At 40.7% G+C, this 121,583-nt stretch overlaps 1 protein-coding gene, 1 non-coding gene and 1 pseudogene across 11 annotated transcripts; 1 reads left to right on the top strand and 2 right to left on the bottom strand.

The window, feature by feature from the left end:
• Nucleotides 1-4,191: 4,191 nt before the first annotated feature.
• XPO1 (exportin 1) lies at nt 4,192-59,255 on the bottom strand. 10 transcript variants are annotated; one of them, XM_036334421.1, is made up of 26 exons: nt 58,524-59,254; nt 54,855-54,986; nt 47,533-47,634; nt 46,583-46,612; nt 43,779-43,851; nt 26,393-26,454; nt 26,134-26,178; nt 24,512-24,693; nt 23,256-23,304; nt 23,055-23,174; nt 20,070-20,198; nt 18,856-19,014; nt 13,865-14,062; nt 13,298-13,436; nt 12,923-13,104; nt 12,684-12,840; nt 12,424-12,587; nt 12,018-12,152; nt 11,489-11,672; nt 11,102-11,208; nt 9,363-9,557; nt 7,722-7,890; nt 6,731-6,865; nt 6,492-6,651; nt 6,309-6,405; nt 4,192-5,231 (listed from the first exon to the last, which is right to left on the bottom strand). In XM_036334421.1, the coding sequence occupies exons 2-26, from the start codon at nt 54,978-54,980 to the stop codon at nt 5,085-5,087; spliced, it is 3,246 nt and encodes a 1,081-aa protein (XP_036190314.1). In that variant the 5' UTR covers nt 54,981-54,986; nt 58,524-59,254; the 3' UTR covers nt 4,192-5,084. The 10 variants fall into 10 exon arrangements, with proteins under 10 accessions (XP_036190314.1, XP_036190316.1, XP_036190315.1 ...); XM_036334423.1 differs by lacking the exon at nt 6,309-6,405 and having other exon boundaries at nt 58,524-59,255; XM_036334422.1 differs by lacking the exon at nt 46,583-46,612 and having other exon boundaries at nt 58,524-59,252.
• A 2,517-nt stretch (nt 59,256-61,772) lies between these two features.
• On the top strand, nt 61,773-61,870 carry LOC118669518 (annotated as a pseudogene).
• Nucleotides 61,871-77,398: 15,528 nt separating this feature from the next.
• Nucleotides 77,399-77,505, bottom strand: LOC118669606. The gene has a single exon (XR_004972058.1). It is a non-coding gene; the product is annotated as a U6 spliceosomal RNA (small nuclear RNA).
• Between the last annotated feature and the right edge of the window lie 44,078 nt (nt 77,506-121,583).

Raw genomic sequence — 121,583 nt, 5'->3', positions numbered from 1 at the left:
ACAAACTCATACTTGGTTTACTTACTGCTTTATTTAAAATCAAAGGGGAGCCCTCCAGCTTTGCTCAGTGGTTGAGCATTGACCTATGAACCAGACCGGCGTTTGATTCCTGGTCAGGGTACATGCCTGGATTGTGGGCTTGATCCCCAGAGGGGGGTGTGTTCAGGAGGCAGCTGATCAATGATTCTTATCATTGATGTTTCTCTCTCCCTAAAATAAAAAAAAAAAAATAAAACCATGAACAAAATGAAAACCACCTACTGAATGGGGGAACATATTCACCAGTGATACAGCAGACAACGGATTATCCAAAACCTATGAAATTTATGCAACTCAACACCAAAAACAATCTTATAAAATGGGCAAAAGATCTGAATACATGTCTCCAAAGAGGACATACAGCGAATAGACACATGAAAAAATACTCAACGTCACAAGTCATCAGAGAAATATAAATTAAACCCATAATGAAATGACTGAACATCTGCCAGAATAGCTACTATCAATAAATCAACATATGCTGTTGGCAAAGATGTGGAGAAAAAGGAACTCTCATGCACTGTTGGTGGTAATGCAGACTGGTGCAGCCATTATGGATAGGGAGTTACCTCAAAAAATTAAAAATGTAACTGCCTTATGACCCAATAATTACACCCTGGAAATATATGTAAAAAACCCCAAGCACTATTCAAAAGAATGTATGTACACCTATGTTCATTGCAGTGTTAACAATAGCCAAGACTTGGAAGCAGCCTAAAGGCCCATCAGATGAGTGGATTAAAAAAGTTGTGGGTGCATTTACATAGTGGAATACTATTACCTTTTCCGATAGCATGAATGAAGAATATTATGCGAAGTGAAATAAGCCAGTCAGAGCATCATGTATCACTCATATGTGGAATCTAATGAACAAACTAAACTAACCAAGCATAAGCAGACTCAGAGGGAACAGTGACAGCTGTTAAGAGGGTTGCGGGCTAGGTGAATAAGTTGAAGCGATTAAGAAAGAACAAAGCGCTGAGACATGGACAACAGTATGATTACCAGAGGGAAAGGAGGGTTGAGGGATGTAGAAGAGTAAAGGGGAGATAAATGGTGATAGACTTGACTTGGGACTGTGAACACCCAAAACAACATACAGGTGATGTGTTATAGAATTGCACACTTGAAGCTTATATTTTGTCACAATAAATTCAAAAAAAATTTTTTAAAAATATACTTTTATTGATCTCAAAGAGAGGGAGATAGAAACATCAACGATGAGAATCATTGATAGGCTGCCTCCTGCATGCCCCCTACTGGGATGGAGTCAGCAACCCGAACATGTGCCATCACTGGAATTAACTTGGGACCCTTCAGTTGGCAGGCCTACGCACTATACAAACTGGCAAGGCACAATAAATTTTCTTAACGTGAGAATATTTTTAAGTGAATATGTATTTATGATACTTGTGTGAAATGTATGAACTGGTTACCTCTTTTAAAAATGTAATTAATCTGTTCCACTTATAAAATTGCATTTGGTAGATAATTCTTTGAAGAGCTTATGAGGAGCGCCCTTGGTTGCAAAAAATATTCGGTTGCCACTTTGAAAAAAAAAAAAAATAGAAAAAAGCAGAATTATGGTTATCCTTCCGAGGATTTCCTTCTTAATATCAAGTTTATATCCGCAATATCTGTCTTTTTACATAAAGAGTAACAACTTATTTTGATGTTGAACTATCCTTTGGAAGACAATTTTAAGTAGCAATCTATCAAATATTATAGCCAACAGCTTTAGGTAAGGTCAGACCCAGTAAATACCTAGACTAGGATCTACACCCTCTTACTATTTATTAGTAAGACAATTCCAATTATACTTTGTAATTTCTGACAATTGAAACAATACCTCATTATGAGTTAAATAGCAGTATGCCAAAAAGCTAAATTGGCATTTGCTGTCAAATACCTTGAGGCTGACCCAAATTTGATTAACATTTAATTGAGGAAGAAACTTCCCATCTAGGATTTAAGTTGTTACCATGAATGGTTTCTACAGTTTTGGTCAAATATATTTGCTCAATAAATACTGCCACAAAATAATCTTCAGGCAGGGATTGAACTGCGGAACAGAATCATGGGACCTCTGGTGAGATTCACTTTATATAAAAACACTTAAATTTTATGTTTCTAGTTTAATCTATGAATTATCCTTGAATATGTGAGGTTAATATATTTTAAACCTCAAAGAAGTGATACCCTTTTTGCTTGTAGCTGTAATTATCCTTAATTCATTTGTGATATAAATTTGCTTTTGGCAGTGGTGGAATCCACGGTTGCCAAACATTAATTAAAAGTTGGACTATCCTGGTTCCCAAGCCAAAGCTTGGTTTCTTGCAACATCCCGAACATATCAAGAGTCCTGTGGAGCTGTAGGAAGATAAGAACATCATACATGACCATTGTTGAAAAGTTACAAACATTATAAATATGTATTTTATATAACTAATTGAAACAGGGCAAGCAATCAAGACCTAAACTCTTACCTGATTCAATAAAACCACTTAAGCCATAGACCAGTGACGGCAAACCTTTCACCTCAGCGTGTCAGCATTTTGAAAAACCCTAACTTAACTCTGGTGCCGTGTCACATATAGAAATTTTTTGATATTAGCAACCATAGTAAAACAGACATATTTTTGATATTTATTTTACATATTTAAATGCCATTTAACAAAGAAAAATCAACCAAAAAAATGAGTTCGCGTGTCACCTCTGACACCTGTGTCACAGGTTCGCCATCACTGCCCTAGACAGTTTGGCTCACTGGATAGAGCATTGGCCTGCGGACTGAAGGGTCCCAGGCTCAATTACGGTTAAGGGCACGTATCTTGGTTGCAGGTTCCTCCCTGACCTGGGCCCTGGTTGGAGGCAACCAATCTATGTCTCTCTCTCTCTCTCACTAAAAATCAGTGGAAAAATATCCTTGGGTGAGTATTAAAAACAAAACAAAAACAAAAACAAAGTACTTAAAAAAACACACCTTAAAACCTATTTTTTTAAAAAGTTTTGTTAAACCTCTCCTGAGGATATTTTCCCCCATCACTTTTTAGAGAATGGGAGAAGAAACACCAATGTGAAAGAGACACGTTGACTGGTTGCCTTCCCCATGTACTCCCACCAGGGGTGGGGAGCTAACCCACAACCCAAGTACATGCCTTTGATCCGGAATCAAACCCTAGACATTTTGGCCCACTAAGGCCAGGGCCCCTTAAAACATATTTTTAGTCATATGCCAATAGTTAATAACACAGCCAACGAGTTGAACAAAGCTGAAACTTTAAAAAACATCTTCCAATATTCCTCTTTGAATACATTTAAATCCTTACCATTTGCTGTTTTAGAAACAAATTGCTTTAAGCAGGATTATATTCTATTGAAATGATGGCAGCGTTGCCACAAACTTGTTAGGAAGATGGCAATTATACAAAATTGCTAATTCTCCAAGTAACATGAGGTCCTTTAAGTGCTTAAGCTTTAATCTAGTTTATAGAAGACTAGTTTATCCTCTGGAAACAAGTTCACCCCAGCTGGTTTCCTTTTTGTACTCCCTTCTCTACCCTTTTTTGTGTTTTATAGGCCCTGTATACATTTTCCCCTTCTGTTCACTTACTTCTAAGGATTACATTTCACAAGAACACAAATCAAGAATATCTGGCCCTGGCCAAGTGTGGCTGTTATCCTGTGCACAGAAGGTTGCTGGTTCAATTCCTGGTAAGGGCACTTGCCCAGTTTTCAGGCTTGATCCCTGACAGGGGGCCTGAGAAAACAGATGACTGATATGCTCTCACATCAATATTTTTCCCTCTCTCTCAAATAAAAATCAATTTTAAAAATATAAAAAACAACAATATTTGTAGTTTGTACACCTGGGTTCTCATTCTTCATTACACTGATCTCCTAACCAGGACACAAGACACTCACTCCCTTTAATCACAAACAAAGGTAAAATGTATCAAATAAGAAATTTGATTCTTGGGAACAGAAGGTATCTGAGCATATTAACTTTATATATAAACTGCTTTTACTCCCAGGCACTTCAGAAATATTTGCATGTCAACATGTTGCACACATCTTTTTAAAATGAAATACCTAAACACAAATAACCCCTTTCATTAATGTAGGAATAATTTTGAGCCATTAAAGGGAAAATAAATGTAAACCAAGTTTATTTTGCTTTTTAAAGTAGTGTTCTTAAAGCACTACAGCTTGGTAAACAATGTAAATTAGTATAAGTCATCTCAAAAGCCAGTTTTGTTGTTTGTTTTTTAATGAGTTGTTAAAAAGATGCAGCCTATTCTACCAGGATAAATATTTTTAACCATTTCACTTCGAGTTAATGAAGGCTCACAAATGAGCAACACTCCTCATTGAGGAAAACAAAAAGCTGTTGTCGACAAGCGACAGCACACACACACAAAAACAAAAAGAACTGTGTAAAAATAACTAACTGTGTTCACATATTTTTGAAGTTGCTTTACAATGGGATGATATGCACATGATCTTGCTGCAAACTTGCCATACAGACTTGTAATACATGTAGTCTAGACAAACGATTCAGTCCAAGAGGTGCTAACTTCTGACAATGCAGCACTATAATCCTTTTAACAATGCAATTTGTTTTACTCATTATTTTTCTTCTAGACTGAAATACAGGCTAGAAAGAAAATGCTCCCTAATTAAAAATTGGTAGTTTACAGAAAAAAAATTGTATAATTTTGCATTAGAATTTACAAGTATATGTTCAAATCGGATTTGCCTCCTCCCCCATCCTAGCCACAAGATGGGCATGAAGTAGAATTTTAAAAAATGCCTTAATTTTCAACTTCATGCAGACTAAATAAAGATGACCAAAACAAAAGCTTAAACAATGGAAGGTATTTCACAGAAAATTTCTTATACAAAAAACACATAAGAAAAAGGGCCACTAGGTGACATTTTAATTTACAAATTGGCATCATTTTGGTCGACAAATATCCAGATGCTGTTTTCTTCTGCTAACAAAAGTTGCAGAGAAAAATCAAACCCCAGCATGACTTCCCATTTTAATCACACATTTCTTCTGGAATTTCATGTGGATTAAGGATGCCAGGGACAGACATTTGAAGTTTATGTTTCTCTTCCTGAGCCTGTCGGAGGGCTGTTTCTCTTTCTTCCAAAAACAGGTCAGATGTATCTTCACCTGCAAACTCCTGTGAAAGCAGATAGTTGAAAGGTCAACATAAGTGTGTTATGAAAAACAAATAGTTTTTTTGGGGGAAAGGTGGAAATAAGCATATTCCCTGTTTACACAAGGGATATAATTTTTCCATCAATTGGTTGGGTTTAAATTTCAGTATTATGTGTCTAAATTAAACACCGAAGGTGGTGCACTGAATTTGAGCGACAACCTACGAACTAGGAGGTCATGGTTCAATTCCCAGTCACAGCACATGACCAGGTTGAATTGCGGGTTTGATCCCAAGTAGGGGTCCTGCAGGAGGCAGCCGATCAATGATTCTCATCATTGATGTTTCTCTTTCTCTCTCTCCCACTTTCCAAAATCAATAAAAATATATTAAAAAACAAAAAGCCCCCCACAAAGGTGCTAGTGGGGAAAAGGTTATAAAAGAGCCATAGAATGATGATATACACACACGCCGGATTATTATGACCACCCAATCAGTACTTCGTTGGGCCACCTTTTGCCTTCAATACTGCGGCAATTCTTCTTGGTATTGACTGCACGAGATGTTGAAAGGTGATGCAAGGAATCTGACACCATGCCTGATGAATAGCACTGTCCAGTTCCGTGAGATCTGATGGTTGTGGAACCAGCTGCCCGTTGGATCTTTTAACTTTGTCCCACAAATGCTCAATTGGATTGAAATCTGGTGATTGTGGGGGCCACCTAAGCAAGGTAAAGTCTCCCTCATATTCTTGGAACCACTCCTGCACAATATGAGCACCGTGGCATAGCGCATTGTCTTGTTGGAAGAAGCCATCTTCATTGGGATACGCCATCAACGTGATAGGATGAACTTGATCAGCAACGATACTTAGGTATGTTGTGCTATTCAGACGTTTGTAATGGTTTGGCCCTCTAGCAATCTCAGCGTGAAATTATAGCTAATTTGACTACAAATGTCAGGTGGTCATAATAATCTGGCCAGAGTATGTATATGTGTGTGTATATAAATATATTAAGCAAAGATATAAAAAAGCTGTTTCTCCTAAAACTAATGATCAAGTTAGTCTTATATTTCTGCAAATGCAGATAAATTACATACCTTTATTTGAACTAGGAAATCCCTAAGATGTTCCTTGAAAGCAGGAATATCCTGATTTAAACTGAAAAGCCCTGTCACAAAGAGCTTTACTTGAGCACTGCAAATCAAAACATAGTAATTAAATGATTGTTTTTTATAAATAAGAAATTTATTTAAAAAAAAAAAATATATATATATATTTACTCTTGCAGATGAGGGAATGCAGACTTAAGGAGATTAGCCACATATTCCTGAATAAACATTTGGTTGTTAACTGGATTCCCAGGATTTAATGGTGTACTTATTTTTCCTTCTTCAACCAAATTGAACATATATGCAAGTATTGACGCATGCATCGTCAAACCTGTTGATGAAAAGATTATTATTAGCTCTAAGATTTAACAACTGGAACATTTAACATTTTTATAGCTTTAAATCCTTACCAGCAGTATGTGAGGTGTCTGTCACAACAGAAAAGATATGTTGAAGAATATCACAAAAATAAGTTTGATAAAAACTCTGAGCTGCAGCTTCTTCTTGTGCAACATTTTGCAAAAGTGTAAAAAGGATCTGTAAGCCTAAAATACATAGACCAGCAAGTTACAGACTGGTAACATTCACATGATAGTATTTTACCAATAAACTATTCTGATTCAAAGCCCATTCTCCCTCTTTTTAGCTAATTATTTGCCTAAATTATCTTGAATCAGTAATAGAGTTCTCTTAGAATCAATGTCTGCTTTCTGATAAACTGTAAATAATAACCATTACCACCTTACCACTATGTCTGAAGGATCAATTTTCTCCATATCCACACCAAAAACAGCACAAATAGATGTTCCTATTACATAAACCAATTACTATTTAAATACATAACAAATAAAAAATCCTCCTGCTGGAGATGTTCTTTAGATTTATCCTCAGTAAATTATTAGTGCCACAGTGGAAAAGCATATGGAGAAAAGGAAGCAGTAATAAAGATATGGAGCACGGCCTGCATGGCTCAGTAGTTGAATATCGACCTATGAATCAGGAGGTCTCGGTTGGATTCCCAGTTAGGGCACATACTCAGGTTGCAGGCTTGATCCTCCGTATGTGGAGGCAGCTGACCAATTATACTCTCTCATCATTGATGTTTCTCTCTCTCTTTCTTTCTCTCTCTCCCCCTCCCTCCCTCCCTGAAGTCAATTAAAAAAAAAAAAAAAAGATATCAGTAAGTGATGTTTCCCTACTTTTAATTTTATGCCCATCTCCCATAACTAATTCTGCCTATGTACTATGTACAAAACAGACAACTAAGTTGCTTTTAGGACTTACACAGACAAAACTTGACAAGTGAAGTGGTACCTACCTGTCTACAACTATATACCTATCTCTAAGTGTCTGTAGAATTTGTAAATTGGCAGGCAAAGAAGTAAATTTCTATGCATTTACCTGTATCTGCAACATTCCTCATAGTATGTTTGAAAGCCCAAATAATGGAATCTAAAACAAGTTTAAACTGTGCAGGTGGAATAGCCAGAAATGCTGGGAAACAATGAGAATTGACAGCCTGAAGTAGTAAGAAAAAGTTCGTTCTGTGCTCAGGATATTCTTCAAAGTCCTAAAAATGGTAAGAACAAAATAAAAAGCAAGCCCGAATTTAATATACTTGTTAGTGGAACTCCTAAGCTGTATGGTATCCTGAAAGGCCAATTCAAAGACAATATAATTCACCTCTCATGGATCATAAAATTACCATGTTAAACAAATGAATTATGAAAATAAGGAGACCTTAGGTCACATTATAAAGCAACTCATCAAAATGCACATAAAAGAACATCATGTGTAACGTGCTATGTAATCATTAGTAACTTGGAGCCTCACAAATCAATACATTAAAATTTTTAATGTCTATAAATGCAGTTTTCAATAAATTCAATCTACTATTTGAATGAATGCAATCTATCAAATGTACTCCTTGCTGTTATTTCATATTAAACTAGAGGTCTGATGCACAAAAATTTGAATAAACAAAATGTGATAATATATACATACTAGAGGCCAGGTGCACAAAAATTTGTGCACTCGGGGGGAGGGGGCATTCTTCAGCCCAGCCGGTAACCTCTTGCAGTCTGGGACCCCTTGGGGGATGACCACCTGCTGGCTTAGGCCTGCTCCCCGGGGGGGGGGGGGGGGGGGGGGGAGATTGGGCCTAAGCTGGCAGTCAGACATCCCTCTGGCAGCCCGGGAGCCCTCAGGGGATGTCCACTTGCCAGCGGGGAGCAGGCCTAAGCTGCAGTCGTACATCCTTAGTGCGGATGAGGAGGCTGGAGAGGCTCCCACCACCACCGCTGTACTGGCCGCCTTCAGCCTGGCTTGTGGCTGAGCAGAGCTCCCCCTGTGGGACCGCCTGACCACCAGGGGGCAGCTCCTGCATTGAGCATCTGCCCCCTGGTGGTCAGCGTGGGTCATAGTGATCAGTCATTCCCAGTGGTTCTGCTATTAGGGTCAATTTGCATATTACCAGTTTACTATATAGAATAGAGGCCTGGTGCACGGGTGGGGCCCCGCTGGGGTGCCTGGCCATCCTGGGTGAGGGGCTGATGGTTGTTTGCCAGCTGGCCACAGCCCCTAGCCACCCAAACTCCCAGTGGAGGCTGGCTGGAAGCAGGTATTTGGGACTTATTTATCTTCTATAATTGAAACTTTGTTGCCTTGGGCAGAGGCCACAGCCAGTCAGGGCAGGTGGGAAGCTTGGCTTCCTCCATCGCCAGGTAACCAAGCCTCCTGCTTGCTCCAGCTCCGTGGCTGTCAGCCACCATCTTGGTTGGGTTAATTTGCATATAGCCAATCTGATTGGCTGGTGGGCGTTGCTTGGGGGCGTATCGGAGTTGCAGACAATTTGCATGTTCTCTTTTATTAGATTAGATTAAAACAAAAACAAAAACAAAATAAGCATTTCCCTGATCTAGTAAGGTTCAAGAATTTAACCCCAGAACCTATGCTGTACTCAAAGGTATCATTTATGCTTTCAAGAGTTTAGGATATCTTGCAGAATTTCCCATTTTATAACTGAAATGTAAATCACATTACCTTATTTATCATATTCAATGTGCATTCAAAAACAGCATCAAATATTTGAGGTATTTCAGCTGTTATATGTCCTCCCAACTTGTTGACGATAATAGCCATGGTACTAAGCACTTCTGGTTCTCTAGCAGCTGGGACATTTCTCTGATAATCAATGAGAACTGCATCCAACAAAGGAGGAACAAAATTTTCAGCTACCTGTTTAAACAAAAAACACACTTTTTTAAGTTTAGAAAAAAACATATATATATGTTTAGATTTTAGAGAGAAGGGAGTGAAGGATAGAAACATAGATGAGAAACATCAATCAACTGCCTCCTGTATACTGCCCAAAGGGGAGCAAGGCCGCAACATGAGCATGTGCTCTAAACAGGAATTGAACCGGTAACCTACAGGTGCTATGGGATGACGCTTAAACAACTGCGCCATACTAGCCGGGAAAAACTTTTAATCTATGCATTTGGTTACTATTATAAAAAGCTAAGTCACTCTTGTCTCTAAGGATGCTATATTATAAACTGGAAATATACTTTGACTAGGTTTTTTGTACACTAAAGCATTTAACTGAAAGAAACCAAAACATCACAATAGGCTGGGAAGGGGCAGAATATAGTGTAGTTCAAATTTATAATTATGAAAGAAACTAAGGCCCAAAACCAAGCGACTGGCTCCAAGAAAAACCAGGATTCTAGGAAAACTGTATATGAAGGATGAGGAACCTAGCAGGAAAGAAAAAATCATCCTAACCAAGATTATATCAGTTTCTTCAGTGGATAATATCTATAAAAACCAAAATACTCCCACTCAATGTATTTTTTAAAAAAATATTTTATTGTTTTTTACAGAGAGGAAGAGAGAGGGATAGAGAGTTAGAAACATCGATCAGCTGCCTCCTGCACGCCCCCCACTGGGGATGTGCCCGCAACCAAGGTACATACCCCTGACCAGAATCGAACCTGGGACCCTTCAGTCCACAGGCCGATGCTCTGTCCACTGAGCCAAACCGGTTAGGGCCAGTTGTACTTATATAATGCACATGTTCAAAACTTTTCAATATTTGAATCTGATACCTTGAGAATTCCACAATAGTTTTCTGAACAAGTTTCCTGGAAATTTTTTCCTTATCAATTGGAACAATATTGAAATTTTAAAATTATACAAATAGCTCACTCGTCAACCAATATTTCCATGCAGCAATGTTAATAAGACAGAAATTTTTGTAATGTTCCAAGGATCAAGAGAATGAAAAGGTGTAACAAAAACAAAAATTATTCACATTTTTCCAAGTTGAGGTATATGGAGCTCATTTAGTTCATACGCCTTTGTGGAAATGATTTAGAATAAAAGCAGTAAGAGTAAATGAGATTTTCAAACCTTCAGCTGGTAAAGTACTTTTACTGAGGAGGCAAACTAATGAAAGCTTTGTAAATTGCTTTGAATATCACGATGAACACAAAGATTTCATCTGAACTCTATATATCTACCCATGGAAAAATTAAAATTACCCAATCTATTCCTCTCAGCTATCTTATTACATATCACCATCATCTAACCATCTTTGCAAGATGGTTTAAAACTTAGTATTTTTAAGTAGTCAAAGACTGTAATAAATAGAATGCTATACAATAATCCCAAATGTAGACATCTAAATTACCTTTAAATTAGAAAAATATATACAGAGATAAAGCTTAAACCAGAGAATGCAGCATCAACTTAAAAAACAAAAAACACATCTCACTTACCATCTGTGGATCATTGGACCGGCTCACCCAACCAGATATTAACTTTAAAGTTTCCCTTTTTACTGTTCGCATACTTCTAATCAACGGTTGCTTTGTAACCATTTCACCTAAAAAATACAACCAAGTGGAATCCAACTTGACAAATAAAATTCTATATTGGTAATTACAGGTACTTTTAATACTATTTACCTCTAAAGATATTTTTAATGGGGGGAAAAAAAGACTAATTTTGTAAGGGAAGGGGCATGCAACTAGTTAAAAAATTATCTAGGGTTATCTGGAGGGAGGCTTATTTAAAATCTGTAAGAACTACTGAATGCCTACACTAAGGCAGAGAACGTAGAATTGATGTTGTACAACATTCCATAAGAATTCAAAATCACTCACCATTAGCTTGGATAGCTGCAGAAATATTTTCACTGAGGCACTTGTATACATTAAGCATATCCAAGTAAATTCTCCCAAGCTGAATTACAAAGGGGTGTCCAACAGCTTTGCAGGCTCTCACATTTGTTTTCAATATGCTACCAAGCTGCTTAACTGTTTCAGGATCTTTAAGTATATCCACATTCTGTGAAAGACAAAAACATCCATTTATCACATGAGAATTATCCTTGTAATTATTAAAGCAAAAACCACTACCAACATTATTCCAAATTTATAATCACATTTATAATCCATAATGGTATAAAAACACAGAAGTCTATTACTAATACCAACAACCAACATTAGAGTGAAATATTCCCAATGTACCAGCAAAACAAAATAAAAATACTTATTTCTTTAATGCACAAAAACAAACACAAAAGTAGTTATGAATCAGGTATGCATGTCAAAGGCACTGAGTTCACTGCTCCTAAAAATAACACACCTCTTAAATTCCACCATAACTTTTGTAAAAAGTAATATAACTTACTTTGGTTGCCTGCTGGATTATGCTATCCCAAACTTGATTAGGAAGCAGCATGTATTTTTCTATCAAATGTTCTTGTACTGTTTGGTCTGTTTGTGCACCAATCATGTACCCCACAGCTTCATAAAATGTATGGACCTATGTTGAAAGGCACACATTTTACTTTTATGTATCATAATAAGGAAAACCATACACAAACAATTCAAGTCTATACTGAAACTAATTTCATTGAAGTGTCAGAAATAAATTAGACAGAAAAACAGTCTGACAAACTCTGGTTGAGCTTTTCCTTCACTATAAAACTTAACCAGAGATACTTGGAACTGAATCTAATAGTGACATTCTTTCTATTCCCATCGGACTAAAACAGTGGTTACTTTCTAAGAAAATAGGCTAAGATCTCCCATACCTGTTGAGGTTGAAGATCACAAATTATAGTGTTAATATTGTTCAAAATCTCATCAATAAACGGCATTACTTCTCCAACCTGAACCTGAACAAAATGCCTGCGGCACTTCTGAGCTATTTTAATGAAAGTATCACAAGCCATGTCTTGGACTCCATCATGGGTCTCTAATGAAACAAAAACATTTATTTAAAAAAATTTCAAAAATAATTTTTAAACAAAAACAAACAAGTAATAAAATATATTAAATAAAAAGGATTTACCATGCATGAATTCAAACAGCTTGTTTACAACAGTCTTTAAAAATTTCCAGTGAGCTCTTAAAAATCTTGGATATTGACCTACTATGTACATGATATTTGATGCAATTATAGCTTTATTATCTTTGCCTCTTTTCTGTTCACATAATCCTAATAGATCCTGTAAAATAAGATAAATTTCAGTAATTTATAATTAAGCATAATTATTTAATGATTCCAGTCTATACATAACACGTGCATACCTTTATAACAGTAACAAGAAATCGTTTTTCATCCTCTTCATGCATTGCTCCACTAATGGAGCCTATTGCCCAACACAATGTATTTAAATTTTTCCATGACCATTCTGTACCATTCACTTGATTGTGAAGCTTTTCAGTCATTATTCTTTCTGTATCTACATAATCCAGATGAGTAAGATAAACTACAAAGGAAAAAAAGTTCCAGATGTTTCAGATGAAAAATTTAATGAGCAAAAGCTTTTACTAAGGGAAGAGCAGCACATTAATAAAATGGCAATTAACAGATTCAGAAACTAAGTGGATCACATTTCCTACAGTATTTCCATTCCAGAATAGAATCACAAAGACTTAAATTAATAGTATTTATTAACTTACCTAATGTTTCTCTCATATTCTTATACAAATTTATGGAATCTGTATCCTTCATGAATTCCCTTACAACTTCACCCTGATCATTTTCTACAACCAATACTTCCTCTGGTTTAGCCATACGACTAACCATCAATAAACGAACCTATTCAACAACAAGAAAAATCTGTTATTCTCAGAAATCAGCCACATCAAATATAGATTAAAAAATTAGATTATATGCACCTTAAGGTACCAAACTGCCCTGACAATATAAAAGAATGAACATATTTAAAATGTAATTCTATTAACAGTGGTTCTCAAACTTTAACATGAATAAAAACCATCTATTAAATATCCAGTGCTTCATCCAGACACTGAAAGGGGGTAGCCTCTTAACTTTCTAACAAACTCACAGATGTGCTTATAACAATCTCTTGCATGTTCTGGTTTTCAACATGCATGGGGAAGTTGGACTCTTTTTGTAGCCCATTTGTTTGGATAGATTAGTAAAAAAACAAAAGCCAGTGTTTGCATTTAGCTCTAAAAATCACAGGAAGCCACAAGAGCATCAACCACCCACTTTACTGTTACCTTGGATAACACGGGCAAATACAACTGCCTCCTGGGAGGAACATCAAAATGCTGACTTCCAGATAGTAAAGGAGAGGCCAACGTAGAGAATGGGCTCTCTCTATAGAGTTCAGCTGCCAAATGATTCCAGTACTCAAGACAAATCTTAAAGATTTCTGTTTCTTCCACTTCTGATACCAACAACATATAATGAAGGGCCTACAAAGAAGACCAAAATTATTAAAATAACTCTTAGACATTAATTGCTTTGCACTCATTGTGTTATTCAGAAATAAAAGTTCCTGTTTTAAGTTTCACAACTCTGATATTTCATTATTCATGCACCATACTAAAAATTCTTTAGGAGCAAATTCTATTTTCTTTTTTTAAAAATATGTATTTTATTGATTTTTTACAGAAAGGAAGGGAGAGGGATAGAGAGTTAGAAACATCGATGAGAGAGAGAGAGGGAGAGACATCGATCAGCTGCCTCTTGCACACCTCCCACTGGGGATGTGCCCGCAACCAAGGTACATGTCCCCGACCGGAATCGAACCAGGGACCCTTCAGTCCGCAGGCCGACGCTCTATCCACTGAGCCAAACCGGTCAGGGCAAATTCTGTTTTCTTTATATATGTCCTGGAACACTTATGTCGTAATTAGTTGGTATCAATAAGCAAAAAGAAACAATCCAAATATCCATCAATTGATGAATGAACACACAAAATTTGATATAGCCATACAAGAAAATATTACTCAGTCATAAAAAAAGGATCAAGTACTGGTTCATGATGTAACATGGATGAACCTTGAAAACCCAACTACAGAAGACCATATGATTCCATTTGTATGAAAGATTTGGAGAAACTAATTCCAGAAACAGAGAGCAAATCAGTGGTTGTGAAGGAATGGGGGAGAAAAAAGAATGAGGTAACTTTCAATGGGTATATCACTGGTTTGTGGGTAAAAATCTTGAAAAAGAGATGGTTGAAAACACTGAATGTACTAAATGGCACTGAATTATACACTTTACACTGGATAGTTTTATTTTATGTGGAGTACAAATCAATTTTTTTAAAAACATGTTTTTAAAATTTATTTTTTAAAATATTTTATTGATTTTTTAGAGAGCAAGGGAGAGGGATAGAGAATTAGAAACATCGATCAACTGCCTCCTGCACACTCCCCACTGGGGATATGCCCACAACCAAAGTACATGCCCTTGACCGGAATCGAACCTGGGACCCTTCAGTCCGCAGGCCAACGCTCTATCCCAGCTGTGGGCAAACTACGGCCCGCTTGAAATGAAAAAAACTAAAAAAAAAAAAAAAGACTGTACCCTTTTATGTAATGATGTTTACTTTGAATCTATATTAGTTCACACAAACACTCCATTCATGCTTTTGTTCCGGCCCTCCGGTCCAGTTTAAGAACCCATGGTGGCCCTCGAGTCAAAAAGTTTGCCCACCCCTGCTCTATCCACTGAGCCAAACCAGTAAGGGCTTTAAAACTGATTTTAAATATATTTTTACTAGAGGCCCAGTGCATGAAATTCATGCACGGGGGTGGGGCAGGAGAAGGAGGGGGTCCTCAGCTCAGCCTGCACCCTCTCCAATCTGGGACCCCTTGGGGGATGTGCTGGTTTAGGAAACCGACATCCCTCTCACAATCCCGGACGGCTGGCTCCCAAGCACTTGCATGCCTGCCTAATCACCCCTAACCACTTCTGCCTGCCAGCCTGATTACCCCTTAACCACTCCCCTGCCAGCCTGATCGATGCCTAACTGCTGCCCTGTCAGCATGGTCCCCCAACTGCCGTCCCCTGCTGGCCTGGTTGTCCCTAACTGCCCTCCCCTGCTGGCCATCTTCTGACCACATGGGGGCAGCAATCTTGTGCAAGGGCGAAACAGTCAATTTGCATAGTACCTCTTTATTATATAGAATTGATTTCAGAGAGTAAGATAGAGGTAGAGATAGATACAACAATGGTGAGAGAGAATCACTGATTGGCTGCCTTCTGCATGTCCCCTACTGTGGATCAAGCCCACAACCCGGGTATTATGTGTCCTTGACTGGAATCAAACCTAGGACCCTTCAGTCTGCAGGCTGAAACTCTTCCACTGAGTCAAACCAGCTATGGCTTTAAGTTGATTTTAGAGAGAGGAAAGGGGGAGAGAGAGAGATAGAAAAATCAATGATGAGAATTATCAAAAAGCTGCCCCTGGCATGTGGGCCTTCCACCCCCCCCCAGGGGGTGGGGGTGGGGGTTGGGGGTGGGTTGAGCCCATAACCCAGACAGGTTCACTGACCAGTAATAGAACTGCAATTTCCCAGTTCATGGGTCAACAATCAACCACTGAACCACACAAGCCAGGCTACACATCAATTTTTAAGTAAGGTCATTACACTTCATCTTAGAAATGACACATCTGACCCAACTGCCATGGCTCAGTGTTTGACCATGGACCTAGGAACCTGGAGGACACGGTTTGATTCTCAGTCAGGGCATGTGCACAGGTTGCGGACTTGATCCCCAGTGTGGGAGATGGAGGAGGCAGCCAATCAATGATTCTCATCTTTGATGTTTCTTGCCGGGAGCCGGTCCATGCTTGCTGTTTCAAGGGACCTGGCATATATGGCATACTGTTCTTAATATGTTTGCTCACCTTTTTGGCACTATGTGTTTTAACCAAGGTCTCTGAGAAAGGTTGTTTCCCCAGGTAGGGATTTTCCCCTGAAGTTAGGGAGGGAATAAAACCTTTTAACTAAGTGCCAGGTGGGTAATTAATCACTTTAACTACGAACAACCATGCTTAAGCTACATAATCTTTACTCCCTGGAATGGAGATAAGAAACGCCCTAACCTTTGAAATAGAGATTGATAGGATTGGAATCAACTGGTATAAATACAGATGTAAGAAGACAGAACGAGGAGAGACAGAACCTAGGCACAGAACCTACACAGAACGTTCTCTAGAGACAGAAGAACTTCGCTGGAGAGAACATGGCAAAAGATCCTGGACAGAAACTGGCCTCAGAACCTAGAGACAGGACCTAGCGAGAGAACATGGCAAAAGATCCTGGACTGAACCTGACTACAGAAACTGGCAAGAGAACCTGACTAGAACCTAGTGACTGAACCTGGCTGGAGAACCTGGACAGAACCTGGCTGGAGAACCTAGCAAGACAACATGGACACAGAACCTGGAATGGAGATCCTAGGCAGAACCTCTCTGGAGATCCAGACCAGAACTTGGCTGGAGATCCTGGCTAGAGATCCTGGCTAGGCTGCTGATCAACTGAACACTGTCTCCGTTGTCATTCCTTCTTCGCCGACTCCGTCCACACCTTTGGGAACCCCTGGACCCGCTGGGGCTGGACCCTGGCATATGGGGCCCGAACAGGGACCCCTAGGTAAGCGCCCCACACTCGGGACGGATAGGACTCCACCGTAGGAAGAGGGTGGATAGTCTTTGCCCCACAATCGGGACGGATAGGACTCCACCATAGGAAGAGGGTGGACAGTCTTCGCCGACTCCGTCCACACCTTTGGGAACCCCTGGAACAGGATTCCCCTAGGTAAGCCCCCCCCATTGAGAACCCCCACATTCGGGACGGATAGGACTCCACCAGGGTATTGCAGACCCCCCTATAGAGGATAAGTAAGGTAAGAAGGTGGATAGTACAGAACTTAGATTGAGAAGATGTACCATACTGAGTCCAAAGAAAGAAGACTCTGTATTGATTCTTAGATTGAGAAGATGTGCCATACTGAGTCTAAAGAAATAAGACTCTGTATTGATCTTTTAACACATATGCTTGCTAGCAGAGGAATTAAGGTTACTCCCAGTCAGACAGAACGTCTTATACAAAAAATATGTCCATGCTTTTCTGAGGAAGGAAAGGTAAATGTAATGGCATGGGAGAAGGTAGGCCCAAGGAGCCTTATCCTTAACCCCACTGCAGCCTTTCCACCCTGGGAAAGTGCAGAATTGGCAAGCTCTCCCTGGGGTGATAGATCAGGACTCAGGTAATAGCGGAAAGTGTCAATCCTACTCTTAAAATGGATACAAGAGAGCATTTGGGGCTTTTCTTTTTAATGCCTGCTTTTAAAAAATAAAAAAGGGGGAATTTGCCGGGAGCTGGTCCATGCTTGCTGTTTCAAGGGACCTGGCATATATGGCATACTGTTCTTAATATGTTTGCTCACCTTCTTGGCACTATGTGTTTTAACCAAAGTCTCTGAGAAAGGTTGTTACCCAAGGTAGGGATTTTCCCCTGAAGTTGGGGAGGGAATAAAACCTCTTAACTAAGTGCCAGGTGGGTAATTAATCACTTTAACTACGAACAATCATGCTTAAGCTACATAATCTTTACTCCCCGGAATGGAGATAAGAAACGCCCTAACCTTTGTAATAGAGATTGATAGGATTGGAATCAACTGGTATAAATACAGATGTAACAACACAGAACTCAGAAGACAGAACCAGGAGGCACAGAGCCTACACAGAACGTTCTCTAGAGACAGAAGAACTTTGCTGGGGAGAACATGGCAAAAGATCCTGGACTGAACCTGACTATAGAAATTGGCAAGAGAACCTGACTAGAACCTGGTGACCGAACCTGGTTGGAGAACCTGGACAGAACCTGGCTGGAGAACCTGGAGAACCTAGCAAGAGAACATGGACACAGAACCTAGCTGGAGATCCTAAGCAGAACCTCTCTGGAGTTCCAGACCAGAACTTGGCTGGAGATCCTGGCTGGAGATCCTGGCTAGGCTGCTGATCAACTGAACGCTGTCTCCGTGTCCTTCCTTCTTTGCCGACCCCGTCCACACCTTTGGGGACCCCTGGACCTGCTGGGGTTGGACCCCGGCAGTTTCTATCCATTTCTCCTCCAATCCTCTCTGAAATATATCTACCTATCTATCTTGACACATCTGTACACCCTTTAGGAAGTTGTTATTATCATGTAAAAAAAGTTTCAGAAGCCAAAGGCTCCACAAATCCTACCTCCATGAGTGTTTCCCTGAGATTTAGTCTTTTTTCTATAAGTTGACCATGTTCCTTAAGAAACGTGCAGAGAAACAAACTGAGATTTTGAATGAAGTTCTGTTCATCATCTTTTCCATTTGAGTATGCAAGTCGAATATTGGTATTTAAAGGAAGCATCTGCAGGTTTAAATAGAGACTATTAGCCTGCATTTTAAAACCAATGAAAAAAGACAGTACATTTAAGCCCAATGATTCCATTACCCTTTTACCAATACTAAAGTAGTCAAATATCTTATTCTCCTTGGTCAGTTATAACTGTTTTTGTATCTTTGTGTCCTAGCTTTGGACACATAAAAAAAAAAATCCTTTATTGTTTGAAGTATTACATATGTTCCCTTTTACTCCCTCCAGCCTGCCCCGCCCCCTGCCCTAGACCTTGATAACCCTATTGTGTATGTCCATGGGTTATGCATATATAAATACAAGGCCTTTGATTGATTACCTCTCACCCACCATCGTCCACCTTCCCCCACCTTCCATTTGAGATTCTGCCCTCTGTTCCATGCTTCCATTATTTCTGGATACACTCTGTTCATTATTTTATTTTGTTACCTAGATTCTACATATAAGTGAAATCATGACACTTAATTCTCTGACTGACTTATTTCACTTAGCATGATACTCTCCAGGTCCCTCCATGCTGTCTCAAAGGGTAAGATATTCTTCTTTTTTTACTGCTGCATAGTATTCCATGGTATAAATGTACCACAGCCTCTTAATCCATTCATCTACTGATGGGCACTTGGGCTATTTCCAGATCTTAGGTATTTATGCAAGTAGTAAGATTTACTCAGACTATACTCTGAATTCTTTCCTGGATCAAACTTTCCCCTCTTTAATCTCATCAGAAATGTAAAAACATTCAATTAATTTATTCATATAACATACAGTAACGTAATATTAGGATCAATCTTTTAGATAACTTATATAAACTAGAACTGCACAACCCTTCATTTCAGACGTAAGGTCAGAAGCAGCTGACATTAATCCCCAGATTTGTAAGCATTTAATGAATTTTCAAAATGGCTCATTAAAACGGCTAGTTTACTCATTTTATAGAATAAATATGCAATCATATTATACCGGTCTATTATAAATTACTCTGAAATGGTTAAACTCTAATCCACCCTTTTCTAAGGAACATAAATTTACTCAGTTTTTGAGTGTTTTACCTGTTTCAGCTGCATCATTGTCAGTGTAAATAGCGTGACAAATTGTTCCTCATATTGGCTTACACTCACACCAGCAATCTCAGTGAGGCACTTCAGAGAGACATTTCGAAACATTGGAACATTCAGGAACTGTTTTAATACAAAAAAGAAAACAAAATTAAAGGGCCTGAAACATTTTACTTAAAATTAAAATTGGAGGGGAAAAATAAATTATTTTACTAGTACATCAAATATAAACCCTCCCTCCCCAAAAGCAGATAAGCAGGTGACAGATAATTTTGTTTTGCACATGTATTTTGAGAAAATTTCATTAACCGCCTTATTGACAATAAATAATTTAAGAGCAAACTGTGCTTTCTTTTGATGTGTCTGGGACATCTAAAAAACATAAATTTGCTTAGTAACCTATCCAAGACCCATTACGTGACTTTTAAGAACATCATATTTTCTGTGTAGTCTAAAAAGAATCCAAGATGTTTAACTGTTCAGATTTTAGGAGACGGAAACACACCAATGATTAATGAAGACGTGGGAAAACTAGCTCTTTCATATTCTCTTGATGATGATATAAAGATGGTATGCCATTTGTGGATGGTAATTTGGGAAGCAACAAAAGCCTTAGAAATGGACATTATTATTTACCTGATATTTAACACAAGTTCACACAAAATAAATATTCCCACAGGGCATAAATGTCTTATGTATAAGAATGTAACCTTTAGTACTATTGACAATAGCAAACAGTCTTATACAAATTATCTATTTTTTTTTTTTTAAGCATAAATTCAACTACATTTGCGGGAAGCCAATTCTAGCATGTCAGCAAGGGCGGAATCATCTAGGAATGGCTGATGGCATTTCCCCAAACCTGAAAAGGATACATAAATGATTGCTTGCTGCCAGACAGCTAAGGGCATCTTAATCTACATGTTATTGCCTCCTCCTGGACTTCGCCTGGCCAAACACCTGAACAGCCGGAGGTAATTCCCCATTCTGACAATGGACTGTGTATACCCTTTGATGTGTATATCTACCTTGCCTTAGGACAATTTGTGTTAATAAAAAGCAAGGGGTCCTGAGACAAGGAGAACTTGGTTTCCTTTAGCTAAGTCTTCTGACTCCCTATAATGCCTTTCAAAATTATGTTTCGTCTCTGGACTCTTGTTTAATTTACGCACAGCCCCTTCTCCAGTTATCTGAACCCTTCTTGATGCTGGATCAAGAACCACCGGCATTAATATTAAAATAATAAAACTGTTCCCCAAAAGAAATCAACAGAGTGAAAACAGAAACAAAATCTGGAGGAAGACACTCACTACACATATGGCGGATTCAGGGTTTCTATCTCCCTCCCCCACTCCCTTCCTTTTATTGGTTCAGAAGACAAATAAAAATACTATAATTATTTACATACTAACAAATATTACATATTCCAATCTGCGCATTAAAAACTTCAGTTACTCTCATTTAAACACATACACCAACACATACGCACCTTTAAATCAATAAAAGATAAAAAACCTAACATAAAATGGACAAATATGAACAGCTTTAAACAGAATGCATCTAGGTGGTAAATATTTGAAAATATGCTCAAATATTCATTAGTTACTAGAGAAATACGAGTTCCTGTTTTATTCCCGCCAGATTGGTGAAAATTTTTAAAGTCTGACAATAGCAAGTGTTGGTGAGAATTTGTAGTAATGGTAACTTTCTTTTTCAACCCCTTTTCTTTTTTTTCTTTCTAAACAAACTGTCTAGTAATAAAATATCTCCAGCCTTAGCCCGTTTGCTCAGTGGACAGTGTCAACCTGCAGACTAAATGGTCCTAAGTTCAATTGGGGTCAAGGGCATATGCCAGGGCTGTGGCCTCAACCCCCAGTAGGGGGCGTGCAGGAGGCAGCCAATCAATGATTCTTTCTCATCACTGATGTTTCTATCTCCCTCCCCCACTCAGTTCCTCTCTGAAATCAATAAAAATATATTTAAAAAAATCTCCAACATTATAAATTCATTTATCAGATTATGACCTTCTCAAACCCTGAACTACAAAGCCCAAAATGTAAATTATAATTGCCTGCTTTTATAAAGTCACAATTAGGCAAAATTTATTCATTACATCTGTTCAGAAAAGATCTGAAAATAAAACCACTTGGAAACTGGTTATGTCTGGATAAACAAGTATAAGACTTCATCTAGGCATTACATGTTGCTTTTATTTTTTTTATTTAATGTATTTTATTGATTTTTTAAGGAGAGGAAGGGAGAGGGATAGAGAGTTAGAAACATTGATGAGAGAGAAACATCAATCAGCTGCCTCTTGCACACCCCCTACTGGGGATATGCCTGCAACCAAGGTATATGCTCTTGACCGAAATTGAACCTGGGACCCTCAGTCTGCAGGCCAACGCTCTAGCCACTGAGCCAAACCGGTTAGAGCTATATTTTTATTGATTTCAGAGAGGAATGGGGGGGGGTTTGAGAGAAATAGAGAGAGAAATACCGATGGGAGAGAATCATTGATAGGCTGTCCCCTGTACTCACAACACTGGGGATTGAGCCCACAACCCAGGCATATGCTCTGACTGAGAATGAACCGTGACCTCCTGGTTCATTGGTCGATGCTCAACCACTTTGCCATGGCGGACAGGCTGGTGCTTTAAATTATTAGGAAATAAATATAAATGTTCCATTTTTTAGAAACATTCCTTACCTTACCTCCCTGTAGTCTATATAATCACCTAAAATAGAATCAGATCTATTCCTAGTTGTTCACATGGAATTTATGAAATTACATGGTATAAGTGGAACAATCATTTCAAAGAACTACTAGCTGAAACTATGGAAAAGTCCTTCTGAGCAGGTTCCTTATCTCAGAAACAAGGTTGGTTATGGCTATAAATGCAGAATAATTTTCTATATGAAAGAGCATTATAAGATAATAAATGCAACTATTCAGTGATAAGTGAAATGTATTCACTCTACCTTATAAATTAATGTGCTGATTAACTTGGTCTCAAAAATATATCCCAGTGGAATCCAGTTAAGAAATCTGAGTAACGTTTCCAATGTTGCATGTACAAGTGGAGCATTTTGGGAATTTTCCTGCAATGAAAACAAACCTATAAAATAATTATCTTCTTATATATAATTGTTATTTTAAAAAGTAAAAATGAAAGCACTTACCATCACAAACTGGCACAGCTGAAAGATTTGTGAGAACTCATTGCACATGCTAAAAATAAAAAGTGATTGGTTCAGAAGACATATAAAAATATTATAATTATTTACATACTAACAAATATTACATATTCCAATCTGCGCATTAAAAACTTCAGTTACTCTCATTTAAACACATACACCAACAACTTCATCAAAAGCTACAGTTATTAAACTGTTTCTTGATTTTTTAAATCATTCTTACTGTAAATATTAAATAGATCAATCAAGTCTTTGATATCAAGTTAGTTAAAAAAAACCAAAATAATAATAATAAAAAACAACCCTCCAAATTATCCTGGCTGTTGTAGGTCAGTGGTTGAGTGTCAACTCATGCACCAAGGTCACCTGTTTGATTCCAGGTCAGGGCACATGCCCAGGTTGCTATCTTGATGCCTTGGTGGGGGAGTGCAGGAGGCAGCTGATCAATGTTGCTATTTCTCTCTCTCTCTCTCTCTTCACCCCTTCTCTCTAAAAAATCTGTAAATACATTTAAAAAAACCACAAAACCCACAACTCTCCAAAATAAGTGAAGCGGCATTATATGCAGAGTTGGTCAAAAGTAGCTTTACAGATATGAGTCCATAAAACAGTTCATTCTTCCATGATTTATTAGCTATATATTTTTTTCCATAAGAACAAATTGTAAAACTACTTTTGTCATATCCTGTATATGCCAAATACACCAAATCAGAGGAAATATTGTAAATTCTGAAGCTAGTTTGACCACATAATGGTATATAAAAGTGATATACTGCTGTGTCTTAATGACTTCAACTAATTTTTAATAACTAAGAAGAAAGAAAATAAAGTCTAGCATGATCCTAGTGTTAACAGTAGGAAACCGACAAGATGCAGGACTAGTAAAAATTCAGCTGGCATTTGGACACAAGTAATTTTCCTTGGAAGCCATAATTAAGTAGTCACTATATAAAACATATCCCAAAGGGAATTCTCAACCTACAATCCTTTCCCATGTGACGTATGACGTTCTTTTGCTGTGACAATGAAGTATAAAATCTTATCTTTAACACCATATGTACTTTTTAAGCCTCCATGTTTAGAATATTAGGCTCACTGTAAAACTATTTAAATTTGCACTAAAAAAAACAAAAGTAATTTATCATATTAACAACCATAATCCTTTAAAAACTTACAGCCTGCCTCCAAATTCCTTTCAATAGTTTGAGAAATTACTTGAGCTTCTAAAACACAATACTCACCTGTCTTTTAAATGCTTAGCTTTCACTTGGGTTATCTGTCCACTAGAGAAATCAAATACTTCTTCACTCAAGAGTTTAAGAATCACCATATTATTCTGACAGAGACTCTCACTGGTCCTACTTGCTCCAACAATGTCACTGATAAAAGTTGGCCAGTGTTTTGGCCATTCCTGTTTCAGTATCTAAAATAAGAAAATGTTAATCTCATTTCACTCGTCAATGGCAAAACTTCAAAGGTATTGCGTCATATTAAAAGGAGCAAATATCAAACCACTTTCCATTTTCTACTGCTTTATTAAAAGAGGAAATGTGCCACCATTCACAAAATACACTGGATAGAAAGTACAACACAGATGAAGCCCTCTGTCTCAAATGCCCTACAACTACTCTCAGTTATCCCAACTGGTCTAATCTGGCTCTAATGTGTATGCATACAATATCTGCCAGATAGGCATAAGTTTGGATATATAAATTTAATAGAATAGAAGAAAGGAGGCATTACAACTGGGGATAGAATAATTTTTTGACTAATAATAGACTGTGTTCGATTTTTAAATCTGTACTGCATACACTGTCCACTAGGGATATTTCTGAACCAGATATTCTGTAACAGCACCTGTGAATTAAGAGGTTAGTAAATTATCTTCTTTGTACTCCTTCCTCTCCCCATCCAGAAACAGGTTACCAACAAAAAGTCTTTAGTATAAAAGCCAATATAACTCAGTGAAAATGCAAATGTTTTAAAAATCATTTAAGTTCCCAAAACTATTAGAGAAAATTTTCTTTTTTCTTACACACCCAATGTCAGGGAAAAAAATTTTTTTTAATATATTTTATTGATTTTTTTACAGAGAGGAAAGGAGAGGAATAGAGAGTTAGAAACATAGATGAGAGAGAAGCATCTATCAGCTGCCTCCTGCATGGCCCCTACTGAGGATGGCCCGCAACCAAGGCACATGCCCTCGACCTTAATCGAATCTGGGATCCTTCAGTCCCCAGGCTGACGCTCTATCCAGTGAGCCAAACCGGCCAGGGCAGAAAATTTTTTTTTACATTAAAAACAGGTAAGTTAAAATTTCTAAAGTTAGATTATACAGGAAGTTTGAAAAACTGTCGTAAAGGAATGCTATAATAAAAATTAAAACTGATAGATAACATGCAAACACGCACAGTACCAAGCATAAACGAGAAAATTTTAATCGAGACCAATTCATATTGGAGCCATAGAGTGATAGGTTTTCAGTCTTACAATTTCAAATGCTACATAGTAGATTAACTATTATAGTAATTATAAAGACTACTATCGCCCTAGCCAGTTTGATTGAAGGGTCCCAGGTTCAATTTTGGTCAAGTGCACATGCCCGGGTTGCCAGGCTCGGTCCCAGTAGGGGGCGAGCAGGAGGAGGCTCATCAATGATTCTCTCTCATCATTGATGTTTCTACCTCTCTCCCTTTCCTTTCCTCTCTGAAATCAATAAAAATATATTTTTAAAAAATATTGCTATCACTACTTCTGCAAGATGTTAGTTTAGTTATTCAATAAAGTGGGTTCAAATATTTTGTTCAAGTAATTAGCCTAACTGAAACATTGAACTCTTCTGAGGAAAACAGTGAAAGCTTACCTGAACAAGAATCATATTCAATTTCCCGATATATACTTTTTCCTTCTAAGAAAAGAGAAACATTTAGTTTAAATGAGAGCCTAAAATAGGTATAGTTAAGAACAAAAGATTAAGAAACCCCTGAGAGAAAAATAACTGCATATTTATTGAAAATGACTGTGTATATGTTTTTATAGCTCTGTGATAGTAAGGTTTAAGTTGAAGATCCAATATTTGAATGCTTTTACATTTTCACAATAATCTTCAAAAAATCTCTTACCTCTACACAAGTTGGATCAGATGAGGTCTTGATAATAAGGCCAACAACGTATTTTTTTATTCCTATGGAAGAAAAAAAAAATCAACATTTTTATAGCATATCTTCAGGAACAAAAAGTTGGGGGATGAAGAGGGCAGAGCACAGCCTGACAATATGCCTAATCCCATCACCAATGTTGGCTTTTTGGGGAAAATTTAACATACTACTTTATACTATTTAAAAAAATTGACTTTAGACAGAATACAAGGGAGAGGGAGAGAAACACTGACTGGAAACCTGGGCATGTGCCCTGACCGGGAATTGTGGGCAACCTTTTGGTGCACAGAACAATGCTCAATCCACTGAACCACATTAGCCAGGGCTTTAGTACACTACTTTAAGTTTTTAGGTTTTGTTGTTAACCTTAAAAAATTTAGATTGAACAATTACAAATTAACATCTTCTAATACAGCGGTCACCAACCCATGGCCCACAGACCACTGATGGTCCGTGAGGTCTGAAAGGTTGGCGACCATTGTTCTAAGATAATCTTTAGATGCTATACCAGTTAAGTATACCGATATAGTAATTTTGAGATAAAAAAATACCGCAAGGGACTAATGTGCTCTTCACTTAAATAAACACACATAAACTTATTTTTGTGGGTTAAAACTGCAAAAACACTAAAGATGTTACTTTGTGAGCATTATAAAGTTTTATGTAAAATACTTATAAATCAAGGTCAGATATATTTATCCTTTCCCAATTTATTTTAATTATAACATTAAGCTAATTCTGGGAAAGTATTTTTAAAAAAATTTTACTGACTGCTTTTAGAAAGAGAGAATCATCAACTTGTTGTTACACTTATTTATGCATCCATTGCTTGATTCTTGTATGTGCCCTGACCGAGGACTGAACTCGGTGTATCCGGTTGATGCTCTAACCAACTGAGCTACCTAGCCACAACCTGGAATTTTGCTTTAAAAATTTCCCCACTACAATGTAGGAAAAAAAGAGTTAGGGAACTATCTTTTCTTTGCAATGTTTTTTTACCTAAGGACCCCTTAATAATACAGCTTATTCTTCAAACAGTTAAGACTCTATATCTTTGCTTTAAATTTTTATCATTCAGAATTTACATAGCATGTACTATAGATCTCCTTAAAGTTTAAAGTAAGTCCAGTTGGTGTGGCTCGGCGGTTGAGTGTCAATCTATGAATCAGGAAGTCAGTTTGATACTGGTCAGGGCACATGCCTGGGTTGCAGGTTCAATCCCTAGTGGGAAACATGCAGGAAGCAGCCAATCAATGATTCACTCTCATCATTGAGTTTTTATCTCTCTTCTTCCTCCCTCCCTAAAAATCAATAAAAAATATATTTTTTATAAAGACAAAAATATTTTTAGTGTAATGTGATGCACTGACATTAACATGCCCAAAGGGACTGAAGCAAGATCCCTAATAGAATTCTTATTTCTCACTGCATAAAGACTGATCTCACATCTGTTTAATTTAGGTTTTGCTGCCAAATGATTGATAAAGATTTTCAATTTTCAGAGCTGTCTGAACTTTGGAACTATAGATAAGACTTTCTGAAACTGCGTCCTAACCCTCATCTACCAAATCAGAACATCCTTTAAGAATGGACCGGATGGCCCAATCCAAGTTTGGCTCAGTAGATAGAGCATCAGTAAGGGGCATGCAGGAGGCAGCCAATCAATGATTCTCTCTCATCACTGATGTTTCTATCTTTCTTTCCCACTCTTTCCTCTCCGAAATCAATAAAAATATATTTAAAAAAATAAGTTCCACATTAGGCAAAAGACAATACTCACTGTTGCAGACAAGACCCACCAATGTGCTAAAACAAATGGGCAAGCCTTCAGGAGAAATTGGATATTATCTGCATGGTGTGAAATTATCTCTCCAAGATACTTATCACTTTCAATGTGAAAAATAGTAACTTTGTAAACAAAAAAACAGCGGACACCATAACCACTGATAAAGGTTAATAAAGTATCAATTAAACATATTGACATTATGTAGCCCCTGGTTAGGTGATATTCTCGCTTAAAAAAATATGTACCATAGTCTAATTATATTAAGAACAAACCTAAACTAAAATCCACTATACAAAATAATGGACCAGAACGCAAGTGTCAAAAGCATAGAATGAGGAATTAAAAATTGTCACAGATTGAAAGACTAAAGAGACACAACTAAATGAATTGTAGAACATAGGAAGGGTATTAGAGAAAAAGCTTATGAAATGTGAATTAAGGTCCACAGTTCAGTTAATAATACTGAACCACAGCCGAAACCAGTTTGGCTCAGTGGATAGAGCGTCGGCCTGTGGACTGAAGGGTCCCAGGTTCGATTCCAGTCAAGGGCATGTGCCTGGGTTGCGGGCACATCCCCAGTGGGGGATGTGCATGGGGCGGCTGATCGATGTTTCTGACTATCTCTCTCCCTTCCTCTCTGTAAAAAGTCAATAAAAGTATATTTAAAAAAAAAAAAAATACTGAACCACATGTTAATTTCTGGTTTGTTCATTTTATTATGGTGTGTAAGTTGTTAGTATAAGGCCAATCTGTACTTTTCTGGGCAACAATTCTATAGTCTAAAATTACTTCAAAGTATTAAGAGGCTTTGTGGACACAAAGTAAAATCAGGTCTAGTTTTAATAAGGTGATTTTTAAAATGTAACAATTAGGGGAGCCAAATTATTTTTTAAATGAGCACTAAATTATACCACACAACAATCACGTGTCCATATTACCCGTTAGATCTAATCAAAACAATTCTGATATCAATGACCTTTCTGTTCTTTACACATAAATTACTATCATTAAGGCCCACCCAAAATAAGGAAATGGGCAGTCTAAAGAAATAAAATAAATATAAAGAGTAAGCATTCCGCCCTAACTGGTTTGGCTCAGTGGATAGTGCGTTGACCTGCGGACTGAAGGGTTCCTTCCAGGTTCGATTCCAGTCAAGGGCATGTACCTTGGTTGCGGGCACATCCCCAGTAGTGAGTGTGCAGGAGGTAGCTGAATTGATGTTTCTCTCTCATCCATGTTTCAAACTCAGTGATGGCAAACCTTTTGAGCTCGACGTGTCATTATTTTGAAAAACCCTAACTTAACTCTGGTGCCGTGTCACATATAGAAATTTTTTGATATTTGCAACCACAGTAAAACAAAGACTTCTATTTTTGATATTTATTTTATATATTTAAATGCCATTTAACAAAGAAAAATCAACCAAAAAAATGAGTTCGCGTGCCACCTCTGACATGCGTGTCATAGGTTCACCATCACTGTTTTCTTTATCCCTCTCCTCTCCCTTCCTCTGTAAAAAAATCAATAAAATATATTTTTTAATAAAAGAGTAAGCATTCCTCTGAAACCTCTTAATCCAAGTTTGCAAGTCTAAAAATAGAAACAACAATACACCCTGCTTTTGTTGTTGTTAATCCTCATCTAAGGATATTTCCCCATTGATTTTTAACAGTGGGAGCAAGGGAAAGATTGATGTGAGAGGCATTGATTGGTTACTTCCTGTACTATCCCCAAGCTGCTTAATTGAGATACTTTTCAAAAAATTTTGAAGGGGGCTCGAGATGGAACCTACAATTGAGGTATATGCCCTTGACTGGGAATTGAACCCAAGTCCCTTTGGTGCGCAGGCCAACACTAAACACCTGCACGTGGTATTTTGTGGAAGAGCCACACTCAAGGGGCCAAAGAGCCGCATGTGGCTCGTGAGCCATGGTTTGCCGACCACTGCTCTAAACCACTGAGAAACACTGGCCAGGGCAGCCTGCTCTTTGATTAAATGGCTGACAATACAATGTAATAAGAAATTCAGGCCGAAACCGGTTTGGCTCAGTGGATAGAGCGTCGGCCTGCGGACTGAAGGGTCCCGGGTTCGATTCCGGTCAGGGGCATGTACCTGGGTTGTGGGCACATCCCCAGTGGGAGATGTGCAGGAGGCAGCTGATCGATGTTTCTCTCTCACTGATGTTTCTCTCTCATCGATGTTTCTAACTCTCTATCTCTCTTCCTTTCTCTCTGTAAAAAATCAATAAAATATATTAAAAAAAAAGAAAAAAAAAAAGAAATTCAGGAACCTGCCAGGTAGCTCAGTTGGTTAGCGCATCAACCTGATATGTCAAGATTGGGAGTTTGATCCCTGGACAGGGCACATAAAAAAATCTAACAATTAAATGCATAAATAAATGGAACAACAAGTTGATGTTTCTCTTTCTTCCAAAATTAAAAAAATATATATAATAATAATAATAAAAAATCACTACTTTCTCTTCTAATTTTGTCATAAGGAACCAGACAATGTCCAAAACTACTACTGCTGCCTCTAGTCGGAATATGTAAGATTTGGAGGCTTTTCTCAGCCTCAGAGAATATAAAACAGGATGAGACAGCCTTCTATTTCTCTGTTACCGATTCATTAATTATCTTGACCCTCTTTTCAGAGGCTTCTAAAATACACTGCAAATGGAACGAAGAGTGAAAGATGAAAATAGGAAAGAGGCAATATAAGTAGGCAATAACGAAGATTCTCATAGACAATAATCAATTTAATGTCACTTTACCATAGTTGGTACTTCTTTCCCTTCAAAAGACTAACTTTTATATATAAACAACCATCTTTCTGACCAAGCACTACTGACTTTTTTTAAAGACTGTCCAGAATCTCCAATTGCTAGATACCAGAGCTTATTTGATCAAGTACCTTAACTCCTCCCCCCAATTCCTTCCTAGAGTTTACTCAAAATTTTTTGAAAAGCAGCCCTAGCCTGTTTGGCTCAGTGAATAGAGAGTTGACCTGTGGACTAAAGGGTCCTGGGTTGGATTCCAGTCAAGGGCACATGCTCGGATTGTACACTCAATCCCTAACAAGGGATGTGCAGGAGGCAGCCAATCAATGATTCTCTCTCATCACTGATGATTCTCTCTCTCCCCCTCTCACTTCCTCTCTGAAACCAATAAAAATATTTAAAAAATTTTTTTTTGAAAAGCAGCTCAGCCCTAGCCGGTTTGGTTCAGTGGACAGAGTATCAGCCTACAGACCAAAGGGTCCCAGGTTCAACTCTGATCAAGGTCACATACTTCGGCTGCACGCCACTTCCCTGGGCCCCAGGTCTGGTAGGATGCTTGAGGGAGGCAACCAATTAGTGTGTTTCTCTCCCATGGTATTTCTCTGTCTTTCCCTCTCTAAAAATCAATGGAAAAATATCCTCAGGTGAGGATTACCAGTGGAACGAAGGGTCCCAGGCTTCATTTCAGGTCAAGAGCATATGCCCAGGTTGCAGGCTTGATACCCAGGAGGAGGGGTGCAGGAGGCAGCCAATCGATGATTCTCTCTCATCATTGATGTTTCTAATCTCTCTCCCTTCCTCTCTGAAATCAATGAAAATATTTTTTTTAAAGAGTAAACTAAGTAAATCCCTCCATCAAAACTGTAAAAAACGAAGGCTCTTTTCCTGTGCCTTAGATTATAAGCATCTGTCCATTTAAGCTACCAATCATCAGAGAGTCTCTGAAATATAGGGTGAGGGTAGGCTTTAGCTCAAGTGGTTACTACCTCATGGCAGACACTAAAATACAGAATGGGGCAAAAATAGGTTTCTAGTTGTGAGCACATGAAAGAGAATTTATTCTTGTATCAGTAAACATTGTAATACTTTCCATACGAAAAACTATAAACCTATTTTTACCCCACCCTGTATAGTGCTCTAAAATAGCTCTCCTCGTTGCCTTATTGTCAGGAGTCCATAATATCATCCTGGTCACTCGATGGAATGAACCTGTGAGATCAGCAATATAAAGAGACAAATAGCTAAAAACAATTCAAAAGCGGGGGTTCTTAACCTAGGGCTCCAATAGATAGGCTAGAATCAGACTAACTCATTTACTTGCCTACATATTTAGTAATTTGAAGAGAAATGGATCTCTAAGACTATTCGCCGAAACCGGTTTGGCTCAGTGGATAGAGCGTCGGCCTGCGGACTGAAAGGTCCCAGGTTCGATTCCGGTCAAGGGCATGTACCTGGGTTGCGGGCACAACCCCAGTAGGAGATGTGCAGGAGGCGGCTGATCGATGTTTCTCTCCCATCGATGTTTCTAACTCTCTATCTCTCTCTCCCTTCCTCTCTGTAAAAAAATCAATAAAATATATTAAAAAAAAAAAAAGACTATTCATCTTTCTTAAAAAAATTTACAGCCTAAAACAGATACTTATTAAGAACTTTATAATGCAGAAATCAAAATTTTATTAAGCTTATAGCATCATTATTTATAATAGCCAAAATATAAAAACAGCCCAAATGTCTATACAGAAATGAATGAATAAGTAAAGTATGTGTATTCAACATACAAGAGAATATTATTTGGCCATAAAAAGCAACAAAATTCTGATGCATGTTAAAACATAGGACAAACCTTGGAAATACGCTAAGTGAAATAAATGAGACACACCCCCCTCCCCAAATATGGCATGATTGCACATACATGTGATGACTAGAATAGGCAAATCCATAGAGACAGAAAGTGTAATAGTGGTTAATAGGTACTGGGGAGAGAGTGTAAAGTGTTAATGTTTACTGGGTAGTTTCAATTTGGGATGATGGAAAATTTTGGAGCGGTACAGTGACAACAGTTGCGCAATACTGTGAATGTACTTATCAACACAATCATACACTTGATATGACAAAGACTGTTGTGTATATTTTACAAGACAATTTTATTTTATTAAATCTTTAACAATTTTTCCTCTAACAACAAAAAAAGCAAATTTATTAAAATCCACCCCCCTGTAATCAAGTCTTTCTATAAGTGGTTCCCATTTCCTATTGCTATATACAAGCTAAGTATTAGGTATTGTTAGGTCTCAAGTAAACATCTTATGCTAATTCCACATAAATAGGAAACTTTGTAAGAATGTAAGTGCTACCTTACCAGAAGTGATAGGAAATTACTTTCTATCAAATATGTATGACACTAAAATATAATAGGACATTTTGAAAATATTGACTTCTTTTCTTAGATATAAAATATATATTTAAATCAATATTATATTTTTATTATCCCACCATGGTATAAAACTGGAACAAACATACAAATAGGGGCACCTGTCTAAGAGAAGACTGATAATACTTCTAACATCACATTCTAGGTGGGGGGGAAATGAATTTCTTATGAATTTGCTTTAGACACAAGGGCTTAAGAACCCCAAACTTAGCCCTGACTGGTTTGGCTCAGTGGATAGAGCATTGGCCTGCGGACTGAAGGGTCCCGGGTTCGATTCCGGTCAAGGGCATGTACACCATGTTTGCGGGCACATTCCCATAAGGGGTGTGCAGGAGGCAACTGATCGATGTTTCTCTCTCATCGATGTTTCTAACTCTCTATCCCTCTCCCTTCCTCTCTGTAAAAAATCAATAATAAAAAAGAACCCCAAACTTGAATTTTCTTTTCAAAATTACCAACAAAGGAAAACAACCACCATCTGTGTTCAATAGAGAGCAATAGAGAGATGATGTGAAAGAATGCTCAACAGCATTAGTCATTAGGGAAATGCAAATTAAAACCAGAAGCCATCATATGCTAGAATTAAAAACACTCACCATACCAAGCTTTAGTGAGGATGTAAAGCATATTCATATACTTTACATTCACAAGAATGTAAAATGATACAACCATTTTGGAAAATAGTTAAACATACACCTACACTATGTGGGTAATAGAAACCAGGTTGGAGGGTAGAATAGGTAATTAAAAGATTAACATCTTTTCTTTCTTTAAAAAAACTATATTTTTAATACAGATCCGGGTCCCTCGGCCTGGCCTGTGGGGATTGGGCTGAAAATGGCAGACTGATATCCCCCGGAGGGGTCCTGGAGTGCGAGAGGGCACTCTGCAAAGTTGCTGTTGTTCGCCAGCTCCTGAGTTGAGCGTCTGTCCCCTGGTGGTCAGTGTGCGTCATAGCTATGAGTCAGCCAGTCGAATGGTCAGCTGGTCACTTAGGCTTTTATATAGATACTAGGGGCCTGGTGCACAAAGATTCGTGCATGGGGGTGGGGGGGTTGGTGGGAGTGTTGGAGGGGGTCCCTCAGCTCTACCTGCACCTTCTCCAATCTGGGAGGTCTCAGGGGAGCCCTCTCCAATCTGGGAGTTTCTGTCTGTCTTTGCAATCATATGAGCGAATTGTCTGAGACTCCCAACCCAGTTTGGTTTGTTGCTCACAGAATAGAGGCATTTTTTTTCCTTTGCTTCATTGGTAGAGATTTCCTGGAAGTTTTAGGATATCTTCCCTTTAATTTTTCCTAGACACTCGGATTTTACTTATGTCTCTCACCTTTGCTTTCCCTCCATCCCTCACCGAAACAGTAACTTCCTCTAGGCTCACTTTGATCTATTGTCTAGGACAGTGATGGTGAACCTGTTGAGCTCGGCATGTCAGCATTTTGAAAAACCCTAACTCTGATGCCGTGTCACATACAGAAATTTTTTGATCTTTGCAACCACAGTAAAACAAAGACTTCTACTTTTGATATTTATATGCCATTTAACAAAGAAAAATCCACAAAAAAAATGAGTTCCCGTGTTACCTCTGACACGCATGTCATAGGTTCGCCATCACTGGTCTAGGAGATCCGTCTGCCACCAGAACTACGATTCCCAGCATTCCTGGTGCTCCCTGTGCTCTGGGCTTCTGCTTCAGGTCCTAGGGCTGCCACCAGAACTACTATTCCCAGAATTCCTGGTGTTCCCCACGCTGGGAGCGACTGAGGGAGCCACGTCCCCCTAGTCCCCCTAAACATCTGGCTCTCCTGCTCTGCTCTCCGCCCGGTGACCAAGGGAGCCACATCCCCCCAAGGGAGCAACCAAGAAAGTCAAGTCCCCCCAAGGAAGCAACCGAGGGAGCCACGGCCCCCCAAGCTGCTGGCTCGCCCACTTCTGCTCTCCACCGGCTACTGTGCATGCAAATTAACCCAACATCTTTGTGAGGTTAATTTGCATATTCACTAATTGGCTGGTGAGCGTAGCAAAGGGATGGTCAATTTACATGTTTCTCTTTTATTATATACAGTCAGGCCTTGACTTACGAGTTTAATTCGTTCTGTGACGGAGCTCGTAACTCAAATTACTTGTATGTCAAATCAAAAGTGAACAAGTGAGACACGTGATGCTGGGCTGATGTTGTGGCGTTCACTGTGACGTTCACTGAGCCAAGTAGCGGTGGGGTATCTGAAGATGGCTTGCAACCCGAATTTTAGCTTGCAACTCAAAGCAAAAAATTGGCCGAGGGACAGCTCGTATCTCGAAAAACTTGTCGGGACACTCGTAAGTCAAGGCCCCACTGTAGGTTGATTTCAGAGAACAAGTAGAAAGGGATAAAAACATTAATGATGAGAGAAATCACTGATCAGCTGCCTCCTGCACATCCCACACTGGGGATTGAGCCCACAACCTGGGCATGTGCCCTGACCAGGAATGGAACCATGACCTCCTGGATCACAGGTTGATGTTCAACCACCGAGCCACGCCAGCCAGGCCAAGATGAACATCTTGATTATAGTGGTAGCTTCATGGGTATATGCATAAATTAAAACTTATCAAATTGGGTGGGGCTATCTGGTGTGAGGGCATGTGAGGTGGGGAGGGGGCTGCTGGCAGCTGCTGGAAGTCAAGGGTGGGGTGTGCACAGGCAGAATGCAGCATGCACAAGCAGACTGGGGCGTGGGGATGGTTGGGGATCTAAAAAAATAAAATAAAACATCAAATTATACACTTTAGAAATGCTATCCAAAGTGTATGGCAAATTATACCTTAATAAAACAAACAAAACAGCAAATACAAATAATTTTAAAAGCCAGTATCACTTACAATCAACATATTGAACATGTGATCTTCAGTACAATGAGAGGTCTTAATTAAGCATGGGAGTGACCCAATGAGTTCTGTTTTTAAAATATCATGGTAAATCCTATCCCTGGCCAGCTTGGCTCAGTGGACAGAGTCTCAGCCTGCGGACTAAAGGGTCCCAGGTTCGATTCCGGCCAAGGGCACATGCCTGGGTTGCGGGCACATCCCCAGTAGGAGGTGTGCAGGAGGCAGCTGATCAATGTTTCTCTCTCGATGTTTCTACCTCTCTATCCCTCTCCCTTCCTTTCTGTAAAAAATCAATAAAATATGCCGAAACCGGTTTGGCTCAGTGGATAGAGCGTCGGCCTGCGGACTGAAGGGTCCCAGGTTCGGTTCCGGTCAAGGGCATGTACCTGGGTTGCTGGCACATCCCCAGTGGGAGATGTGCGGGAAGCAGCTGATCGGTGTTTCTCTCTCATCGATATTTCTAACTCTCTATCTCTCTCCATTCCTCTCTGTAAAAAATCAATAAAATATATACATTTAAGAAATAATAATAAAAGAAGTCCAGATAGGAAGCTATTGCAGAAATTTTTTCAAAATAGCTTGAGACCAGTATATGTATACTAGAGGCCCGGTGCATGAAAATCATGCAGTGTGTGTGTGTGTGTGTGTGTTCCTCAGCTCAGCCCACACCCTCTTGCAGCCTGGGACCCCTTTTTCCTTACGGTCCACCTACAACAGAGGCGGGAGAGGCTCTTGCCAACTGTGCTCACCAGCCATGAGCCCAGCTTCTGGCTGAGCAGCGCTCCCCCTGTGGGAGCATACTGATCACCAGGGGGGCAGCTCCTGGGTTGAGCGCCTGCCCCCTGGTGGTCACTGCACATCATAGCAACCAGTCGTTCCGCCGTTCAGTCGATTTGCACACTGGGGTTTTATTATATAGGGTGGTAAAATGGAAATGGAGATATTTTTGTGGGGAGAAAAAAAAAAGACTTCAAAACACATGCTGTTTATTCATATCCAGCCCCTTGAGGCACAGAGAGCTTTACACATATTTCACCTCTTATATCACAATTACCTTGGCAAGACAGGCAAAATTCAAAGAGGTACAGAAACTTATGTAAGATCATATAGTAAATTACCATGTGCCTCATTCCAAAGGAAAGCATTGCATAAAACCTTATGGGTAACCTAGCTGGTTTTGCTCAGTGGTTAAGGATTAGGCACACGGACTGAAGGGTTGCAGGTTTGATTCTGGTCAAGGGTACATACGTCTGTTGCAGGCTTGATTTGGACCCGGCTGGGGTATGTGCAAGAGGCAACTAATTGATGTGTGTCTCTCTCACATTCATGTTTCTCTCCCTTTGTCTCTTCCCCTCACTTCCACTCTCTCTTAAAAATCAATGGAATAGAAAAGTGGGGGGGGTGGGGGGGAATCAATGGAAAAATATCTTAGGGTGAGGATTAACAAAAACAAACAAAAAACCTTAAGAGTAATCAGCTTTGGTCTGTCAACTTCATAAATTATAACACAGAACTGCACAACTCAGAAACTTTGTCCAACTACTTTACATGACCAAACTGCCAAATGTTCAATTATGATTGCATATCACTTTGGACTATTCATTAATTCATCACTCCTCTTTCCAATATCAGCAAATTCATATCAATCTCATAAAATGATTTATAAATCATATGCCTTAATAGAGTAAAACACAAGCCTTTGGTTTAAATTTTTTAAAATACAGAGATACCTTTATACAGATAATTATTTCAGGAAGGAATAAAAGGAGTTTTAGTATCTCCCCCCACTCCTTTATGGTTTGAAATTTCTAAACTAAGTACAAAAATTGCTTTTTAGCCCTAGCTGGTTTGGCTCAGTGGATAGGGTGTCAGCCCCCGGACTGAAGAGTCCCGGGTTTGATTCTGGTGTAGAGCATGTACCAGTTGCAGCTTGATTCCAGTTCCAGGGCTGGGGTACATGTGGGAGACAACCACTCAATGTATCTCTCTCAATCAATGTTTCTCTCCCTCTACCCTTCCCACTCTCTCTAAAAATCAATGGAAAATATCCTCGGCTGAGGACTAACAACAACAAAATTTTCTAAAATTATTTTTTAAAAGGGAGGGGGGTTTACCTGAATAATGAAAGTTGTTGTGCAACTAAGACATAGATTCAATATCACTGACAATCCTAGCATATCTTTAATTACTCCAGTGACTAGCACATACTCCCCATCTGGAAATTATTCTACTTCACATATTAAAATTTCCCCTTCATCTTTAAGTCCAAAATATTTAGTCTTTAACACTCATCTCTGCAAATATTCGCTTCAAAACTTAACCTCAAAGATATCAATTATATAACATATAATTTATAAGAGTAAAAATATAGGGAAAGTCATTATTTCCTTAAAGTAGAATAATTCAGTCTATTGGATAACATTAACTCAATAATATGCAATTCATTAATTGAATAATTATATACTGACACATGTACCAAGAAATAAGAATGCAATAGACATTCTCTGATCCTTAAAATCATTAAGCTAACATTTTGAGGTATTAAGAGAGTGAGAAAAAACAATGACAGCCACATATGAGAAATGTTATGGCGGTGGTAGTAGAGGGAGACTACAAATAGTTAACATTTTTTCTCGTCTAAAAAACCCCCAACAACAACAAAGCAATGTAGCAGATTTTGTAGTATATAAATCTAAATTTATTAAAATGTTTTATTATGGCCCTAGGCAGTTTGGCTCAGTGGATGGAGCATCAGACTGTGGACTGAAGGGTTCTGGGTTCAATTCCAGTCAAGGGCACATGCTCAGATTTGCATGCAGGAGACAGTTGTTCAAAAATTTTCTCTCATCATTGATGTTGCTCTCTCCCTTCCTCTCTGACATCAATAAAAATATATTTTTTAAAATGTTTTATTATGAACATTGTATCTCCCTTGATCATTTTTAAATTAAAATGTCATTTAACTGTGTGGTTTTTTTTAAATGTCCTTACTTGGCTAATTATTACCTGTGTGTTTTTTGCTCAATGAAATTGTATTCATCTGTGATCCACTGGTACAGAATCTACTAGGGAACATGCAGCAAGAGACATCTAAACACAGTCTAGAATTGTCAGACATTTTCCTGGCAAAGTGCTTTAGGCAAGAGGCCTGAATTAAAAGTACCATTACCCTAAAAGAACATATGAAAATTAACCGTTTATGAACAAGCACTTGAAATCAGATTTTAAAAATTGCTAGATGGAAAAAATGTACAAAATTTATTTTGGTTTGTTGTTTGTGTAGCTAAACCTACACTTCCTTTAAAATACAAGCATTGCAATTTGTATGAAGGAACTTGTCTAAAGGGTCCGACCTAATCATTATTCCCTTCTTTTAGCACATTCTGACCCTTAGCATGCACTCTGATGTAAGGATATATTTATATAGTCTTAATACCTAATCATGCTTTGTTCAAAGCAGATACACAATATGTGCCCAGGAAAATCTGTAATAATAAAAGCGTACTATGCTAATTAGACTGGATGTCCTTCTGGACAACGCCGTGGTGGGGGCCAAGACAGAGGCAGCTGCTGTGGCAGGTGGGGGCCGAGCCCCTTGCATGAATTTCGTGCATCGGGCCTCTAGTAAATATATATGCTAAGATAGAGTAAGAAGTAGCGCTGACAGCTTTAAATGACGTGACAAAGACAAAGAAATGTACAGTATTTGAAGGGTTATACTAATTCATTTCCAATACCAAAGTTACTTAAAGATGAAGGAAAATTAACTTTCAGAAATACTAGCATATTCTGTGAAATACAAAATCATAAGCCTGGAGAAGCCTCCCAGTACTGACAATGTTAAAAAGAATTATAAAATTAATACAGTACTGAATTTATTTTCCAATGCTTTACTGATGAGAAAAGAACAGAACAGAATTCTCTTAAGCCAAGCAGTGTAATTCACCACTGCTTCCCCTCCAGTCTTTTCAAACATGACAACAGGCTCTTGAAAGTAAATAGTCTTAAGCCCTCTGAAATATTATATGTTGGATACTTGCATATTAATATATGGAAGCTCTTATGATGTCATAATAAAAAACCATATATATATGCATATGAGCATAACCAATGGACACAGACAGCAGGGGGGACGAGGGCATGTACTGGGGGATGGGAGTGGCTGGGGAGAGGTCAATGGGGCAAAAAAGGAGACTTATGTAACACTATTAATAAAGAATTAAATTTAAATTAAATAAAAAACAAATATACCACACTCCCCTTCAATGTTGAATCCTCAGGTAGACCCTTAGCCTCTAATTTTATAAATAACAAATACAATCATGACTTTGATAAACTAGTATAATTTTAAATCACTTAAATTTAAACCTGGAAAAGGTCATGGAATATCACCTAGTACAGTGGTCGGCAAATTCATCAGTCAACAGAGCCAAATTATCAACAGTACAATGAGTGAAATTTCTTTGAGAGTCAAATTTTTTAAACTTAAACTATATAGGTAGGTACATTGTTATTAACTTAATCAGGGTACTCCTAAGCTGGCCTTTGCTAAAAACGTCCTCAATCTGATTGAGGTACGTTCGATGAGGTCCACCCTTTCCAACTCTCCCATCCACACTTGTCTTGTATACTTGTTTCGTCTATCTCCTTTCCAAAAACCAACTTCTGCGCACGGGCCATAAAGTTTCAATGGCACTGTACGTGCGCACCCGCATGTGGTATTTTGTGGAAGAGCCACACTCAAGGGGCCAAAGAACCGCATGTGGCTCACGAGCCACGGTTTGCCGACCACTGATCTAGCACAATCTTTATGTGATCACAAGTAAAGGTCTAGGTGTTTAAGAACAAAAGAGGGACTTATACTACAGTAAAAATGGTACTGAGGTAAAAAAGTAAACACTTTTTTTGGGTATGGTAAGTCATGGCCAAAGTTAAATTTGAGGCCCAGAACATGTGTATCAAACAAAAGTAGTAAAGGAAAACAGCATCTAAGGTCCCTAAAGAGCAATGGCAAAGTATGAAGGATCTATTTGGGCCAACAGTCAAACTGCTCTTATTAGTTTCTTAGAAGGTCACAGAACATGATCTAAAATGGTTGCAATGCAAAATAAAACATTTAAAGAAATAGGAACCTCTTTTGGAGACACTATTTCCTCCTATACTATCATTCTTAATCTTTATTTTAAAATATATTAAAAATATTTGTCATTAAAACTTGTCTTATTTACCTCTAAGCATGCTAAATAGATATCAAGATTTAAGTCAGACTAGCTGAGTAAATCCAGGTCCCTATCCCACCATAAAGATGACATGAGAGCCTAGCCCATGTTGCTCAGTGGTTGAGCATAGACCCATGAACTAGGAGGTCACAGTTCAATTCCCAGTCAGGGCACATGCCTGGGCTGCGGGCTCAATCCCCAGTGTGGGGTGTGCAGGAGGCAGCTAGTGACCAATGATTCTCTCTCATCACTGCTGTTTCTATCTCTCTCTTCCTCAATGAAATCATTAAAAAAATGTATTTTTTTAAAAAAGAGATGACATGAGAAATCAAGTGAAAGACAACATCTTAAAGATCCATAGTCAAAGAAAGGGGCATCTATACTAATAAAAGCCTAGGTGATCCCCGCGCCCTCATGTGTGAAGCCGCCGCAAGATGGCATGTGCACAGCAGAGGTGGGGCCTGGCAGCCGCTCCGCACAGTGAGGCCTGGGGGTCCTGAGGTTCCACCACCTCACACGGAGGAGGCGGGTTGCAGTAGGTGAGGGCTGTTGTGGGCGATCAGGTTGGCAGGCGAGTGGTTAGGGGGCAATCAGGCAGGTAGGCAGGCGAGTGATTAGGAGCCAGCGGACCCGGATTGTGAGAGGGTGCAGACCGGGATGAGGAACACATCCCCCACCCCCGCAACAATTTTTTTGCACGAGGCCTCTAGTCTATATAATAAAAGCCTAAGCAACCGTTATGGCGGAATAACCAGAAAGACTGTTCACTGTGATACACACTGACCACCAGAGGACAGACGCTCAGTGCAGGAGGTGCCCCCTGGTGGTTAAGTGTGCTCCCACAGGGGGAGCATCGCTCAGCCAGAAGCCGGGCTCATGGCTGGCGAGCGCAGCGGTGGAGGCAGGAGCCTCTCCCACTCCACGGCAGCACTAAGGAGCAGCGAGAAGGTGGGCAGTAAGAAGCAAGGCCCCCCCCACCCCCCCAGGGCATGAATTTCATGTACTGGGCCTCTAGTATTTTAATAGAAGAAAATACCACCAAAAGTAGTATACTCCCTATTATAAAGTACAAACTCTATGTTTTTCAGAGATTAAAACAAGTGATAAAAAGTAGGCAATAAAGGCAGTACATGAAAAATTAAAGTAAATGCAAAGAATTCCAAGAGACTACCTTATCCCATGTTTCTTAAACTATGACTACTTTTACCAAAATAATACAAAGGGAAAAGTTAAATGCCAGGTGGGGCAAAAGTGGGCTTACAACTGTTCATATGGAAAATATTACAATAAGAATAAACTTTCACATACTCACAACTGTAAACCTACTTTTGCTCACCATATCTTCATTTTCTTATCTTTAAGATGTCAACCTCTTACAATTCAAAAGGTAAAGGCTTACTGTGATTTTTAAAATGTGTTTTTTTTAAAAAAAAATATATATAAAATGTGTTTTTTTCCTTTTCTTTTTTAAGTTTGTGTACTGTTCATGTGTTACAACATTCATTACTTGTCAGTTACTGTCCTACATTTTTAAACAATTCACACATTCAAATTTTATTCACTTCAGACATGGTTCCAGAGTAACTAAATTCATATTTTTCATCACAATATTATAAAAAGTTTGAATAGTATGGTGTCCTTTGTCCCCAAAAAGATAGCCTTATAAACAACCTGCTTTGCCACATGATGACATCCATAATCTCAATCATCCATCTACCTATCATCTATCTATCTACCTATAATGATAAAAGGGTAATATGCTAATTAGACCCACCAAGCTGGGGCTGGAGGAAAGCCAGCCCAGGTCCCAGGTGCCTGCAGGCTGCCGGAGGAGGGAAGCAGCCTGGGTCCTCGGGTTCCTGCCGGCGGCTGTAGGAGGGAAGCCAGTGCCAGCAGCTGGGGGAAAGAGAGGCCTACTCTTTCACAAATTTTCGTGCACCAGGCCTCTAGTAGCTATGACACACACTGACACTCAATGCAGGAGATGCTGCGGTGACTTGGCAGCTGCAGTTCTCGGGTGACGCACCGGGAACCAGAGAGGAGGAAGCCTGATTCTGGGGTGCATAACCCAAGAACTGCCCTCTCGCAATCCGGGGCCCCTCAGGGGTTGACGGAGAGCTGGTTTTGGCCCGATCCCCTGAGGCCAGGCCAAGTTAGAGCATAATAAACTAGATTCAATACACCCACTACCCAAATACTTAACTATGATAAAAAATGTCAGGATTCATAAAGTTTCTCTGAATTTACAATTTCATAAAATATTTCCTACCTTCACACTGGTTCCTTGGAAGAATCTTCCATCTTGTTTTTATCACATTTTCCAAAATTTGTAGTCCATAATACTGAAAATTGGATAACAGAGATATGTGAATATATTACTGTAAGACTAGCAACTTTCAGGATTCACAAATGGACAGACATTCACACATTTACATCTAAAATTTCAAAAACATTATGCTACCAAGTTTAATTACATATATTAAACAAGGATCTATTCACCCATATACTGAGTTTTCATGCATATTCCTCATTTTATTGTTTACTACTCTATTTAATGTCCTGCTGTTTATACATGCTCACACCAGGAAGAACCAAATAAAAAGCCTTTTTGCAGCCAATTGGGCTTATCTGTAGAAGGAAGTAGAAGCCAGATATGAATTCACAGCATAAATGACTGCTTACAGGCTCACGTACTTTAACACGACCAGGTTCCTAAGAATTTAGCTGCTTGGATGCTGTCAAGCTTCCTACCATCCTCTAGGAGTTGTAAGCTCTTGGCCAAGCATTAAAGTATTGCCAAAGATACTTTCTATAGAAAGTCTTTACAAACATCACTGGTGTGTTATTTAAGGAGCAGCAAGACAGCCCATGGGTTTAATTTTAAATTTTAACCCCACCCTTATATTTGCTATTTCTATTAACTTAAAGATAAACTTTTGTGCACAGTCAAAAATAATACAAGTGCATGTTGCAATCTGTATCTACCTTTCAGGTATTCCTTCCTAAATATAGAAGTTATAACTGAAAATGTAAAAAAATGAATAAACAGATACCACTTTCAAGCCATTTTGTCCCTCCTGCTGATTACTCACTCTAAATAGTCAAGAATATTTATAACAATTTATAATGCTGTAGGAGTTAAAACCCAAAATTATTATCATGACCAATTAGTGTGGATAGACAGGAGGAAGAAAAAAGACAAAATTATTGTGGTATGTTTTAACAGTTAAATTAGGGAAGAATCAGCTATAATACCTGAAAGGTAAACTCACTCATATATAGACCTCAGATTGCAAGTTTTGGCTGAGAATAAGAGTTCATCTTTAAAATGGTTAGTCATCACACAATAAAATAGGAGCATTAGTATTTCAACCAAAGGGATCACAAGAATGCTCATTTTATCCAAAGCACAATATAGACTGTCCCAAACTACATTGTGCTCAAACAGTAAATGTTTTTGCTGTTTTCTTTCATTTTAACATTTCACACTTTTCAGGAAAATTTTCAACTGAAATCCTACATTTGCAAAACATTCCTTAAAGAGACTTCCAAGATAAAAGCAAGGCCAAAGCAAAATTCTGAAAATATAAATTTGATGCAGGTGTTTCATAATCAGCAGTAAATAGTGAAGCTTTCTATCATGTTCATTTACACCTCTCTAAAGGTCTCAGAAAAATGTAAATAAAACAAAAAGGGAAAGTTTCTGGTTAAAATTCTAAATTAACTTTTTAAAAAACTGCTCTAAAATCTTTAATTTTATAGGCATGAAATCAGACTGTCAAGTTGTCAAGCTATGTATTTTTTTACTACATGGACTATTATCCTCTTGCTAATACTAAACTAATTAAAAAGATCTTTAAAAATTATGAAGCAAAGCAACCACAAATATACCAGTAAAAAGTAATAATTTAAATAACATTACCATATTTAGTCATAGTTTTTCAGCTTAGTTTTTAATTGAAGGATAGTCTCCCCTTCCTTTATTGTTATATTTATTTACATCTTACTTTATATTTGATACTTTGTTAATTATCTGTTTACTAACCTCTAGTCCTTTCTCCAACTGTAAAAAGGAAGCATAAGCTTGCAGAAGACACAACTCATATTTGGGTCTTTCTGCCAAGGGGGCTGAAGCAAGAAGCCTAATATAAGCTTTTCACAAGTTAGGTCAAAGAAATAGATAGATCACCATCATAATATCCTAAAACCCAATCTGTCCTAAACATTTAGACTCCACAGTTGAATTCATATTTATTTGAACAATAATATTTTTATTCAAAAATCTAAAGTGGCCCATCCGGCGTGGCTCAGTGGTTGAGCATTGACCTATGAACCAGGAGGTCATAGTTCAATTCCCAGCCAGGGCACAAGCCTGGGTTGTCGGCTTGATCCTCAGTGTGGGGCATGCAGAAGGCAGCCGATCAATGATTCTCACCATTGATGATTCTCCCTCTCTCCCTCTCCCTTCCTCTCTGAAAGAAATAAAAATATATTTAACAAACAACAACAAACACACCCCAAAATCTAAAGTGACAGCCAAATCCGAAGGCCAATGAAAAATGACTACTTTGGAAATATCCACAAGTAATTCAATCATTCTAAAGAATTACATTTCTGCTTTACATCTCAGGATTTGAGAAATCCACTGCTGAGTTATGAAGATGAGGGACAGAAAACAGCAAAGACTAAAAGAAAAAAATAAATGCATGAAATGATCCCTATGGTAGAAATTTCTACTGAGCCCCAGAAATACTTATTTTATGCATTGAATTCCCCTTTCCCCTCCCACCGCCCATGAAACAAAAACAATTGATGAACAGAATTCAGTTAAAGGGAATCAAAAGGGTAGACCTTGTGGAGGCCTGCCGTCAAAGCCTAGCTGTGTCAGTTGCACAGGAAGACACCCCTTTTCTTCCTATTACAAGCAATCAACATAATGGAACATTATGATTAATATCAGGTAGTGTTAACATCTTTAAAGAAAAAAAAATGATTGCATAAAAGCCAAATGTCAGAGTGCATAACTTTAGCACCAAATCATTTGTAATTTATGTAAATCGAAGAATTCTTTACCTGTTGCTTTCTTTCTGTTCCTCTAATCATCTCATTTTTCACAAGACAAATTTGAGTTTTTAAAAATACTGTTGATAAATCAACTTAAACATTAGTAATGTCTGTCAGTATAAAAAGCAAAATTTACCAGGCAAGCAAACAGGCAAACACTGTTATGTTACTTAAGGTTAGCACTTTGAGGAAGTTCTGAACTGTATTTTTGCCCGAAAATTTACAAGATGTCAAAACTAATTAATATTTTAAAACTGTTAATTAACACAGTCTGATTTCAGAAACAGATGTGAACATGGCTATTTTCTGTTTTAACACAATGTGTAGCAGGTGGAAACCTTGTGCATATTAAACAGAATGCCATGCATGGTATTTTGTTAAGTTAATGCAGTTTAAAGAGAAGTGTGAATCACCAAGCCTAAAACAGTCAAAACACATTTTGATCAACCCTTCTGTTCAAACTTAAGAAAAAGGACCTGGATTATAACATTTTCAATTGCAAATAAAAACTGAGAGCTGTCCCATTAAAAGCATTGGTACCACAGAGTAGGGTTTTACACTGCCCACACAACTTGGTGTTGGAGGTGCTTAGAGCCTGTATTATATTGATTACTTGCCCCCAAAAACTCCTCTGATGTTGTTTCATCTCTGAATACATTCAGAATTTATGCTACTTAGATCTGTACACATATTCTAGAAAGAAAACAAAGCAAAACAAAAAACCAAAACAAACAAACAAAAAAGCCACCTTGCATACTAGTCCCAATTACAAAGCTTCATAATTCTTAGGACTATTTGCAAGAATTAATTCTATGTTTAATACTCAATTTTGAATAAGTTAACAATATTAAATGATTTGAGATAACAAATGCTCATACTAAAAATGAGATACCTTCCTCAAAGTTTATGACTGGAAGAAAAGAAGAAATAAACGAATTTTAAAACCACTACTTGCTTACTTTCGTGTTCATATTCTGTGAAAATTCCAAAATTGTATCGACTCTTGTCCATGCATCAGGATGCTCCTTTAAATGTGTCAGTACTTCTTGAGCCATTCTTTGCTAAAATATTATACAAGAAGAACTTTAAACTCACTTGTTGTTTTGAATCATTTATTAAAATTGAACAAGGTATTGAACAAGGCACGAATCCTAACAGGACAATGGTTCTACCAACTTACAGAAACACTCAAATAATAAGTCTTTAGAGAAATAAAAATGTGTTTGTTATCACTCAAACTTCAATTAAAAATAGGAATATTTATTCCTTTGAAACAACACAGCCTTTTTGGGGTTCTTAAATCAAAGATCTTCTCTGACATAAACAAGTTCTCAGTACTTACAATCAACCAAAAACAACATAGAAAATTTCATCTACTTAGATAAATAATGGTATACTGTTTTACAAGAGTCACCAACCTACCTAACAAAATTTATCCATAAAAATGTATTGTGTGAAGGCATAGAAACTAGGTCTAATACTTTAAATCTCAAATACTTATAGATATATATGACATTAAGATCCTTAGACTAATTTTTTAAAGTCTCTTAAATATATTGTAAACTTGCATTTCTGAATGTCCTCAAATTTCATATATTAAATCCTAGCTTATTTTGAAAGCTTTAAATTTTTAAAAATGCATGCCCTAGCTAGCTGGTATGGCTCATTGAATAGAGCGTCAGCCTACGGACTGAAGGGTCTCAGGTTTGATTCCAGTCAAGGGCACATGCCTGGGTTGTGGGCTCGATCCCCAGGAAGGGGGGGGGGGTGGGGGGTTGGGGCGTGCAGAAAGCACCCGATCAATGATTCTCTCTCATCCTTGACATTTCTATCTGTCTCTTCCTCTTCCTCCCTCTCTGAAATCAATAAAAATAGATTTAAAAAAATTGTAATGCAAACCAAGAAAAAATATTAAATCAATGTAGCCATTATCTAGAATGTGTTTTTCTTTTAAGCATAAAAGATCTAAAACTTATGGAAGTCATCTCTAATAAATTTCTCCAGTGCCATTTCCTTCCTTCGTTCATTCTTTAAAAATAGTCACTATCATGAATTTGGTCTTTTCCTGTCCATATTTACAGAGTATGTGTATGAATTTCATAGAAACTACAGTTGAGTAGCCCTAGCCAGTTTGTCTCAGTGGATAGAGCGTCAACCTGCAGACCAAAGGGTCCCAGATTCGACCTCGGTTGCAGGCCCTTTCTGGCCCCGGCCCTGATCGGGGCTCGTGCAGGAGGCAACGAATCGATGTGCTTCTCACATCGGTATTTCTGTCTGTCTTTCCCTTTCTCTTCCATTTTTCCTAAAAATCAATGGAAAAATATCCTCGGGTGAGGATTAAAAAAAAAAAAAAAAAGCAGCCCTGACCATTTGTTTGGCTCAGTGGCTAGAGTGTCGGCCTGTGGACTGACGGGTCCCAGGTTCAATTCCGGTCAAGGGCATGTACCTTGGTTGCCGGCACATCCCCACTAGAGGGTATGCAGGAGGCAGCTGATCGATGGTTCTCTCTCATTGATGTTTTTAACTCTCTAGCCCAGGGGTGGGCAAACTTTTTGACTCGAGGGCCACAATGGGTTCTTAAACTGGACCGGAGGGCCGGAACAAAAGCATGGATGGAGTGTTTGTGTGAATATAAATTCAAAGTAAACATCATTATATAAAAGGGTACAGTCTTTTTTTTTTTTTTAGTTTTATTCATTTCAAACGGGCCTCCCTCTCTGTAAAAAAAAAATCAATAAAATAAAAAAAATTAGCCCTGACTGGTTTGGCTCAGTGGATAGAACATCAGCCTGCGGACTAAAGGGTCCCAAGGTTCGATTCTGGTCAAGGGCATATACCTTGGTTGCAGACATATCCCCAGTAAGGGGGTATGCAGGAGGCAACTGATCGATGTTTCTAACTATTCCTCTCCCTTCCTCTCGGTTAAATATCAATAAAATATATTAAAAAACATTTCTTTTAAAAATAAAGCTTTAAATGTTTCCAAATCATAGGTGAGGACGGATCCAAAATATTAAATAAATAAATAAAAATAAAAAATAATAGTTGTGTAGTCACCAAATTTTATATCGTGTATTTTATAGAAATCCTCCTGTAATTTGCTCTTTCCATTTGACAGTTTTTAGCTTCCTCACCTTTACTGAAATATGACTGAAATGAACAGTTTTAAAGATCTAGACAGGTTGACATTCATATAGTTTTTTAAACCATTATACTTTTCTGTCTATATATGAACCAAGACTGTTAATTCTATCATTAATAATGTGTGTGTTTCCCTTAAAAAGCACAATCTGGGACCCCTTGGGGGATGTTGGAGAGCCAGTTTCAGCCAGATTCCTGCAGGCCAGGCCGCCAGGCCGCCAGGCCGAGGGACCCCATCAGTGCCCCTAGTATGCATATAAGATCTTTGGTTAATCTCTTCCCGCCCTCTCCTCTCCCCTCTGAGATTCATCAGTCAGTTCCATGTTTCTGTGCCTGTGGTTTCCCCTCCTGCGCTGAGCATCTACCCCTGGTGGTCAGTATGTGTCATAGCTACCAGCTGGTCACTTAGGCTTTTATATATATACTAGAGGCCGGATGCACGAAATTCGTGCAAGGGGCTTTGTCCGGAAGGTCGTTGGGCTACCGGTCTAATTAAGATATTACGCTTTTATTATAGATTTCATTTCATTAAGGACTGATAACTTAAGGGACTATAATTTATTATATAATAGCCAGACTAAAGGCAGAGAGAGTACTTGATGTGAGTTATCTAGGGCTAAAGCACATTTTAGCAGTTCTGATTCTGAGAATCTCTAAATATTCATTTCTTACTAGACATAGAGTTGCATTTAAAATAGTAACAAATAGCACTAGCTGGCTTTGTTCAGTGGTTAGAGCATCAGCCCTCAGACTGAAGGGCCTCAGGTTTGATTCCGGGCAAGGGCAAGTGTGGCAGGCAACAAATCAATGTTTCTCTCTTTTGTCTCTCCCCTTCCCTTCCACAGTCTAAAAATCAATGGAGAAAAATACCCTCAGAATAGGATTAACAAAAAATAAGTAAAATATAAAATAGTAACAAATATTTTAGAGATATCAAAAATCCATGCCTCTTAAAATCATGTTTCCTTTCAGTTTTCCTGTAATTTTACTCTCCAAAGTTAATTCTAGTAATTGCATCCTAGTGTCTTTATTTTGCCCGAATCCCACTATCCTTATATAATATCCTATTACTAACTTAACACTCCAAAGAGGTTAAAAAGAAAAGAGGGAGAAAATCTTGCATCTCCCTGTGTTACTAACTGAATGGTGAAAGTATTCTAGTTGCTAAGCAATAGATTAAAAGAGTTAAAGACAACACAATAGTGGAGAAAACACCCAACTCTTCTGTATCTTTCCCCCCTCGCTGCCTACTTGGCTAAAACTAGAAAAATGCTTATAACAGAAGGTAGTCCTAATGTTTCAGTGCTAAATATCCTACTCCAGCCCCCCCATTTAAGTAAAAGTTCTGTTTACAGATTTAAAAAGGCACCCTTGGGGTGTGGGGGTGAAAGGAGGTCCTTATATGGTGACGGAGAAGATTTGATATTGGGTGGTGGGCACAAGTTACAGAACTTATAACATAAAAACCTACACCTGAACCCTATATGATCAATTAACCAATGTCACCCCTTCAAATAATTTCTTTCCCTCCAAAGTTATGTAATCCTTTTTAAAAAGTTAGACTAACTACAGTTTAGTTTAAGTTTAACCAGTATAATTTCTAGTTGCCATTTTCAGCACATTTTATGAGATTAGGAAAAAATATCTACTGTATTTTAAAAAAAACAATTTGACATCACATATACTAAATCTTTATACTTCCAATAGTACTCTTTAAACAAAATTCCTGTTAAGTATCAGGTACTATAACAGGTGCTTTACAAACCTCATCATTAATCCTCCAATCTCTTGCAAGGTAGGTAATAGTTTATAGAGGAGACTCCAGAGCAATAACTAGAAAACTTACTAGAATAAAATTAAGACAACTAACATGTTTTCTACTACATCTTTCTACTTCTTTTTATTCAAAATAAGATCCTCAAAGAGATGGTTACAAAAAAACAGAACTAGAAGTTTAAAGACATGATTTTTAGAAAAGGAGTTCTTAATCTTTAGGCTCTAAACCTCAGTATCCTTATCCTATGTATATAATAAAAGTGTAATTTGCAAACTGACCAAACGGCCAAACAGCAGAACGACCATCCAGGACCACGCTATGACACCCAATTGTGCCAGGCCAGCCAAGGCAGATGCGATGCGAATGGTCAGGGGCCCAGCCATCGCCCCATTATCACCCTGCAGAGGGAGGCCCAGGCCACCAACCGGTGGGCTGTGGCGGGTGAGCAGGGCCTCCCTCTGTGAGGGAAGTCTGGGGCCAGAGGGAAGCAGGTACCGGGCAGTTGGGGGTGAAGTGGGGGTGGAAAGAAGGTCTACCTACTCTTGCACGAATTTCATGCATCAGGCCTCTAGTCCATAATATAACAAATAGCAGTTTACTGATCATCTTTATGCAACTGATTTGTCATGAGATCTAAACTTAAAATCCTTACATTTGAGAAAGTTTTGCTTTTAAACATAGAAAGTATTTTTTTTCTAAACCTGTTTATTTAAAATTCAAATTTAAAACAAATCATTAAATCTCAATGCTGTGAAACATTACTAAAGGCTGTATTACAACATATTTTTCTTGATAAAAATTACTGTTAATTCTCATTTATAAGCCTAGACTAGAACACTGCTCTCTTCATTTATTCATATGACTTTTAGATATTGTAAATCAGGTTAAAAAAGACAAAGATTAAACAGCAGCAATAACTGAATGATGTGAAAAAATTAAATGCTCATCTTCCTAATGGCTATAGATTTGTGTTTCAAATATCTTCAAAGCTGAGCCCAACTTTTCTTCATGCATTTTTAACCTTACTTTTATACTTTCTTCCAAAAGCAGCTGCTTTCCATACATACATGTTAAAATGAAATTAAGCTTAAAGCTCCATGTTGAATGTACAGCATGAGGAAACAACTACATGATATGTGTGATACAGATGGAGTAACTTTTCCAGGAATGCTTTTGGAGAAAAGAACTCTGATCAACTGCCCGTAGGAATATAAAACTGGACTAACAAGCTTATAAATACCACAGCAGAGTAATTTTTCCACTCACACAATTTTTATGGCCCTTTCCTTTAAAATTCTCATTAACAAGATTTTCTTATCCAACAGAAAGGAAACTTACTCATTTAAAACTTTGACATTAGTTCCACAGGGTGAAGTCTCAAGACTGTCCAGTTTCTTGTTAACATTACATTTTAGAAACATTCCTGCTTCATCTCTCTTTAAATGGGGGATTAAAAACAAACCTCCCACACTTTACAATGATAAAAAATAGATTATGTGGTAAGATAATTCCCTACATTAACAGTACCACCTTTACAAATGTTAAAATTCAAATTAATAGCCCAGCCAACCTATGAACCAGAAGATCATGGTTCCATTCCCAGTCAGAACACATGCCTGGGTTGTAGGCTCAATCCCCAGGGCGGGAGGAGGGGGCACATGCAGGAGTCAACCAATCAATGATTATTTCTCATAGTAGATGTTTCTATCTCTCTTCTCCCTTACTTTCTAAAATCAATAAAAAAATACATATATATTTTAAAATTCCAACAACATAAAGATGTTTGGTATTAAGATTCTTAAAAATAAGTTTATAGGCCAGCTGGTGTGGCTCAGTGCTTGAGTGTCAACCCATGCACCAATAGGTTCGATTCCTGGTCAGGAGACATGCCAGGGTTGTGGGCTCCATCCCCAGTAGGGGGCATGCGGGAAGCAATCGATTGATTTTCTTTCATCAATGTTTCTATCTCTCCCTTTCTCCTCTCTTAAAAAAAAATCAAGCCGAAACCGGTTTGGCTCAGTGGATAGAGCGTCAGCCTGTGGACTGAAAGGTCCCAGGTTCAATTCCGGTCAAGGGCATGTACCTTGGTTGCGGGCACATCCCCAGTAGGAGATGTGCAGGAGGCAGCTGATCAATGTTTCTCTCTCATCAATGTTTCTAACTGTCTATCTCTCTCCCTTCCTCTCTGTAAAAAATCAATAAAATATATTTAAAAAAAATCAATAAAACAAGTTTATGTCTGTGAAGTAGTTTTATAATTTAAATATTTTACATATTAAAAGAATCATATTAACTACAAATGCATGATATATGTATAAGGTACATACTACTTTTACTGTCTCTACAAAGCATTTAATACATTGTGCTCTTTTATTTTTTCTTTCTTCTTTTTCTAAATCCTCACCAGAGGATATCTTAAAATTCTTTTTTAGAGAGTGGAAGGGAGGGGGGGGAGAGAAAAACATTGATTTGTTGCCTCCCACGTGCAGCTTGCATGCAGATCGATCCTGCTGCAACCAAGGTATGTGCCCTTGTTCTTTCTTTTTAAGTTTTTTTTAAGGAAAAGTTAGATGAAAGAAATGCACCTTGTGCTTCTTTTTAAAAATATATATATTTTTTATTGATTTTTACAGAAAGGAAGGGAGAGGGATAGAGAGTTAGAAACATCAATGAGAGAGAAGCATTGATCAGCTGCGCCTCCCGCACACCCCCTACTGGGGATGTGCCCGCAACCAAGGTACATGCCCTTGACCAGAATCGAACCTGGGACCCTTCAGTCCACAGGCCCATGCTCTATCCACTGAGCCAAACCGGTCAGGGCTGCCCTTGTTCTTGACAGCAATCAAACGAGGCACTCTTCAGCAGGCTGACACTTTATCCACTGAGTCAAACTGGCCAGAGCGCTATTTTTTATTAAATGGAGTAAATGTTTAAGAATAACAGAACAAGTATAAGAAAATATTATTCCACTCTAACTGTGTCAAAATATAATGCAGTCCTAGCCGGTTTGGCTCAGTGGATAGAGCGTTAGCCTGCAGACTGAAAAGTCCCCGGCTTCATTCGGGTCTAGGGCACATGCCCAGATTGCAGGCTTGCCCCGCACGGGGGATTGTGAAGGAAGCAGCAAATCAATGATTCTCATCACTGATGTGTGTGTCTCTCTCTCCCTATCCCTTCCTCTCTGAAATCAATAAAATATATATATAAAATCCAATTTCTCTCTCCAGATATGTCTCATTTCTATTTAATTCTGAATTAATACAAACTATGGAATACTTTTTGAAAAGGCAATTATTTAAACCTGTATTCAAAATCCAACAACTTTGTTACACTATGCTCTAAAGTTTTGAACAGCTACTTTACCTGGGCTCCTTCTCCATGGTATAAGCAATTCACCACATTGTCTAAAAGGTTGATATCCAGTTTTTGGCTGAAATCAAGCAGCTGACGAGCTGCATGGTCTGCTAACATTGTCATAATTGCTGGCATAGATTACTGAAAATAAAGAAAAAATATTTAAGGTATCTATGAAGTTTTGATAGTATCAGTCAAAACTTTCTACTCAGTTATTTTACTTCAACCATGTTCACACAAATATTTTAATGAGTATTTCAGAGATTTAACAAAAGCAAATAAAAGCTGAAATTACTTAGCTACTCCATAACCATACCAGTTATTAGCATCTATTCACCTCTAGATGACAAATAAATTGTATTATTCTCTACTAACATTTATATAGTTACCCTAACCTGTTTTTAGGATGAATCTATTAAGAATTTATGGCCCTAAATATTGACAGTTCAAAGTCTTGATCTCAAATTTTTAAGTACAGATGAGCATGTTTATTTTCCCCCTTCATAAGTAGGTCTAGTTCAGCAAAAACTTACTTCCCTCATTTCATGTTACCTTAATTTTTTTAAGATATACTGAAAAGGCAAGAAGATGCTAAAAATTAAATGTGGTACACAAGTTTTGCTATTGTATGTGTCAATGATTAGCAGGAACCACCAGCCTAACAAATTTGGTACTCTTATCGTCTATAAAGAACTTAAGTTTTTATATGCTATTAAACCATCTACATTTGTTTCTTTCAACCCTCAATGAATTTGGGACTCAGGTTACAAGCATACAAATTCCCTGAATATATGGTCTAGAAAAAAACACCTTTATGAAAATACGTCAAACAAGATTTTTTTTCCTTCAAATTTCCAGATCTTCATTGGCAAGGTAAAAACTGTAAAACTTGTCAACTATTTTCCAAATAAAAACAAATTCCATCACAACAGAAAATGAGCTTCGTCACCTCAAAAAATGTACTGGCTAAAACCTACTGGTTCATATGCAATGTTATCCTTTTAAGAGGATTCCACTCCAAGATGCTGGCACACATCCACATTTTTGTTGCTCAGCAATATAAAAATTTTTCCTTTGCTTTTTATTTCAAAGTTAATGCCACTCAAGTCTGACTGGCTAGTAAATCAGTACTCCTTAACATTTTGGGGTCAAGATGCCTTACAATCAGAGGGCATGATAGTTCTTGCCAAATTAAAAGCTAATAGTTTTGTATACAATTACGAAAGATGCCAGACTCTTTGAAAGCCAGGCACGAAACCTCAGGTTAAGAACTCTTAGTTTATTGTATTTAGACCCAACAAGGCTAGATGGTCATCTCCACTTGTCCCCCTTTTAAAAACCTTCCAGGATCAGGAAATGAGTGGCTAATTTGATTATGTTTGGACAAACTAGCTTGATCAAATGTTTTATTTAATGATAATGTCAGTTACAACAAATTAGAATTCGGTTAAGTTAGACATAATGTAAAAAAAATCAAGGTACTAAGAGATGAAGGGCCCGACCTGGTTTCTCTCAGTGGATAGAGCATAGGCCTGTGGACTGAAGGGTCCTAGGTTCAATTTCGGTCAAGGGCACATGCCATGGTGGCAGGCTCCTCCCCCACGGGGGGCATGCAGGAGGCAACCGATCAATGATTCTCTCTCCTTGATGTTTCTCTCTCTCTCTCCCTTCTCTGAAATCAGTAAAAAGATTAAAAAAAAAAAAAAAAAAAAAGAGGCTTGAGAATCTGCATTAAAAAAAGAGTTGAAGGATTTTTAGTAACCTGAAGTCTGTTGATCTACTGAGGACAGTAAAACCTGTAAGATTTCAAAAACTTTTATTGAAGTTATTAAACGTGTTTTTTAGTAGAGTACCTGGCATACACAACAAAAAACCTTTGTTCTAAATACTAACATAAAAAGGGAAATGCGATTCAAATAAAGTTGTTTCAATTTCCTCCCTTCAAGAGCCAGACAATTTTAAAAGATCAGAACCACCTTAAAAGTTAAAGCTGAAAACAATGTCCACAAAGCTTCAAGATCTACATATCACGTTTTCGATTTTTTTTTTTTTTTGGTTAAACATTGAACGAACTTTCCTATTTGGCCTATCCTAATTTAATAACCAAAACAAAAAATAAAATGACTCTAAAAAATTTCATTTTCAAGTAATTGTTCTCTCAGAGTTCTCTGAGCTAAATTCTTTTGAAAAAAAAAATCAGGTTTAGAATAGAAGCTTGTGTTAAATACTGAAGAATTTGCCTCTTTAGAACTAGCGGCTATCTTCGATATGACCTGCCTATTCTTGAACCGTAGAGTACATACAGAAATGGCGGCTTTCTGGTCAATGCCAAGCACATTTAGTCCCCCAAATCAAGTAGCTCCCAAAGCATTCTTTCCACTAACTGCAGTGCCCCATGCACTTAGGATATACAACCAGGCAGCCTGATAGCCACAGCGAGAAGGGTGAAACCACAAACGCTTCTTCCCCTTGGAACACTCAATCCTCAAATCCACTCGCTGGGGAGCACACACAAGGGATTTTACCCAGCAATGTGGTGGTTCTACAAGTGACGGACTACCGACTTCAAACTCAGAGGCAGGCAGCCACCTACTGCCACTCCCATCCAAAACCAAGAAAAGCATAACCGTTGGCTAATGATAACTACACAGCAGGCAAAATAATAACAAAAAAGCCCAAGTCGCTAGAGCAGAGAGACTGCTCCCCTAGGTGTGTGGGCCAGGGCTGGCTCCATTCACTAGAAACACACCGCACGGGGCCCGCCCTCCCTCGCTCCGAGCCCATTCGCGGCACTTCTGCCTCCAGCTCCAGGAGCGCGCACTCACCCCGCCCAGACTCGCAGGAGGCAGCGCCAGGCGCCCGAAGTTCGCCGCCCCATTCTCTATGCAGCATGGCCTCTGCGTGATCAGGAGGTCCGGGCCGGGCAGGTCTCTAAGGCTTCCTCTACTACACCACTCCTCCCACCCACACCAAACTCCGAGAACCCGGAATGGAGGAGGATTAGGACGGCATCCACTATGAAATAGCAGCAGTAAAAACCGATCGCAACCAACTCAAGCCGCCGAGAACCAACTATGGCACGAAACCCGATTTGCAGATCCTTGGGGGTAAAAAAATCAACCCATCTTCCCTACTTCTAATCTCACTCTGCAAAAAAACACAACGATTTTGAGTTTCCTCGCAGGAGGTGCAGGGACGCGGCAGCCCCTCCCTCCCTCCCCCGATCCCAAGCTCTCCACCGAGCGGCCACGTGATGCAGGCGGACGTTTCAATGCTGCTGCTGCTGCTGCTGCACTAAATATTTCTGGAAACTTCCACTCCTAATAATTTACAGCGATGTTCCTGAAGTCACCCCAACTCCTGCCCAGCCCTGTGGGCTGGGGAAGCCCTTCCACCCCCGCGCTGGGGCCCGGCTCCACCACCACGCTCCTCGCTCGCCTCCACCGTCACCCGCACACGCGGATGACCCAGCAAGCGTTTCCCCTCCCGCGGCCGCCTCCCCGCCTCCATCTCCCAGCGGCAGAAGCGGCTCCATTCAATCGCAGGCTGCGCTGGGCCCGCCGCCGCCTCCTCGGCCCGCTTCCCGCGGCCGCCGCCGCGCCCCACGCCGGCCTCCTCCCGCCCGGCCGCGCCGCCGCCCGGCCCCGGCCCCCGGCCCCGAAGACACAGGCGACTTACCCAGAGATGGAACCAACTGCTTCTTCCTTCCTGGTCGGGGGATTAGGGAGAGGGAAGGTGGGGAGAGGGGAAAGGGGAGGAAATCAAGGTGGGTTTCAGTTTTCCCACCTTAAAAAAAGGAAATTAAAAAAAAAAAGATGAGGGCAAAAAAAAAAAAAAAAAAAGGCTCAACAATATTTACTATCCAGGGACACTTCACCCCGACACACACACACACACACCCCCACACACACCCAAAAAAGGAGGGGAATTAATCTGAGAAATAAATGCTCCCGCCTGGCTGGGGAGTAAGGGGAGGGGGAGGGGAACGGGGTCAAGTCCCAAAGATTCAGCCCCGGGGGGACCCTCCAGCTACAGGCGGCGGCGGGAGCGGCAGGAGTCGGGGTGTAGAGTCCACACGGCCGGGGGACGCTCAGCCGCCAGTTGCAGTCCGACTTCCCCTACCAAAACACGGCTCCCTCTCTCACGCGGCTCCGGCGCTGGCCCCCCCACCCCGGCTCGCCTAAACTTTCCCCCCTTCTCCTGCTTCTCAGCGACTGGTGGTTCCCCCTCCCCCTCGGGTGGTTGCACGGACTGCAGCAGCAAAGACTGGAAGAGGCAGCGCCGCCCGGGCTGTAGCTACTGTTGCTCTTGCTGATGCTGTAGCTCCCGCTGGTCCTGCCGCGGCCGCTGCAGCCGCTTCTCCCCCTCCTCCTAGTGCCTCAACTCGGAACCGGTTGAAACCGGTTCAGACTGGGAGATTCCATCTCGGTTGAGTTTTCAGCCCATGGCGCCGCGGAGCGTTTGGAACCTGGGCCTCCGCCCCCAGCCCGCCCGTCTATTGGCCTGTTCCAGCCACAGCCGCGCCATCAGCCCACCTCTGATTGGCCAGATCGCCCGTCAATCCCACCTCAAGTCTCCACACGAGCCCGCCGCTTCTGCCTCCGCCTCTTTCCAGCAGCGATTTGTCCGCAGAGTGGGGGGAAGGGAATTGGGGCGGGTCGGAAAAGAGCGAGAAGGGGGGGGTGGAGGAGGAGGAGGTGGGACCAGAGTTGAGCCCAGCAGAGGAGACAGCTAAGAGAAGCCGCGAGGAGGACTGGTTCGATCATCCGTCAATCAAATGCAGCCCGCCCTCGACTTCCCGTTCCCCGCCCGCCGCTCCCCCTCCCAGGGCTTAGTCCGCGGGCCCGGCCTTTCCGACCCGCTCATTGGCTGGCGCCTTTGGTGACGAAGAGGGTGGGGAGCAGCTCGTGAGCTGGTGGTGGCGCGAGTTTGAGCGCGGCGCGCGGCATCCTTCTCTCGGCTTCCCGGGACCCGCGGCGGCCCGCCCCTGCCCGCTCCCGCCAACCTGCGTGGCCTGAGCCCGCCGGGATGAGGACCCGCCCCTCGATTGGGGCCGCGCTCTGAAGAGGGAGTGCGCGCCCAGTGTTTTTTTTAATAGGGGAGGGGGTTGAGAACAAGCGAAAACCACACGCCCAGCCCAAGTGTAGGCCCCAGGCTCTCATCTATTTCCCAGCCCTCGGCTCGGGGCCTGGCGTTGGTGGGAGAACAAGCCCAGAAGGAGGTTAGAATAAGGTGCGGGGTCGTTGGCTCTTGGCGCTCTGTGATCTCGGAGCCCTGGACAAGATACCTGAAATAGTTCTTGGGCAAGTCTTCAAATGTTAACTCTTCCCCAGACTGGCATTTGGCTGCTTCAACAACCAACCCTCTGTCTTGTAGAATTGTGCTCCTGAAACCTATATAATTGTGTTAACCACGGTCACACCAATAAATCTAATAAAACGGCAAAACAAATAAAACCAACCCTTCCTAAAAACTAAGCCTATCATCCCGGGAATTGATGCAGCATCGCGCGTGGGTAAACTTGCAAGCCAGGTGCCCCCCTTGCCCCGTCTCTAGGTGTGTTTCTTTTCAGCAGAGCTGTCCTTCACTCGCCGCCATCGCCAGGTGGCATTTTCTTTGAAAGTCACATGCACGTGGCCTTTCACATGGTTGCCTCTGCTTTGTCCCCAGGTGCCCTCCAAATCAGCTTTCCTGGTTATCTGATTAAGAAGCAGCAAGCTACCCACCCAAATTTTACGGGCCTATTGTGCCACCAAGAGGTTGATAAATGGTTTATTACATCAACACAATTTTCTTCAGCAAATCCTCACTCACAGCACCCTTAAGAATAACTCCCTCCACATGATCTCACTCATATGTGCAATCTAATGAACAAAATAAAATGAGGAACGAACTATATCCAGAGACACAGAAGCATGGAACAGACTGGAATCTCAGAAGGAAGGTGGGTGGGTGGGTGGGAAGCGATCAACCAAAGAACTGGTTTGCAAATAAGCATAACCCATGGACACAGACAATAGGGTGGTGAAGGCCTGGAGGGGCTGGGGGGGGGGGGGGGCTAGAAGGGGTCAGAGAGGGGGGAAAGGGGACATATGTAATACTTTCAACAAAGATTTTTAAATTGGGGGGAGTGGAGGGGGGTGAGTAACTCCCTCAGCCTCCAATAAGAAAACCCCAGTAACGTAATGCCTAGATTTACCAAAGTGTTGTTGAGTGACTTTCAGACCTAAGGTTTTTATGCATTGCCTACCTGAATAATATTAAACCATAATGTATAATATATATGATGTACACTGATCATTTGGAATACTTATATTCTATTACTAGAAAAACTGGGGCTGTCTTGTGTTTTAAAAAGTTTTTTCCTCCACATTTTTAGCTCTTTGACCAGAACACTGATTTTTTTTTAGATGGCAGGACAATAGGAATAAAAACTGGGATATTTGTGTTCTTTTTACTAGTTCACATTGTCTCACAAAACAATAACATTCATCAGATATAAGAGCAACAGAAACTCATAAATTTCTTTCTACCACTTATGTATTTCTATGTTTTAAATGTTTTTATTGATTCAGAGAGAGAGAGAAAGAGAGAGAGCAAGAGGGAGAGAGAGAGACATCCATATGAGAAAAACATCAATCAGTTTCCCCTTCCCCTGCTTCCCACAACCTGGACATGTACCCTGACCCAGAATCAAACCAGCAACCGTTCAGTGCAGGGACAATGCTCAACCAACTGAGCCACACCGGCCAGGGCACTTATTTCTATTTTTGTAAGTTATTTTTAGTGCTCACTTCAGCAGCACATACAGTGTGTCTCCCCCAAAAATGTATGCATATTTTAACAGCTGATAGCTCAATTTTGAAAATGAAATGAACTTTAATAAACACTGCCTTTATAATTATTCAGTGTGTGTATACTTTTTTTTGGACACCCTATATACTAAAATTGGAGCGATATAGATAAGATGGGCATGGCCGCTGGGTAAGGATGGCATGTAAATTTGGGAAGTGTTCCAAAATTTTCTAAAATTGTTTTTAAATTTAAAAAACAATTCATGGCCCTAACCGGTTTGGCTCAGTGGATAAAGCATCGGCCTGAAGACTGAAGGGTCCCAGGTTCGATTCCGGTCAAGGGCATGTACCTTGGTTGCAGGCACATCCCCAGTAGGGGTTGTGCAGGAGGCAGCTGATTGATGTTTCTCTCTCATCCATGTTTCTAACTCTCTATCCCTCTCCCTTCCTCTCCCTTCCTCTGTGTAAAAAATCAATAAAATATATTTTTAAAAAAGCAATACATGATCACTGTAAATAATTCAAATAATAGAGAAAGAATTATCTGCAGTTAAAAATAAAAATCCCTTTCTTATGCCTTCCCCATTTCCTGTCCCTGTCTAGAGATAATCATCTTTTAGGGTATGGTCTGTATGCTTTGATGTATTTTCTATCGATTTACAAATATGTTTGCGATGTGTTTTGTTCAATATATATGACATCATACTATACATATTGTTCAGTGACTTATTCTTTACTTAACAGATCAGAATGTATAAATCCACCTCAACCTTATACCAGTCCCATAGCTTTCCCCATCTCAGTACCATAAAATTTATGGTATAAATCATTCAACCATTTCCCTACTGAGGACAATTGGGCTATTTCTGGTTTTCTCTCATGACTAATACTTCAGTGAACACCCCATACATTTATCTTTAGACACATATGTGAATATATCTTTGGTTAACACCCTAAAAGTGCAATTACTTTGTCAAAGGCAATATATATTTACTACAGGCCTGGTGAACGAAATTCGTGCACAGGTAGGGTCCCTAGGCCTGGCCAGCGATCAGGGCCAATCAAGTTCCCCACCTCCCCAACTCTGCCTTCTCCTTCCCTCGCAGCCTGTGTGCCACCACTGCTGCTGGTCACCCGCCATGTTCCGTAACGCCCCCTGGTGGTCAGCGCACATCATAGTGAACGATAGAACTCCCAGTCTCCCGGTCGAACTCCTGAGGGGACACTTTGCATACTCGCCTTTTATATATATAGATTATTGTGGTAGGTACTGCCAAGGTGTCCCCTAAAAAGATTGTATCAATTTACATATCACACTATATGAACAGTACCTGTTTGTTCCCTATTAAAGCTATAAATATTTGCTATTAAAATCACACCAGAGTCGCCCTAGCTGGTTTGGCTCAGTGACTGGAGCGTCAGCCCAAGGACTGAGGAGCCACGGGTTCTACACTGGCCAAGGGCATGTACCTCGGTTGCAGGCTTGATCCCCAGCCCCGGTCGAGATGCGTTCAGGAGGCAACCAATTGATGTCTCACATCGATGTTTCCCTTTCTCTGTCTCTCCCCCTCTCTCCCACTCTCTAAAAATTAATGGAAAAAAATGTCCTCTGATGTGGATTAACAACAACAACAAAAAAGATCACAACATTTTTCTTGAGTGTGAGCTCTTCAAAAAATATACAAATAATAAGATTTTGTGCCTATGTAATGTAATCTCTGCCTTTCTAGACTAGAACTGCAGACAGGGGCAGGTGTTATTTCTCCCTTCTGCTTTTTCTCGCAAATGAACGGTGTGGGGTGTGGAGAGTGATTTCAGGCATTTGCACTGTAGTGGGAATGAGAACGCTGCAAGTATATTTCTTATGAAATCAGGGTGGCTAGGGGAAGAAAACAGGACCACTAATGAGACCTGAAGAGACAGAAAGAGGACCAGTGAGGGAAGAGAGACTAAATGGGGCTTCCGAGGCAAACTTTGCCTGTCTTGGAAACTAGAGGGGGAAGTAGAAACTCATGCAGATCTGAGAAGGCATCTGTCAGAATGTCATAAGGAGGTTCTTGGTAGGAGGGCATAAGAGAATTTGCTTTTGTTGGCCCCAGAGAACATGAAATCCCGAAGGTCTCATGTACAACATAAACTTCATTGGTTGTTGAAGACTGTAGCCAAACAACTTATACTGTGGAAATAACTGGCACGCAGAAAAGCATACAAACATTACTTGAGGGACAAAAAATGCCTTCATTTATGAATTCCACATCTATGTTCCAAATTCTGCTGCTACAGAAGATATATAGCTCTGTAGTAACTCTGCAGCGGAGAGAGATACATTTGAACTGTACAAACAAAGTGGGTTTCACAGGATCAAATAATATTCTTATGAATGTTGCCACTTTTTAAAAAAAGTTGGAGTTGCAAAATGGGACAGTGAAAAATGTCTGAAAGCAGATCTGGATTCTCCTACTCCTTCTGCCCTTAATAAGACAGCAGAGCTCTTCACCATCTCTGAAGTGATCTAACTGTTAGAAGGTTTCTAAGGTGCTTTTTAAAAAAATACATTTTATTGATTTTTACAGAGAGGAAGGGAGAGGAAGAGGGATAGAGAGTTATGAACATTGATGAGAGAGAAACATCGACCAGCTGCCTCCTGCACACCCCCTACTGGGGATGTGTCTGCAACCAAGGTACATGCCCTTAACCAGAATCGAATCTGGGACCCTTCAGTCCTCAGGCCGATGCTCTATTCACTGAGCCAAACCAGTTAAGGCTCTAAGGTGCTTTCTGTGTGTTCCTTTCTTTTGAAGATTAGAGCAGATACATAGAAATACAGAAACTTTTTTATTAGGGATTTTGCCAATGTGTTTGCCTTAAGGAAGCATTCTCTATACTTATTCAGATATTCACTTATTTAACTAATATTTTGAGTTCTGTCATGTGACATGTAGTGTGTTGGGACTGAGGATACAATTATAAGAAAAACCTTTTATTTCTCTTGACAGAAAAAGACCAAATGATAAAAAAATATTTTCTTGAGACATGATTTTTTCCTATAATTGGATCTATAATAGTTTCTGAGTAATCACACACTTTCATAAATTTGAACATGTTATATTTAATAAGTGGGGGTTAATTTAGTTGCATTGTTGGCTTTTTTTAAATACCAGGGCATTATTTTCATCGAACAATATTGGAAGAGGTATTTGAAGACATTTCAGAGTCACTTGGTCAAAAATATTTATTGATAATCTACTCCATACTAGATTCTATTATAGGTGGTGAAGATATGATAGGGAACAAGTCAGACAGAAGTCCTGCCCTCAAAGGCTCATACTCCTGAGTTTATTAAAATAGGAGAAATTTAAACTAGCATGTATTTATGCAATTTAAACTTCGTTAGCATGCTAGTTAATGGCCTCAGCTTCGTAAGGCAGCCCTGAAATTTTGGGGGTGATTTCCCCCCCTAATTCAGGACTGTGTTTGCTTATTTAAGCAATTTGTGACAAATTGCCTCCTTTACTAGCAATGCTACTAGTATTGATTTTAAAAACAAATGTGACCATGCTATTCTTCCTTCTCCTCTCCAACTCCCTATCCCTCCCTTCCACTTTTAAAAAACCCTTCAGTGGCTCCCCATTACTTCACAAGAAAAGAAACCCCAACTCCCTAGCTGCTAGGGCCTAGCACATCATGTAAAAGGCACTCGGTGACTGGGCCATGCCTCCCGGTCTTGCTCATGCTCTGGGGTTTACACATCGTCCACTCAGGCCGCACTAATTGTCAATCCTTTACACATGCTGCTTCCTCAACCCAGACTACTCTTCACTCTCTTCCTCCCTCCAGCACCTTCACTGATTTCTAGGTTGGGTTTATCTACGACCCCCACAGTTCCTATGTCTTCATCCGTCCGGGGACTTGACCACTGCAGTGTAATGGCCCGCTTACACTCCAGCTCCTGACTACAACGGGATATTTCAGGATGTGTACTGGGCTGGACACATAGACACCCTTAATAAAAGATGCTCTGAGTGAATAAAGGAATTAATGAGCACACATTTACAGATGACATTCCAAGCAGGGAGAATAACATGAAGAAAGTTAAGCATGGTAAATTAGGGACTCTGAAGGAACTCAGAATGGCTGAAAAACATGTCTGAAGAAAGCAAGTGGCTAAAGATAGGACAAAGGAGAGAAGCGAAGTCCAATTCAGTCACTTGGACAATTTAGACTTTATCCTAAGGACAATTGTGAGTCATGCTCTAGCCCATTTGGCTCAGTGGATAGAGTGTCAGCCTGCAGACTGGAGGGTCCCGGGTTCGATTCCAGTCCAGGGCACATACTTGGTTGCAGGCTTGATCCCTGGCCCTGGTCAGGGTGCATGTGGGAGGCAACCAATCAATGTGTCTCTCTCACATTGATATTTCTTTCTCTGTCTCTCCCCCTCCGTTCCACTCTTAAAAAATCAATGAAAAAATATCTTCAGGTGAGGATTAACAACACCAACAACAAAAATAATAATAAATAAATGTTTTTTTAAAAAGTGAGTCGTTAAAAGATTTTAGGAAAGGAAGTGATTATATTAGCGTTTTAGAAAGCACACTGAAAAACAGATTTGGGGACGAGGAGATTTGTTAGAGGAAACCAAGGAAAAGCTGGTGGTGGCTTGAACTAATATAGTGGCTTTGAAAATGGCAGGAAGTGGAAGGATTCAAGAAATGTTAAAGGGGTAGAATTGTCAGAACTTGGTGTTTCGTCAGCTGTACACCTTCCCTTCCCAATCAAGTGATAAACTTCTGAAGAGCAGGAATTCTGCAGTTTATGTCTTTGTATTTCATTAAGTTACCTATGGCGCTTACCTATAGATTAGGTGTTCAATAAATATTTGTTGAATTATTAGATGAATAATTAGTGAGTGTTATACACAAGGTAGAGCTGATAAATTCTTACCCTTTGTAAAAAACAATATCTTTGTATTGATTTCAGAGAAGAAGGGAGAGGCAAAGATTTGATTGGCTGCCTCCTGTACGCCTCTACTGGGATAGAGCTTGCAACCTGGGCATGTGCCCTGATGGTAAATCGAATTGTGACTTCCTGGTTCATCGGTTGATGCTCAACCACTGAGCAACATCGGCATGGCTAAATCCTTACTCTTAAAAACAAAGCAAAACAGCCCTGACCGGGTAGCTTAATTGGGTGCTGCATTGTCCTGATGCACCAAGGTTTTAGTTCAACCCCTGCTCAGGGCACATGCAGGAGACAACCTATGAGTGCTAGATGGGTGGAACAACAAATAGATGTTTCTCTCTCTCTCCCTTCCTCTGTCTCTAAAAAGCATATACAAATAAATACAACAACAAATCAAGAGTGATTCAGGTACTCATTTTAGGCCTGAAAGAGATCAGAAAAGGCTAGCTTGGTGGAGTGTTGCTATTTTCCAAAAAGGCAAATATAACCCTGGCTGGTGTGGCTCAGTTGGTTGGAGCGTAGTCCTATACACTGAAAGGTCACAGGTTCGAATTTAAGTCAGAACCAAATGCCCAGGTTTTGGGATCTCCGTGGGGGAGGCCACCGATCAATGTTTCTCTCTCTCTCTTCCTCTCCCTTCCACTTTCTCTAAAATCAATAAAAGTCTGTCCTCCAGTGAGGATTAAGAAAAAAAAGAATTTCCTATTGGAAGAAAGGAGACTCTTATTTTAAAACATATGCTGAAAAGGATCTCATTTTACACAATCTGTACAATGAGAAAAATCTGTGCAACCAGCCACTTAGAATCGTATCACATAGAGAACTGTTGTCCAAAGCAATGTAAAAATATACTGTATACTATTATATGCTACATCTGTTTGGAGAAATCTTGTCACTTAGAATGTCAGAAATGTCAGAAACAATGTTCTCTGTGCTTTCCACAGAGAAAAATCCTCTATAATTTTCAGATTCCCTCTGGAAATCCTCTTGTAACTCATAAAATATTGAACTATGATTCATGAACTTACAGGTCAAACCAACCCAAAAAAAGATGTCTGAGCCTGGCCAGCGTGGCTCAGTGGTTGAGTGTGGACCTATGAACCAGGAGGTCATGGTTTGATTCCCGGTCAGGGCACATACCCAGGTTGCTGGCCCCATCCCCATTGTGGGGCGTGTGGGAAGCAGCTGATCAATGATTCTCTCTCATCATTGATGTTTCTATTTCTTGCTCCCTCTCTGACTGATTAAAAAACATAAATAATATAGATCTTATTATTTAAAAATATATCTATATCAACCATATTTTAGGTTAGTAGGCTTGCAAATATATATTTTTTTTTTTACCTCAACCCACAGTAAAAATTTTACATTGTGACCCAGTCCACATGTACTTGTCTACACATAAATGACTAATCTGCTGACCCACATAAACTGTGAGGTAAATGTGTGGTTTTTTGAGCTGGAAAAATAATAAGTTGAACTGATGCATTTTTAGGTTTAATTTTGCAGGAAAAATAAGATAGCTGTGATATCTTCCCTTTTTGGAAAACTGATTCTGTTAGTTGCACATCTGTGAATCAGGCTTTGTAATGTACTTTTTCATTTGCTACTGTGCAGTAGATTGTTTATGTGTCTACACATAAATGACAGTCGTTTCATGAAACATTACTTACCTTTGCTGCCGTGCAGTCTGGACATTTTCTCTTCCATTCTGTTCTGTTTAATTTTTAAAAGAGCCATTAAAGTGATGGGTTATGGCCTGCCACTTGAAAACCTCAACTTTCATCATCCCATATTTAAGAAGCAGCAGTGATTAAAGACTCTAGGGGCAGATGTCTGATTTTGAATCCTAGCTCTGTGATTTTGTTCAAGTTCCCCATATTCTTTGTGATCCAACCTCGCCATCTGTAAAATGAGGATAACAACAGAACCTACTTCCTAGGGTCATTGTGTGATTTGGTAGTTATACATGTAATACTTGTAAAGCTTGCTTCAAAGTCCCTACCACATGATAAGCACTCCATACATATTATTATCATCATCACTATTATTATTAATCACTCACCAGGTGTTTCCTGAATCTGTGTACAATCCTTGGTACCAGGCACTCTCAGGTATTCCAAAGACACACTGTTCTCTTGACTCATCTTTTATTTGATTGATAAATTGTAACCATAAAAAATTGTGTGGTTTTTTTTTTTTTTTTTTGACAAATTGGCTTTTATAAATTAGTGAGGTATACTGCCTGTCACTTGTTCAAAATTGTTTCCCTAGGTTTAAAAAAGTTGACTTCTAGCTCTGGCTGGTTTGGCTCAGTGGATAGTCAACCTGCGGACTGAAGGGTCCCAGGTTCGATTCCAGTCAAGGGCACATGCCCAGGTTGTGGGCTCGATCCCCAGTGGGGGGCATGCAGGAGGCAGCCAATCAATGATTCTCTCTCATCATTGATATTTCTATCTCTCACTCTCTCTTCCTTCCTCTCTGAAATCAATAAAAAAATATTTTTTTAAAAAATTGACTTCTATATAATTATCAGATAGTTACCCCTCAGAGTAAAGAATAATTTTATCACAGAGGGAGCTTATCAAAGTCATCAAGTCACTCTGAAAGGAGATTCCAGGTCTGAGATTCATTTTCAGATGGTGTTTACAGTCTTTCCCTCTGGTGAGGAAATGTGTTTTAATAAGACATTTAAAATCTTGTTTGTTGCCTTTAGAATTTTTACTCATTCAGATTCACACAGCTTGAAGTGCCTCATTTGATATCTACAGCATTAATTATAGTATCAAACAATGCCTTTTCCTCTTTTTTAGAATGCCACAGGAAGGAAAAAAAAAAAGATACTTTTCCCCTAAAGTCACAATCTTCTAAACAGACATTCAAAATTTTATTACTTAGCACCTATAGCAGCAATAATGTCAAATTATTTACAAGATGAAGACAGAATAAAAGCAATTACAGATTTTAAATTGTGTATTAGTGTTGTTATTTTTATTTTGGTAAGCAAAATGGAATCTGTTGTTATATCATTTGAATTCTTTTTTTTTTAAGTATATTTTTTAAATATTTTATTGATTTTTTTTATAGAGAAGAAGGGAGAAGGATAGAGTTAGAAACATCGATGAGAGAGATTGATCAGCTGCCTCCTGCACTCCCCCTACTCGGGATGTGCCCACAACCAAACTACATGCCCTCGATCGGAATCGAACCCGGGACCCTTCAGTCTGCAGGCAGAGACTCTATCCACTGAGACAAACCGGTCCGGCAGAGTGAAAGTTGCGCCTGGGTGTGGCATCTGCCCTCTGATGGAGGGGCAGACGCCTCATTTGAATTCTATTAACGTTGGCCAAGTATACAAGATAGCTCTTATTAGAATAGAAACTCCCTAATGACAATACAATTCCAAGATTACCACTTTCAGAACTGTTTCCCAAACTGATTTCTAGATGATGAAGGCAGCCAAAGAGTTACTGTAAAAATCACACAAATTAGATAGACATTCCTCAGTTCCCATATTTGTTTTTGCTCCTCTGCCAGAGCTATGCACTTGCTTATTTTTCTTATAAAGTTCTCTGAGGCTTTTCCTAGTAGAATAATTTCGTGAGGTGGTAGCAGGGAGTAGTATTGGGCAGTTGGGTATGGTAGAATGAAGACTATGAGGCCTGCTAAATGTGGGGGCAGATATGGTCTCCCCAGAGTCCCAAGATTTGATTACTCTCTACAGTAAAATTATACCAACAGGCAATAGGATTTATGTATAGGGATAACCTTCCTAAAAGTGGTTAATAATCTGCAGCTTGAAGAAATCTGTGAATTCCTAGATGAGGTAAAGTCAAAGAGGAAACGAGCGTGGTTCAATGGCTGAGCATGGACCCCTGAACCAGGAAGTCACGGTTTCATTTACAGTCAGGGCACATGCCCAGGTTTGGGGCTCAATCCCCAGTAGAGGGCATGCAGGAGGCAGCTGATCAATGATTCTCTCTCATCATTGATGTTTCTATCTCTCTCTCCCTCTCCCTTCTTCTCTGAAATCAATAAAAATATGTTACAAAAAATAAAAATAGAGAGGATACGTTTCAGTGAAGTATAAAAGGATGTGCAAACCAAGTAAATTTGTAACACAAATTTGAATATAATTGGTGATGAATTGTTGTTTGAGTTGAATGTGGACCTATGAACCAGGAGGTCATGGTTTGATTCCCGGTCAGGGCACATACCCTATGCAATCATTTAACACTTTGTCACTATCATTATCCTCAACAGTTACAAAAGCCCCTTAATCTTTGCATAGCAGCCAGAAAGATTTTAAGCAGTGAAAATCTAATCAATTCTTTCTTCTGCCTAAAATCCTTCAATGGAAACTCATTGTTCTTTTTTTAAAAATATTTTTTTATTGATTTTATTGATTTCAGAGAGGAAGGGGGAGGAGAGAGACATAGAAACATCAATGATGAGAAAAAATCATTGATTGGCTGGCATCCAGGTTCATAGTTTGATGCTCAACCACTGAGCTATGCCAGCTGTGCCTCATTGTTCTTTTATGGTTTTGTTTTATTTTTCAATTATAGTTGAAAAATACAATATTATATTACTTTCAGGTGTACAGCATAGTGATTAGATAAGTATATAACTTATGAAGTTATAACCCTGATAAATTTACTACCCATCTGACATTATCCTATCTAATAAAAGAGAAACATGGTAATTAGAGTACGACCACTACCCTTCCCATTGGCTAATCAGGGCGATATGCAAATTAACTGCCACCAAGATGGCGGCCGGCAGCCAGGCAGCTTGAAACTAACATGAGGCTTGCCTGCTTCAGTGATGGAGGAAACTAACATTCCCCGCCTGCCTTGCCGGCCTCTGAGCCTGCAGTTTGAAACATTGTAACAAATATAGAAGCTAAACAAAACCCCAGAAACCTGCTTTCAGCGAGCCGGGATCTCAGAGCTGCAGTTATACATTGTTTCGATTATAGAACCCAAACAAACCAGATACCTGCTTTCAGCACCAGAGGCCTCAGAGCTGGAGCCAGAGCTAAAGCTGGCCCAGAATAAAAAAGAAAAAAAGGAGCAGTTGCGAGCTTCGGTCACCCGCCAGCCTGAAAACAGCCCTCAGGCCCTCACCCAGACTGGCCAGGCACCCCAGTGGGGACCCCCACCCTGAAGGGTGTGTGACCAGCTGCAAACAGCCATCATCCCCTCACCCAGGCTGGCCAGGCACCCCAGTGGGGACCCCCACCCTGATCCAGGACACCCTTCAGGGCAAACCAGCCAGCCCCATCCATGCACCAGGCCTCTATCCTATAGAGTAAAAGGGTAATATGCCTCCCAGCACCGGGATCAGCGGAGCCGCGAGGGATCAGTGTGACAGGGGGCAGCGCCCAAACCCCCTGATCGCCCTGTGGCTCTGTGTGTGACAGGGGGCGGGGCCACAACCTCCCTATTGGCCCTGCTCTGTGTGTGACAGGGTAGAGCCATAACCTCCCCATCAGCCCTGCCCTGAGGGGTATTGCTAAGGTTGGTATTGCTGGGTCAAAGGGTATATGCATTTGTTGTTTTGATAGATGTTGCCAACTTGCCCTCTATAGGGATTGAATTGATTTACATTCCCGTCAGCAGGCTAGAGTGTGACAGTGGCGGCGCCCCAACCCCCTGATCCGCCCTGCTCTGTGGGTGATAGGGGGAGTTGCCCCAACTCACCTATCGGCCCTGCTCTGTGCGTGACAGGGGGGAGCTCCCCAAGCCCCTGATCAGCCCTGCTCTGTGCATGACAGTGGGGAGCTCCCCAACCCCCCGATGGGCCCTGCTCTGTCTGTGACAGGGGGGAGCTCCCCAACCCCCTGATCAACCCTGCTCTGTGTGTGACAGGGTACGGAGCCCCAACCCCCCTGATGGGCCCTGCTCTGTGAGTGACAGGCGGTGGCGCTGCAACCTCCCCATCGACCCTGCCTTGAGTGTGACAGGGGGTGGTGCCCCAACCCCCTAATCGGCCCTACCCTGAGCATGACTAAGGGTGGCATCGCAACCTCCCAATCTGCCCTGCTCTGTGCATGACAGGGGGCAGCGCCCGAACTCCTCAATCGGCCCTACTCTGAGCCCGACCAGGGGCTGCACCTAGGGATTGGGCCTGCCCTCTGCTACCCGGGAGCAGGCCTAAGCCAGCAGGGCGTTATCTCCCGAGGGGGTCCCAGACTGCGAGAGGGCACAGGCCAGGCTGAGGGACCCCCCCCCGAGTGCACAAATTTTTGTGCACCGGGCCTCTAGTATAATTATAATATTACTAGAGGCCCAGTGCACAAATTCGTGCATGGGTGAGGTCCGGCCAGCCTGCCCCCGACCTGATTGTTCATCAGTTTATGTTGTTCATTAGATTCCACATATAAGTGAGATCATGTGATACTTATCTTTCTCTGACTGGCTTATTTTGCGTAGCATAATGCTCTCTAGGTCTATCCAGGCTGTTGCAAATGGTAAGAGTTCTTTCTTTTTTATAGCTGCATAGTATTCCATTGTATAGAAGTGCCACAGTTTTTTAATCCACTCATCTGCTGATGGGCAGTTAGGTTGTTTCCTGTGACTATTTTTATAACTGCCAGTTTGTACTTCTAAATCCCTTCACCTTTTTCAACCATTCTCCTCCCACCCCCCCCACAAGTATCAAGGCTACAAGTGTTAAGTTTTATTAAGTTTACCTCCAGGGCCACTGCAGAGATTTCTCTCCTCCTTGCTCCTTAAGGGTCTGCTGGCCTTTTGGCTCCCCAAGGACATAAAACCCTTTCCTTTGGGGAGGCAGTTCCCTCTGCCTGCAATGTTTCCTTCATAATATTGGCAACTATATTAGATTTATTTTTAATTCTCTAAAAGTCAGTTCCTAAGGGAGACTCCCAGGTTAGCCTCTCCCTGTAGGGTCTCATTGTACTTTAGATACTATTCCTTCTTCTCACTCATCCCACTGCAATCAAGTATCTTTTAATGTCTTTATCTTTTGCTAAATTAATAGGACCACATGTCTCTTTAATGCTCAGCAGCAAGAACAGTACCTGCCCAAATAGTAGGTGCTTCACAGATCTTTGTAGGATGAAGGAACACATATTCATTGTGTGCCCATTACAGTCTACCACATGCCAGATAATGTTGTTTGGGCACTATGGGGACTCAGTTCACTAAGACGGGGTGTCTGCCTTCAAGGGATCAGACTTGCAAACAAACTGCTAGCACAGAGCAGCCGAGCTTTGACAGGAAGTGGGTAACAGGTGCTTTGGGAGAAGGGAGAAGCAAGTACCAACTCTCAGAAAACATGGAAACAACGCTTTTCCACTTGGCACATGCCAGGCTCTGAACTAAAACCTGTACATTATCTCCCTCATTCAATCCTCAGGAAAACCCTAGGTGGTAGTTAAGGATCTTGCCTAAGGCCACAGGCAGTATTTAATCCAGCTTATCCAGGTCTTCCAGCCCCAAAGCAGAAAGCTACAGCTATATGTACACAACAGCTGACGTGAGTACCTGTGAACATGTCCAGCCACTTCACCATGCCCTGTTAGCAATTTAAAAAAGACCTAAAATAGTCAATTAAAAATTGATTTACATTTTTAAATGCTGAGTATGTAACTCATTTACATGTTTTCCCCACTTTTTTTTCAATAGATAATAAATTCTCACAGTTCAAAACTTTATTTTATTTAAAAATATTTTATTTTTCAATTAAAGTTTACTTTCAATAGTACTTTGTTGTAGTTTTAGGTGTACAGTATAGTGGTTAGATATTCATATACCTTGCAAAGTGGTCCCCCAATATTTCAAGTACATACTCACCTGGCATCTTACATAGCTATTACAATATTATTGACTATATTTCCTATGCTGTACTTTACATCTTCATGACTATTTTGTAACTACCAATTTGTAGTTCTTAATCCTTTCACCTTTTTCACCCAGCCACCCCCCTAATGCCTCTCCCCTCTGGCAACCATCAGTCTGTTCTCTCACAGTTCAAACATTTTTTTTTTTTTTAAATAAGCAGGTTCAGTTAATTTTTCCCATTCCTGTCTCCCATTGGCTCACACCTAGACTACCAAAGGTAATCCATTATAAGTACTTTTGTATTATTCCAGAATTTCTTTATGAGTATACAAATAAAAATATGTGCTCTTATTTTGCCCCTTTTCCCCCACAAAAGGTAGCATACCCATATCATACACACAGTTCTTCACCTTTTTTTTTTTTTCCAGTTAGTATATATGTCCTAAAGATATTTCTGTATCATTAGCTCATCATTCTTTCTTGGCAGCATAGTATTCCATTTCATGGATATATTATAATTTATTTAACCAGTTCCTTATTGATAGACATTTGGATTGTTTCCTTTTTGTTTTCTATTACAAACAATGCTGCAATGAATAATCTTGTACATAGGTCAATTAACACATGTGCAAGTATGTCCCAAGGGTAAATTCCTAAGGTTGGTATTGCTGGGTCAAAGGGTATATGCATTTGTTGTTTTGATAGATGTTGCCAACTTGCCCTCTATAGGGATTGAATTGATTTACATTCCCGTCAGCAGTAAATGAGGGCACCTGTTTTCCCACAGCCTTGCAACACACAGTGTTAACAAACTTCTTGTCATTTGACAATCTAAGCATTTTTCTCACTATATGTAAGGCTGAAGATTTTTTAAAAATGTTTAAGTTTGTATTTTCTTCTCTCAAGATTAACTCTGGCTTATGATGTAAATTGCAGGTACTTTCCTGTAATATTGTGCTAGAAGTTCTAGCCAATGCATTCTACGATATGAAAATATTCTAAAAGATAAGGCAAAGTATCATTATTTGAACATGGTTGTATAGCTAGATAACTTAAAAATGGATTCAAATTAATAAAGTTAATTGAATACCTTCAGACAAAGAAAATTAAGGCTGTCCTGCATTGGACTAGTTAGAACAGCGATTTTCAACCTTTTTCATCTCATGGCACATATAAAGTGATTACTAAATTTCTGCAGCACACCAAGAAATATATTATTTTTTTTTCTGTACTGACCAAAAAAAAAAAAAAAAGGTATAATTTTTATTTATTCACGCCGGACGTTTATTATTGTGTTGGCTGTTGTCAATTTTTATTTGTTTACTTGTTTACTTGTTTTTCATGATCATTTTTCAATTTGACAATCTAAGGGAAAAGAGGTCAGTGCCCCTAACTAAATAGTCAGGTATTGCATGTTTTTAAAATTCTTGGGAGAAAAAAAAAAATTCTTGTGGTAGAATTGTACCTCTGACACCTATTTTATTAAACAATGTCATCCAAGTGAATTCAATGATAAATAAATAAATATTCTTTTGGCCATCAGTGTGCCTGCTGTGGCACACGGGTTGAAAATTGCTGGCTTAGAGGGACAACTGAGCCGGTGTGTGGAAAAGTAATTTTAAGATGATAAAGTGCTCTACATTTGCCTCGCTTTATGTTTAAGACCTCCATGTCAATATCGTTGTTAAGTTATCTGACTGAAAAAGTTGCTTATGACCACTTTCTCCTGCTATCATTCTACCCAGATTCTGCACCCTCTATCCGGAATCTGCTCCCTGCTCCCTGAGTAATATTCTATATTTTGGCAGAGTAAATAGCTTCTTTATTTAAAACACGTACTCACTAGACCTCTAGAACATCATTTATGCCTGGTTTTGCTCCTATTTTAGTTTCCTTTTCTCTGTCTTTATCTTTTTTCAGACCTCTAAATATTGGTATTTCAAGACCTTTAAATATTGCTCACTTCTAAGACTTTTAACTCTACCCTCATTTCCTTGGCGATCTCATCAAAGTCACCAGTTGCTGAGGGCTAGGCTCTACGTGATCTCCCACTACATCTCTCTGATTTTATCTCCTGTTGCATTGCTCTCCCACTCACTCAGTTCTAGCTTCACTGGTCACCTCAGGGCCTTCATATGTATATATGTATATTATATATATATTGATTTCAGAGAGGAAGGGAGAGGGAGAGAGAGATAGAAACATTAATGATGAGAGAGAATCATTGACTGGCTGCCTCCGGCATGCCCCCCACTAGGGATTGAGCCCGCATCTAGGGCATGTGCCCTCACCAGGAATCAAACCGTGATCTCACTCAACCACTGAGCCATAGGCTGGGCCCTTTGCACTTATTGCTCTTCCTTCACAGTCCCTCCCTTACTTCATGCAGGTCTTCGTTCAAGTGTTGTCTCCTTTGTTAGTCCTTCCCTTAGTCATCTTATCTAAGATGCACATACCACCCCAGGCCCTCTCTCATCTCTCATCCTTCTTGTCATTTATACATTTTTTTGTTTACTTGTTTATTAATCTCTCCCCACAAGATGGCATAGACTTTTTTGTCTTGTTCATTGCTACATCTCTAGAGCCTATGGACTGGCTCACAGTAAGTGCTGTAAATGTTGGAATAAACATATAAATGAATGAATGCTGCTTCCTCTGACTAGGATGCCATTCATCTGCCTAATTCCTACTCATCCCTTAAAAAGCAATGTAAATATTACTTCCCTTAAGCAGCCTTTCCTGATTGACCAAGCTTGTTTAGTTTCTCAACCTGTGTGCTCATAATACTATCTAGTTTTGTTAAATCCATCAGAGCATCTTAATTGTTTGTTTACTTGTTTGCTCCCCCACCTCACTGCTATGTCTTTTGTTGTTCTAATTTAGGCACATAGCAAATATCTTGCTGGGAATGGAACTATACTCAGTAAATGTTTGGGGACTGAGTGGTGACTGAATAAATGATGAATGAACAAACCTAGAACAATTTTTTTTTTTAAATATGGAATGCTTCATGAATTTGTGTGTCATGCTTGTGGTAGGGCCATGCTAACCTTCTCTGTATCATTCCAATTTTAGCATATGTGCTGCCAAAGTGAGCACAACACTTAGTATTTTTGATAAGCATAAATTACCATGCAGGAATCCATAGTTTTTACTTCAGAACATATTTATAAATGAAATTTTATTCAGCTAAGACACCTGAATTAGATATTCAACTGAATGGAAAACAGACAAAAATGCAAATAATTTCATATTTACTCACTCATTCAATTCACTCACTCATTCAGGAAATATTTACTAAGAAGTGTCCATATACTAGGCAGTGTTCTAGGCACTGGAGATATAGTTATGCATAAGGCAAACTCCCTGTCCTAATAGGGTTTTGTTGCCATTGCCAAAATAGAACCATGTGTCTTTTTTAAAAAAAAAAATGTTTTATTGATTTTTTACAGAGAAGAAGGGAGCAGGATAGAGTGTTAGAAACATCGATGAGTGAGAAACATCGATCAGCTGCCTCCTGCACACCCCCTACTGGGGATGTGCCCGCAACCAAGGTACATGCCCTTGACCGGAATAGAACCGGGGCCCTTGTGTCCGCAGGCCGACGCTCTATCCACTGAGCCAAACCAGTCAGGGCGAATCATGTGTCTTAATGGGTTTATTTTATGCAGAGCATAGAGCTTGATTCCATTAATTTTTATTTATTTATTTATCTATCTATCTATCTATCTATCTATCTATCTATTTATTTATTTATTTATTTATTCTAGGAAAAGCAGTTTTATTACAGAAAAGCTTCCTACTGCAAGGGAGGTACCCCAGCTGGTTGCCCTCCATTTAATTTTTTTTATTTGACACTGACACACCTAGATCTCAAGTTTAAAATATTTTTATTTAAACATTTTTTATTGCCCTAGCCAGTTTGGCTCACTGGATAGAGCATCAGCCTGCAGACTGAAGGGTCCCAGGTTCGATTCTGGTCAAGGGCATGTACCTTGGTTGCAGGCACATCCTAGTAGGGGGTATGGAGGAGGCAGCTGATCAATGTTTCTCTCTCATTGATGTTTCTAACTCTCTATCCCTCTCCCTTGCTTTTCTGTAAAAAATCAATAAAATATATTTTAAAAAATCAATAAACATTTTTTATTCTTGAAAATAAAAAGTATTTACATATTAAATATATAGAGAGAAATGCAGAAAGAGAAAGTAAATATAATAAAATGTCAACAATTGGTGACTGTAAGTGACTGGTTGCTCATTGTACTATTTTTGCAACTTTTCTATAGATTTGAACAATTTAAACATAAAATTAAAAGATTAAGTATATGTTTACTTGTATTTTCATCTTATTAATATTTAAAATTCTATAGATGTTGCTGGATTATTGTTCAAAAAGGCTATAGTAACACACACACACACACACACACACACACACACACACTATGATAATTTGAGAGTGCCCATATCTACAGTTTCTTCCCAGCACAGGATGCTGTTTGATAGTTACTTTCATTTTTATTTTCCTGGCTACTATTTTCATATATATGTTGGCTACTTGGATTCCTTCCTGTGGATTGCCTGTTCCTCGTCTGCCTTGCTTTTGGTTGGCTTGTCTTTTTCTTATCTGTTTGTAATGATATTAACTCTTTGCTTGTCATATGTGTTGCAGATATTTTTAGCAGTCCTGATTTTCATTATGTCTTTTGCATCTTTTCCCTTGTTATTGTTTGTCCTTTTGTGTAGTCAGGTAGGTCTGTCTTTTTTAATTTGGGCTTCTGACTTTCCCGAGTTGCCTTTGCCTTTCTGGTATCCTATCTAATAAAAGAGAAACATGGTAATTAGAGTACGACCACTACCCTTCCCATTGGCTAATCAGGGCGATATGCAAATTAACTGCCACCAAGATGGCGGCCGGCAGCCAGGCAGCTTGAAACTAACATGAGGCTTGCTTGCTTCAGTGACGGAGGAAACCAACATTCCCCGCCTGCCTTGCCGGCCCCTGAGCCTGCAGTTTGAAACATTGTAACAAATATAGAAGCTAAACAAAACCCCAGAAACCTGCTTTCAGCGAGCCGGGATCTCAGAGCTGGAGTTATACACTGTTTCGATTATAGAACCCAAACAAACCAGATACCTGCTTTCAGCACCAGAGGCCTCAGAGCTGGAGCCAGAGCTAAAGCTGGCCCAGAATAAAAAAAAAAAAGAAACAAAGGACAGGTTGGGTGCTTCAGTCACCCGCCAGCCTGAAAACAGCCCTCAGGCCCTCACCCAGACTGGCCAGGCACCCCAGTGGGGACCCCCACCCTGAAGGGTGTGTGACCAGCTGCAAACAGCCATCATCCCCTCACCCAGGCTGGCCAGGCACCCCAGTGGGGACCCCCACCCTGATCCAGGACACCCTTCAGGGCAAACCAGCCAGCCCCACCCATGCACCAGGGCTCTATCCTATAGAGTAAAAGGGTAATATGCCTCCCGGCACCGGGATCAGCGTGACAGGGGGCAGCGCCCAAACCCCCTGATCGCCCTGTGGCTCTGTGTGTGACAGGGGGCGGGGCCACAACCTCCCTATTGGCCCTGCTCTGTTCGTGACAGGGGAAGGCGCCCCAACCTCCTGATCAGCCCAGCTCTGTGCCTGATACGGGGGAGCTCCCCAACCCCTGATCGCACTGAGGCTCTGTGTGTGACAGGGTGCGGTGCCCCAACCCGCCCCCCCGCCACAGGCTCTGCTCTGTGTGTGACAGGGTAGAGCCATAACCTCCCCATCAGCCCTGCCCTGAGTGTGAGAGTGGCGGCGCCCCAACCCCCTGATTGGCCCTGCTCTGTGTGTGACAGGGGGCGGTGCCCCAACTCCCCTATCGGCCCTACTCTGTGAGTGACAGGGGGGAGCTCCCCAACCCCCTGATGGGCCCTGCTCTGTGCGTGACAGGGGGCAGTGCCCCAACCCCCTTATCGATCCTGCTCTGTGCGTGACAGGGTATGAAGCTCCAACCCCCCTGATGGGCCCTGCTCTGTGCGTGACAGGCAGTGGCGCCGCAACCTCCCCATCAACCCTGCCTTGAGTGTGACAGCGGGCGGTGCCCCAACCCCCCAATCAGCCCTACCCTGAGCGTGACTGAGGGTGGCATCGCAACCTCCCAATCTGCCCTGCTCTGTGCATGACAGGGGGCGGCGCCCCAACTCCCCAATTGGCCCTGCTCTGAGCCCGACCAGGGGCTGCACCTAGGGATTGGGCCTGCCCTCTGCCACCCGGGAGCAGGCCTAAGCCAGCAGGGCGTTATCTCCCGAAGAGTCCCAGACTGCGAGAGGGCACAGGCCAGGCTGAGGGACCCCCCTTCCCTCCCGAGTGAAAAAATTTTTGTGCACCAGGCCTCTAGTCTATATAATAAAAGCCTAAGCAACCATTACGGCGAAATGACCAGAACGACCAGTCACTATGATGTGCACTGACCACCAGGGGGCAGACTCTCAATGCAGGAGCTGCCCCCTGGTGGTCAGTGTGCTCCCACAGGGGGAATGCCGCTCAGTCAGAAGCTGGGCTCAGGCTGACGAGCATAGCTGCCACTGTGGGAGCCTCTCCCGACTCCGCGGCAGCACTCCTGTGCCACGACAGCAGGTACAGCGGGCCAGGATGAGTGTGAGTGGCGTGGCACCTGGCCTCAATTTGGGCTCCTCCCTGGCCACCTGCCACTTGGCACACTGCTACATCCCTTGAGAGGTCCTAAACTGTGAGAGGGCACAGGCTGGGTTGAGGGAACACCCCCGACCCCCAGTGCTCGAATTTTGTGCACCAGGCCTCTAGTAAGTTTATAAGCTGCCTTTCTTATACATGTTTATATAATTTTTTTCTTATATTTTCTTCTAATTACATATTATAATTTTTTTTATATATTTTATTGATTTTTTACAGAGAAGAAGGGAAAGGGACAGAGAGTTAGAAACATCGATGAGAGAGATCGATCAGCTGCCTCCTGCACACCCCCCACTGGGGATGTGCCCGCAATCAAGGTACATGCCCTTGACCAGAATAGAACCTGGGACCCTTGAGTCCGCAGGCCGAAGCTCTATCCACTGAGCCAAACCGGTTTGGCCATATTATAATTTTTTATATCTAAAGCTTTATAGAGACTATATTTTGGAATATAGGTGGTAGAGGTCTAGAATTATTTTTTTCTTTTTTTTTAATATATTTTTTATTGATTAAGATATTACATATGTGTCCTTATCCCCACGTTACCCCCTACCCCCCTCACCCCCCGCTCATGCCCTCACCCCCCTGTTGTCCGTGTCCATTGGTTAGGCCTATATGCTTGCATATAAGTCCTTTGGTTGATCTTTCCCCCTTACCCCCACCCTCCCCTACCTTCCCTCCAAGGCCTGACAGTCCAATCAATGCCTCTCTGTCTCTGGATCAGTCCTTGTTCATCAGTTTATGTTGTTCATTATATTCCACAAATGAGTGAGATCATGTGGTGTTTATCCTCTCTGACTGGCTTATTTCACTTAGCATAATGCTCTCCAGTTCCATCCATGCTGTGGTAAATGGTAAGAGTTCCTTTATCTTCTTCCTCTTCTTAAAGAATACCTTTCAGCATTTCATATAATGCTGGTTTGGTGGTGATGAACTCCTTTAGCTTTTTCTTATCTGTGAAGCTCTTTATCTGACCTTCAATTCTGAATGATAGCTTTGCTGGATAAAGTAATCTTGGTTGTAGGTTCTTGCTGTTCATCACTTTGAATATTTCTTGCCATTCTCTTCTGGCCTGCATGGTTTCTGTTGAGAAATCAGCTGACAGTCATATGGGTACTCCCTTGTAGGTAACTGACTGTCTTTCTCTTGCTGCTTTTAAGATTCTCTCTTTGTCTTTTGCTCTTGGCATTTTAATTATGATGTGTCTTGGTGTGGTCCTCTTTCGATTCCTTTTGTTTGGGGTTCTCTGCGCTTCCTGGACTTGTAAGTCTATTTCTTTCACCAGGTAGGGGAAGTTTTCTGTCATTATTTCTTCAAAGAGGTTTTCAATATCTTGCCCTCTCTCTTCTTCTGGTACCCCTATAATTCTGATGTTGGTACGCTTGAAGTTGTCCCAGAGGCTCCTTACACTATCTTCATATTTTTGGATTCTATTTCTTTTTTCTTTTTCGGTTGGGTATTTTTTGTTTCTTCGTATTTCAAATCTTTGACTTGATTCTTGGGATCTTCTTGTCTGCTGTTGGATCTCTCTCTGTATATTATTCTTTATTTCAGTCAGTGTATGCTTAATTTCTAGTTGGTCTTTTTTCATATCCTCCAGGGTCTCACTAAATTTATCGGCGGTTTCCATAAATTCTTGAAAAACCTTATAAACGTGGCCTTGAACTCTATGTCCAGCTGTTTGCTTTCCTCCATTTCTGTCATTTGTGACCTGTTTCTTTGTCTCTGCATTTTTACACTTTCCTGTGTTGGTAGAGTGGCTTTGTGTACTAGGTGTACTGTAGGGCCCAGTGGCTCAGCCTCCCCAGTTACCTGAGGTGAACACTCTTGGTGCACCCCCTTGTGGACTTTGTGCACAGTCTTGTTGTTGTTATGCCTTGATTGTTGTAGGATCACTGGGAGGAATTGATCTCCAGGCCAATTAGCAGTGAGAATCAACTGTGTCTGCAGTGGGAGAACTTCTGTGCTGAAGACACCCTTCTGGGGCAAGACTTGCTTCAGTGGGGCTTTGGTGCTCACTGAGTCTGCCCCCTGAGTGTGTCCCTTATGGATCTGAGGAGTTGTAATCTGGATGGTCCCACTCTGACCACTGGGTACACTGGCTCTTGGATCTAAGGAGGTGCTAATTTAGCCCCTGCCTGAGGTTACCCAGCAGGAGCTAAGAAGAGAACTGCAGATTCCCCTTCCTTTTTTGGAGTTTGGAGGTGCCCAGATGAGGCCCAGCTGTGAAGCAACGCAAGCTGATGTGGGGCCTTGGGCCTTCTCTTGGAAGTTCTGGGTCTGTCTGGCCCAGCTGCAATTTGTTAGGTAATTTTCAGGTTGCAAAGGGCCAGGGCATTCATATGCAAAAGCCTCTGCTGCAGCCTGGGTGGGGCGGGGTCTCAGGGAATCAAAGGGCGGAGCCAGCAGCTATGGTGGATCCTCAGCCCTGCCCTAAGGGGCCCAGCGTATCAGTGTCCCAGTAATTGCTGCAAGCACCTCTGGGGGAAAGCCGCCCTCAAGTTCCGAGTTCTGCCCGCTGCCAGACAGTCCAGTTTCTCCCCGTATGAGTCCTGGGTCCCCAGAGACTTCCCGGAACTGGAGTTCAGAGCAGTCGGGAGCTTGTGACTCCCTCCCGATTCAAAAAGACAGCCGTGTCCTCAGGTGCCCGCCCCTTTCCGCGTGTGAGCTCGAGCCTACGTACCTCTGCACTTTACTTCCGCACCTCCTCTGAGTCTACCTGTGCTTTTCTTTTTCCTTCATGTTGTAGAATTTCCACTCAGCCAGCCTTCCTGTAGTTCCGGATGATGTCCGTTTTGTCTTTTTGTTGTATTTTTTTTTTTAAATATATTTTATTGATTTTTTACAGAGAGGAAGGGAGAGAGATAGAGAGTTAGAAACATCGATGAGAGAGAAACATCGATCAGCTGCCTCCTGCACATCCCCCACTGGGGATGTGCCCACAACCCAGGTACATGCCCTTGACCTTAATCGAACCTGGGACCTTTCAGTGGGCAGGCTGACGCTCTATCCACCGAGCCAAACCGGTTTCGGCTCGTTGTATTTTTGAAGTTGTTTTGGGAGGCAGCAATTTCCGGTTTTTACCTATGCCACCATCTTGGTTTCTCCTAGAATTATTTTCTAACAAATGTTAAATAAGCAAACAGGACAGACTGAAAACTATGTTAGCCCTAAAAAATACAGAAAATTAGCTCTACCTGCTTCTTTTCCATAGCTGGGAGACCCATTCTTGGGATTTCTCAAGTGTTAGCTCCTTTGTATAGATTATCGAACCGAATCTAGGATCAACTGCACTTCTGACTCCAGTTAGAACACATTATAAATGTAATACATATCCACTATGGGAAATATAGGAATGTGCTCTTGCGATGATGTCATGACTTTGACAGTAAGTATGTGACCCCACATCTTATCAAACAAGGCCAGAATTGTGTTCACTTGATATAAAATTGTTTTCAGTCTCAAAACTTTAGTGGATATTTAAATTGTGTTCTGTGGAGTCCTGGGGTGAAAGTGCCTCAGAGGTTGCTGTGGGGGGTGTAAAGCTGGCAGAGGGTCCATAGGGCTCTAGATCACCCACTCAGGATTCAACTAGGTAGATCTATTTAAAACTTCATTTTAAAAGTTTGAAAAACACAATCTACAAATAAAACCAATGTTCAAATGCAAGATCACAAAATTGCAGTATATTAAATTTTGTTTCTCATACTCTTTTTTACACTTAAAATGACAACCCACTTACACTGTCTGACCAAGCTTTCCCCACCCTCCCCCTGTCCTTTCCTCGGACACAGGTTCTTTGACCTCTTTTCTCTCTCTATCTTTGGCTTGAGTTCCTCCTGCCTTCATTTCTTACTTCTCCAGCCTGTAGCTCTTGGTTCTTTACTTTGACCCCCCATTCTCTTACCTTTCTGTGGTTCACCTGCAAAAGGGCTCACAGGACTGCTAGGCTACAAGGAGTGTTTCCTATTATCGACAACAGCCCTTTTAAACCTCCACAAATCTCTGACCTTCCCATCTCACCCTCTAAGAATGACCTCATCTCCTCCTTTCAGAAAAACAGAGGGCTTTAAAAGGAACTCCCCCGACTTCCTGCCTCCAAAATAACACCCCTCCTTTCCACCTATTAAGGCTATTTTTTCCACCTATGCTGCGGATCACACACACACACACACACACACACACACACACACACCCATACTCTAGAGCTCTGCACTACTAATCACCTTCTCTCTCTGAATTTTGAATCTCTCTGGCTCACTAGTCTTTAACCGGTTCAGTTATAACTCAGCAATTTGATAGAGTCAGCATGAAGGCTCCCCCTGTCTATTTATAGGCACTTCTGTGATGCTCCTGTGACCATGGACCCAAACGTTCTTCTTGTTATCCTATTTTGGCAAGCAGCTCAAGTTTACCAAAGAAGCAGTGGCAAATAGCTAAAAAAACATCTTTATGCATATACACTGACCCTTGAACTACATGGGTTTGAACTGAGCAGGTCCACTGATATGCAGATTTTTTTTCAATAAATACTGTAAATGCATTTTCTCTTCCTTATGATTTTCTTTTCTTTTTTTTTTTTTAAATATATTTTATTGATTCTTTACAGAGAGGAAGGGAGAGGGATAGAGAGCTAGAAACATCAATGAGAGAGAAACATCGATCAGCTGCCTCCTGCACACCCCCCACTGGGGATGTGCCCCCAACCAAGGTACATGCCCTTGACCGGAATCGAACCCAGGACCCTTCAGTCCACAGGCCGACGCTCTATCCACTGAGCCAAACCAGCTATGGCCCTTATGATTTTCTTAATAACATTTTCTTTTCTCTAGATTACTTTGCTTATTCAGCTGATGTTTTTGTTTATACAGGAAAATGTAGGGAGGGGAAAGGTGGAAAAACTTAACCAAGTTACTGAAAATAATCCTACATAATAAAAGCCTAATATGCAAATTGTCCCCTAAGGCAGTTGTTCAACTGGTAGTTTGGCCACTCGCTATGACGTGCGCTGACCACCAGGGGGCGGTGCAGAACATGGCGGGTGTTGGTGACACAGCGTTTACAGTGGGCAGCAGTGGCGGTGCTACTGCAATGATAGGGACCGAAGGCTGCAATGATAGGGACCGATAGGCTGCAATGATAGGGACCGAAGCAGGATGGTAGAGCAGGTGAGCGGGTGGCGCCAGGCCACGGTGAGTGTGAGCAGTGGCCCAGGTGCTGCCCAGGGCCCAGAGGTCATCTGAGACCTGCCCTTCCAAGCCAGATGCTCATGCTTGAATTGCCAGCCAGGCCTAGGGACCACACCCGTGCATGAATTTTGTGCACTGGGCCTCAAGTATTGGAATAATTGTCGAGTATTATACCAGGATAACAAAGAAGAGGATGGCCAAACTTCTGAATCTGTCGATGAGTCAGATGCATCTCTTTTTAAGCTAGTAGTTAGTGAGACAGGTTGGCAGGAATTAACAATTTTCAGAGATCCAAGGATCCAAATGACCTACCAAATGACTGGTCTCAGAAACTAAACTTGCTGTTATCTACATCTCATAGACAAAGAAGAGATGACACATAATCCACAATAAGGGACCTGAAGTCCTTAATGTTTATGACAAGGCATTCGAACTAAAAGTCATAAAAATAGACTTAGTTCAGGGTGCCTGGTAAATTTTTTTCTCTATTCACAACTTTCCTATCTAAACTTTAAAAGATAAAGGACAATATTTGAAGTTTTCTTGGGCTCTAATTTCTCTAGTTTTCATTCCCCAGATGGCTAGTACCAGCAAACCATTCATATTTATTTGCTCAGCCTCTTCCATTTAAGTGCACTTAGGATTTGTTTTAGTAACTATTTCTTGATACCCTTGTATTCAATAGTTTCAGAAAGCAGGATACCTTATTGATATTGAAATAGTTTCCTGCCAAGGGCCTTTGTAAATTAAGATTTAATCTTATGCTTTAGCTTCTATAGAAAGATTATTATAAGATATGTCCTTTCAAAGAAATATTTCCTACATCTTTTGCAAAGTCAAATTAAAGATATCCATTTATTCATTCACTTAACAAATATTTATTGAATCCTGATTACATGACAGGATACAAACATGAATAAAATCCAGTCCCTGCCCTGAAGGAGAACACAACTTAGGGACATGCAGACACATAAATAAACTATAATATAGTGCTCAAGCGTCTGTAATTAAAGGCATGAATAAAGTGCTTTGGGAGCAAAAGGGGAGGGAAGGAGTAATTCAGCCTCAGGGTAAAAAAGAGCTTCTCAGACCCAGTGATATGCAAGTTGGATACTGAAAGCTGAGAAGAGCTACCCTGACCAAGACTGGAGTAGAGAAAGACATTTCCAGAGCCAAGAGCCTGACTAAAGATGGGCAAGTATGAATTAGCTTCATAAATGCAGAGAACAATCACTAGGGTGGGAAAAAAGCACCAGGAAGTATACAGAGATAAGGCCAGAAAAGTAAGGTAGGGCCCACTTAAAAAAAAAAAATCCTGCCGAAACCGGTTTGGCTCAGTGGATAGAGCATCGGCCTGCGGACTGAAAGGTCCCAGGTTCGATTCTGGTCAAGGGCATGTACCTGGGTTGCGGGCACATCCCCAGTAGGAGATGTGCACGCAACCAAGGTACATGCCCCTGACTAGAATCGAACCCGGGACCCTTGAGTCCGCAGGCTGACGCTCTATCCATTGAGCCAAACCAGTTGGGCTAGGGTTCACTTTTAAAGAGACTTGAGATATAATGGATCAAACTTATAGGCCCTGGAGTCAGACTGCCCTTTGTATACAATTTACCACTGACTAGCTATGAAAACCTTGGGTGACTTAATATGCTAAGCCTCATTTCCCCATCCTTAAAAGAGAAATGCATTCGTTCAACAGCATTTATTGATCACTCACTGTGAGCCAAATGCATAATAATAATGCCAGCCTAATAGAGTTGTTGTTAGGACAAGTAATAAATGTAAAGCATTTTGAATGGTGCCTAACCCATAGTAAGTGCTGACTAAATGTTAGTTAAAAGTATTAATTTTATAATGTTAAAATGGCTTCTTCCATGACAAAGGGTGTGCTTTTTATCCTGAAAACAACAGGGAGCTGTTTAAGATTTCTAGGGGAGAATCAACATTGGATTTCTTTTTAGAAAGATTATTGGCAGCAGAAGAGGATAGAGGGGAAGACTGAAGAAAGATAAGATAAGGAGAGAAATATTAGGTAATTCCACTAGTCCAAGATTTACTAGTACTTAACACATATTAGTGGGGATGGGGTTGGAAATGAAGGCGGAGATCTGAGAAATGTTTAGATGAGAGAACTTGATAATTGATATGGAGATGAGGAATCAAAGATGACCTTCACATTCTGGCATGGGTGAGAGGATTAATGATGTCCTTAAATGAGAGAGGTCATGTAAAAAAGTGACATGGTCAGCCAGTGTATCTAAGTGGCTGAGCATCCACTTATGAATCAGTAAGTCATGGTTTGATTCCCAGTCAGGGCATATCTGGTTGCAGACTCGAACCGCAGTAGGAGGTGTGCAGGAGGCAGTTGATCAATGATTCTCATCATTGATGTTTCTCTCTCTCCCTTCTTCTCTGAAATAAAAAAAAAACTATAATAATAAAAGTGTAATATGCTAATTAGACCAGATGTCCTTCCGCACGAAGGATGAAGCCAGGGCTGTGAGGGTGCCAGAGGGAAGTTGGTGCCAGCAGCTGGGGGAAGGAAGGCCTACTCTTGCTCGAATTTCGCGTGCATCGGGCCTCTAGTATATATATATATTTAAAAACTGATATGATGTAGACAGAGATTGGAGTAAAATATGATGATAAAGTGTACAACTCAAGACAATAGGAAAGGGATAAAAACTTTAATATTGTACATGTTGTCATTGTCAATACATTTGAAATTCCTCATGGTGCCCAACCTCAGTTATGTCTCCCTCCTCCTTATCCCAATATAATCTTTACCCTGATTTTTTTACTTATTATTCTCTTATTTTCCTTCCATTTTATGATGAATATATATGTTCTTCAATACACTGTGTTTTCATATTACATGTATTCTTCTCTGCCTTTTCTTTCTGCCAACATTAAGTTTGTGAGATTTATCCATGATGTTTGTGACTATAGTACTTTCATGTTCACTGTTATATAATATTCCATCACATGAATATAAAACTACCTATCCATTCTACTATGCATGGGCACTTGGGTTGTTTTCATTTTTTTGTTCTTAAGAGATATCATGAGCTTCTTTGTGCATGTTTACTGGTATATAGTGCAAGAGGTTCTCTAGGATTTATAGCTAATATTTGAATTACTAGATAGTAGAATATTCATATTCTTCAACTTTCCAGAATAATGCCTAATTGTTTTCCAAAGTAACTGCAACAATCATACATGCTACTGTATGTTTTTTTACTTTTTGCTATTCTGGAGGTTAAGGTGGTATCTTATTGTGGTTTGAATTTTCAGTTCTTTGATTATTAATGAGGTTGTGCATCTTTTCAAATGTTTATTGACCATTCAAGATTCCTCTTCTATGAAATGCCCCTTTGGATCTTTTGCCTTACTTGGTAATATATCTTTTGGTTATGTATTTTGTAAGTAGGAGGCACGAGGCGAAGGGTTTTCACACAGGTTACTTCATTAATCCTCACAACCTACTGAGACAGGCCTGTAAACCAGAACAAGCAGAATAGGGAAACTAAGACATAGTTAAACAGCAGTTTGCAGCCCCCTAGTAAATCCTATCTTCTCTAAACCAGGGACACTTAAGAGTAAACGATGTGTACTTCTCTCCAACCAGATTTGAATAGTTTAAATCACCCTACTCAGGGAGACAGATAGCAGAAATCCAATTAGTGCCATTTGCCAACCACACCCAAGGACAGATGAAGTTAAGAGAATAAACCTCATTTTGGTATGTCAGCATAAAGCTGATGAATATTTTATTGAGATCCTCCCTTAAGACCTCCCCTGGGGGAGAGGAAGAGGTAAGAGATCAACCAAAGGACTTGTACTAGTATGCATGCATATAAGCATAACCAATGGATGCAAGACACTGGCGGGGGTGGGGGTGGTGGGGGAGTGGGGAGGTCGGGGGGGAGGGGGTGGTGGTGATGGTGGTGAGGACATGTGTGGAGGAGGGGGGGTTAGGGGGGTTGGGGGAAGGTCAATGGGGAAAAAAAGGAGACATATGTACTACTATTTGTAATACTTTAAACAATAAAATAACTTTAAAAAAGGTCCCCCCCCCCCCCAAAAAAAAAGACCTCCCCTAAATGCCCAGCCTTTAAAACCTCTCAAAGCAAAGGTCTAACGCATGCTCTCCTTCCCAGGAGTTCTCCCCTGCCTGTCCCACAGTTCTTCCTCCACAGGCAAGTGTCTCCAAAACTCTAAAGAACCCCATGAGGCTTGTAACCAGGGCAGCAATGAGCAGTGGCAGTTCATCCCAGGCAAACCCCCTGAACCTGTCCCCAAGGCCCCCTTTTCTCTGATTTGGTGAGCCAAAGCAGCCCCTCCTAGACTCATTTTCCCAGTCCTTCTTTGTTTCATTGTCCCCAGCTTTAATAAATGTCCTCTAAAATTCACCTGGCCCTAACCGGTTTGACTCAGTGGATAGAGCGTTGGCCTGCGGACTGAAAGGTCCCAGGTTCGATTCTGGTCGAGGGCATGTACCTTGGTTGCAGGCACATCCCTAGTAGGAGGTGTGTAGGAGGCAGCTGATCAATGTTTCTCTCTCATTGATGTTTCTAACTCTCTATCCCTCTCCATTCCTCTCTGTAAAAAATTAATAAAATATATTTTTTAAAAAATAAAATTCACCTGGATTTGTATTGTGACATTTTTTCTGCACGAAGTTGAGTATCCACACTACCGCTGGCCCTAGGCAGACCTGTTCAGGGCCAGGTCTCCTTTCCGGTAACACTACTGCCTTGAATTCTTTTTTTGGAGCAAAAGATTTGTATATGTTAATAAGTCTTCTCTTCTGTATAAGATATCTATAGATGGAAAGACAAAAGGAACATACCTGTAAGTTTCCTAACCTTAGCAGTTGTCAGGCATCCAGACCCAACACATTTATTTTAGGAATGACCTTAATTTTGGCTTTATTTTACAAATACTATCTGAAAGCAGCATTCTTTTAATCAGTTAAATTAGAGTTAGTTATTTTTCATCAAAAATAATTTGCATTTGAGAAAGAGAATAACAAAAGACAGTGAGGGGCTCCCGGTCTAGCCCCTTGCTAGTTCAGGTGAAGGACACAAACAGACAGCACCCAGGATCACCTGGGAGCTTGTTAGAAATGCAGATTCATTGCTTCACTCAGCCCTGCTGAATCAAGATCTACATTTTAAAAGATCCCCAGGTGACTATGCACTTTAGAAAGTTTGAGAAGGGCTGGCTAACTACATGATGGCAGACACTATGTGTGAAATCCGTTTAGCACTGAGGTTGAAAGGACGTTTTTGTTTTTCTAGCACATACAGAGCAAAACTATGCCTAGCAGTTTTAGGTGTCAGTATTTGAATTTTTGTGGAGTCCACCTGGTAAAATGGAGCAGAGAAGAAGTGAGGTTCATTGATCCATCAGGTAGAAAGGATTCTGGTTTCATAGCCTCAGAAAAAAAAAACAACCATAATAAACAACTTGGCCTGAAATAGGCCTGATTGAGGTCCAATTTACTTTCCTTTTTTTTTTTCCAGAATGACCTATACAATTGATCCAACTCTCCACTTCATTTTGAGTGTATGATAAGTCTGATAGTCTTATATTAACTAGACAAGTTCAACTAACAGATTTTTGAGCCAGAGGACCATAGAAATCATTTGTACCAAGTCTTATTTTACAGATGAAACAAGTGAAGCACCTGTGGATGAAAAGGGGCCACATGCTGACCTGACAAGCTCAGGAGAGGCCTGCATGGCAGTTTTGCAGACTCGGAGACCTAAAGTAACCACAAAGGATGGTCTGAAATTAAACCTTAACTAAAAGCAGTTATGGTGGGCAGTTATGTCCTAAGCCAATATCTTCACTGATGAGGTCAACCTTTACCATAACTGAGCCTATCTGTCTTTTTGCATCTAAAATAACATATCCTTGGGTAACTTGTGACTTCCCTTTTTATGGAGCCCCTGGGGCACAGCCAGGTGTGCTGAGCCCAGGACAGATACCACAAATTCCTTCATCATCATGTTAATTGTTTCTGCACCCACCTAAGTATGTGTCCATCATTTTACTTTTTATCCTATCACAGAGGTTCCCCCCCACCCCTCCCGCTTCGCTTAATCCCACCTCCTTAAATCTGTCACCAATGAATTTCATGTATAAATACGAACATAACCCTGCCATTCTCTGGAGCGCTATCTCAATTCGTTGAGGTTCTGCTTCCCGGCATATGTCGACAGTTTGGCTCAAATAAACTCACAAAATTCTTTACAGGTTTCAATGTTTTTTTTACGTTAACACACCAAGCAATTAAATGAGAGATTACACAATAAGGACTCAAGGACTCCAGTTAGTAAGGACTGGCGTCCCAGTCCCGGGATTTCCCCATTAAATCAGATTAGGAATTTCCCTGCACTCTAGAAGCATCTTCTGGACCAAACAGGCTAAAATTCAGTGTTGTTGTTGTTGTTGTTTCTAATGATCAGAAAAATAAATTACTATTTGGGGAAAAAAGCCTGTTAATCCAAAAACAACACAGAAAGCAACTTCATTAGTGAAAAAAAATTCTCTAACACCCATGTGTTTTTAACCCCTATAACAATTGTAAAGCAGCAAAATAACTTAAGTGGCACCATCTTCTGGGCCTTTCTAACTCCACTGAAGTGTTTGGACCCAAGGGAGCAACTGACAGACTTTTCCACTCTTCTCACCATATTCTATCTTAGAATTCCAAGTAATGATTTGAAACTTTAACTCTGTGGTGAGTTTCTACTCCCTAAATTACATTGATTAGGCCAACCCCACACTTACTGCAGCGGCCCCACCTCCAGAAAGGCAGAGGTGGAGTGACTCTATTGTTCTGGCCTTCCTTTCTTTGTCCACTCCCAGCCTCCGGCCAGTCCCTTAAGCCATCCTTCAGAGATCTAAAAAAGGCCTGGGGTTTTCCCTGCAGCCTGGTTGGTTTATGACAAATACTGCTGCTCCCCTATTTTAAAACTTCCCTTTCCCCATAAGGGGTATTTCTGTGGTCACTGGGGAATGTTACAACTAATAATAAACAGAGATTTAAGCAGCTTGAAAGGAGTTACTTATACTTCTAAAATCATAAAACAAGGATACAAATAAACTGCCAGCAGAGGTTCTGTCCTGGGAGGGGTGTGGGCCTGTGTATGAAGGGGAGTCAAGAACACTTTTACTGTATCTAAATTGTTAGACTGTTTTGTAAAAAAAAAGACATATCCACTTGTTACATAAATAAAGTAAGTAATCATAAAAAATAAGAACATGCTCATATTAACATTTTAATCTATATACTGAAGGAAATAAAAGTTTCCTATCCCCGATTCCCCAACCCACTCCCCAAAAGAAACCCGTTAGCAAGTTTTCCTGCTCTTCCATTAATGTTCTGAGCATATTTAAACATATCCATTTCTCTATTTTTTTCTACACAAAATAGGATCATAAAATATGTTTCTGGCCGAAACCGGTTTGGCTCAGTGGATAGAGCGTCAGCCTGCGGACTGAAAGGTCCCAGGTTCGATTCCGGTCAAGGGCATGTACCTGGGTTGCGGGCACATCCCCAGTAGGAGATGTGCAGGAGGCAGCTAATCGATGTTTCTCTCTCATCGATGTTTCTAACTCTCTATGTCTCTCCCTTCCTCTCTGTAAAAAATCAATAAAATATATTAAAAAAATATATATATATGTTTCTGAACTTCCTTTATTCATCTAACACTATGTATACCTTAAGTAAATTGGCTCTTAGAAATATGCCACACTCAATTTAAAAAATATATATATATATTCTTATTGATTTCAGAGAGAGGGAGAGATAGAAACATCAGTGACAAGAATCATTGATCAGCTGCCTCCTGCACACCCCACACTGGGGATCGAGCCCGAAACTGGGGCATAGGCCTTGACTGGAATTGAACCTGGGACCCTTCAGCCAAGGCAACTAATTAATGATTCTCTCTTACCACTGATGTTTCTATCTCTCTCCCTTTCTCTCTGAAATCAATAAAAATATATTTTAAAACAATTTTGGCCATTCTGATAGGTGTATAGTAATATCTTTTTGTTTTAGTTACAAATCCCTAATGATATGATGTTGAATATCTTTATTTATTTATTTGATTAATTCTCACTGGCATAAGAGGGACTGTCCCAAACAAAACAGGAATTATGGTAATCCTACATATTAACTGCTACAATAACTTTATAAAGATATATATTTAAAATTTTTTAATTAATTTATTTTATGTTTTTAAATATATTTTTATTGATTTCAGAGAGGAAGGGAGAAGGAGAGAGAGTTAGAAACATCAATGATGACAGAGAATCATTGATTGGTTGCCTCCTGCATGCCCCCCACCGGGGATTGAGCCCAAAACCCAGGCATGTGCCCCTGGCTGGAATCAAACCTGGGACCCCTCAGTCCTCAGGCTGACGCTCTATCCACTGAGCCAAGCCAGCCAGGGCTATTTTATGTTTTAAAATATGTTTTTATTGATTTCAGAGAGGAAGGGAAGAGAAATAGAAACATCAATGATGAGAGAGAAACATTGATCCTTTGCCTCCTGCAGGCCCCCTACTGGGGACCAAGCCTGCAACCCAGGCATGTGCCCCTGACCAGAATCAAACCTGGGACCCTTCAGTCTGCAGGCTGATGCTCTGTCCACTGAGCCAAACTGGGTAGGGCTTATTTTATTTTTTAAATATATTTTTATTGATTTCAGAGAAGAAGGGAGAGGGAGATAGAAACATCAATGATGAGAAAGAATCATTGAACAGCTGCCTCCTGCACACCCCACACTGGGGATCAAGCCCGAAACCTGGGAATCAAACCGGTGACCTCCTGGTTCATAGGTCAATGCTCAACCATTGAGCAACATCAGCTAGGCAGGAAAGAGATTTTTATCTTCACATTTTCTATATTGTTTATGTATTTTATATAAAAAATGAATATAAATCTATACAAATGAAGGATTGGGTAGGTAGAAAGTGACTGGTTAATGATGTGGAGGAAAAAAATAGGGTTCTATGGAAATTAACCTCACAGTGTGATCTGATAAATTCCTAACTGGGCTGGTCATGATGGGTAGTCATGCCCCAGGCCTATAACTTCTTTAGTGAAAGGTTTTAAGCCAGCTTTCTCTATTATTCTTATGCAAGGTTAACAAACCTTTGAGAAGTCAGAAGTAATACCCCTTGAAGGTATGGCCACTCTTAAGAAAGCACATAATCTTGTTAAATATCTAGTAATCTGATCCCCACCTTGCTTTCTCCCACCTCCATGTAATCTTCCTTACCTCTCCTCCTTCATTTCAAATGCATAAAAAGAGCTGCAAAACTGTTATTCTTGGGAACATCTGAGATCTTGCTCCCTGGCGTATGTCATCAGCTGGGCTCAAATAAACCCTTCCTTCTGTGGACAATAAGTACAGGATTTTCATTTGGGATGATGGAAAAGTTCTAGATATAGATAGCCACATGGCACTCAGTGCCACTGATTGGTACACTTTAAAATTGTTCAAATGGGTGAGTCTCCTTCTTGGGAGCAGGCCCAGGACTTTCCTGTACCCCTTTTCTCTCTCCTCTCCCCCCAGGTGCATCCCTTTTGCTTCTGTAACTTGTTTTCTGAGCCTACGCAGCTCAGCTACCTCACTTCTACTACCTGTGTAACTTTCTAAATAAACTTTCTCTTTAGAAAAAAAAATTTAAGCCCAGCCTGCGTGGCTCAGTGTTTGAGCATCAACCTATGAACCAGGAAGTCACAGTTCAGTTTCCAGTCAGGACACATGCCCTGGTTGGGGTTTGACCCCCAGTAGGGGGTGTGCAGGAGGCACACTGATGTTTCTAGTTCTCCCTCTCTCAGAAATCAATAAAAACATATGTCAAGAAAAAGATCCTTAAGAAAAAAACCATGAAAAAAATCAGAATTTACCAGTGCCTCTGCAGAACTATCTGTAAAGAAGTTGAAATGAAAGAAGTTATCTAAATAGAAATAGGGAGAACCAAGATGGCGGCATAGGTTAACGCCAGAGTTTGCTGCCTTGAACAACTACTTCAAAAGTGAAACTAGCCGAAACCGGTTTGGCTCAGTGGATAGAGCGTCGGCCTGCGGACTGAGAGGTCCCGGGTTCGATTCCGGTCAAGGGCATGTACCTGGGTTGCGGGCATATCCCCAGTGGGAGATGTGCAGGAGGCAGCTGATCGATGATTCTCTCTCATCGATGTTTCTAACTCTCTATCTCTCTCCCTTCCTCTCTGTAAAAAATCAATAAAATATATTAAAAAAAAAAAAAAAGTGAAACTAAAAGACGGAACGGACATCATCCAGAACCACAGGAACGCTGGCTGAGTGGAAGTCCTACAACTAGGAGGAAAGAGAAACGCATACGGACACTCAGAGGAGGCGCAGTGCTGAAGTCAAATTCTGAGGTGCGGAGTGCCCGGAGCGGGCTGGCGGCGGAGGGCGCGGTTGGCGTTTTCAATTGGGAGGGAGTCGCAGACTCGGAGCTCCAGATACGGGCGAGTCGTTAGGGACCCAGACTCCAACGGGAGAAGCGGGACTCTCTGGCTTCGGTCAGAGCGAGTGCAGCTTTCTCTCTGAGCTTTGCAGCGGGTGCTGGGACTCAGAGAGGCAGAGCCCCTGGGGACAGGACTGAGAGCCGCCATAACTGCTCTCTCCGGCCCACCCTGTTGATCCTGTGAGACCCGCCCCACCCAAGCCCTGCACAGAGGCATTTGCCTGATAACCTCAGGCAAAAGCTAGATTAGCACCTCCCTAGAGGACAGAAGTTCTCTCACTGCAGACACAGCTGATTCTCACAGCCACTTGGCCTGGAGGTCAAACCCTCCCTGGTATTAGCTACAACAATCAAGGCTTAAATACAAGACTGCGCACAAAGACCACTAGGGGGTGCACCAAGAAAGCATAACAAAATGCGGAGACAAAGAAACAGGACAAAATTGTCAATGGAAGATATAGAATTCAGAACCACACTTTTAAGGTCTCTCAAGAACTGTTTAGAAGCCGCCGATAAACTTAATGAGATCTACAAGAAAACTAATGAGACCCTCGATGTTATGATGGGGAACCAACTAGAAATTAAGCATACACGGACTGAAATAACGAATATTATACAGACTCCCGACAGCAGACCAGAGGAGCGCAAGAATCAAGTCAATGATTTGAAATGCGAGGAAGCAAAAAACACCCAACCGGAGGGGCGGAATGAAAAAAGAATCCAAAAATGCGAGGATAGTGTAAGGAGCCTCTGGAACAGCTTCAAGCGTACCAATATCAGAATTATAGGGGTGCCAGAAGATGAGAGAGAGCAAGATATTAAAAACCTATTTGAAGAAATAATGACAGAAAACTTTCCCCACCTGGTGAAAGAAATGGACTTACAGGTCCAAGAAGCATGGAGAACCCGAAACAAAAGGAATCCAAAGAGGACCACACCAAGACACATCATAATTAAAATGCCAAGAGCAAAAGACAAAGAGAGAATCTTAAAAGCAGCAAGAGAAAGAAACTCAGTTACCTACAAGGGAGTACCCATACGACTGTCAGCTGATTTCTCAACAGAAACTTTGCAGGCCAGAAGGGAGTGGCAAGAAATATTCAAAGTGATGAATACCAAGAACCTACAACCAAGATTACTTTATCCAGCAAAGCTATCATTCAGAATTGAAGGTCAGATAAAGAGCTTCACAGATAAGGAAAAGCTAAAGGAGTTCATCACCACCAAACCAGGATTATATGAAATGCTGAAAGGTATCCTTTAAGAAGAGGAAGAGGAAGAGGAAGAAAAAGGTAAAGATACAAATTATGAACAACAAATATGCATCTATCAACAAGTGAATCTAAGAATCAAGTGAATAAATAATCTAATGAAAAGAATGAACTGGTGATTATAATAGAATCAGGGACATAGAAAGGGAATGAACTGACTATTCTTGGGGGGGAAAGGGGTGTGGGAGATGCGGGAAGAGACTGGACAAAAATCGTGCACCTATGGATGAGGACAGTGGGTGGGGAGTGAGGGCGGAGGGTGGTGCGGGAACTGGGAGGAGGGAAGTTATGGGGGGGAAAAAAGAGGAACAAATGTAATAATCTGAACAATAAAGATTTAATTAAAATAAATAAATAAATAAATAAATAAATAAATAGAAATAGGTCCTGGTGGAAAAAGATAAAATAGTAGGCAATATTTATGCAACAGAATTGTTTTTTGAGATGTTAATTTATTAACTGTACCAATGTGTTTTTTTAAATACATTTTTATTTATTTCAGAAAGGAAGAGGGAGGGATTGAAACATCAATGATGAGAGAGAATCATTGATTGGCTGCCTCCTGCATGCCCCCTACTGGGGACCAAGCCCGCAACCCGGGCATGTGCCGTTGGCCAAAATCGAACCTGGGACCCTTCAGTCCACAGGCCGACGCTCTATGCCGACGTTCTATCTGCAGAGCCAAACGGGATAGGGCTGTACTAATCTGGGGTTTTGTTTCGTTTTGTACCAATGTGTTTTGATCACCATATCATTTCTGAGCCTCCACACAAGCCCGCCCCATCCTACTCTACACAGGTCCTTCATAGGTCTTTTGTAATTCCTTTCTTGGGATTTTTGCAAGAGGGAAAGCCAAAAGCAGTTTAAAGCCAAATGCTCTTCTGTTTGTTTTTTTTAAAGTGTAAATCCAGTCAAAAGGAAGGAAGAAAGAGAGAGGCCTCTGCCTGAGAGAGTACTAGTAATGGAGGAAAGGTGGGGAAAGGGGAGATCCTCCTAAACAGGGGAGGGGCCTGTATTACCACAAACTTCACTAATAATTTTGGGGCCCAAGGAGTGGGTCAAGACCTCAGAGTGCATTGGGGTATCTACAATGACTGGACCCCAAGGTGACCTACTTGGACAGAAATGCCAATGACATTCTGACCAAACGGAATGTCATTGTACATTAGAGAACCACATGGCCTGAGACCAAGATTTTGGTGGTTTTTTTTGAGACCAAGATTTGTATGGTATTATGGGTACCACATAAGGCACCCTAACCAATGATTAATTAGTTTCTCATCTTAATCTGATGGGAGCCAAAATGTGGGATTAACAGTAATATTTCCTTATTTTACATGTGTGTTAAAATTCATACCTAATATATGTTTCATATGGTATAGTTTTTAAAATATATTTATTTCAAAGAGAGGAAGGGAGAGGGAGAGAAACAATGATGAGAATCATTGATTGGCCACCTCCTGCCTGCCCTCTAGTGGGGATGGAGCCCGAAACCTGGGCATGTGCCCTGACTGGGAATTCACCGTGACCTCCTGGTTCATAGGTTGACACTAAACCACTGAGCCATGCTGGCTGGGCTAGTTTTGAAATTCGATTGTGAGAGGCAGAATAATGGCCTCCCAAAGATGTTCATGTCCTAAGAGATATACAGATATGTTCATTTATATTGAAAAGAGACTTTGCAGATGTGTTTAACAACCTCAAGATGTGGAGGTTATCCTGAATTATTTGGATGAGTACATCCTATTTACAAAGATTTTTAAAAGTGGGAGAGGGGAGATCAGCAACCTGATATTTCTGGCTTTGAAGATGGAGGAAGATCATGAGCCCAGAAATTGCCACCTCTAGAAGCTAGGAAAAGGAAAGAAACAGATTTTCCCCTAAAGTCTCAAAAAAAGGAATAGAGCCCTACCAGCACCTTGATTTTAGTCCTGTGAGTCGAGTGTCAGACTTCTAACCTACAGAACTATTAGACAGTAAATTTGTGTCACTGTTAGCCACTACATTTGTGATCATCTGTTATAGCAGTAATAGAAAACTAATACATGGTAATGGAACCTATCCAACAATCACTCTTTTTTCCCCCTTGTCTCTGCTTATTGGGGGGGGAAAGGGTTCTATGGAAAGTAACATCACAGGGTGAAAAAATGGGTTCTATGGAACATAATCTCAAAGGGTGGGCTGATCATAAATTCCTAGTCAAGCAGGTCATGGTGGGTAGTCTCACCCCAGACATATAACTTCTTTAGTAAAAGGTTTCTCTTTGCCTTAAATAAGTCTTGTTCATTGTTTCTGTGCATGTAGGTTAACACATTTTTTAAATAAGCCACCATCATGAGAGCAAATAATCTTGTTAACTATCCTGTAATCCCATCCTCGCCTTGCTTTCTCCCACCTCCATGTAATCTTTCCTGTGCAGGATGAACCCCATTTTTCCAGGAATATCTACCATGGCTCAGTCCTTTCTTGAGGAGCTATACTAGTACATTCCCCACCTCACTGACATTGTGCCACGCCCAGGGCAAGGTGCGAGGACTTGAGAGGACTCGTGAGAAAGAGAAAGAGGTGCTGAATCAGACAGAGGTTGCTTTTGACACATGCAGAGGGTAACCATGGGTGATAGGTGTTAGGTCTCCTCTGACCACGGATCTCCTAGTGTACTGACATTACCACAACTGGGGGGACAGCTGAAATTTGGCTAGAATAGTGGGAAGGCTCTGAGTTCAGAAGTGGAGGCTGTAGCAATCCCCCAAGACAGTCTCCAATCTGCTATGGAGGCCAGATCCCAATGTGTTTAAACAAAACCGGCAAGGGCAACAGGAGATGTGGTTTTGTTGTCACACAGTTTTCCTTGGGAGAAGGCACGGGAATGGTAGACATGATAGACATCTTTGGGCTAGATGATTGGTTGTGGGAGAGGGATAAGAAAGTAAGGTGGTTTGGGTATGTTTCCTTAGTATGAAACACAGCTGAGAATCTTCTCTAAGTAGGGTTGCCCAAAACAGGACATTTGAATTTCAGATAAATAACTTTTTTAGTAGAAGTATATCCCAAATATTGCAATCATATAAGGTTTCTCCCTTTGAGAGAGAATGGTTAAGTCAGGGAAGGATGCAGGAAGCTGAAGGGGTTCCCCTTTTCTCTGAAATTGGGTCAGTTGTTAAGAATGCCTTTTGAAGCCCACCCATTATGGCTCAGTGGTTGAGTATCAACCTATGTACCAAGAGGTCATGGTTCAATTTCTGATCAGGGCACATGCCCGGTTGCGGGCTCCATCCCCAGTAGGGGGTGTGCAGGAGGCAGCTGATCAACGATTTTCTCTCATCATTGATGTTTCTATCTCTCTCTCCCTCTCCCTCTCTGAAATCAATTAAAGAGCTAATATGCTAATTAGAACAAACAGCAGAATGGCGGTCTGGGCAACCTTCTGGACAAAGCTGTTGCTGTGAGGGCCGAGCCCCTTGCACAAATTTCGTGCATTGGGCCTCTAAAAAAAATAAATATATATATACACACACACACACACACACACACACACACACACAATAGAGGCCTGGTACACAAAAATTTGTGCACTCGGGTGGGTCCCTCAGTCCGGCCTGTGCCCTCTCGCAGTCTGGGGCCCCTCGGGGGCCCCTTCCCCTGGCTGCTGGCACCAGTTTTCCTCCAGCGCCTGGAACCCAGGCCTTCGCTCTTTGCTGGGAGGGGCCCGGGCCCCGGGGGCGTGGCGGAGGCCTATGTGGTGGGCAAGGGGCTTAGCTCCTCGCTTGCCGCACGCAGGCCCCAGGGGCGTGGCAGAGTGTCCGCATCAGGGGGGCTCTCCAACCCCACCAGCCACCCTGGTCTCTGACCAGCATTTGGTCTGAGAGGGTCCCTGCCACTAGCACCACTCGTGTGCTCTACCAGGGGGCAGTGTGCTCCCCATGACCCTGAACTCTCAGAGCAGGGATTCCCATTTTGCCCACCCCTGGCCCCAGGAGAGCCAGGACACCAAACCACAGAATTAACTTCTCACCCAGATTCACTCGCCGTGCGCGGGCCCTGGGGGCGTGGCCGAGGCCAGAATGGCAGGCTTCTCTCTTTGCTCTTCGCTTGCCATGCTGGCCTTCGCTTGCTGCTCCTGCCCAGGGCCAGCTGGCTTCGCTCTGTCGCTTGGCGCCTATGTATACAAATTAACTGCCATCTTTCTTGGCAGTTAATTTGCATATCATCCTGATTAGCCAATGGGAAGCGTAGTGAAGGTACGGTCAATTACCCTTTTTGTCTTTTATTAGATAGAGTGTGTGTGTGTGTGTGTGTGTAGTGGGTTTTGAGGATAGAGCTAGAACTTGCCACTGCTATTGAAGGAGATATAGATGAGGAGGTGACCAGGGCTGCATAGATATAGACACTAGTGGTGGTGAGGACTCAGGCTTTGGAACCCTGAGTCCTCACCCAGTCTGTGCTCTTCCTAACTTTGTGGCCTTGAACAATTTACTTATCCTCTCTGCTCTTTGGTTTTATCATCTCTAAAATGGGCTCCCTACTGGGGATTTCAACATGGGGTTGTGCAAATTAGGTGAGGTGATGCAGTAACACAAATCTTTATGGCTGTGTGCTTATTTCAAGCTGTTTTCTGAAGGAGAAAAAGTAGATAGATGAATTGCTTTATTTGTGTTCCTAGTTAGAAACTTAATTTGATTTTTAGAAATATTAGGCAGCTGAATTTTAATTAACACAAATTTGAAATAATTCTTATTATAAGCTCAGCTGGTGTGCCTCAGTGGATTGAGCATTGTCCCATGAACCAAGAGTTCCCGGGTTCGATTCTTGGTCAGGGCATATGCCCAGGTTGTGGGCTCGATCCCCAGTAGGGGATGTGTAGGAGGAAGCTCATTGATGTTTCTATCTCTCCCTCTCCCTTCCTCTCTATCTAAAAATCAATAAAAAAATGTTTTTCTTTTATTTTTTGATTTATTTTTAATTTTTATTTATTTTTTAAAAATATTTTTATTGATTTCAGAGAGGAAGGGAGAAGGAGCTAGAAACATCAATGATGAGATAGAATCATTGATTGGCTGCCTCCTGCACGCCCCCCACTGGGGATCGAGCCCACAACCGAGGCATGACTGGAATCAAACCTGGGACCCTTCAGCCCATAAGCTGACACTCTATCCACTGAGCCAAATCAGCTAGGGCTCTTTTTTTTTTTTTTTAATATATATTTCTATTGATTTCAGGGAGGAAGGGGGAGGGAGAGAGTGATAGAAACATCAACAATGAGAGAGAATCATTGATCAGCTGTCTCCTGCATGCCCTCTACTTGGGATTGAGCCCACAACCTGGGAAAGTGCCCTGACTGGGAATCAAACCATGACCTCTTGGTTCATAGGTTGATGCTCAATCACTGAACCACACTGGCTAGGCTATTTATTGATTTGAGAAAGAGAGAAAGGAAAGGAGAGAGAGAGAGAGAGGAGTTTTGTTGATCCAATTATTTATGCATTCATTGGTTGCTTCTTATATGTACCCTGACTGGAGATGGAGCCCACAACCTTTGTGCATGGGGACGCCACTCTACACAACTGAGCTATCTGGCCATGGCTTCTATAATATATCTTAATGGCTGCATATTATATTGATGCACTAAAGTTTTTAAAATCAATCTCCTTTATAGAATAGGTTGCCTGGAGTTTGAAAACACAAATTAATCACACAATATTTCTTGGTAATCTACATTAACTGAAACCCCATATGCATTTTTTAAAATATATTTTTATTGATTTTAGACAGGAAGGGAGAAGGAGAGATAGAAACATCAGTGATGAGAGAGATTCATTGATCAACTGCCTCCTGCACGCCCCACACTGGGGATCAACCCCACAACCCAGGCATGTGCCCTAATTGGGAATTGAACAATGACCTCCTGGTTCATAGGTCGATGCTCAACCACTGAGCCATGCCAGCCGAGCCCCATATGCATTTTAAAAAACCTCAAAAGTGATATTTAAAACAATAGAATAAAATAATTTCATTGCTCTAACACAACTAATTTTAGTTCATCTTCTGTCAGCATAACTCTGTGTGTGTGTGTGTGTGTGTGCGCGCGTGTGTTTAGGGTTTAGGTTAGTTCCAGTTATTGATGTAGCTGAATTATGTTACCTGGATACCTCTTGGAGAACCTTACGTCACCTTGACCTGAGGCATTAATATTTAACAGACGTGAGATCAATGGATTGATGATAGCAAAATTAATCCAATCCACCTGGGTTTCTATCTGTTAATAGAACAGCAAAGCTTTTCTACAAGACAGAAAGCAAGGGCTTCTGGAAGAGGCAACTGAAAGCAGTTGTGGCCTGTAGAATCTGGATTTGGAAACAGGCTTCTCCATTGGTTTTCTTTCACCTTTGTTCTCAGACAGGCTTCTGAAAGGTCAGGCTGCCTCTATCTTTTTTTTTATTTTTTATTTTATCAGTAAATAAATAGAAACATTGGCAGAGAAAAACCCGTTTTGGCTAGGCAATACTATAGTTTGGAAACTCTGGTCTTAGATAAGGTGTCTAGCCTGTGTTGCAGAGAATTCAACTATCAGATAATGGCATTGACTAAATGTTCTGCTGAATCAACTAAATCAGTCTGTATGTTATGCTCCAGTGACCTTGGGCTGCTGTTCCTCTCACCTCTTCACCTTTGGCTTCTGTTAAAGGAGGGTGTCTTGGCAGCATTCTCTCTGCCACAGATGAGTAAGTTTATTATCTGCATATATCTTTTAGATATAAAAAACTTCAGTTCTGGGATATGGCCCAACATCTTAATTGACATTAGCCACATGTGTGGTGTTTTTGTTTTTTTTTTATCTTTGTGAAAATGGTTCAGAACACAGACATCTCTCTAATCATAGGGAATAAATCATTAGGTAAAAACAACTCCCAACCTGAAAAACAGCCACAGTAACTTGCAGACAATTAAACCTACTTACAGCCCTAGCCGAGTCCTGGGGTCAATTCCAATCAAGGGCACATGATCGGCTCTCATCATTGATGTTTCTATCTCTCTCCCTCTCCCTTCCTCTCTAAAATCAATGAAAATATATTTAAAAACCCCAACTTACTTCCATCTGCTCAGGTCATACTTTTTGGCAGGCACTTTTCATGTATATTACATTATTTAAACCTCAGAGAATGAAGTCTTATTATAATTGTTCAGAAATTAATTCATTCAGTCACAGGTCACTGTCCAGCCCCTTACAGTCCCCTCTCTGGCTGAACTCCTCCCCTCTCTGAACTCTCTGCTCTGCTTCTCTATTTACTTCCGTCCACCCACACTAGTTCCTTGCTGCTCATCAAGGCCACTTACCAACTCAGAGCATTTGCACTTGCTGTTCCCTCTATCCCAGAAATCCATGTAACTCCCTCCCTCACATCCTTAGAGTCTTGTCTCAATTATCACCGTTACAAAGTGGCCTTGTCAAAAAAAGATGTTCTTGACTCTATTTAAAATTGTTCTCCCCTGGTCAGGGCACATACAAGAATCAAACAATGAATGCATAAATTAAGTGGAACAACAAATTGATGTTTCTCTCTCTTTCTCTCTGCCCCCTAAAATAAATGTATAAATTTTTTTTAAAATTGTGCCTCCTGCCCCCATGCTTCATATCCTCTTCTTTATCACCATATAAGATGACATATAGATTACTTACTCATTTTGCTTATTGGTGGTCTCTCCCCACTAAAATATAAATTCCAGTGAGAGTGGGAACTTTGTTTTGCTCACTACTCTATCCCCAGTGCCTAGACAGCGCCTAGCACAGAGTAGGCTCAACAAATATTTTTTGAATAAATGAATTATGAAAGGCCACTCAGGCAGCAAATAGTGGAGGTGGAAATTCAAAAGTTGGGTCTTGTGGTTTGAAACTGTTTCTCTTTTCTGAACTCCATGCTTTCTTTGGAAAGATAAAAAGATTTTCTTTCAAAAGTGAACATAGGAAAGTGTTAATGGAAGGTAATGTGAAACCTGTTCCATCATCCTCCCACAATATCTGATACGTGTAATCCTTGCTAAAATATCATAAGCCAATTGGAAATCTGCATTTAAAGAAAGATTTGCAGAGCTCAAAGAAGCCAGAATGATTGAATAGTTGCTAAATTGATATTTGAGTAAAGGTTAAGGGTTAGGGTCACTGGTAAGAAGGAAGGCTAAGGAGTCACAAATGACTTCAAGTGTTTGGAAGGTTAAAATGAGATTCCCTAACCAATCATTGGTCATTTCTTTTTTTTTTTTTTTTTAAATATATTTTATTGATTTTTTACAGAGAGAGAGGGAGAGAGATAGAGAGTTAGAAATATCGATGAGAGAGAAACATCGATCAGCTGCCTCCTGCACACCCCGCACCGGGAATGTGCCCACAACCCAGGTACATGCCCTTGACCGGAATCGAACCTGGGACCTTTCAGTCCGCAGGCCGACGCTCTATCCACTGAGCCAAACCGGTTTCGGCAATCATTGGTCATTTCTAACAAGGATGCAACAAGATGAAATGGGTCTTTTGTTAGTTTCCCTCTGATGGACACTTACATCTAATCTTTTGCTAATAGGAAGAATATTGCAATGAATATATTTTTTTAAATAATTAATTTTTAAAAAAATATTTTTTATTGATTTCAGAGAGGAAGGGAGAGGGAGAGAGAGAATCATTGATTGGCTGCCTCCTGCACACCCCCTCCTGGGGATTGAGCCTGCAACCTAGGCATGTGCCTTTGACCAGAATCAAACCCGGGACTCTTGAGTCTGCAGGCCGACGCTCTATCCACTGAGCCAAACCGGTTAGAGCAATAATGGTTTTAAAACCATTGGCATGAACTTATGGCAGCCACCTTAGGATTTTCTTAGCTTTTTGGGACTCTGTTCGATTCTGTGCTTATTAGCACTACACTAGGTAATTAGAGGAATCAAAGAAATTCTCTAGGAATTGCTTTACCTGACACTTTAGTAGAATCTTAATGCAAATATTTATTGAATAACAAATCTCTAGAGAGGCTTGGAGAAATGTGAAAGTGGTTTAGGGAGAAAACTCCTGAGGCAGGCTTAAACAGTATTGGCTCCAACTGTCAAATCAGTTTTGTTTTTTTTTTAAATTATTGATTGGTTGATTTGAGAGAGAGGGATTTGTTGTTTCATTTATTTATGCATTCATTTGCTAAGTCTTGTATGTACCCTGACCGGGGATCAAACTGTAACATTGGTGTATCTGGATGATGTTCTAACCAACTGAACTACCTGGTCAAGGGTCTCAAATCGGTTAAAAAAAACCCACAAACATTTTTATTCCTTTTGCCCACTTCCCCATGTAATATTTGTCCTTCTACCCAGTATAAGCAGCTGGCTTATGGGGTGGGAACATGGGGTGGTTGCCGAGGAAATTTTCTTGGACCTGCAGCTCTCACACTGCTGGCATTATTGGAATAAACATTCATACATGATTCAACCCTGTCTTTGCTTAATTGGCTCAAGTAGTGACAGGTACCTGGATCCATTGGTTGTCAGGTTTCAGCTATACGAAACTATTAGCCTAAACCACTGTGGAAAACAGTATGGAGTTTCCTCAAAAAATTAAAAATGGAACTCCCATTTGACCCAAATATCCCACTTCTAGGAATATATCCCAAGAAATCAGAAACACCAATCAGAAAGGATATATGCACCCCTATGTTCATAACAGCACAATTTACAATAGCTAAGATTTGGAAACAGCCGAAGTACCTATCAGCAGATGAGTGGATTAGGAAACTGTGGCACATCTACACAATGGAATATTATGCTGCTGTAAAAAAGAAGGAACTCTTACCATTTGCAACAGCATGGATGGATCTGGAGAGCATTATGTTAAGTGAAATAAGCCAGTTGGAGAAAGATAAATATCACATGATCTCACTCATTTGTGGAATATAATGAACAATATAAACTGATGAACAAAAATAGAGGCAGAGAAAAAAGTATTTTAGAATAGAAGTAATCCTGTTATTTGTAGATTTTTAATATTTCCTACAGCTTTTGTGATATTATACTATTTTAGTACAGTTTTGGTAATATTATTATATTTAAAATAGTTTTTTCTTGGAATATTAATGTTTATTGCATGTAATATTATATTTAAAATAATTTTTCTTGAAATATTAATGTTTACTGTATGTTACATTATATTTTAAATTGTTTTTCTTGAAATACTGTTTATTGCATGCAATATTATTATATTTAAAATAATTTTTCTTGAAATATTAAAAAAATTTTGTGTGTAAACAAACAAACAAACCCCAAAACGATTAGCCTAAAAGGATCAGAAAACATCAAATCAGTTTCAACTGATCCTATTTCACAGGTTGGGATCCTTTTTATTTTGGTTGAACTACCAAATTAACAGGGTTGACTAACATCTGGCTCCATTGTCCCCAAAGCTGGATCTCTCAGACCTTACAGTTTCTGTAAGGCAAAAATAGGCAGTTCAGCTTTTTTCTTTTTCTTTTTTTTTTTTTTAAAAGCTAGATGCTATGTAACATTTTAGCATTATTTCTTTTGTTTTGAAGTCCTTTTGTTTGGGAAAATTGAGGGTTGAAAGTTTTTATGATTAAACATTTCCCTCTCCCAAGGCATATACACCTAGTAAAACACTGTCCAAATAGCTAACAGATTAATTGCTATATTATTTACAATTTTAATATTTTATTGTGTGGCTGTAGTTTAGACAACAGAAAGGAGCTGGTAATTACTCTCCAATTGCATGATGGTTGCCATGTGCTTTCTTGGCCCACTATTCCCATGTAATTAGAGCTATGCATGCCCTGCAAAACAAAGTGATGCCCTTAACATACATTTGGAAGCATGAAATTAAATTTCCCAGATGGAGGGTAACAATTTCAGTTTTGAGGAGTTGATTCCTTCAACCACTTCTTTGGGAAATTCAGAATCTGTCTTCCAAGATGTACAAATAACTTAGGTTTCTGTTTAAGGTTCAGTATGAATAGAAAATTTTTCTGCCAAACTTGGAAAGCAAATTTTTCTTTCTGGCCTTAGCTGGTTTGGCTCGGTGGATAGAATGTCGGCCTGCGGACTGAAGGATCCCGGGTTCATGGGCACATGCCAGGGTTGCGGGCTTGGTCCCTGGTGGGGAGCATGCGGGAGGCAGCTGATCAATGATTCTCTCTCATCATTGATGTTTCTATCTCTCTCTCCCTCCCTCTCCTTCTCTGAAATCAATAAAAATATATTAAAAAATGTTTTTTCTTTCTGATTAGAGAACTGCTGGGGATATACATAGTTCTGAGGGTAACCAGGATGGATCCTATCTCTGAATACCCTGAAAGGGAATATTTTCTAGAGAGGGTCTCGAATTTTAGTGGTTAGGGTCTCTCAGAGACCCAGGCAGAAAATGATCCCAAGTGAATTGTGTTGTTTCTCTAAGTCCCCATAAATAGGCTAATTGAAGTCTGATTTTACTTATATGAATCTTTAAAGACAACAAACCCTATATTTTTTCTTACGTATAATCTCTTGGTTAAGTATGTGAACAGTCTCCTATGTTTAGAACACTTAACATCATTTTCAGACTTTGGCGAAGTAATTTAAGAATAGCTTATTGATTTTAAGAAAGAGAGGAAGGGACAGGGAAAGAGAGACAGAAACATCTGTCGGCTACCTCCTGCATGCCCCTGCCAGGTATCGAGTTTGTCACCCAGGCATGTGCCCTTGACCAGGAATTGAACTGGCAACATCCTGGTGAATGGGATGACACCCAACCAACTGAGCCACACTGGCCAGGGCTAGCAATGTAATTTAGGAAGATGTGTTTAATTAAACTAAAGTTTAGAGGAGATGATCTGACTGGTCAATTGAATTCAGGGTTTATATCAAGAGTAACCAAGAGTGCTTTCATCTTTGATTTCAATTTTAAAAATTAAAAACTGCGTTTCCTTTCCCTACATTAGGGAGCATCCCAGGGTTCCCATGATCACTGTATGTGTATTTCTTGATTCTACCAATTCCTAAATTCTCAGAATTTCACAAGTTGTTCAAACCTGAATCCTCTATATCCCTTTATGAGAGTCTACTGGGCTGGACCTCAGTTTTCCAAGTGGCATCCCCTGAACTCCCTAAGCCCCACTGAGGAGCATCCAAAGCTCTCTCTATTTGGGAAAAGACATGCGAGCAATCAGGGACTCCACTGTTATGACAAAATCCCCACTGACTTTTTCTGTAAGTTTGGTTTGTAACTAAAAACACATACTTTAAAAAATAATTTGTTTATTGGAGAAAATTTGCAAGACACATATGATCAAGAGGAAGAAAATAAAAATTGCCGACTGCTGCAGGAAGAACCAAGATGGCGGCATAGGTTAACGCCGGAGTTTGCTGCTTTGAACAACTACTTCAAAAGTGAAACCAAAAAACGGAAGGGACATCACCCAGAACCACAGGAACGCTGGCTGAGTGGAAGTCCTACAACTAGGAGGAAAGAGAAACGCATACGGACACTCAGAGGAGGCGCAGTGCTAAAGTCAAATTCTGAGGTGCGGAGTGCGCGGAGCGGGCTGGCGGCGGAGGGCGCGGTTGGCGTTTTCAATCAGGAGGGAGTCGCAGACTCTGAGCTCCAGATACAGGCGAGTCTTTAGGGACCCAGACTCAAACGGGAGAAGCGGGACTCTCTGGCTTCGGTCAGAGCGAGTGCAGCTTTCTCTCCGAGGTTTGCAGCGGGTGCTGGGACTCAGAGAGGCAGAGCCCCTGGGGACGGGACTGAGAGCCGCCATAACTGCTCTCTCTGGCCCACCCTGTTGATCCTGTGCGACCCGCCCCGCCCAAGCCCTGCACAGAGGCATTTGCTGGATAGCCTCAGGCAAAGGCTAGATTAGCACCTCCCTAGAGGACAGAAGTTCTCTCACTGCTAACACAGCTGATTCTCATAGCCACTTGGCCTGGAGGTCAAACCCTCCCTGGAATTAGCTACAACAATCAAGATTTAACTATAAGACTGCGAACAAAGACCACTAGGGGGTGCACCAAGGAAGCATAACAAAATGCGGAGACAAAGAAACAGGACAAAATTGTCAATGGAAGATATAGAGTTCAGAACCAAACTTTTAAGGTCTCTCAAGAACTGTTTAGAAGCCGCCGATAAACTTAATGAGATCTACAAGAAAACTAATGAGACCCTCGATCTTATATTGGGGAACCAACTAGAAATTAAGCATACACGGACTGAAATAACGAATATTATACAGACTCCCGACAGCAGACCAGAGGAGCGCAAGAATCAAGTCAATGATTTGAAATGCGAGGAAGCAAAAAACACCCAACCGGAAAAGCAAAATGAGAGGAGAAACCAAGATGGCGGCATAGGTTAACGCCGGAGATCGCTGCCTCAAACAACCACTTCAGAGATATAACTAAAGGACAGAACGGACATCACCCAGAACCACGGGAAGGCTGGCTGAGTGGAAATTCTACAACTAGGAGGAAAGAGAATATCATACCCAGACTCAGAGGAGGCGCAGTGCTGAAGTGAAATACTCAGGTGCGGAGTGTGCGCGCGGAGCGGGCTGGCGGCGGAGGGCGCGGTTGTTGTTTTCAATCGGGAGGGAGTTTCAGACTCTGAGCTCCAGATCCGGGCGAGTCTCTGGGGACCGAGACTCAAACGGGAGAAACGGGACTGTCTGGCTTCGGTTGGAACTCGAAGGCAGCTTTCTCTCCGAGGTTTGCAGCCATTGCTGGGGCTTTGAGAGGCAGAGCCCCTGGGGAAGGAACTGAGAGTCGCCATAACTGCTTGTTCCGCCCGCCCTGTAGATCCCCGGGGACCCGCCCCGCCCAAGCCCTGCGCAGCGCCATTTGCCGGATAGCCTCAGGCAAACGCTAGATTAGCACCGCCCTAGAGATCCAGCACAGAAGCCCTCCCACTACAGACACAGCAGACTCTCATAGCCAGTTAGCCTGGAGGTCAAATCACCCCGGTATTGCCGACATCAATCAAGGCTTAAAGGCAACAAGACTGCGGACAAAGACCACTAGGGGGTGCACCAAGAAAACATAAAAAATGCGGAGACAAAGAAACAGGACAAAACTGTCAATGGAGGATATTGAGTTCAGAACCACACTTTTAAGGTCTCTTAAGAACTGTCTAGAAGCTGCCGATAAACTTAGTAAGGCCCTCGAAAAGACTGGTGAGACCGCCGATAAATGTAGTGAGATCCTCAAGAAATCTAATGAGACCCTCGATGTTGTGATAAAGAACCAACTAGAAATTAAGCATACACTGACTGAAATAAAGAATATTATACAGACACCCAACAGCAGACCAGAGGAGCGCAAGAATCAAGTCAAAGATTCGAAATGCGAAGAAGCAAAAAACACCCAACTGGAAAAGCAAAATGAAAAAAGAATCCGAAAATACGAAGATAGTGTAAGGAGCCTCTGGGACAGCTTCAAGCGCACCAACATCAGAATTATAGGGGTGCCAGAGGATGAGAGAGAGCAAGATATTGAAAACCTATTTAAAGAAATAATGACAGAAAACTTCCCCCACCTGGTGAAAGAAATAGACCTACAGTTCCAGGAAGCGCAGAGAACCCCAAACAAAAGGAATCCAAAGAGGACCACACCAAGACACATCATCATTAAAATGCCAAGAGCAAAAGACAAAGAGAGAATCTTAAAAGCAGCAAGAGAAAGAAACCCAGTTACCTACAAGGGAATACCCATACGACTGTCAGCTGATTTCTCAACAGAAACTTTGCAGGCCAGAAGGGAATGGCAAGAAATATTCAAAGTGATGAATACCAAGAACCTACAACCAAGATTACTTTATCCAGCAAAGCTATCATTCAGAACGGAAGGTCAGATAAAGAGCTTCACAGATAAGGAAAAGCTAAAGGAGTTCATCACCACCAAACCAGTATTATATGAAATGCTGAAAGGTATCCTTTAAGAAGAGGAAGAAGAAAAAAAAAAGGTAAAGATACAAATTATGAACAACAAATATGCATCTATCAACAAGTGAATCTAAGAATCAAGTGAATAAATAATCTGATGAACAGAATGAACTGTTGATTATAATAGAATCAGGGACATAGAAAGGGAATGGACTGACTATTCCTGGGGGGGGTAGGGGTGTGGGAGATGCGGGAAGAGACTGGACAAAAATCGTGCACCTATGGATGAGGACAGTGGGTGGGGAGTGAGGTCGGAGGGTGGGGCGGGAACTGGGAGGAGGGGAGTTATGGGGGGGGAAAAAAGAGGAACAAATGTAATAATCTGAACAATAAAGATTTAATTAAAAAAAAAAGAAAATAAAAATTGCCCATGATCTTACCACTTGTAGAGCATCAGAGGTAACACTTTGGTGTAAATTCTTTCAGTCTTGCAACTATGAACATGCTTTTTTAAAAAACATGATATGACTATTTTATAACCCATTTTTTTCTTATTCAATGAGAATATCTTTCCTGTCCTAGAGTTATTCTTCCTTTATGTCATTTCTAATGGCTGCACAGTACTCCATGCAATCCATATACCTTGGTTTAATTAGCCAATAGTAAAAATATAGGCTGCTTCAATTTTTTTTTCTTTTTATAAGTATTCCTGTGGCAAAATCTTTGGGGATTATTTCCTTATGATAAACTCCTAGAAGTAGAATATCTGTGTCAAAAAGCATGTGTATTTTTAAGCCTTCCTAAATAGATTGCTAAATTATACTCCAAAAAACATTAATTTATGCTCTTTCTTGATATGTATAATAACTATCTACATTCTTTTGCCCCATATTTACTAATACTGTGTATTAAAATTTGCCAGTTTGATAGATAAAAATAATATTTCATCATTGCATAAATATATAGTTCTTTTTCTTACTAGACGGGTGTTTTTTTTAAAAAAGAATCTATTTTGGCATTTTGCATTTCTTTTAGTAAATTGCCTGTGTTTTTTGTTTGTTTTTGTATACTTTTCCCTGGGTGCTGGTCATTTTCTGGTAGATTGGTAAGTATTGTTAAATAGAATTTTTGAGCCTCACTCTCAGATATTACATCTTGATTTTGTAGAAAACTTCTGAATAAATGTTCTCATTAATCTACAGCAGACAAAGTTTTTTGCCTCTCTATGAAGTTTACATATGCTGAATACTAGTTCAATTCCAGATGGTTTTTCAGGAAATTTAGTTTACAATATGCTGATGGCCTCTTTGGATTTATGAAGACTAGTCCTAGAGTTTTAAGCATTATCCCACATTTTTATACATTTTCTGGATTATTTAAGGTTTATTTCTCCCCCCTCTATTTCCCAAGTGCATCCTATTTTCATCTTCTTACATTTTACAAATGTCCTATTTTTTTAAAGTTCTCCTGGTTTACTGTTTTTCATTTTAAGACGACCACTAGGGAGAAGAGCTAAAAGTATTGGAATGCTCTGTAAATCCTGCAAGTCTGTTGCTTTCTGTCTTCACCTTCCAGAGGTTTGTGGGTAGAGAGCTGAAGATGTCAGCAGCTGCAGGAATGTCCCCAGCCATCAGCTGCATGTTATAGACACTATGTGGTTTGCCAGAGATGGAAAGGGACTAGGCTGGCCCACTTTCAGATTTTGCCAAAATTTATCTTTCTTCTTTTACGTTCTTAACTAGTTTATTATCATTCCCTCCCAACCCTCTGCCCCCACTCTATCACATGTAATTTAAGCAAAAATGTTTTTATTTATTTTTAACTTATTTTGAAATAATTTGACTTACATAAACATTGCAAAAATAGCACAAAGAATTCCCTTTACCCAGATTCCACAAATGTTAATATTTACCACATTTGTTTTATCATTTTCCCCTCTCTCTTTCTTCATATATTCATACTTTTTCCCATTTGACACACATGATGAACATAAGATGATGCCCCTTTACCCCTAAATATATACTTTAATGTATGCTTCCTAAAAAACATAGCACTATTTTAAAAATCAGGAAATTAACATTTACATAACATTATTATTCTAATCAAGAGTTTATTAAAATTTTATCAAGTATCTTAATATTGCCATTTATGGCCAATGGAAAAAAAATAATTTTTAGGATAAATGTTTTTTTTTCCCAATTGATTATTTTTCTTAGAAAGGGAGAGAGAAACAGCAATGTGAGAGAGAAACATCAATTGGTTGCCTCCAGTATGCGCCCCAATAGGGGATAGAACCCACAAGCGAGGTGTGTGCCACGACCAGGAATCCAACCCACAACCTTTTGGTGTAGGGGACAATGCCCAACCAACTGAGCCACCTGGCCAGGGCTAGGGTAAAAGTGTTTTGATTGATCACCTGGATTAGTGGTTTCCCCATTCTATGATTTTATTTTATTTTATTTTTTTTAAAATATATTTTATTGATTTTTTACAGAGAGGAAGGGAGAGAGATAGAGAGTTAGAAACATCGATGAGAGAGAAACATCGATCAGCTGCCTCCTGCACATCTCCTACTGGAGATATGCCCGCAACCCAGGTACATGCCCTTGACCGGAATCGAACCTGGGACCTTTCAGTCCGCAGGCCGACGCTCTATCCACTGAGCCAAACCAGCTTCGGCTGATTTTATTTTTTTATTGATTTTTTTACAGAGAGGAAGGGAGAGGGATAGAGAGTTAGAAACATCAATGAGAGAAAAACATTGATCAGCTGCCTCCTACACACCTCCTACTGGGGATGTGCTCGCAACCAAGGTACATGCCCTTGACTGGAATCGAACTTGGGACCTTTCAGTCCTCAGGCCGACGCTCTACCACTGAGCCAAACCAGTTAGGGCTAGGATTATATTTTAAGTTAAAAAGTAAAAACTAAATACATATACAAATATGACATTAAATCTTTAAAAGTATTTTTTATTGATTTCAGAAAGGAAGGAAAGGGGGAGGGGGGAAGGAGAGAGAGGGAGAGAGAGAGAGAGAGAGAGAGAGAGAGAGAGAGAGAGAGAGAGAGAGAAGAATGAATCATTGATTGGCTGCCTCCTACACACCCAACACTGAGGATCAACTCCGCAACCCAGGCATGTGCCCTGACCGGGAATTGAACCATGACCTCCTGGTTCATAGGTCGACGCTCAACCACTGAGCCACGCTGGCAGAGCATGACATTAAATTTTTAACACACTGGAGACTACCAATATATTAATGTGTTCTTATCAATTGTACAAAAAATATAAATGCTTTACATTTAACCTTATAAAATAATGCTTTTATCTGTTTTCTTTTTTGTTGTGTGTTGGTCATTTTCCAGATTTGCTTTATTATTTTCTCTGTCTATATATTGATATATACATACTTATATAAACACATACATATATAATTACATATATTAATTATGTACATATAATTTTGCTTTTAGATTCATTCCTTACCCTTCTCCTGCTCTCTGTTTCATAGGGAACTCCATTTATTTCCCAGGCTGCTAGCTGTCTCTCACGGAGATTTGGCCAATAGGATGCACTGGTAAAAGACTGTAGGCAAAAGAAAGAAACCAAGGAAGAAGGAAGTGTTTCTTAGTCTCTATCTCTGACTGAGGTGGCTTCTCTCTCATGGCTCTGGCCCAACAACCTTTCTCCTGTGGTCTCATTATGAATGGCCCCAACTTCTGGACTCCGGCAATACTACCTCTTCGCATTGTCCCTCTAGCTCTAGGAATAATAGCTGCTTCCTGCTCTGGCTAATCTCTGGTTGTCTTACTGTTTCCTGTTTGGCTTCTCAGCTCTTCCATCACCTATGTAACCAATTCCTAAAATTAAATCCCCCCTGTTTGAAATGCCTAAAGTAGTTTCTGTTTTCTTGAGTCAACCATGGCTGATAACACAGGGTAAGATTTTGTTTGAAAATGTCCTTGCTCAAATAACTTCAGCCACTGCCATGGATGACTGCCTCAAGCCTTCATTTTACTTATATCTATTTATTATCCATTCAGTCACATGCTATATGGTGAGCTCCAAATAGGTAGCATGTTAGTATGTTAGGTGATAAGGATTCAAAGGAGAACATGAGTAACAACAATGACTAATATTTACTGAGTACTTACTATATATTTAAGTGCTTTAACATTATATTCTTATACTAGAGGCCCGATGCACAAAATTCGAGCAAGAGTAGGCCTTCCTTCCCCCGGCTGCCAACACTGGCTTCCCTCTAGCACCTGGGACCCGGGCTTCCCTCGCAGCCCCAGCTTCGTCTGGAAGGTCGTCTGGAAGGATGTCCAGTCTAATTAGCATATTACAGCCTTTATTATTATAGATTAGTTCTCTACTGCTGCATAAAAAATTGCCTGAAAACATAACGGTTTAAACAACAAGCATTTATTATCTCAGTTTCTGTGGGAAAGGGATTTTGAAGTGCTTTAGCAGGTTGGTTGTGGCTTAGGGTCTCTCAAGAGTTTTCTGTCAGATGTCAGCAGGGACTGCAGTCTTCTGAAGACTTGACTGGGGCTGTAGGATTCACTTCCAAGATGACTTCCTCATGGGGCTGTTGGCAGGAAGTCTCAGTTCCTCACCATGTGAACCTCTGCATCGCTGATTGAGTGTCTTCACAAGAAGGCAGTTGACTTCCTCCAGAGCAAGTGATCCGAAGCCATGCTGCCTTTTTTTGTCCTAATCTCAAACACTATCACTTCTATCATAGTCTATTTGTTTGTCACTAAATCCACCTGTATCCAAGGGGAGAGAATTTCAGCTCCATATTTTGGAGAGAAGTGTGCTAAATAATTTGCAAACATATTTTAAAACCACCACACATCTTATAGTTCTCACTAGTACAACCACCCTAATTTTGCAATAGTCCCATTTTGTAGCTAAGGAAACTGAGATACAGATGGTTAAGAAATTTATCCAAAGTCTCACAGCTAGCAAGTAATATAATTGTGATTGCAAAGCAGATTTATTCTAGAACTTGTGTTTTTAACCACAGTGCTGTACTGTCTGGTCCTCATGAGGCTTGTATTCCAATTACAGGCCCGGTGCATGAAATTTGTGCATGGAGGGGGAGGTCCCCTCAGCCCAGGATGCACCCTCTCCAATCCGGGACCCTTCAGGGGATGTCCAACTGCCTGCCTGGTCACCCCTAACTGCACCCCCCGCTGGCCTGATTGCACCCTAATCGCCTCTGCCTGCCAGCCTGATAACCCCTAACTGCCCCCCCTGCTGGCCTGGTCGCCCCTAACTGCCCCAGCTGCTGGCCATGTCACTCCCAACTGCCCCCCCCCCCCACCGGCCTGGTCACCTCTACTGCCCCCCCTGCTGGCCTGGTTGCCCCTAACTGCCCCCCCTGCTGGCCTGGTTACCTCTTAATGCCCCCCCTGCTGGCCTGGTCACCCCCAACTGTCCCCCTCTCCTGGCCTGGTTGCTCCTAAATGCCCCCCCCCCCCCCACCAGCCTGGTTGCCCCCAACTGCCCTCCCTGCTGGCCTGGTTGCCCCCAATTCCCCCCTGTCGGCCTGGTTGCCCCTCACGATCCCCCCGCCGGCCTGGTCACCCCACGCAGCCTGCTGTTCAGTTGTTTGGTTGTCCCTCACTAATCCCCTTGCCGGCCTGGTCGTAGGCAGCCATCTTATGATGGGGTGAGGGTTAATTTGCATATTACCGCTTTATTACATGGGATGGGGAGACTAACATTAGTCTAGCAATCTCTCTCTCTCATTTAGTCCCTGGTCCCAAGTGCAATTCTTTTTTTTTTTTTTTTTTTTTTTGAGTGGCTAGCAGACAGTAGTTCCCAATCCTGGCTGCACATTAGAATCCCCTGGAAAGAGGTTTCAAGAACTATTGATGCCTAGGACATAACTTATAAATAAGAATCTTTGGGGCCCTGGACCAGTGGCTCAGTTGGTTGGAATGTTGTCCCAAAAGGTTGTGGGTTTAATTCCCCATCAGGGCATATACCTAGGTTGTGGGTTTGATCCCCAGTGGAGGCCTGTGTGAGAGGCAACCAATCAATGTTTCTTTCTCACATCGATGTTTCTCTCTCTCTTCCTTCCTCTCTCTCTCTCTCAAAAAAAAAAAAAAAATCAATAAATCAATAAATATATCCTTGGATGGGGATTAAAGAAAAAGAAGAATCTTTGGGGTTGAGATGCAGTCATCGTTTATTATATTTTATTATATTTTTTTAAAGCTCCTTGAGTGATTCCAATGTGGCCAGGGTTGAGAGCAGTTGCAGTGCTCAATTCTGCCTTACAATTTTGTACATGGAAGTACAAAGAGCTCAGTTTCTAGCTGCTGTTGTGTTGGGGCAAGGCATTCTTTCTTTTTATTTTTTTTAAAAATATATTTTATTGATTTTTTTTAAATAGATTCTTACTACATTTCCTGCCGTTTTCTTTTCTTTTTTTCTTTTTTAAAATATATTTTATTGATTTTTCATAGAGAGGAAGGGAGAGAGATAGAGAGAGTTAGAAACATCAATGAGAGAGAAACATCGATCAGCTGCCTCTTGCACATCCCCCACTGGGGATGTGCCCGCAACCCAGGTACATGCCCTTGACCGGAATCGAACCCGGGACCTCTCAGTCCGCAGGCTGACGCTCTATCCACTGAGCCAAACCGGTTTCGGCTATTTTATTGATTTTTTACAGAGAAGAAGGGAGAGGGATAGAAAGTCAGAAACATCGATGAGAGAGATCTATCAGCTGCCTCCTGCACGCCCCCCAGTGGGGACGTGCCCACAACCACGGCACATGCCCCTGACCGGAATTGAACCCGGGACCCTTGAGTCCGCAGGCCAACGCTCTATCCACTGAGCCAAACTGGTTCGGCAAGGTATTCTTTCTAAAGGAGCTTTTCTACACATTTTTTTTTTTAATTTAAAATAATTTTTAAATGTCATGGTTTGTGGAAGTTTTTTTGTTTTGTTTTGTTTTAATCCTTACACGAGGATATTTTTTCTATTGATTTTTAGAGAGAGGGAAAGAGAGCAGAAAGACAGAGAAACATTGATGTGAGAGAAACACATCAATTGGTTGCCTCCTGCATGCACCCTGACCAGTGCCCTGGGTTGGGGAGGAGCCTGCAACCCAAAGGAGGTACATGCCCTTGACCAGAATTGAACCCAGAACCCTTTGATTCACAGTCCAACCCTCTATCCACTGAGCCAAACTGGCTAGGGCTGGAAGTTTTAAAAAAAAAAAAAAAGTTTTTATTGAGTTTAGAGAGAGGAAGGGAGGGAGAGGAATAGAGAGATAGAAACATCTATCAGATGCCTCCTACACGCCCCCTACTGGGGACCAACCCTCCCTCCCCCCACCCCCCCACCCCCCCCCCCCCCCGCCCCAGGAATTGAACTGGTGACCTCTTGATTCATGGGTCAATGCTTAACCACTGTGCCACACCAATCCGGCATGGAAGTTAGTTTTTTTATGTGTTTTAAAAAATATTTTCAGAGAGGAAGGGAGAGGAAGAGAGAGAATCATTGATTGGCTGCCTCCTGCACACCCCACACTGGGGATAGAGCCTGCAACTCGGGCATGTGCCATTGACGAGAATCGAACCTGGGACCCTTCAGTCCACAGGCTGAAGCTCTATCCACTGAGCCAAACCAGCTTGGGTGGAAGTTTGTTTTTTTAAAATTTGGCCAGGGAAAGACATGGTGGGACATATTTTGTTTGATTGAAGATATCACTTTTTATGAATGAGCTGACTCTAACCTTCTTAAAGCCAGAAGACCCCTTTTTCACTGGCTTCTACCACTCCAGATATCAAGAAGTAAAAAAGAAAATCACACCAGCAAATCAGTTGTAAAGGTTTCACTCCAGGGAGGGCTGCATAGATGAAATGAAGTTGAGGATACAAATCATCTTTTCATTTCTGACATTAGCTAAGTCTTTCTGATTCTTCTCTCCCAGTCCATCCAGAGGTCTGTAGAATCATTCTGCTCCCAGGGTCATGAGGTGGTTTATTCTACTCCCACAAGAAAGCAAAGCACCATCTCGTTACTGATTTTCTTGCCTCTCATAAGATAGGTTGTCTGCTTGTTCTCATCTGTAGTCTCCTAGAGAGCTGGGACCAAGTGTCATTTATTTTTCAATATCCAAATCTTAACAGTGTCTTATACATACCAAGTGCTCAAAACATTTGCAGCATTGAATTAGTGTACTTATTTCATTTTCAGAGGTTGAAGATGGTGATTTGTTATCTGGTAGGTCACAAAATGAAAGATGTCAAGAGAAGGGACACAGCATTTATTTATTTATTTATATTTTAAAATTTATTTATATGCAAGAGAGAGAAAGAAGAAGGGAGGGATGGAGGGAGGAAGGGAAAGAGAGAGAGAGAGAGAGAGAGAGAGAGAGAGAGAGAGAGAGAGAGAGAGAGAGAGAGAAACATCGATTTTTATTTCACTTATTTATGCATTCATTGGTTGATTCTATAGCCTGACCAAGGATAGAACCTGCAACCTTGGTGTATGGGACAATGCCCTAACCAACTGAGCTATCCAGACAGGGCCAATGCTATGATACTTTAAAAACAGAAATCTGATCATGTCGCTGCCTTGG

Source organism: Myotis myotis, unplaced genomic scaffold, assembly GCF_014108235.1.
Source record: "Myotis myotis isolate mMyoMyo1 unplaced genomic scaffold, mMyoMyo1.p scaffold_m19_p_14, whole genome shotgun sequence".
Classification (NCBI taxonomy): Eukaryota; Metazoa; Chordata; class Mammalia; order Chiroptera; family Vespertilionidae; genus Myotis; species Myotis myotis.
The sequence above is the reverse complement of the archived record's forward strand: the minus strand, read 5'-3'. Positions and strand labels throughout refer to the sequence as shown.

Coding starts and splice junctions, on each gene's coding strand:
- XPO1 (XM_036334421.1), bottom strand. CDS start 54,980: ATGCCAGCAATTATGACAATGTTAGCAGACCATGCAGCTCGTCAGCTG. Junction 47,635..54,854: donor ACCATGGAGAAGGAGCCCAG/GTAAAGTAGCTG, acceptor ATAATATTTTAG/CAAAGAATGGCTCAAGAAGT. Junction 6,406..6,491: donor GCATTCCCTCATCTGCAAGA/GTAAATATATAT, acceptor TTTGATTTGCAG/TGCTCAAGTAAAGCTCTTTG.